At 35.6% G+C, this 144179-nt stretch overlaps 6 protein-coding genes and 1 long non-coding RNA gene across 12 annotated transcripts; 3 read left to right on the forward strand and 4 right to left on the reverse strand.

Moving 5' to 3' along the window:
• Positions 1-46963: 46963 nt before the first annotated feature.
• Positions 46964-67025, reverse strand: LOC140670849 (uncharacterized). The gene is made up of 3 exons (XR_012047630.1): positions 66902-67025; positions 49345-49437; positions 46964-47115 (listed from the first exon to the last, which is right to left on the reverse strand). It is a non-coding gene; the product is annotated as an uncharacterized lncRNA (long non-coding RNA).
• Positions 67026-77229: 10204 nt separating this feature from the next.
• Positions 77230-79470, forward strand: Cych (cyclin H). Of its 3 annotated transcripts, none has more exons than XR_012047078.1 (7): positions 77230-77516; positions 77743-77967; positions 78047-78220; positions 78285-78510; positions 78596-78707; positions 78773-78977; positions 79124-79470. XR_012047078.1 is itself a non-coding variant. In XM_072896165.1 (7 exons), exons 1-6 carry the CDS (start codon positions 77400-77402, stop codon positions 78912-78914), a joined length of 996 nt encoding a protein of 331 aa, XP_072752266.1. In that variant the 5' UTR covers positions 77230-77399; the 3' UTR covers positions 78915-78922; positions 79124-79470. The 3 variants fall into 3 exon arrangements, 2 of the variants coding, with proteins under 2 accessions (XP_072752266.1, XP_072752253.1); XM_072896165.1 differs by having other exon boundaries at positions 78773-78922; XM_072896152.1 differs by having other exon boundaries at positions 78773-79470.
• An 87-nt stretch (positions 79471-79557) lies between these two features.
• LOC140667867 (uncharacterized) lies at positions 79558-88620 on the reverse strand. Of its 2 annotated transcripts, XM_072896179.1 has the most exons (6): positions 88329-88620; positions 87816-87984; positions 87351-87470; positions 82647-82873; positions 80351-80487; positions 79558-80137 (listed from the first exon to the last, which is right to left on the reverse strand). In XM_072896179.1, exons 1-6 carry the CDS (start codon positions 88329-88331, stop codon positions 79924-79926), a joined length of 870 nt encoding a protein of 289 aa, XP_072752280.1. In that variant the 5' UTR covers positions 88332-88620; the 3' UTR covers positions 79558-79923. The 2 variants fall into 2 exon arrangements, with proteins under 2 accessions (XP_072752280.1, XP_072752288.1); XM_072896187.1 differs by having other exon boundaries at positions 79559-80137; positions 87816-88620.
• A 2163-nt stretch (positions 88621-90783) lies between these two features.
• Positions 90784-93548, reverse strand: LOC140669743 (UBX domain-containing protein 4). Of its 2 annotated transcripts, none has more exons than XM_072899935.1 (7): positions 93293-93548; positions 92988-93122; positions 92437-92885; positions 92073-92345; positions 91634-91939; positions 91322-91551; positions 90784-91161 (listed from the first exon to the last, which is right to left on the reverse strand). In XM_072899935.1, exons 1-7 carry the CDS (start codon positions 93372-93374, stop codon positions 91035-91037), a joined length of 1602 nt encoding a protein of 533 aa, XP_072756036.1. In that variant the 5' UTR covers positions 93375-93548; the 3' UTR covers positions 90784-91034. The 2 variants fall into 2 exon arrangements, with proteins under 2 accessions (XP_072756036.1, XP_072755955.1); XM_072899854.1 differs by having other exon boundaries at positions 90784-91170; positions 93293-93544.
• Positions 93549-94088: 540 nt separating this feature from the next.
• On the forward strand, positions 94089-99137 carry LOC140669841 (large ribosomal subunit protein uL10m-like). Of its 2 annotated transcripts, none has more exons than XM_072900047.1 (3): positions 94089-94228; positions 98292-98813; positions 98883-99137. In XM_072900047.1, the coding sequence occupies exons 1-3, from the start codon at positions 94207-94209 to the stop codon at positions 99107-99109; spliced, it is 771 nt and encodes a 256-aa protein (XP_072756148.1). In that variant the 5' UTR covers positions 94089-94206; the 3' UTR covers positions 99110-99137. The 2 variants fall into 2 exon arrangements, with proteins under 2 accessions (XP_072756148.1, XP_072756229.1); XM_072900128.1 differs by lacking the exon at positions 94089-94228 and adding an exon at positions 98008-98213.
• LOC140669668 (partitioning defective 3 homolog) lies at positions 94427-97860 on the forward strand. The gene has a single exon (XM_072899734.1). It carries the CDS (start codon positions 94843-94845, stop codon positions 97741-97743), a length of 2901 nt encoding a protein of 966 aa, XP_072755835.1. The 5' UTR covers positions 94427-94842; the 3' UTR covers positions 97744-97860.
• Positions 99138-99229: 92 nt separating the features above from the next.
• Positions 99230-106423, reverse strand: LOC140669618 (uncharacterized). Its single transcript, XM_072899642.1, has 9 exons — positions 102934-106423; positions 102443-102687; positions 102087-102264; positions 101709-101875; positions 101384-101565; positions 100734-100845; positions 100446-100628; positions 99730-99972; positions 99230-99576 (listed from the first exon to the last, which is right to left on the reverse strand). Exons 1-9 carry the CDS (start codon positions 105944-105946, stop codon positions 99496-99498), a joined length of 4404 nt encoding a protein of 1467 aa, XP_072755743.1. The 5' UTR covers positions 105947-106423; the 3' UTR covers positions 99230-99495.
• Positions 106424-144179: the final 37756 nt, after the last annotated feature.

Consider the following 144179-nt stretch of genomic DNA (forward strand, 5'->3'; position numbering starts at 1 on the left):
TCAATATTTGGATATTTATAATTACGAATAATTCTTTATAAATATTGTATAAAGTAATTATTTACAAATATAAAAAAAAAATATGTGCTGTACAAAATTGGATTAAAACGTAATACGGGTTATGTTGTTTCGAGTTTTTTTAAAAAAAGTTGGGGAACTGTTAACTTCGTGTATAGTCCACAGTGGATTGTCATTACGGGAAAACAAGCTGAACTTTAATGCTAGGGTTGCCGGAGCTGTTTCGATTCCAAAATTCCCGACTACGACGAAACAAAGAACAGTTGTGGCGAACATTAACGCACCGGTTGCGACAAAATGCAGATGGGACGCATTACGAAATCATGCTTACAGCCACAAAATTACTGTAGCAACGTGGAAATGAAGGTTCGAATCGGACTGTTTAGAGAGACCATACACGCCATAAGTGACACACTGTTATTATTCTGTTACGAACTACGTTATTGTTCTTTTTACGTACACAAAAAATGAGCCAAATGATAGCTAAAAAAGTCAATAGTCATAAAAATAAAGAAAAATTAACGAATACGTTCCAGAATTTCACCTATAATTAAGAATAAATTGCATAAACATATTTCATTCACTACATAAAGGATATAAGATTTGAATTGCTTTCAATTTAATGGAATTTAAGTTCGAGACAATGTTCCTGTATTATTAATATAAGATATTTATTAATAGAATTTCATTTTAAGTTCAAGGCAATGTTCTTGTATTATTAATACAAGATATTTATTAATGGAATTTCATTTCAAGTTCAAGGCAATGTTTTTGTATTATTAATTTACAAAAGAAATGCATATTGACTCTTGAATACAGCAGTATCTCGATTATGATATTGAGCGAAATGTCGAATTATAGTACGAGAAAGTTAAACGCAATATTTTTCGTTAAATAACGAGAGTAAATACACTCGACGAAATTATATGGCTATTCAAGTCAAAGTTGTAGTAAGAGGAACATTCAATAATAACATATTTGCGGTTAGTTATTATAGTGAATACTGAATGAAGAATGATTGTTAGCATATTAACGTTAACCAGAATATTATGACAGTTGTTTAGGTGTAATGACCGCTAATCCGCGGACTATTAATGTCATTGAGACCTGTTTTTTAAATATTACATGTCGATGTAATATTTAGTTATCCAATCCCTGCCTATATTAGACGTTTTATTTATGCTGACCGTAATATTTAATCCATCGTGTTATAGAAAATAAATAATAAATTAACGTTAATGTCCTTACTTTTATCAATCTCACTCAATTAGCACTCGTGTATGCTAGAGAATGCTACTTAATTGATACATGAAATGCAAATAGTAGTGTTTAATAAATATTTAATAGTAGTATGTAATGAGCTTACATGTGTGTAAAAAGAGAACTGCGAAGATTATTTTATTTTCTAAATTAAACGGATAGAAAATGTCTATCGGTTGTTCGTCAAAATTATAGTCCCGATAATACACATAGAACAAGGCAAACTATTCACTTAGTGTTATTTACGCAGCCGCACGTAATACAAGTTGATTAGGCTGTCCTCGTAATTTTACCTTGAATTAGCCGTAAACGTGAGCAACGTTTTCGTATATCGGTGACAATATATCTCTAGTTACGTTTTGAACGTTTTCATATTTACGCTTCAATTTTCTACCATTTACTATTGGCATTTTATGTTATCTAGAACTTGTGCATCTTACAATTTAAATTAATGAATTATTTTATTCATATCGCTCGGACAACACAATTCAATTAACTAAATAGAATAATATACAACTTTTACGAAGAGGGTGTTTTTTCAAGTTAAAAAACACGATAAGCAAATTATACGATGATCCAAAGTGCATTTTAGACGTAATCGACTTTGTATAGCGGCATATACAGATAAAAAATAGCGCACTGATAATGTCGCGATGTAGACTCTTGTATCTTGTCACGCGTTATGCTCACCAGACATAAACAATTTAATGCACTTGGCTCGATTAATGATGGTTTGTTTTTATAACATCGGTATTGATGCATGAACTACAAAATGATCGTTAAATTAAGATCTACAATTTAAGATGAATTATAGATAACCAAGATATATCGCTGAGCCTTCTAATTTTGCAAACTTTGTGTCAATTTATTTTTATTTTACGTTGCGCTCGTACAGAATTGGTATCGATAAGTTTGATATCGACTATCGAGGATACAATGTTTCGTAATTACGGTGATAGACGGAGACTCGTAATTGGTCTGTATGACGATAAGAAATAGCATATATGTCGAGTATAGGTGTAATAGATTAAAAAACTAGGACATATGCATTTACTATAATCATTTGGATAATTATCGGCATTGTGGTGACTTAACCGTGATAAGGAAGTCAGCCATTATTATTCCTTGGTGTGAAGTGCGTGACGCCTGGAATACCCTGTATTTTTTGGCAATGACCTACGAGTAGTCAGAGATCTTGTTAGATCGTGCTACGTCGGTCGTACCCGAGGTCTTCGGGTGATCCTCGAGAATGAACGCGGCGGATCATTAGGAGTCTTCCGGTTCCGCAGCGGGTCGGCGTAAGCAGGACAAAATATCATAAACCATATTAAGTAGCAGCCATAAAATTTTCCCCGCCGGGCTTGATTTCAAAACCCTGCGGAGGCCGCGCTGTTCACTTTGATCCGAGCGCAGTGTGTGTCGTATATATTTATTGAGACAGTAAACCGCAATTATGCCCTCTATAACCGACTAACTAACCGCCTCGTCGTCTTCATCGCGTTTCGACCGACCTCTTCGCCGGTCTTTTTCTCCCTCAATCTCGTTTTCTTTTAGCGTGATCGGAAGATGAAAAAATCTACACGAATGACTACTGGTACTTTATGACTGCTAATCATTTCACGACTAATGGAACGATTAATTAAACGATCCTATAGTAGATCAGAGATTAAGGATTTTTTATTGACGTAAGAGAAGAAATTTATCACGTAGAATTCTTTAAAAATTATCATGTCGAGAAAATAAAAGACCGGGAGGAAACATTTTTTTATTAAAAACCTATGTAATTTTTATAAAATTAAATATATTAATTTTTTTTGCTTATTCTCATCGTTAATTTAATTTCTCATAGAATGCTCAAATTTTTTTATAATATCAAGCGTATAAATTATTAATCATTTACATGATATTTCACAATCAGTGCGGAGTCAACGAATTGTCACAAGAAATAAATAGCTATAGGAAAAATTTAATTAGATATAATGTGACACTAAAAAAAATAAGATACTCTGAGAAAACGCAAAACCCGCGACTCTGCTCAGCCTTGCCCGGCGGATTTAATGATTATTACCATCACGCCGATGATTGCATCATATAAAACAACATATACTGTACGTAGAACTCTCCGCGGCGATGAAACTCCAACTGACTCGTACAACCTGTGGGCGATAATAGTGTTGTCCCGGTTTCCGGATATTCTGCTTGTGGAGCGTGAAACCGCGTATCCGTCACGATCTATGCCCCGACGATTCCATGAATCGAAATGTGGATCCGTTATTATATCAGTATGTATTACGTAATTCGGTATTAAATGTTATAGACCCGAGCTTGTGTGGATACTGCGCATCAATCGCTATAGTTGAAAGGACCATCGACACCTATCCGAGTTATCTTACTTCTTTGTTGTATGTACCATGGCCGCTCACATTCTATCTCTTCACTCCCATTAATTAACTTTGCAACGTACACGGTTTTGAGAATGATGAGGAGCGGCATCTCCTGCGCTATATCGCCACTCTACAACATCCGTTCTGCATTAATTGAATACGCTCACGTTTACACGCGATATCCTGCTCGTGGCCTTCGCTCATGCGCAAGCTAGAATTTATTTTTCTAGAAAATTTCAAATTTATTCAATCCTTCCACGCCAGAATTCGCCATGTTTGCGTGACGCGCGGGAATATGAAGGGTCGAATACAGAGAGAACTATACGTATACCGGTAGATCAAATATGCATCTGAAAAATTAAAATTGAATTATCTTACAAGTAAATATTTATTTTTTTATATTTTAAAATATTTTTTTTATTGTAAAATTTAAAAACAAGAGCTATCATGTTATCATGCACATGGATACATCAAAATTTTTTATTGTTAATATAAAAAAAAAAGATAAAAGTCTTTAAAAATTCATCTGTCAAATTAACTGAAATATTTAAAATAGTACATATATGTACATATGTATTGAATAAAAAGAGAGAGGAGAGAGAGAGAGAGAGAGAGACAGATTTAGAATTATGTATCGTCTTGAACGATAACTTGAAAACTATTAAAACGTCAGGTAACTCTCTTCGGTCGAATGTAATCTTGGCATTAAAACAATCAGCACTGTCGCTCGCTTGCGAGTATCTTCCAGTGAAGAAGACACGAAAATGCGGCCAGCCGTTCGATAAACAATGTCACCGAAGAACAAAAGTCAGAGGTAACGAAGGAGGAGCGATCCATCGCATGTTTAACGAAGCGCAACTGCCGGGGATTGTGACGAACAAAGAGCGACAATATCACGGGAAGCTACGACGAGAGTAAAGGAACGAGAACGGACGGCGGTTAAAAAGGGCATCGTCGATTGTAGAAACGGTCGCAGTGCCACAAGAAACTGACTAACTGGTAATTAGCATATTCTTGGAATATTTCGGAGGCACGCGATGTTCCCGGTCGCTCGTGTTCTGCAAAGTCTCGCGATTGCTCGGATTCCAATGAAAGAAAACTTTGGTAAATTCGGTAGATGCTGATATATATATATATATATATATATATGTATAGCTTATTGTGTATACGTTATTTGTGAATTTCAATAGAGTAATCAATTCAAAAATAACTCTGAAAAAAATATGAATCTACAGAAATATACATACATCATTAATAATAGTTTATCAATAAAAGTTACTTATAACTTAAAGTGAGGTATTTTCTTTCCTTCATGTTTTATTTCTAATAATATTAATTTGTTTTGACAAAAGTGAGAATTTATTTCGATTTATAGTTATAAAATTATCTGTTATAATATAATTTGATAATTTCTGTATAACTTTTGCACCATTATTCCAATCTTCTATAGTTTCTATATTGAGACTATTTAACTATTAATTATTTTACCGACAAAACATGATCACAGATTTTAAAAGAACCTTCAGACTAACTCCTTTCGTCGCAAGACTGTCCCCTCTTTGTTTCGATGTAAGCGGTCTTGCAAAACCTGTCGCCCGTACTACTTTACTTTAAGGTATAAACCATCTTTCATCGACCGTAGCCGATTATCGGTGCGTGTAATTGGACCTAATTGGACATCGATCGTACAATCTTCAAGTCTGCGTTGTCCTGAGGATTTTGATCCATCACCATCGGGGCCAGACGAGTTACTTGCGATGCCTGATTATTATACGCGACTAATTACACAATGACTCAATTAAACGGTCAACATGTCTGCGGATTTCAGACACCTCGGAATCGAATCCTATGCCCGATGTCGCTTACGCTTTCACATGGCCATTTCATAATTTCGATCTAACGTTTTATGCCTTTCAATGTCTATCGGAAAAAGATTTATTGTCGGATCGAGAATAAAATATTTATTTTAATTTTATATATTCCTTTAATTAGAGAATATTTTCAAAAGATTGAAAAAATTAATGTTCCAATTAAAAGTAATAAGAATCATTATACATATATTGTCAGATTTTTTCCAGAAGAGACATACGATGCTTGTTTCTGTGCTGGAACGCATTCCAGCACCATAATTTCGGTACAAAAGAATTGTCAAATCGTTGTGATGCTGGAATGCGATTCAGCATGAAAACAAGCATCGTGTGCGGGTAGGCTTTACAAACTCTCAAAATAAACAGGGAGAAAAATAAAACAAAAAAGAAGAGAGAAAAATGATCTTTCTCAAAAATATGTAATTTTACTTGAAAAATGTTATTTTAAATAGTTTTATTTTAAAGATGTAAGTATAGACTTGTATTAATTGTAACATTTAATTTGTGTCATATCGCTGTTATAGCATATCATTATGCAAAAAATTTATGCACAAGATTACTACCTAGTGTAATTGCCATTTGTACACGCGTAGGCGAAACGGACAACGCTCTTTCGCACGCGTGGAAGAGCATAGCTCGAATTTAACGAGCAAATACAGATTATATCGGCCATTATGTCCGCCCTATTACGGTGATTAAGCTGTGCTCGCGTATAATCGTGCGAGTCACGGAGTATTGTCCGCGAAGTGTCGCCATGCTATCTCATCTTTGTCGCTCTCGGCCGAAGGTGTGACATGTCTACAATCTCTCTTGAAAGCGTCTTATATGTAGATGCTGATATGTAGTTTAATTCCTTCTAAATAATTTATAATGAAATGAAAAGATTCCTTTATAATGTTGTGAGAAAGTCTCGCTCGCTTTAGACCTCTCTCTCTCTCTCTCTATTTATAATACACATTTAATTACAAAATCTGATAATATTATAGATTGTAGAGGAATTAAATCAATTATATTTTTTCTTCAGATATTATATGTGTATGTAAAGTCGACAAAATACTTTATTTGAGGAAAGGATAAAATAGTTCTCTCGCTTTGTAAAAATAAGTGATGAGTAGTATTTAGCCTCAAATATATGTCTAGTCGAGACGTTTGATAATTGGGGATTGCGTTCTTCACTTTCGACGTTTCGTGAGCTCGATTTGCTACTGGATTACCGGACGGCCGCTTATTTGCCGCAAAAGGAATGAGATTCTATGGTTCGATTTACAAGCCGATAATTTCGTGGCTCGCGCTCTTCTGGGAAAAGCCTGGTGACCGATCGCTTTCACTCCGCGCCATTTACGATTGGTTCAAGGTTCTCGTTCTCTTTTCTTTTTTCTGTCCCCACGCTGCACCTGCAACACGAAAGAACACGGAAACGTGATTACGATGCTGGAACTGCGCACGTCCGAACTCAATAAGAGAACACGAAGCGCGCAAAGAGGGTGAAAAAATAACACAGGTGAAGGGAATCATAAGAACACAATAGCTAAGTAAAAATGTATGTAATATGCACATATGCATATACAATCATAACATTTCTTTTTCTCTTTCTCTTTGATTTATTTTGAAAAAAAAAAAATATTGCTAATAATATATATACTACATTTTCAAAAAGTAAAATAATTGCGAAAATTAAATATAATCTGAATGCGACTAAAAAAATAATTAAAATTTTAAATTTATGAGTGTCTCATTGATAAATGTGCATCTGTCACCGTAGTGTATATTTCTTAGGCCTATATATCTATATTTAAGAAAAAAATTGCTATTACTAACCATCACGATATACCTAACGTTACGCAATACGATAATTAAGCGGCCATGAACAATTTTGCTTCGTAATTACATATTTCTTTATCTTTGAGGTGCAGGGCAATTAATCAGTTTTTACTTCACAGAATTAGTAATTTCGAAAAATACTCTGCTTACGTTTACATACAAGAGAAAATTAACGTACGCGCGCAACTCGCTCGAGAGCGTCCGCTCGGAGGCTCTCGTGCTGGCCGCGCGGCAAAAAGAAAATGCGACTTTGAGGGAAAAATGTCCGAGCCGATATGGTTTGCTGGAAAGGAAAGGTGGCAGGTGATATGGCACGCGATACGAAAATTACGGTGGCATCGATCAATACATGCAAGAATCGACAAAGGGGCAGCAGGGGCAACAGGCGCATCAATGACGCGAGTGATGCTAATTTTCAGTGGCCGCTCGCACGGCATTTCGCATTTACCGAGAAACCTTACCGTGCGTGCGTGTGTGTTAGCTGCCGAAAAAAAGATTCCGCGGCGAAGTAATTGAAACCTGCGAGGATCGACCTAACCGCGTGCGTGTCTTTATAATGTGTGCAGTATCGCTTTTTTTTTTTTTCTTTCCTTTAGATTTATAATGATCACCGATAAACGTGCTACTTTATTCCTTCGATCGGAATCGCAGTTAGAATGTTTTAGCGGTAGAAAACGACACGCAAAGGTTGCATTTTAATAATTAAACAAATTGTCTGTCGAATGCAACCGATAACACAGCTTCACAATAAAATGAATTAACTCTTCCTAAATTGGGATATATTTAGCTATTAATCAAACGATCCTTAATTTGTGATAATTGATAATATGTCCCGATAACAGTATTTCCTGTATTTAATTTGTAATTAAAGCTTTCCGTATAAGAGAGGAAAGAGGAGTTGCGAATTTACGGCGTGATTCGATGAAAAATCCTTTGCTTCCGATGCAGCCTGAATAACGATTTCGCAGTTAGGCGGAAAAGATAAATCACCAATTTAAAATGACGACGGAGAGTCAATAGAGACAGCATTTTATCCTCGTGTAGAGTTTACGATTAAACTCGCCGATGATAGACCAAGCGAAAATTGCAATACGAGCGAATCGCGGGCACGCAAACAACGCATTGTCACGTGATTGTTACTTACCGGCTTCGCAAATCACACTATCTGCAACAAAAATCTGGTGCTGATTTCTTTGCTTACATTACGCAAACAATCAATTACAATTTATATTATACATTTTAGTATAAAAAAAAACAATGTTGAATTAAAATCAACAAAGCGCAGTCTGTGTATTATCCTCTTCGACGATTCAAGCAGATATTTTTTTCTCTTCACACAATAATCTTTTTAAATAATTCACGCGGCAAATAATTCGTATCGAAGATCTAAATCGTTGAATCGTGCATCAAAACTCATGTGCAACCAAGTAGAAACTAGCGTGATAACTATTGTCGGACTTGAACGAAAGATTGTCCAGTACCGACTGGTATAACTCGACTTGAAATGCACCGAGAACGCGCGCCAGGTTTAACTACCGCTGATCTAACATAAGTGTGTGGCAGCTTTTCACACGAGGAATTACTACTGACCGAGAAATATATGCGATTTATCGAGGTGTCGGTGTGCGACGCCGCTCTACTCGACTCCGCGTTTATAGCGTGTGTGCCACCCTCGTGAAGAAACCCCTTTTTCATTGTTCGCCGCGGTTATTCTATAGTCGCGTTGTAAATTGTTGGCTGAACGGATTAATGGAGAAAACTCAACTGGTTTTTTTTTTTAAAGCGGCTGTTTAAAAATTTTACGCAGAGAGCGACAATAGCGATCAATTATCGGGCATTGATATTGTCACGACACTTTAATCATCCCTACGTTTTCGTCTCTTCCATCAATATCGAACAAGAGAGTTTCGTAATTCCTCGTTGGAAAATTACAGGGTATGCGAAAAGCAGAGAGACTCCTTGAAGATAGAGAAACTTATCGATGGCATTCATTCATTATTTGCTAATTAAATAATGATAATTAGCAAAAGTTGCGTCATTGGAAAAATTTGCTGTTTCTAATACAAAATTTGTCGGAGTAATGTAATTTTTTGATCATGACTGGTTTACAATACTTTGATGATCTTGGTGTTACTCATTAAGATTGTTTGTCTCGCTTTCTTACAATAACATTTTATCAACAATTTCTTTAGTCTTTTTAGTTTTATTCCTTAATTTTTACAAGGAAACAATATTTTTTTTTATTATAAAACATTAAAACTTTTCGAGTTTGCTACCAACCATGATTCTCACGTTTCTTATTTAGTACCGAAAGCTGAAGCCTCCTAATTTTGAAATAGAGTATGGACTTTGACGAGTGCAACAAGGATAAAGGCATTCGAGTGCGAAAGAACGGACAGGAGAGAAAGAAAATGCGGTGAAGCAAGAGGAGAATGAGGAGGAGGATGAGGAGAAAGAGGAAGAGAACAAGAAGGTGGTGGAAGAAGAAATACCTAACGCCGATCGAAGAGAGGGAACCCCACCTCTTGCGAGAGCAATGCCGTGTCGGGACAGGCCCGTCGAATGTTAAGGAGACGTGGGGAGCGAGCATAACCTCGTCGAACCCAACTTCACCTCCTCTCTCGGAGGCCGCTGCGATCTCGTGTATGATTTCCAGCCGGTCTTCTATTGGTCGGGGGGTCCGTGCGCGGTTACCGCCTTCGTCATTAAACAAAACGTGCTGCGAGAAGAGGGATTAAATTAAAAATCGAAGGGGTTCGGACCCGTTGCAGCGTGTTTCTGGCCTTGCCGTGGCATTGTTGCGATTCGTATATGTGGTCCTTTTGCAAGCATCTGCTTGTTTGGTTGCGCGGCCCGTCAACCCGAATCACACCTGCAATTACACATTTCCTATAGATGGTTTCGAAGAAAATATTTTTGGAACATCTCATCACAAATGACGTAACAAAATAAACATCGTGACATTGTTAACTTCAATACGTCTTCAATTTCGTAATCTCATTGTACAACTTGTATACATATATTGCATACATTTTAGTTGTATTTATTATGTTTTAAAATAACTATTAATGGTAAAGCTACATCACTAGCTAATTCGAAACATGAAGTCTGTTTATATTACATCGCATGATATTGAAAGGAGAGAGTTGAGTCGATCGTGACCAACGTATTCGGAGCATAACGCGATTATAACTGCATACATAACAGCGCATCTTGAAAAGTTTGTATTGGTATTTATAGCAGCGACTACTTTTGTTCATATTTTATCTATAGTAATTTAAGTACGTCTCTCGTTGAGATTTCTGGAATTACATTTTTTGTCAATTTCAAAAGAAATTTTCTAAGTGATTTTATAATTATTTTATAATTTTTTTTATCTAACTCTTCAACATTTTTATTCCTATCTATCCGAGATAAGAACGCTTGCTTTCATCGACAAGTACAAATGGACTCAATAAATATCGAATTCTCACCGAGGATGATCAGGGGAGAACGCCACTGTTATCCGCACCGAGAAAAGAGCGCGATACCGATACTTCGATATCTCTTAGGTTAAATCGTGGGGTTAACTCTGTTCCGTCCTCTTCCTTCTCCGCATACGATGCACCAGACCCAAGGAACAGGAGGTAGCGGAGGAAGAGGGTCCAGCATTGTTCGCGGACAATATAAGCATGTCCGGAACAAAGAGCGGTAATCGACCCGTGTAACATTTATAACGTAATGGGAGGGCCTCTCCAGCCTATAATAATATCAATTACTGGGCTCGAAGGAGCGAGGGAGACACCACGAGGACGCGGGACGTCGGAAAGAGAACCGGCGCGGCGTCGTCCGCGGGCGCGGGTGATGGGCCTTAGATCGAGGGGAGCGGATCGGCGACGCGGATTCGCGGATCTGTCGGGCAGAAAATTGACGACGGGGCCCTCTTCTACCTCCTCAACTGGCCAGCTGTCTTCGAGAAAGAGGACGCCGTGACGCACTCGTTAGGCCTCGTAATCGGAGAGTAACAAGATTCGCGTGTGAAGCACGACGACTTCGTGATTCCCGGTCGCTCGCACTGGTATTCTGACGATAAGCTATAGCGGCCTAGGATTTTTTTCGACAATGTCTCTCCGTACGATGTTCTCATTTTCTTAATAAGAACGCGTGCTTACTCAACCTTTCACTCGATAGGATTTGATATATGTATATTTGACAGTACGTATAACACGTTGCTGTAGTCACGTGTATCCGGCACTTTTCTATTGTTGCCAATCATTTTTTTGTAAAGATGTTAATATTTCTTATATGAAATTATTGTATAGTATTTTTAATCTGCAACTTTTGAAGAAATTGCTATCTTCAACGGAAGATATAAAATTATGTTAAGGAGTGCGCATTAATTAAGGCAGAAGTTTGGCGCCGATATTTTTCTATGTATTCCCGTAAAGGGGGCCGGGACAACGTGCGGAAATTAGAATACGATACTACGAAGATCAGATGATGATCCGGCCACGATTATTGGCATTAGGCGCGCCTGTCGCGCCTACGAATTTTGTGCGGCATTATTTTTGGGCTTTCTGAGGTCGGCCTATTCTGTTCGAGGCAGGTGGGGAGCGCGATACCAGCCGGGTGTATCATAGTTTTATTCCTTCCACGGCCAGGGAAAAAATGTAATTGGCTTGACCGAAATCTATCGCCAAGGGTGGACGAGCCGGCGCGTACGGGGGATGCACGGGGGATGTGAACGAGGGAGAGAAAGCGCGTGTGCGCGAACGGGGCATCCTCCCGTAATAACAATGATTAGGACGACGAAACGGTCCGCGAAAAAACGAAGAGAAGAGAAGAGGAACAGCAAGCATCTTCGGATCTTCCATCGCAAAATGGCGACGGAAGATAGAGCGAGTCGTGCCCCAAACATTATTATAGAAGGATTCGTTCTTCTTTAACAGCAAAGAAATTTACTTGCTTTTTATTAGATCCGGAAATATTAATATTAATTATGTATTAATTATATGTTTATAGTTGTGCTACTTTATAGAATTTCATCTATATAATGACGTACTCAAGATATTGATTATTCAGCCATCGAATAATATGATGTATATTTGATTGGCTTGTGCTACTATATTATTGTGCAGCTTTGTGCTTAAAAATGTATAGAAATTCAAAAGATATTTAAATTTACGCGCATAATTAATAAAGGCATAAAGGAGAGAGAAACTCTCACGGACCGATCCGGGAATGCTTCTGCAAAGAAGACAGATGTGCAATCGTCGACGCTTCAAGACTTCTCTCAGCTGTCAAATCGGCGACGGTCAACGGTGTAACGAGTAGGATGCGTGTCCCATGCTCTCTTCGGCTTCCGTGCACGTTATGGTAAATTCACAAAAAAGTGGAGCATTCCTCTTCATAACGCATGCACGCGATTTTCTGCTTTCCTTTTCGAGGATCGTTAAAACTCCGCCGGCGCCAACATAATATTCGGGCTTTCCGCCAAACGCACGCGTCGGGAAAAAAGCGCCGACGAACGAGCGGCGCAGTTATGTCACTATTAAAAACGCATTAATCCCAAATTTTGCGGTCCGAATCGCGGCCAACGCTTTATGTCGAGCAACATAAACGGCCGAAACGTCTACACCGAGTTATTCGAAACTACAAAGCTCGCGGCACTATCATTACATTCACGTATTTGCTTGTACATACATATATATTAAAGAATATAGCACTGATTTCGACGAACGTATTATTGTATCAAAAGGGATCAATGACTTATCGTGCTATTTTTCGCGAATAAAAAATAATACAACGTGTAAAATGAAAAGAAATTAAACAACAATATCTCTGATGCCTGCAGATATAGATTTTTCATATAATAAACGATTATTATGCAATTTTAAACTATAAGATATTGTTAAGAAAAGAAATGTTAAAAGTATAAAAGTACAAATTATGATTTCTTTTTTTATTAATAAAGTACTACTATTTAATTTTGAAATTATTTGTAAAAAGGGATCCTCTTTCCCACCTACTCCTAGAATTATCTCATTAATCATTAAAAAATAGATGCTTTTTTTAACAGATAAGAAATAAAATACTTTATTTCAAAGACACATTAGCGAGAAAGATCCAAGGAAAAGTTTGCATTTACCATCGCGAGAATTGCAACAGCATTGTTCCGCACTTAGAATTAAAAGGCAGCAATTCAGTCAACCCCGATGAAGGGCGGTGGATGGGATGGATGCAATATTACGAACGTCATTGACAACGAGAGAATAACGAGCTACGACCGATGTACTCGAAAGCGCGACGAGGCGCGGAGAAAGCTCGGAGCTTCTAAAGCTGCGCTCGCCTTCACCGCCGCTAATGGCACTTCTTCGACCGACGAGGGGGAGATTTTAAGCTCGTTTCGCGGGAAAACTGTTGATTTTCCTCGAATGAGGAGTTACTTTCTCATAGCATCATCTCTCATTGAATCATCGATTAATCGACGAATATATTTTAAATTGCATCACATTGTATTAAATTAGATTACAATTGTATAATAATAAAATAATCTTTTCATTAATATCAAAATATTTATGGCTCGAACTTTTTAATATCATATGTGCAACATGTAACTATCTTATACATTACACAATTGTGTGTGGTTGATTATTTAAATCTTTAAAGACACTATTGTAACAAATATTGATTAATGATAAAATTTTCTTACAAAATTCACTAAATTATATTAAAACTCGTCTACTAGCCTTGAATTCTACGAAGTATCATGAAGAACGAAGAGCAACATTTAATGCTAGACATCGGTCGCTTCGCTGAACCATTTTTAATAAGAATGTAGCATAAAAGGCGACGCTTAACGGTACAAATCTTCGTGATCTCTCTCTCCTTTTCTTCCCCATTTTTAATGACGCAGCCATGTAAAAAAGTATCGTGGTATTCACAAGGATTCGACGCAAGGAGGGCAAAAAGACGGAGCGTCGGCGGAACGAAATCAAGAAGGAGCGCGACGAGAGACACCCTTCTGCCTAATTCGATCGAAGACTCATTATGATCTTAGAGCTCGTCTCAGCAAACCTAGCATTAGTATAAACACGGATCGGGAGTACCATTATCCTGGTCGCGGCGGTGGCCCGTTTTGAATACGAAAGAAGCAAAGATATTATGTTAATCGGCCGGGGGATATTACGATATGCGATCGACCGCGTTGCTCCTTTCTTTCACATGGACCTTTTTCGGATTTTTCGCCCACGTATAGGCGTCGCGTATGCATACATATATATGTATGCGTATCTCCTCCGGGCGGGAAAAAGCACGTCGTAACAAAAAAATAATTAATAAACGGAAGAGGAACGCCGGCGAGTCGCGCCGGCAATCGCTGTCTCCCATGAATATTTATTTGGGTCAGACTTTGTTCGAGGTAGCTTTTTGACGCTTCGTTAGGCGCCCGACAAAGGGGCCCGACTGTGCCCTTTTTAACTTCTGCAGAGTAATTAAACGTCGCGCGAAGACGTTCCACCTAGTCGTCGTCTAACTCGCGACGTTTATTCTGACGGAGTCAGGCGTGAATGCGCGACCGATGGAACTACGGAATCGACGAGGGGGTTGCCCGATACGAGAAAATCTCGCTTCAAATTCGTGTCATCTTTTGCCTTCGTTTTCGTCTTTGCAGATTAGGGGAATACAAATTGCAGCGCGGAAAGGGTTAATCGCTCGACCGACGACGCTGATTGAATGAAACATGACTACTCTTTCTGTTCGATTAATTATGTCTCACAAAAACTTGCATTTATATTATATATACATTAAATATCAATTATTCTTAATATTATTATAATTTTATTAGTTTAAGCGCGTAATTGTATTGTAATTCTAATTGTTAATAATTTTACGTGATTTGTTATTATTTAATAATGTCAACTCTCGTCATATTTTAATGTGAAGTTTTAATATAAAATTAACAGATATGAAATATAGTTACGTATCTTTTCGTTTTTTTTTTTTTTTTTTTTTTTTTTTTTTTTGCGTAGTCCGCATATTATTTTCTGAGTTTCTTACCGTGAGAATTCTTTTTAAAATAAAAGAAATACAGATTTTTAAAATAGAAATAAAATTGCGCAATCACGCATAGGAATGATTATATACACTGAATTCCTAGAAGTGATTTGCGTCGCTTTCTATAGATCAACGCGTCTTCTCGGGCACGGAGCTATCAATTATTGAAGTAACTTTAATTGCAATCACGTACGTAACCGCCGCAGCAAATATATCCACGATCTGTACTTACACTTACATCATGAATTGTATAGTTTACTCGCCGAGAGAGCTAACGTGCGTAATTTTAGGTCTCGTTTCTTACCTCTTTCATTGGTTATCTCTGAACATTATCAAAGTAGCAATCATTTCCAAATATTAGTGTGAAACAATTCACGTGAATTAACGTTACAATAATATCGACAGAAAATTACTGGCATCTTCGATTGAGATCTAATAATCGACCACAATTTCGTTTAATCTGAATTAATTCGCATTTTCCCTGTCTGTAATCGATATAAATTTATCAGGTAATCAATCTGATTTAAAAACTACACGAATCATTATTATAAATACCAATTCACATAAATATTTCGACAAATATTTGAATTAACTATAATTTATATAACTTTGCGAGTAATATTTAATAAAATCAATCAAAATATATTATTCTTATTTTTCTTTTTTCCCTTTCTCTGTCAATTTAATTCTATCGGTTAATTTTTAACTGATATATGTCAAAATTTTTACTTTATTCTCATGCTACATTGTGAAAGCGCATATCCTCTCACGAAAATTGTGCAGTGGCTGTCTTCGAGTTCGAGCGGATTATAGGGGTGGCAGAGTTGAATGAAGGGTGTGGGAGGGTTCGGCTACTGAGGGATCGTTGTTGCCATGGTAACACCAGCCCCGTCCTCTGGTCGTTTGCCATCCCCCCGAGAGGGAATCCTCCGACCGTCAGGGAGGGCGCGATCCATATCTGCTAACGTGAAATCACGTTTGAGTGGCCATTTTGTGTCTACATTTGGCGAAGAATAATTCTGCGTGTTGATACGCTTATACCACTGATCTCAAATAATTACACAAGTTTTTGTTTGCGCTATATTCTTTTATTTTATATTAAACAGTCACTACAATTTTTTCCAAAATATTTTATTTTACTTCTATTTCAATCTTACTAATAAATTATAATACATATTATTGACAGAATATAATTAATCAATTTTATTCTTATTTCTTTTGCAAATTTCTATCGAATTTTTAAAGCTTCTCATAATTTTTAACAGACCTAATAATTTATATTTTCGTCTAAACAGTTGTATTATTTTGTACTTGTAGAATGTTTTGTGTTCAAAAGTACTAATAAAATAAATATTAAACTTTTATTTATATAAACTTAATATAATATAAAAATAAAAATCACAAAGATATCGCGCGTTAAAGAAATTTTTCTGTCGTTCCTGTCGTGTGTTGCAGTTATTTTCACCGAAGTAAATGAGAATAAATGAAAGAATTGTTCATATATAAAGGATAAATATACAGTGCGATAATAGTAGGCGCGACATAGCGTAAAAAGTTAAGCTTCGCACATAAATGATGCATACAAAAGAGTCCGCGTGTCAAAGTTGGCTGAGAAAAATCCTGAAACAAAGAACGAGGAAGCAGTGATTAGAAACAATGTTGCATGTTGCTTCGTAATTACGTGTTTTCCTATTTATGTAATCTCTACGCTCCGACTTCGTGAATTTACACGGTGATGATACACGTGGTCTCCGAGTATTACTTGAGGCATTTGATACATATCATGTTGCATATCTTTTAATATCTGTAGCCGCACGATGGCACACACACACACACACACACACACACACACACACACACAAATATAAAAAAATTAAAATCTTCCACATTTTAAGCTTAAAATTCCACGGGCAACGGAAACGTGGAAAATTTAATGAATTTTGTATGAAATTTCATCTAATATAAACATTTGTACGTGCAATGCATGTTTGAATATCATTAAAAAATTAATAATTCGTCGAAATTTTATACTATTGATATTCATGATTTAATTTTAATCCATGAAAGAAATCTGACTTATTTAAGGTAAATAATTTTTTTTTATTCAATAAAACATGATAAAAAATAACGCTAGATGACTCATTCCTTAGTATTATTATATGAACGCGATAGTGGCAGTTAGATCATCAACACCGATAATATCTCACATGATTAATTATTTCGCAACATTCACACCTCTCTCGCGGGGAATCACATTCGTGCGATTCAACACTGCGAGTACAACATCTCGCTCAATAATAAAAAACAATTACTTTCAGCGTTAATTTGGCTTATATATAAACGTATAGAGTTTTCAGTGACGTTTTAAGCACTCTCTGAAACCACCCTACGTCCAATCCGGCGCTCTCTTGAAAATGCATAAGGGCGCATTGTCACGATATATCTGCACTGGTCCTCAAGCATCAATTTGGAGAGTCATGCTCTTAACCTATTACAACGTTAAGAGGAAACAATCATGCAGAACGACAATTAACAGAGAGTGCATCCGGAATGTATATATCGACCTGTGCAAAAATAGAGATTCTGTCATATTTATATCTCGCTTCTACTACAGACTACTTTGTATGTATTCAAAGTAATCAAATATTATTGTAATATTAATGTTCTTATTAATATATAATAAGGCTTGAGCGTATATAACGTGTATAAAATTACTATTAAATGAAGGCTAAAACACGTGTTCGCCTTAAAACACTTGACATGTTACGCATAATTGTTCCAAGATTAACATAAATCCTTACTAAAAATATCTTTCTTGAAATTTAAGTGGGTGTTTCTTCGTGGACAGAAATTTGCACCTTAATGCGATGTTCTTTTGCATGCACATGTACCTAATTTCTTATTCATTCGCAAGTGCTCGGATATACCTTACCGTACCTGGCGCTCGATTACGCATGTAATAACCCGCAAGCGAAAAAAGCGAATGATAAAAAACGAATCTATTCTCGTTGGGCTCGATTTCATTATCGTATATTTTATACAAACAACATGACAGAAAATTTCACTTTGTTATTGTTATTCACCGGTTAGTCTTCACAAAAAAATAGCATTTTAATTCATTTCTTGCGCATATCTTTCTCGTGTATATTTTATATACATATATATCCTGTTTTTTTCTTTGTAAAAATATTTTCACGACGAAAAATTCTCTAAAGGAAGATAGCAATATATGTTACACGCACATACATTGCATAGAGTATTCACATATTCATAATTAAAATGATAGAGGATTAAAAAAATCAAAACTTTCCTCTGTCATTGCAAAAAATCAATTAAAACAAGAATCGAAATAAAACTGTGTGAAAATCTCAAGTATTTTGCGTATAATGGAAATTATAATATTCTGCTGATGCGGGCTCTACATATATTTTTACTATAATTATAGCCTCGTGTTCAATAAAGAACGAAAATTCCGATTAAATTATTTAGTCGTCCTCGAAGAATTATCTCTGATGGTAGTAAACGAAAAAATATGTACATATATATATATATATATATGAAAAATATTTATATATTACATGATAGCAAAAAAATGCTGCAAAATTTAAGGCTTATCTTTTACGATTGTTGTAATTATATATATTTTAAAATAATTTATTTTTAAAATAATTTTTTATTGAAAAAAATATATATATATGTGTGTGTGTGTGCGTGTGTATGTATGTATGCATATATATATATATATATATATATATATATATATATATATATATACATATATTGTTTCAAGTTGCTTGCAGGACAGAGCTGCGTGGTGAAGGCCCATTTGCGTTGCAGGTAACTCCACACTCCTCTCGAGATATCTTCCACCTTCGACGGACTGCTTCCTATATACGTGTGCGCGCGGTGGGCGATGCACATGCAACAAACGCGGGCAGAACCTATCTGCCATGCACGATCTCTCGGTTGCATATAGGCCGAGACGCGCAGCACGTCATTACGCGTGGAAAGCAAAAAGACGAGTGCTTCGCGGTCGGCCAATCGCCGTTCTCGTGCTAATGAATCTGAACCGGCCCGACCAATCGTAGGGTCCGCATATACCGCTCCCGCTCGTATGCCCGATGTAACCCCCGCAGCTATGTCTCGCGGAACCGGCCAAGGGTGTGGTGCCCTTCGATCAGGGGACCTGAGTACCGCACGAGATTGGGGTTGAGCGCGAATTATCAGCGAGTTTTATGGCGCGATTTTTCGGCTAATAATATTTGCTGTGTGATAATCTCTCTCGGGGATCAAATTGTTGATGACGTAACGTCAATGAGCGTTAATGTTAATTTATTACATTCAAAATGGTTGAATAAAATTTAAATCATATATTTAAAAAAAAAAAAAAAAGAGAGAGAGAGAAAATACCGATGTAACTCTTCAGCGACGGGACAGTATTAATATAAAAGATCGTTTCTTTTCTTTTGTAATAATTAAACAAGAAAATTTCCCTACGCGGGGAGCTTGCACTGTACACGAATAATGTGTAATGCACGAGCGGTCATTTAAAAATTAATTCACATCATCAATAAGTAACTACGCGTCGTCCCTGAGGCCACCCCAGAGGTGTATGTAGTGGGTTGATGTCCGGGAACTCACGCGACTGCATGCATTTTTTATTGCTTACCCCTATCCCGCGAACATTATGCTCGCCCCCGTCGGCAGCATTATGTAAGCAGTAAACTTAAATTTTATCTAAACCCACATGCATTATATCAATCGCTTCTCGCGCCAGTCATACAGATATTTCTTTAAAAAAAAAATTAAAATTATCAATGTACTTTTTCGCTCTCGTCTGCCAAAATTTCTGATATATATATTGCAAATCGAGTTCACAAAAAATCAAAGAGTATTTTTCGTCCTTTGCCAAGGTATCTCCTTATTTTTTTTCATATGTTGTCATCTTTTAGAAAATAAATACGTACAAGTTTATTCATGCCAAAATCATCTAAGCGTTCTTTTCGAATATCTTCGATCGTATCTGTGCTCCATGATGCGAGCGACAGGAAGTCAAGAGAGCGAGATATCTGAAGCTGCGAAAATGCCGCGACGAACGCGCATCGCGCATCGTGCGGCACGACGCGGCTCCGCGTGCATGTGTCTCGGTGCATGTGCATACTTACGCGCGGCGTGCATTGCCGCGGCGGTTGTAGAGAGCGGCGCAGCGGAGTCGGAGAGGCGCTCAGGGCTATCATTATGGCAGCAGTAGACACTCCCTCCTTATCGCCGGTTTCCAACACGAGTCCCAGACGAACGAACGAACGAACGAACGAACGCTCGCAGCTTCGCTCGCTCGCCATCATTATGTTTTCCGCGGCGAGCAAGAACGCACAACATGGAGAAAGAAAAAGAGAGAACGAGAGAACGAGAGAGAGAGAGAGAGAGAGGGAGAGAGAGAACAGGTACTGCATTTCCGTATACATGTCTTGTGCATGTGCGTGTAAAGCGTGCGCGCCGCGATGGAGATACGAGCGCATGCACACGGGCGTGGAAACTCTAACACGGCCAGCGCATCGAGTCGTATGTATCTCCTTTTTTTTTATATCCGTAAATATACATCTCCGCCAACTTCTTGATACATTGTCGATACTTTGGAGAAAGGCCCCTAGATCTAGATGGAAAGCGAAATGGTGAAAGGGATGGAAAAAGAGAGGGTTCGTAGAATGGAGTTTGCTCCATTCCGTCGCTGTTTATCAGAAATGCTCTGTTTTTTTTTAAATCAAACTGCTGTATTAAAATAGTTAGCATTTTAAATAGATACATAAGCTCAATATTAAGCTAAGAAAATTAATTTAATAAATGTAAATCTAATAATAATTAGGCTTTAATAAAACTAATAATAGTCATTATTAATAATTGACATTTTATTGTAATATTCATGAAACTTTGAGTGAAAACGTAACTTATTATAATAATAATCATGAATTATTTCATAATAGATATAATCGTAACAATTGTAAAAGAGAAGCCTCTAATTTTGCAGCATTTTGCTTGCACTATCATATATTATAATATCTTTCGTATCAAATACGAAAGAGGTTTTTTTTCCATGATAATAAATTTATATTTCAAAGAAGCATTATTCCTTATGTGCATCGGTATCGATATAATTCTCAATTTCAGAAAATATGAAGCAGCAATCATTCGCAACAGCGGAAAAACCGCTATTCCGTAAGAGTAATATAGCGGATAAGGAGGTACCGGTGATGTTAACGCAACGCACGAGATATGAATTAGATTCAGATGGGGCGGCTTATATATGTCGCTTTCTTAAACTTTTTTTTTTTTTCACGACAACAGAAATTATGGCCTATACACGAGCAGTAGCGGTGCACATACATGATCGCACCAATCACACACGGGTGTGGATCAGAACGCGGTCACCATTGAGCCGTATGTTCTTTCATTTTCTTAAACACAGCTCGGCGAGCACAATTCTGATACTTTGTAATCGATAGTTGTGAGAAAGAGGTCTAAGCATGTAGTAGAAACTAGACTGACCGGAATGGCAGACCGTAGAAGCGCGGACGTCTGTCATTATTGCGAATGATAATGGTTGCGTAGCGGTTTAGTGGTAACGCTGACGTTTGCTCTCCCAAGATTTAGTGAAAAACACGTATTTTTGTATATAGAGATCACTTGATTCTAAATTTATATATATTCTATCATATAGTTTGTACAACAAAATTTCATTAAAAGAATATTAAATTCTAAAAAGATTGTTCTGCGAATTTGTTGCAATTGAAAGCAAAAAATTGCGTGTACAAAAATAAATATTTTTATTGCATTCATTCCAAGTATGAAATTATCTTTCTTATTCAGAAGGAAAAATTCTCCGCTGCAAAAATATATCAAACTAGTATCTCATAAATTGTAAAAATAATGTTTTGCGAAGGCAACACCTAATGGCACACGTACTTTCGCGGAAATCGTATTTGCTTCTTTCATCTAGTCTTTCTTATTTTTATTATGCGTTTTTGTTTTGTATTTTTTGGTGAAATTCAACCATCAGGTGCTGATCGTTTTCCGGAAGAAATTGCAGTTTCACCAAAAAATCGAGATAATGTTCGACTTCGCAGCCGCACATAGCGATTAAATACAACAGGCGTGATTATTATAATCCCAAGATCAGATAATACTGAAAGTGATCGAATTCGCGATGATTCGCGAGCGTGAAAATAATTGTTCCCCAAGTTTGTACTATCGTTTCCGTTATCACAACACGATCTAAAAGTTAATGCACCAACAAAATTGATTCTAACAGCGATCGCTTTGCCAATTTCGTTCTCGAATGCATTCATGAGATCAACAATACGTGGCAATTACTGTGATTTATTTACTTCATAACATTGTATTTAAAGTTCGCTTCGCTTATCGTATTATCAAGTGCTTTCCGCATTTATTTTAGATACAATTAATCTATTATTATATATTGATTATCGTTTGTCGCCGATTGCTTTTAAAATAAATTATTTGTAAAATAAATCATCTTTATTTTATATTTTTTATATAATTATACAATAATTGATAAAATTATCAAAACTAACAGCAAACAACTTAAACTTAGCTTAAACTTTATGTAATTTCTTTTTTCTGAAAATTCTTATTAACTTTAAAATATAATTTATATATTTTTATTTATTATAACCACTAAATATCTTTTTTATAATAATAAATATTTCATAAATTTATATATACATATAAATATACATCTTTTTTATAATGTAAGATATTTTCTATAACAAATTAATTTTGGTTTTGGAAGTTTCTGATCTGAAAAGCAAAATTATTACAGTTTATATATTAAATTTATTTAGAGTGTAAAGAGAGAGAAAGAGAGAACGTTAAAACAAATTTATCAGATTTATGTGACAAGTAGATTATGCGGGCATACGTATGTATGTATGTGTATATGTACTTATAGACCTATATCTATTTTTTTTCTTTTTGTACGTAAAAAGATATAATCTTTACCTTCTGACGAATTCTTCCCGTATAGTTTTTGCGAAATGATTTCTCACAGTCATTTCTAAACTCAAAGATGTCCTTCGTAGTCAGACAGACGGCAAAAATTCTCAGGTATCCACAAATGATCGGTCCTCAAGCGACAATTATTGTCTAACTCTCGAGTCGTAAAATGTTGTAGCCTGGTCGGGTTTTCAAGTTTTGTGAGACTTGGTGCGATACCAGTATCTGTGACAGCTGAACCGAAATATCGAAGGCGATTATTATAGCTAATTGTATATAGGATTTCAGGAATTAGAAACTTTAAGTAAATTGAATAAAAATTTTACTAGATAATGCTGTTATTTAAACAAGTTTTTAATGCTTGATACACTAGTATAATGACATTTTTTTTTGCAACGCGATATATTAACATAGTATTTATTTACTAAATTAGGTTTATAATTTCTTATAGAAGAGAGAGAACATATATGCTATATTATTTGATAGCAAAAAAAAAACAAATAATTTTTCAGTCTTCCCAGAACAACGAAGAAAGAATGACACTCGAGTAAGACTGACATTTAAGAGACGCGACACGGATTTTGTCTTCTTACATAATCAAAATGACATATTCTAACACCATACACACATAAATCCATACGTTACGTAATTGAATTGTGCACACTACGCGTTACTTCAATAATTTTTTATATATGTACAATAATAGAATCGATTGATATAATCACCTGGTAATAATTCTTTTCTTCGTCCAATTTGCAATATACAATCCCTTGATGAAAAGGTATTCGTCGATCGACGTGGGCGTTTACGTAACCATCAAGAACGGCGTACTCTTTTTGAAAGAGATGCGATTATTTGATGTCTCTGCAGTTTCCTTTTACAGTTTTCTCGATTTGGAAATCATATAAATTCGTCATCATTATCTCGCGCAAATTTGTCACTAACCGTGACTATAACAAGTGTGCATTGAATGATAAACATCGAACGAATGTTAAAGATTGACAAGCGGTAACGATCGATTTGCAGTTTGCCAATTCCATGGTGGCACAAAAGCCTGTATCCAGAGCGACATGTGCGCCATGCGGGCTATATTTTTATAGTTTGCAACACGCAAAAGGAAGCATTTTCACTGGAACTCGTGGAAGACCATTTTAAACAAAGTTATAGCAATGCTGTATTACGTCACGCGTACGATCAGTGATACATCATGGCGATCAATTTACAAATAAATCAAAAATATAACTGATATTCCTGTTTGTTGTAATGTCTGTGCTATAGACACCGATATTAATATCCGGACATCCCGATTGTCATTCAATTTCTCTTCAATCATTCGAGGACCTTCCGTTCAATCGATTCGTCATTGATCGAGACAACAAATCACAAATTAAGCGACTTCACTATACACTCTTGCTACGAAGAATAGATGAAAGAATTGCAAAGGAGAAACGGAAAAGCAAATGTCGCGATTCACTCTTGAGAAGTAACGCGATAACATAATAACGGATATTCCGGAAGTGTGACCCCGATATGGCCTCAAGAAGGTCTGTAACTTTCTTTCTGGCCACCGTATTTTTTCTGTTCGTTCTCGACTGACTGACCGCCGTGTCACGGTCACTCACACCACGAAGAAAGTTCTCCACCGCAAAATCGAACCCGGAGGAAGTGCGAACGAAGATGAGGAAACGCGCTCCGCCGTGCAAGCGGGAGCATGTGACAATCCGCTCGCATCGAGGACCGAGGAGAGACTCTATAAGGTGGTTTCCATCCCCCAATAGCGCGGCTGGCGCGCTGGCGGACCCGACGCTGCAATCATTCCCCGGTAATGATTGTCATTACCGGGCACGGGAGGGCGAGTGAGAGCGGGTGGACGAACCGAGCAGAGGGATTGGCCTGCATTGCGATTGCGTTTCTGTCTGGTCCCATTGGCCGACAAACTGCGACTACGGACGCGTCTGTTCCTCGACGGATGCCGGCGACCTGCATCGCCGAGGGTGGTGGTGGCTAAGTAATTCCCCTTTTTTGGACGATCTTCATTTGATAGGGATCGACCGTAATCGCGGGCTCCGATTGTTGAGCCGTAAGTACTTTTCAGGGAGGGACTCCATGAAGATTGTGTTTATCGATTTTTGCTGCTCGCAAAGAGAAGATGGAGCCCATGCTGCGTTTTTACGATCCACACAGAGGCGGTAAATTTTGATTAAAGAGTCAACGACTCATGTGCTTGCAAAATGTTATCAATGTCACTCTTTTTTGAGCTTGTATTTTAAATAGAAAAAAAATATTTCGTAAAATAAGCTAAAAAATATGCTTGTTAAATGTTTATTAACTGTCACGATTGACATATACTTTCTAGATCGTGGATATATAATTTTGATTGACATATACTTACTAAAACGTAGGTAAATAATTTTAATGTAGCAAAGAATTATAATAAATTGCAAATATTATTATACAAATTGCTAGAAAGATTAGGGAAAAGTATATAATTTCTATAATAAAATATTGCAAAAATTTATAACGGCGATATTTCGCAGATCACGACAGCTATAGATACGCATTATTCCAACCCTCATTTGCGTCTCGTGCCCATTCATTACAGCGTCCGTAGCACTCACGTGTAGCCATTGAGCGGAATGCAAGTAGCGAATTAACCTGAAATGCCCGGCTAACTTTTCTGAATGGGAGATTACTGACTCGTGCGCTCGTAGAATCGTTCAGTATTTTTATTAATGTTCGCCTCGCATTACGTCAGCCTCTTCTATGTCATCGATAATGATTGCGTGATTCAGTGAGTTTTATAGTAATATATTCTGATGTTCTTTCCCACGATAAATGTTCTTTAATACGCTACGAGAAGAGATCATTTATTATGCCTCTGTCATTTTTAATCAACCGCCGCGAGAATATCTATAAAAACTCTTCAATTTGTTGCAAATACCACAATCTATAAATATCGTGCTTGATTTTTTTTTTTAAATATAAATTTATTTATTCTTATAATTCGCAGCCACTATGTTTCTTAAACACACAAACAGTTTTATATTAAATCACTGATTTTTTTAAACGTTGTTAATAATTGCTGATTGCTGCCTCGCAGTTAGCAATTAATAAATTTGCTGAATTAAATGTTATCAATCCAACAAATTGACCATGCAAAGTTGAAGTGTCGATAAAAAGAATAAAATTCGACCGAGGGTGAGAGCTGCAGAAGCACTAAGAGAGAATACATCAAAGCAAGAGATATCATAGTAGGGACCTTTCATGGCAGCCATTATCGCGTTACTTCCACGTGGTCGAACGTCATTTGCCTCACACTCCCGCGATGATTTGAGGGCAACCGAGCCACCGACCCAACCCCTCATGGACTGTTGGGTCCATTATGCTGCAACAGCGTCGATCCGTTGTCAAGTTCACTATTGGATCAATCTGACAATATGACGCTTCTCTAAATACTCTGATAATTTAGAATTAATGTACTTATATATTATAGAATTAATATTACTTATATGTATATTATAGAATGTGAAAAGAAAAATGAACAAGTTATATAATTGATCATTAATTGTTGCATAGATGTATAATAAATTACAGTTGAGGTAATGCCTAGTTTTTTTATTTAATTCTCTTAGTTTTTCAATTTTTAATAATTCCAAGATTATTAAAAATAAACAGTGTACAAAATAAAGGGAGAAAAATATTAGGAATACATCGTATAAAGATAAAATTTGTATGAAATATATGAAGTCTTCATCGCGACGTCTTATAATAAAAATGCAGCACTGTTCGCAAAAGTAGACGGGGGTGCACTCTCGAAGCGAGATGGAAAATCGGTCGTAAAATCCGCGGGAAGGAAAATCGGCCGAACGATCTTACGCTCGATTATCTTCGCGGGTGACATTACCAAGCCATTAGGGCTGCCGCGCTCGCCGATGATGCTCTCGTTGCGACACCGACGATTCGTCATCGGACTCGAAGTTTTAGCGTGGGCGGGCGCGAAATCGCTTGTCTCTCCTCTGAGAGTCTCCTTTCTTCATCCTCATCTCCCTTTTCTCCTCTGCCGCGAGTCGCACCTCTTCGCGCGACGGTTGCATTAAGCACTTTGCAACGACAATTTGCGATACATTTGTCAGAAACGCGCGAGCGTATATAGATGCGCCTTTGCGTTCCTCCATCTCCTCGAGGAAAGTTTCCCGAAGGAGGGTAGTGGATTTTTCCGCTGATGCTGTCGACATAACTTAAATCCACGAAGTTCGCTTAGCGCTTATACTTCTTGCTCATATAAAAGTAACATGTATTTCTTTTTATAGATATGAGTATCATTTACCGTACGGGAAAGATAATAGAACAATATAGTCCAGTAATTTTGACAATCACAATAAATGTAGACATATTATAAGCTTTTACAAAATAATTTGTTCTACATATATTTCTAATTTTATCTAAACTTATTGTCTCCAAAAGATTTATATCATAATTTAATAAAGATATACATAAATATATTAAATATATATAATATTAAATTAAATATTAAATCATTTGAATTTGTCTTTATTGGAAAATTCGTTTATTCAATCACAGTCTTTAGATATGATTGCTTTAGATCGGTTGTTCATAGCTTGTAACAGCAGATGATAATTGAACCTATCTTCAAAAAGCGTCTATCAGCGCTCGGATTACAAAGCTGGTTTCCACGCGCGTGGCCGAGTAGGAACCCACGAAAGTTGTAACTCGAGCAACAAATGCGCGCTCGTTGTTAATTAGGAATCCCAAGTTTGCGTGGTAATCAGGAATCGTATTTCACCGGTGTACCGATGTGCCGCGTACGAAGTCGATTCATCAGCGGGGCCAACGGTTGTCATGGGGATGTGACCCGCCCCTTATACCAACCCCATGCAAACCTGCGCGTTTCTCGAAAACTGCTTCCCTCGCCTTTCGAATGCACGCGAAAACGCAGTTCCTCCAGATATATGGCCGCGAAATTTCTCTTCGCGCCGTTTGCTTTCCTAATTACGGCTTGCTATCTCTGAAAGTATATTTATCGATGTTTAGCATGATAAATCTGGCAGAGATATGCATTTAAAAAATATAATGTATAATTTCGAAATGTGCTTTTTAATCATACGATGATTATATGCTTAATTATTATAAGTATGGAAAAGCAATAATAATATTTAATTTGGCATTTAAAATTATTATACAACATATTAATGTATAGTGTCCAAAAATCACCGCATTACATTTGCTAATGGCAAATTGCTGAGATTATTTAGAAACGACTTTTCTTCAGAAAATGTTGAGGGGAAATCATCATTTTTTGCAACTTTCCAATTTTTGTCATCGTATAACTTTGTATCTGAGCCTTTATAATTAAATATCCATTAAAATAATCTATCTGAAATTATAACTGAAAAAGTAATGCAGTTATGGTAATCTTTTAATTCTTTTAATAAAATTTAGTTTAAGAAAATCTTCTTTTTGAATCACTTATAGCTTGAAAATTATCGATGTCTCAACATTTTCGCTGAGGAAAAATTGTCTCTTCAAATAATCTTAAAAATATATCATTAGATGATGCAATAATCTTGAAATAAGGGATTAAAATACGTGAAAGTATTTTTACACAATTGCAAAAATGTCTTTCCTTTATGAGGGATGTAAATAGGGGAGGATTTTCAATTACGCAAAACAAAGACGATGCAGCTGAAACAACACGGAAGAAGAACAAAAAATGGCTTCGTCATACTGGCATCTCAAGCACCTCGCTAGAAGAGTCCTAAAAGCTTCTTCGACACATTTAAGGACTCGTAATAATCTTCCATAAAAGTCAGTGTCTGGGATAGTCATGGGCAGAATCGTTTATCAGGTGCAACGATCTCGTTCGCACGAGGATTTTCCGAGATATCCATCTTTGTGAGTTAACGTACATCTAAAGTAGACTATACATTTCTTAAATTTCATTTTGGACAACTTTTTAAATAATAACGTGATATTTGTACAATGCAATGTGGCATATGCGATCAGTCGAAACAAGAGTTTCCATTTTAAGTAATTTTTAAATGAAGAGCAAATCTTTTTCTTTTTCTTCTTCTTTCTAAAAGCTTGTTTTTATAATTTAAATACACATTATTATTTCAGGGCTTGGATGACTTTATGTCGTTAGAAGCTGCCAGTCAATGTAATTTATTGTCGCTTTTATACGAGCGGTCATCCAGTTGGAAAGATACCTACGACGATGTTTCCTTTCGTCCACTAAGTATCTATAATTGTACGGCAAGCAGGCACACTCGTAAAATTAATCACTTCCGGCGCCGGAGAAGCCTATGGACTCCCGTTTTGGTGTTGAACGACCAAGATCCGTGCCTCGCCTACGCAGGAAGATCATGTCGTTAATTTAGATCTTTTTTTCTCTCTGACTTTATGCAATGCTCCCACGATTTGTGCAGGTAACACTCCTTGAAAAATATTTGTTGCATTTTTACTTCAGAGGTCGCATGGTCGTGATAAAAATTTAATCTGATAATAATCTATACGTGAAAAGAAATTTAGATAAATTTAAGTAAATATTAAATAATAAAAATTAACAAATTTTTTAATACAATACATTTTATTTAACACTAAAAGGATTAATATATCGTTATGCATCTTCCACCTGTCGTCACATCATGAGTTACATCGTCCCGATTACATTGCACCGCTTTCTTTTCTTATGGGGCGAGCCAATGTTGCTTCACTGTTCGACTCAATACGCCTGAATCACCGAGATGAGAAGAGCCCCCTGCTGTGTGTTGTCGGCTACCCGGCTACCTGCCGTTTTCTCCTGAGGTCCGCCTAAGGCTTCGCATTCATCATCGCGGACCACCTCCGGTGACACACCATGTATCGAGATTATCACAGCATTCGCACGTCCGGCAGCTCCTTCTTATCGAAATTCCAACACGCTACGCATCCTCCGATCTTATCTTACAGTTACACGGGATCAATTATGTCGCGACATTAACACATCTGTATTTCTACGAAACAAGTTATAGCAAATATTTCTTATGTATATATTTTGTATATATTTTGTTCTGCAAGTGTTTTTTTTTTTTTTTTAGGCAATGTCAAGTTTGACGCCGATTTGACAGTTTACTTAATTATAGAACATTGAACTTTACATCGTAATAATCTAAAATACATGTGTCGAATAACAGTGGTACTATCGAGATATATTTCCCCTAAAAAGAATTGAACATTAATGCTCGAGAAGGAAACGAAGGCGGTTAATAACACTGTACAGTAGAGAGATTCAGCGCGGAAACCGGTCGGGGCAAAGAAGAAGCTCTCGCAGAGCAGAGATTGATGCACGACAACGTAGTTAATCCTTTTTTTCCCACCGCGATATCGTGTATCGCCCGGTGTACTTACATATACGCGTAATCTCTAATATGCATAAACAAGATTGATGGGCACCACGTGCACGGCAAGATTTCGAACGGAGGACTTCCGTAAGGAGAGAGAGAACGTCCTTCGGCCCTGAGGACGCATCGAAACACGTCGGTGCCGCGAGGCAGGGATTAATCCTTCTCCTGGGATTTTTCATTGTCGACACCGACCGACTCGGTTCTGAACCCAATAATTACGCGCGCTCGATCGGCTCCGACCTCGGTGGCGAAGCGACAGGCGTTATGCCTCTTGCTACATTGCCTTTTCTACGCCGCGGAAGGATGCTTCGCGTAATGAGGGATCCGATAGCGGTCGCGTGATAATTCAAATAATTAGGAGATGCTCGGACGATGTAGGATTACATGCGTATCTCCCGCGAATGCTGAAATGTTTGCAGAGGAGGACTTAATAAAAGACAAGCTGCATGTCCTTCGCACATCTGAGGACACGCAACTTGTGATAAATTATCGAAGATATCGAACCGTGTTTCTTTAAACCGATGGTAAATAGGACACTGCAATTTTACATTTGATTAATCGGGAATGCGTGATACAATTCATGGGAATCGAATCTAACATTATAAATATATGTAATTTAATATTTAAAATTGTTGTTATTTTTGTTTCAGAATTTAAATAATAATTACTACACATCACTGTAACGTATAACATGAAGCTTAAAGTCATTATCGCTCTCCTTTCAATAATGTCAAGCCCAACAAATAGCAGCATCCCGTCTCGGAATTACACCGAATCGAAAAAGGCCGCTGAATTTGACGCGCCCGTCGTACGACAATTCGATCTATCGGTTAATCCCGCCGACAAGACCGTCCTGGAAGATACATGATTCCTCGGTAATAAATGTAATTACAAATTTAACGCGTTCGACGCTACTACGAGTCGGTAGGTAGGTAGGTAGGTAGGTAGATATGCACACGTCCTCGAACGACGTGCACGCAGATGAAGCGCGTCGAATCATGGAAGAATCGAGCCTCGTTGCTCGAAAGAAATCGTTAGAGGTCGACGGGGATGCAGGCAAGCACCGCAAGCAGGACAAAGGGCGCGCGACTTAGTTCCGCATGGACCTTTGACGACCACCGTGCGTTGACGTTCGTCCCTCATCTTTCCTCGTCCTCTCCTCCTGTTCGTCGTCCTCCTTCTCATCCGCCGGCGCGCAGCCTCTTTGCTTCGCGTCTTCCATCTCGCGCTTCCGCCGCGAGCTAGACGGGTCCGCCGTAGCGGTGACGATGATTAATCGTCGCACCTTTGTCTCGCGATAATGAGATTTTGGTTTGCGCAACGCGTCCACCTGCGGGAGCTACTCTATCACTCTCTCTCACTTTCTCTCTCTCTCTCTTTCTCTTTATCTCGATTCCCTTCTAGCTCCGGCGATGGACCGGCGATTCACCGCCACGAAAGATCCACTATTAGGAATATCAAAGAGCCGTAGAAGGCTCGTCAATCACGATGCTACGCGAGAGTGTCATTAGAAATCGATCCTGTCTACAGAAGCCGGCCACGTGATCACGCTTGTGAATTATCGAATTGGGAAAAACTGTTCACACGTGTGGTACGATCGCACATCTCATTTATTATGTTGAAATATAAATCTCGTGCCAGTAAATGTAGTTTTTACCTCGCAGTTGATCTATGATATATCAAGCAGGGGAAAAAAATTGAGAATCGAATATACGGAGAGAGCGTGAGGAAATATTTAAGCGTACCTCTCTCTTTTCCCTTGGCGTAATCGTGCACAATTAAGTGTAACGCGTGAGAGTGAAACCATTTTTCTTCAAATAAGTTTATCGGGAGGCACGTGAAAGGAGCGAGAAAAGGCTCTCTAATTGTGTGCTGCCGCGTTGCAAGCCGCTGTTAAGGAAAACGGGCATGTGCATACATAGTTGCTTACGTTTCGTGCTTCGAGACGCGAAGGCAGGGAAGCGTGGAACATTTGACTACGGGCTGTCAGAGTGTCAGCCAAGCCCATCCTCTTTCGCAACATAGGAAATATTGTAATTGCCCCGCGCGGAGTTTCCTCCGTGACATACGCCACCGGAAGATTACCGGAGTCGATTCCCAAGAAAGAGGGGTTCATAAACCTTCTGCCCTTGAAACCAATATTGCTTATTAAAATTCAAATATATCTAATCTGTGATTGATGAATAAAAACAAAGTCTGATACTCTAATCAAATACAATACATTCAAATGTGCGGCAATATGTAAATCTCCCCCCTCCCCCTCATTCTCTCTCTCTCTCTAAATCTTTTATCTTCTATAAATAAATTTCTATAAACATAAAGTTTAGAATAATCGTCTGTTAGGATAAGATGACCATAGTTTTTTAAAATGTAAAAAACATACTTTTATTTTTGTTATTTTTTTATAGTGTTTGGCATATTATATCTTCACTGAAGCTTAAATTACGTAATATTATCGAAATTAAAAGGAAAATATTTAATAGAAATTTTATATTATCAAAATAGTACAATATAAGCGTTGACCATCTTACTCAACTTTTAAGGAAAAGATGACCATAATGACGGAAAGATGGCCATAATATTTATAAAAAAAGTAGTGAAAACGAAAATAAAAATTATAGGGCATATAACAATTTACATATCTTTATAATATGTCTAACGTCGATTACGATAGCTTAACTGTAATTTATTCGACGTTATAATAGTTTTTAATGGACAAATGAAAAACTTTGCAGGTAGTCAAAAGTAAAAATATAATATAAGATTTACAATATCGTTATTTCGAACAATGTATGTACGTAAATTACTGTAAATATCGATTATCTTTGATAATGACTAAAAAAGCGCACTATGTAGCGATTATTGAAAAAATTACAGCCTATGGACCATCTTTTCCGTATGGCCATCATACCCTAGTTTACCCTATAACTCCAAATATAATTCAGTAATAATTGAAAATTTAAAATAATGTTTTATATTGCAAGATTAATAATATTTTGCTCATAGAAAAGTTTTAAACGCTTGTATTCTTAAGCTTCTGCTTCCGAATTCCACGGATGCGCCGTTTTCGTTTGTTCCCATAGATTTGGGCCTGCAAAGAGATGAATCACACGGAGACAAAAGAAGAAAGAAACGCAGAAGGGTGAGAAGAGCGCGAGAAACACGATGCTTCGTTTGTACGGGCATATCAAGGACCGATTGTTCTCCCCTCTTACTTCTTTTTATTTTCCTAAAACAAGGCGGGTGTAGTTAAAAGATTCGTCAGCCAAGTCGGTCGGCGCCTGCAAAGCGATTCCTCTCGGACGACAATCGATTGTTCGATAATATCAGTCTCATTTGTCAACCGCGGCGTTTAAATGCAAATAAAGCAAAGTGGTCAGATTGATCATTGCGCGGCGTCGTAAAGTCTGCAACAGAAAGTTGGACGCGGTTTTGTTCGGGCACGACCTGTTTTTCTGAATAAGAATTTCTTAATCTATATCATGATTATATTTTGTATAGATAACTTTGATAAACGAAAATTTGCAAATGTAGTGTAACTAATTGTAAGTATAAAACATATGCAAAAAATATTTCACAAAGAAACTGTAAATAAATATTTAACAAGAAATAAAGAATTAAAAGAAAAACTGAATCATCATTGCTATAAGAAGTTCATTGCTCTTTCTTTTGGTCTAAAAAAGTAGACGCAAAAAAGAAAAATGTAACTAAATATAAATAAAAAACATTTGAAATTTTTTAAATATAAGAGATATTAGTTCAATTCTATTTAAATTTTAAGAATATATATATTAAATTTTTCATTCAATTTCTTTTTAAATATCGAAATATAGTATTCTTTGAGTTCAATAAAAACAACTATAATAAGTTCCTATATAACTCCTTTCATTCTTCATTTTCTTTTGATTAAAAAAGAGAACAATAGAATTCTTTATAACGAAAACTATTCATCATTTTGTTTCTTTAATTCTTTAAATAAACGAAATTGACTGTGAATCAGAGAGAAAGAGAGAGAGAGAGAGAGAGAGAGAGAGAGAGAGGGGAGGGGGGAGGGGGGGAAGAATGAGAAAGAGAGAGGCGAAACAATACCGAAATAAACAGCATACTCAAAAAATAATAAATTAACACACGCTAGTGCGTGGGGGGTCTCCTTCAAAGTACCGCCGCCATTGTACTCAGCTTGCAACGTGGCTACTGTTAATTATGGCGTACCGGTGTTGTGTGTATCCTAGCATGGAATATGGCAGGCATTACTCGCCGCGTCGATTCAGACGTTCAACCTGATAATCACACGAAAAGAAAGTCGAGTCCTTCGAGAAATCCCGACATATAAAAAAAAAAAAAAAAAACCTTGTTACCCTTTGCATAATGCCGTGCTGTGTGTATGTGAAATGCATACCATACACTATCTAAGAATACTAGATAATGTTGAAAAATGTAAGAATATGATATCACTCTGTTTTTCATAATCATTTTAATTTATTTTAGCAGTATTTAATTCTTACAAGAAAGAATCTGTCGAGATCTTTCAAAAATGAATTGCAAAGTATCAAAAAAATACAATATTTGAATATACGTCACTCTCAATGTCATTTGACCGTTGTTGACAGCAATTTGACCTTTCCAGAAAAAAAAAAGAAAGAAACGTAGAAATAATCCGATTCTTCCTGAAATCGGGAAAGTTAAAAGCGTGACTTTTTCAAGTCAGCCGTTTGTCTCTGTCAATCGTTTCTTTGACCCATCGTTTCATCGTGATCCGACACAGAGATCTAAAAAAGAGATAGTATGTAGATTTTTACCTGTCAACGTGTGGCGAATTTTTCAATTTATATCATTTAGGTACCACACATTGCTTGCATTCTTATTCCGTTCTTATTATATACTGTCAAAACTGTCGCATATGAAATAAACAATATACAGCATTGATAAACACAAAGGGAGGAGAAAGAGAGATTCTCTTTCCTAAAGCAAAAGGCAAGATTCAACATTGATGCATACATAATTTAATAATATCGAGTAAAATGTACGATTAATTACACATACAATATTTTATTTATGATATATAATTTATATTAACTACAAATATTCGTAAATATTTCAACAAAGTACAGCACGTGTCTTTGATACTCGTCAAAGTTTATCCTCTCAAGACGGATCATAGCCTATTCCCACGTCTTCTGTTCGAATGGATGTCACGGTACACACATACTTAAACACTAGACAGTCAAAAGAACAAATAATCTACGTGCGCACGAGTACAATTCGTGTCATTAGTGGGAAAGCAGCATCGAAGCCGAATGAGGGGAAGGTCGAAGGGGAGAGGCAATGGTGGCGGCTCGATTGATTGCGCAGCAAGAAGCTGACCAGACCTTGCCTTCCCACCGATGCGATGCCGTGGAACGGACAGATGGACGTGCGGCTATACGCTACAGGTGCTGCATAGAGAGAGTGATGAGACCTCCTTCTTCCTTGATCCTACGGGAACGCGGGAGCTGTGGTATCCTCGAAGATACGCTCCGCGCGCGAGGGACTTTTTCTGCGTCTCACATTCCAACCACGTCGCTCATCGCGTAGGATTTTGCCTTCCGTCACTCCCTTGATCGATGTATAACACTAACCGCCGTCAGAGTTTATTGCCCGCTCCGTTTCGGAGATTTCCCTGTTAAGGGGATCCAAAATTACCGACAGAACATGAATTACAGATTTTGAAAATCTCTTTTTTGGCTACGAGGATTAATAAATCCTTCCCCACAATTAAAATACTTATAAAAACAAAACGCGGGGGCTAATAATTTCATATAAAAATGATAAAAAATTAAAAGATGACAGTTACGTCGTAACAATATTTATTTAATGTAAAAAGTTCTACGGTATGTTCGTGCAAGAGATAGCGTTCGTGTTTGGAATAACATAACAGAATATTAGTAAACTTTTGGAAATTACTTAAGAAGCCTAGTAAAAAAGATTTTCAAAATCTGTAAAAAATTACTCTCGTGCATTTGTGAGTGTACGAGATTGAAACACAAACTCACATCAGACGTCATTTCTAAAAGTTCACAAATATTCCTTTATGCAATTCCTACCAGAAACCTATCTTATTTTATGTGTATAAATTGCAAAACTTTTATAAGCAAATATATTGTCATGTTAGGTTAAATTTTGGTCGATAATATATAATAGAACAGCTTTTAAATCCTCACAGCATGAATTTTTTGGAAATGAATAATCGCAAAAATATATTTAAGCAAATTATATTTTAAATTTATTATTCTAATCCTTATTTAGAAGGATCAAAGAAGGTATTCAAATTTTTTTCAGATTTTTAAAAATACTTTTTAAAAATACTTTTACATTAATTTAATAAAGTTATCGAAAATACGCTGACCCACCTGTACGATTAAAAGATGTAAAAAACAACAGTACGGAGTAAGGATTAAGAACGGTTTAATATTGGACAGTCTTTGAATCGTGTTTTAGAAAATGTTTTAGAAATGTGTTGAAACATGGACAAAGATACGGATACTATAAAATGAGAAATTAATCACATTCTTATAACATTAACAATTGACAGAAATATCGTTAAGATAATTAAAAATCGAAAAGACACATTTCTTCCCAGCAAATACAAAGTAACAGTAATATAACTGTTAGTTATAATTTCCCACTCAACAATATAACTGTTATATAAAAGGCATGTTATATTGTTATACAATTGTATACATTATTATAAATTTTGTTGCTTCTACTACATCCATTTAACTAACAATAAAGTTTTAAAAAATCGCATCTTTTTATCGTATATTTATCTCTATATTTCTTAACTTCCTTATTTTACGGAAATATGTAGACATTTTTTTTTTCAAATTGATTACTGTTACTGCAAAACGCATTATATGTGCCGCATAATTCTTTCAAATAGGTCGTGTGTAAAACTTAAATGAAAAAAAGAAAAAAACTTAAAATTGGAGTAACTAAAACCGTAATTATATGTATACAAAGAATCGTACTATTACGAGTGTATCCTTCAAAACAAAATTATGCTTGCTCACAACGTCATTTTGCCAGATTGATAGAGAAATTAAAAAACTAATCTTTCTACGAATTCAACACGCGCCTCGCCACTCGTCTAACCATTTCCGCCAGACTCACGAGATCTCTCGTGTCGCACGCAGGAAAGCTAAAGCATCAGTAAAGCTACCCTCTTGAGTCGAGAAGAAAGTCCAGCCTGTATGTAAAAAAAAGTCAAGTATTGTAAATAGTGGAGTAAAGTTTATATTGTCATGTGCGTATATATATATATATATATATATAAAAAGATGCGATTTTTTAAAACTTTATTATTAGTCAAATGAACGCTTTCAGATATAGTAAACAAAATTTATAATAATATATACAAGAAATGTGTCTTTTCGGTTTTTAATTATCTTAACGATATTTCTGTCAATTGTTAATGTTATAAAAATGATTAATTTTTCAATATATATACATACAGGAGAAAGAGAAAAGCAAAAGAACGGAAAGGAGAGCATGTCGAAGGGAAAAAGATGATTACGATCGAAAGCTATGTTAGCGTAGAGAGGAGAGAAAGAGAGAGAAAGAGACAGACGAGAGAAAAAGCGGAGCGCGAGAAACGTATATAAAGGTATTCGGGATGGCGAAAAGACAGCAGAGGCGGCGGCCACATCAAAGCGACCATCGACTGTCCGAGCTTCAGCCTCGGACTTTCCGCGCGTGTACCCGCGGGTGCGTGTACGTGCCCGTGAGAGCCCGCGCGGATCACGTTGCGCCGCGCCGACTTGGAGAGATAGCGCTTTGATTCCGGTCGAACCGGTGTTGCGCGCGCTGCGCTGCGCTGCACTGTGTTGCATTGCGTTGCGTTGCGTTGCGCTGCGTGGCCGGCCGTGCCACGGACACGCGCAAGTGCGTGCGTGTGTGGCACGGCCGGCAACTTCCGAGGCCGCGCTCGCCATCGCGGTACACGACAAGAGAGATAACGTCGCGACTTCTCTCGACATGAGCGTGTCGTCGCGGTCACTCGATACTGTTGATATTATTTTTTTTTTTTTTCAACGGAATATAAGTATGTGTATTTTGTATTTATAGTTTTATATGCGTACACTGAGCGCGGTTCTATTTTTTTCCTTGCTGAACAAGGAAAGCATGTAATTTTTCTATTGTCCTTCTTTATTAACGCTGTTTTTTTTATCTTCAATAAATGCGCGTAGTAGTCAATGTATGTAAGTCTACGCTTGTATCCTCGGATTTATTGTCAGCGAAAAGAGTTACGAAGGTTCCCCCGCTATCGGGCCTTGAAATGGTCATTAATTATAAATAGATACATGCACAAGTATGATAGGCTTTCATGTAGGTTTTTGAATGATAGAATGAATACATTAATGGTGAGACGGATCAAAGATTATAGATTGTTATGAATCACAGAAAAATTTTTTTCTCGTAAACTCTGCGAAATAGTCGAGAAAAGATATATTGAAAATACAGAATACGCTTATATAAAAAGCATTCTTACATAAATTATTTATTCATATATCATCCACATATCAATAATATTAAATTTTTTTATAACGATATTGTGTAAGAATGCTTTTTATATAGGTGTATTTATCCATATTTATTAATAGAGTAATGGAATAATATATGTCATTAATGTACGACATTATATGATATCGTGACATATTACCATAATTTATAATGAATTTAATGATTTTTTTAAAATAAAATTGGACTCTCTCTCTCTCTTTCTCTCTATGTTGTAAAAATAAGTATTTTTTTCATGCTAATTTAGATATTAATTTTGATTTTTAAATATTTTTAGTGAATCATTGTAAACAAATTACTAATTACATTTACACACACTCGGCCTTATACATATTATGTTTTTTAGTATTTTTAAATGATAAAAGTAAAAACAAAATAAACAAAGTGTCATAACATTATAAAATAGAATTAGATAAATTTTTTTTATAACAATATTATATTATACGCACGATATTATATATGGTAGTAGAAATCTGACTCATAGTATGCTTTTGTTTTTAAATAAATTTTAATAATATATTTAGTACAATCTTGATTGCAGATATTATCACACATGTAAGATATAAGTGTATACCCATCATCGCGCTATTGCACGGCAATAAATAACGATAAATTTTCCTTTTCTATAGATTATTTAGACATAGAAGCAACATGTTTATAAAACAAATTAATTGCTTATAAGCAGTCGTGATTTATATTACATAAAACCGTATCACTTTATCAGAGCTTATTCACCTTTCACTATTTACGACAGAATTTTTTCAATTCTGTGTAAAATTTTATGCAACTAAACGACTATGGCAGACAATTTGAACGCATTAATATTTTGACCCCCGTTTCCCTCTGGTTATCACCGGCCGTTGGAACCGCAGACCACACAGGATACACTATAAACCACACCTAATTTCAATTTCATTTCAATTGAATCGTACCGTGACGTGCAATGTGTCAAAAAGTTAACGGTAGCCTGCGGTAGAAACTCACAACAATAGAAATTCACTGTAATAACTCAACTATATAAAAATATTCCAAATAGCACCAAAGTGGCCACACGATCTTCGGCTGAAGCATAACATTTTTGTGTCATAAAAATTATTATAAATTACTCCAACGTCGATGAGTTATTTACCTAGAAGAGAATAAATGTTTGTAAAACAATAAACGTACAAAAGAATATTTTATCGTTATAATTTTTCACTAAACTTTATGTGCCTTTCTCTGAATCGACCGGGTATAGAAACACGATAAAATGCAAATTACAATAGAGGACTATGCTATTCATAACGACCTACATATCGCTTATTCTTTCTTGAGTCATATGTGACATTTGTCACCTACGAAATATCCATAGAAACGAATGTACAATATAATACAATCCACTATCGATAATAAAAACTGATACGCGAATATTGAAACGATACGCTGATATCGAACGTTGAAGTGATACGATTGAATTTAATAAATATACGGTATTACAATGAATTTTATAAATATAGCATGGAGGCGTGATAAAGGGTGTGCGATCTTTAATCCAGCGAGAGGAGTAAAAGAAAAAAAAATGAATGGGATCGGGGAAGGAGAACGAGAGATTCGCGGCTTCGAATCGACGGAGAAGACGAGAAGGACGCGATCCTGACCACTGCACCCGCGGTGGGTTACTCCCGATCGTAAAATAACCGAGGCGCAGAAACCCGACGAAACGTGCAATTGAAGTGTCGAGCCGAGCGTGATTACCGTCATCAGCGAAGTTCAAATACCGGTGTAAACGCTTCGCACTTTCGAGTCGCTCGGATATGCGATTGTACGAGAGATCGTGAGCGCGGCTCCGTACTTTGATCGGTAGACCTACATTACGGTGAGTCGCGGCGGTTCCGTGAGCTGCAGGACGAGAAATTGAAATTGTTTCGAGTTGCAAAATCATTTGCAAAAGTTGGCGTCGTAAAAATCGCACCTCGGTGCACAATGTTTTGATTCCACCGTACATTTCGTTGTACACTCATTTCTGGTGATTTATTTCACGACATTAATACACAGTAATCGTAGTTTATCTATCATCGTTAGAAAATTTGTAATTTTCTACCGTTAGATTTTTTAAATACTTTTCGTACATATTTTACAGATAATTTATAATTATAGGTTGTATATATGTATAGTAGCAATTTTATATACACAATAAATGTTTTTCATACACAAATTGCACAATATTTGATATATTCGTAAATTTCCTTTATTGGTACAAGCGATTTAAAACGCTTGGTTAAAATGATTAAAATAGTGTGTCTTAAAATTTTAATTCAATTTTTTTACATTAATTTCTTTACATTACTTTTTACACTACTATTTTCAATAATAAAGTAAATCTTATTCACTGTTATACATATGCATATAAATGTCCATCATATTATATGAATACAATACGTGTTATATACAATATTGCAGTATTACGGATCAAATAAATCTAGATGGAAATAACATAACAAATATTTAATAGGAATTACAATTATAGCTCAAGATAAGAGCGTAATGATGGTTGCATCAAATAATATATAAAATTCTGGTATATACGTATATATATATATATATATATGTGTACTCCAAATAAATAAATCATATCTCGTATAATAAATTTTCTTGCAGTTACGCTATGCTGACGCTGAAAGACGCCAATTGGTGTCACGTGGCCACCAATTTCCTTTTACGCCTTCATTTTTAACGGCAACGTGATATCTATAGTTCGATATGAATATCTTTCACAGGTACAGGGTGCAGTGTGTAATGGGAGCTGTTTTGCCCGCACCTATCGCCATAAAATTGCACACTTAGTCGCACAACTTAATTCTCCATTTACTTTGGTGTAATAGCTATGATAGCAGACGAAAACGATAAGCTCTCGTCGTTATTTTGTTACACAAACGAGTTATGCACAACATGTAATTAATCATTTATATAACACCGTTGTTTTTTTCGATAATAAAAATAACTTTCTCGCACAAACGCGTTCATCGCGCTCGCATTCTCACTTGTAAAGTAATTTTTAATTCATATTTTAAAATATAATCAATTATGTTGATTGTCTTTTTACGTTAACTTTATTTCGAAAATCTAAGATATATAGATGTATATATTGTATAAAATATTCGGCAATCATATTCTTTCTGGTTATTTTATTTTAATTTCTGTGTGTCAATATATAAATAAATATTGTATTAAATATATTTAATATTAAATTTAAAATACTTTAGATACTTAATACTTAACGATACTATCTACGCCATCTTGTGCTGCATCAAACAGGCTGCAACCGCATTCGCAAGATGTGGCGGCCTCTGCAAGAATGAAATGGAAGCACTTATTGTTCCGCTTCCAGAAACATATTGATCCGTTCTAGAGCTAGCAATTTCATGTATACTTTATATTTAATTTTTATTTTTACATAAATTTTAGAATGAAATATAGAGAAATTATTTTTTTATATATAAAATTATTATTCGCTATTTACTATTAATTAATACAATTCTTTATTGCAATTTTTATTTCAAAATTTGTTAAAATAAAAATAATTATATAATATCTTGACTACGATTAAAAAAATTAATTTCTAAATATGTTTACAGATTTCTAACGATAGCGATAGAAATGAAGAATAGTCGCGGGAATATCAAAAACACTTTGCACCTCATAAAGTGGCCTCGTTAACGAATCATTCTTTAGTACTCAAGATGAAGTGTTGGGAAAAATAATAATTTTCGAACGATAAATCACAGACATTCGAGTGTCTTCGATCCGCAAAATCCCTTTATCGCTGCAATGCCTCCTCACAACAATTTAACTCCGTGCTCGAGTGCTGCGATCAATTTGCATGATCTACGATCCCGAACGCGATCTACTCGGCTCTCAATTATTCACCTAAGCCGTTCGCGACGTTCCCCTTCTCGCCAGGCGTCGACGTCTCTCAAGACGATTCGCACGGAGCACGCAATTAGCGTCCGTAAGCTGCTTAATAATATAACGGTCAATTTGCCGCGATTAGTCGGCGTAATGATAGCTCCCTCAGATAATTTATTGTTAATTATTCCCGGCCACGGGCGTGCTCTCTCGCATACATATGTGTCTGTCAGGCGCCGACAACTAAATTGACAACTAATTGAAATATTGCTCGCGCCCGTAATCAGCGGAAAAATTATCTTACCGCCGCGATAATGTTAGAGCTCGCGCACATACTTAAACTCCTCCTTCCTCACTCTGTGTCTGCTCTTACCCCAACCCTTCTTCAATCGCTACCGATTCATAGGACGAACAGATTTTTTTTCGCGAATATTCGATATTGCACGGCAATTAGATTAATCTGTCCGATTGTCACGTCGACATATTTGTTTTATTATTATATAAAATTTAGTGTCTGGCTAATGGAAAAATTGCGGCTCTTTAATCTCAATTCAATTATAAATATAGATGCAATCTGGTGCGATTTTTCTTCATGGACTTTGTGCAATGAGCTTTAATGAACAGAACAGAGCTTTGAACCGAGTATCTGTTATTTAAACTAGAAATATGAAATTTGTAAAAATATAGAACAATTTTTACAATTGTCTGATTTTCCATCGGTTTAAAAAATAAATTAGGATTATTTTAGGCAGCATACATGTTTCACGAATCTAATTTACATAATACACGGGATCTACTTGAATAATGAATATAATTCGATGAGATTTAGTAAACAAAAATAATTATGCAAATTAAGATATTACTTTTCAGCTGTAAATTTTTTTCAACTCTTTCTTTTAACTCTCTCCGCAAAATCACATTTGTCCGACCAGTCACAAGAGTCGCCAATAATCCATAGTTTTGCCATCTTCCTCTTTCTTTTCTTACGAAGGCCAAGCAGAAAGCCGTCGGAGCTGGCATTACACAAGGTGCGCATAAAGTCCCATGAATTATCGCGTGGCTCGGCGCACTCGGCGAACGCGCCGGATTTACGTGTTCGTAGAAGGAATGCTCCTGGTATGGCCGCGGGATGGCTAGAACTGCTGATGTAGCCTATACTTACCATCACTGAGATGATCTAGCCTAATCCCCACCGTAATCCGAACGGCGAAGGAGAAGCCGCAAACTCTTGTGTCGGGTCTCGCCGGGGCTCACCTTCCTATTCACTCGGCGAAACGTGTTTTGTCTTCAATTTGATATACCGTTCCTCTGACTTGACTCTCGAACATACTTTCGCAAGTGACGCCTTAGCTTGTTAGAAGTGAAATTGAGACAACTTTGTTTACAATAAAATCCATGATACTTTGTATTCGTTTATAATAACATAAGGGTTTGAAATGAATTTCTCTAGTTAATAAAAAAAAGTATCCTGATTTTTTTTTTCTATAGTATTTTGCTTCTTGTATGGTCAAAAATAGAAATTAACACCTCTCTAAAATAATATATTTTAAAATATAAAATTCAAACAAATTCTATTACAAAATTTGTTTATATTTATTTATTTATTTATTTATATGAAATACAAAGCGATATTAGCATAATGATCAATCAGTCTTTTTTTTTATCAAGCTGTTAACAACTAAGCCGATTAAACGTAGATATTCCAAATCGTCATTTCAATAATTGTATAATAATTAGACATACAAAACACAATGCAATTGTTTACTTCTTTGTAGTAGGCGGGATTATATTCTATCGTCCTAAGATTCATGGACACCCTATACAAACCTGACAATGATCTGGGCCTGTTGGTGTTGCGGTATTCTATGGGTAAAGACGCCTCGACCAATGGGATTGGAACGTGGGTGATTGCGGTGGTGTGAGTCTTCGGCCGTGGGTTTGCGTGGGTTGCACGGCTTGCAGGATGCTGCATCTTTCAAAATGGTGGTTCTCCGAGACCGTATCTCTCGTAACCACACTTTCGAACCGCGTGCACGCCATTTCACGAAATCGCAACAATAGTCCGTGAGTTACTACACACGGACGTACACCACGGCACAATGTTTTTCTTTTTTTTTTTTTTTTTTTACCCGTGTAACGTTTTCCGAGTATCAAGATACTCACGCTAGAAAATGATTTCCACAAAGAAATTTCCTCTTGCCGACATTCGCGCATAATCGATAGACTTGCTCGCGGATGTCGCTTAAACGTTGCAATACAAAGAGAAAAAGTTTACCAGCGAGGTGTAAAAAGAAATAGTAGAATAAATGATATTGTTTCCTGGAATATAGTTAGCGTGGTGTGACGACCTTATCGATTACTGATTGTATGATTAGATGCGAAAATTACAACTGCAAAACAGGACGCTTGGAACATTTCTAATATTGCGCGAGTTGTATATAACTGGTTTATATATATAGTCATGATCGCTACATTTATCAAATTATTATGGGACTAAGAATTAATAAACGACGTTAAGCATGAGATTGATTGATTAATTAATTAGATGCCTCAGCATAAACAAGCATATAAATATAATTGTATACATATATTTATTATTAATTACCATAAAATTACAAAATCTTAAAATGTCAGCGTATGACATTTAATTAAACCCTGATAAGGCTGGAATATATCGATAAATGTAAAATCCGACATACATTGTGAATCTTAATTAAGGCTTACGTTGTCGCTTTTATACGTATAAACCGGATATTTAAAAAAATAGTTGGAATAGTAATATATAAGAGCCTTTCTACCACCAACGAGGTGTCGAAAAATATCTAATTTTACGCGAAATAATTGATCACCGCGATGGTTGGTTAAGAATGTCGGACGATATGGCGGACGATAAAAATTTTGAAAGGGAACGCGTTTAAGGGCTGGATAATTAAACGAGATCATCCGTGACTTGCGTTCCTGCGTGACCACCCCGCAGCAAAATATTTCGCTCAGTCTCGAACAGGTTTCCGAGAATTTTTCTTGAATTTTAATTGCGGCTTACACGTATCGCAGGCAGGCAGGCACGGGGGATAGGGCTCGTATAGATACGCTCGCTATCGAGTGCGATCGTGATGTAATATGTACGCCGTGTGTAATGGGTGTGTCGAGATTAAACCGGACCGCCGGCGCCATTCCGGGGTTCGCGTTCTAAAAAATCATTTTTTTTCCCGCTGACGCACGTATCTCCGCTATTTTCTTGTAACACGCGAGAACATTGTGAAATGTGCAAAAGTTTTATGCGCAAATAAGCGGGCATGCGCTTATTTTTGTACCGTAAGATGTTAAAAGATTGCATCTGCAAGAATACATACATTTCGCGCACCAGAAAAGGAAAAACAATTCCTACAACACACACTGTGTATTTTTGAAAATAATTATCAACAACTATCTAAAACCAAAATTCGTGGAATGATTTTACTCATTGAATATTCATCTTAAATCTTTTTAAATGTAAAACAATGCAAAGTTTTTTTATAAATGTATAATTTTATTAATATCTGCTTTGTCTATTAAATACATTAGTATTTATTATAATTATGTATTGTATACAGTTGGAACGTATATAACGTATATGTTTTTAAAGTGCAATATTACACAATTAATAATCATATTTTACATTTGTTTTTGTTTCCTCCGTTTTATTCGTGACGGAAACGACGAACAGTAATCGAGTTTGATTAACAGCTGAGCATTTGATCTTACAGAGAAATTTGCATATTATCTGATTAATTATGCAGTAATTACTATCAAGATAAGCTTCAAGGATGATCTTCAAGTTGTGGTCATCTCGGCAAGACTTGTATATGTAGTTTACGTTACGCGAGGAACACAAATCTGAAAGTAAATAATAATTAATCGCGGTTGATTTTTTTTACAACTCAAAAAGAACTCTCTCTTGATTTATTGCGTTATTTTCAGCAGAAAACAAAGTTGATGAGACACATCAACATCGCATCATTCAATGTAGCGTGTTTCTAATTTAATCGAGAGTCACAGTTTGCTTATATTTTGTTCGATTTTTAGCCTTATTACTACACGAGATTCGGATAAAGTCGACATCGATAAACCATCACACGTTTCCGACATTTGTAAAAAAGGCAACTTTGCATGATGACTGATAAAAATACAACCGCTTCCTTTGCACTCGCTAGATTACAATCGACCGAGGTATAGTCGTGACTAGTGGCACTATCATTCGGGCTTCCCGCGGAAGCCAACTAATATCACGATAGTTTCACGACGCAAGGTCTCTCGTCAGTATCGGTACCGTCATAGTCGTCACAAATTTGTCTTATTGTTCCACACAAATTTAAATTTAACAAAATTCTATAAAAATTTACATGCTTCTGTGTGTTATCATTCTACTATGTTAAATATTATGCATACTTGTCGCTATTCAGAACTGCGTTATCGCAGTTTGCAGTTACAACTTTATTAGCTTGTATTAGCATACTTCCTCGTTGTGATAAATTGGATAAACGCCGAGATAAATAAGTAGTTAAGTAGTTACTTTAATCTGTTTTTCTAATCCACAATTTTCTTATAACACTGTTCTTCATGATTTCAAGAATTTTAAGAGATAGCTTTAAATTTAATAAAAACTAGTTAAAGCTGTGAATTTTTAATTTAACTTTTTTGTAAATATATATTTCTGAAATTATTCTTTTTTCCTTCAGGGCGGACGAATTTTCTTCTTACACGAAACTAGCAGTTTAGATTCGATTATACCAATGCAAATTCTAACACGTAGTTCTCTCATGTGTTACCGCGATTGGGATCGAGCGAGGTGGTCGTGACTAATAGCACTATCGCTGAAACGCCCTGTAGAACACTACCAATACTTCTAGGTTCTCAGGCAAGGTCTTCTCCACGTCGGTTCCTTGGAAACAATTACGCCTCGTAGGTTATAATAACGAACCATTCCTCTAGAATCGTACATACATATGTGTATGTGCCGCGTGCACAAACATATATACGGCGTAGATGAGCTGCGCTTTATCGCGAGTGTGAGCATCAAGTGCGTACTACGAAGACGGATGGCCTCGTAAATCTATTGGCAGCGTGTTCTCTCATTTTCGCATTTTCTACTTGCTTCTTTTCTAACGGCTAGGCCTTCTAAAAGCCTATTCGTCTCGAGATTTATCACCTAATTCTAAAATGCCGACGGCAGCTAAGATGCTTCGGAAAACCATTATTGTTGTTCAATATTGTCTTAGCGGTTACTCAAAGCGAGCGAACTTATTTTTATTTCATAAAGTAAAGTAAAATGTCTGTATCTTTTGTATCGTACTAATGACAGCGACAAGATATGCTTAAAATGAATGACACGCAGTGTTACAATCTCTCTGAGGTTGATATTGTATATAAATTTTAGCAACGATACCAAGGCGTTTCTTGGAAACAATTGGACAATTATCATAGAAGTGTATAACAATAATGTTACTTTCTTTCCATCAATAATCATCAGAGTTTCTATTACAAATCGTTTGCGTAATACCATCTAAGAAGAATTACAATTGCAAAAGTTCATGACATTTATCAAACAAATGAATATAATATATACCTATGAATATGATACCTCTCTATCGTCTCACTAAGCATAGAGGCGGTGAAACAAAGCAACTAATTTGGCAAAGTTAAAAAATTCTGCGAGTCTTTTGATATTCAGTGTCAATTCTCGTTGTGTACTACAAGTTGGAACTGTCACATAACGTTATTTACTATCGCGTGTGTATGTCACAGCGCGCGGTTCTCTCAATAATTATCGGATGCAATAACGCACACAGGCTGCTTCGAATGTATTATTCGTGACATTTAGTCGACTTTTTTTTTTTTTTTTTTTTTTTTTTTTGTGCAGGTTTCAGCGCGATGTATAATTTGCCTTGTATCATTTTTACGTTTGATGTTTCTCTATTTAATGCTTCAACAAACGGATCATTGCATTGTCCAACGACGATATATTATTGGCGTAATGGCGCGAACCGGCTGTTAAAAAAATTCGCATCTTCTACCCCTTCAAGAATAACGAAATTGATAGAATTGCGTCCTTCTGTGATGGCATACCTGTCGTACGTCATGTGCGGAGCGTGCATGACATCGCATGCCGACGACAATTTTCGAAAAACGTTATGGTAGCTCCTTTTTCTCTTCGCCACCCTGAAAAATAATCGGGCAAATATTCATCAGCGTTTTTGTGAGGGGAAGACAGGGACAGATATATTTCAAGTGTTTAACTCATAGCAACCATACTTTTTATATATTAATAATATTTCTAATATAAAATATACATTAAGAACATTAAATATATTATTATTAATTTAGCATATATTTTGTTATACTCGTTTGTGTAACATTTTGTTAATTTATTCAATGTGAAAGATACTGATTTATCCTTAAGTAAATCTATGCACTCTTTTGTTCAACATTTTATGAAGGAATTTCAGTCTCCTCTGTTTCGTTCCCTTTTCCACGACCTAGACGCATTCTTGTCCGTCGCGTTTCGACCCCCATATTTTCGCAAACACGCACTCTTCGCATCGATGCTGTCGACGGTGGAGAGATAAATCCTCCCTCTCGCTTCTCAGCTCGCTTTCTCAAGCTGACACTCGCGAATTAACAGATCGCACAGTGGCAATTAAACTCTCCTCTCCCCTCTTGAAAGGATTTCGAACGCTCCATGCCAGGACGGTTCCCATGGTTGCGCTATGGTGTCCACGTCCGGGAAGAACGGCGGGCGGGTAATAAAAGAACACAAGCAGGATGCTCGCGAGGGGGATGAGGCACGAGTATCATCGACAACCCCGGCGTGCGGTGCACACGAGGAGGATCTTCTAGTTGCAGCGGGGTCGTGAGACCATCGAAAAAAGAAAAGAAGAGGAAGCAGCGAGAGAGGAAGAAACGGCGGCGGACCCGGCGAGGATGCTGCGTTGAGGTGCGCAGAGGGCAATATTTACGAGAGGGGTTGGGTTCTGCGAGTTTCTCAGCCACGGAACGTAATTGCACTGGCTGGGGTACTCTGATTTATTGGGTTATTACCGATCTCGGCGCAAAAAGAGCGCGTGGTGTATGGGCTTTCTCGCCCGCGCGGGTCCTTCGCGATCTCTTTCGAGCAAAATGGCTGGGAAGAATGCACTGAATACGTATTTGCAAATTTAAAAATTTTATAAAAGTCTGTTTAAAAATCTATGAGCTTTGGACGAAGAAATCACAGTGTTTGTGAAACGTCAGATATATATATATAAAATCGGGCACTAATTGATGTTACCAAAAAATAAAAATAGCGTGAAAACTAAATTATTCATATCTAGATATGTTAATCAGAATCATAATCACACAATGAGGACGTGAATTGATATTATGCTTAGATATCTGTAACCTGATGACAGTTGAGTGATCAAAATTACAGGGCTATTAAATCATATTACCTTCGAATAATAGCATACCATTTAACTAATAATGCTCTATTTTCTTTGATCGTATTCTATATATGTTTTATATTTAGTTAATATTTAGTACCATTTTCTAGCTAATCAGATTGTCAAATATCAAAATTATTGTTAAACAGTAATAAAGCCTCTCGATAAAACGACAAGTTTCCATGTTAATATACCAATTATTATATATATGTATCCTCTCAAGAAAAATAATCGTACAACTTTATGTACGGCTATTAGTTTCTTTCGTCTCGATTCTTGCAGTGATCTATATCTTGCGTCGATTTTTGCACAATAATTATTAGTTACAAATATATTTTTCTTTTTACCATGCCACCTTGCATCCATATGAAACATCACGAAAGGTCTGGATCGACGTATAAAAAATGGAACGAAGTGCGGCGTTGCGTCTGCCTAACATCAAATCTCGCATTGCGGCGCGTACGCCTTCGCTTTTACACGTGGCAAATAAAACCAAGAGCCCAGTCGACATCGAAATTATATGTATAGATGGCATTGATGTATGGCTGAGCGGGTTTTGATAGACCCGACGGAGCCTTGCGGCCGAGTTATAATCGCGCCGCATCGCATCGTTTTCTCGCCAAGTCGGAATCCTCTATTTTGAGCCTCGTCGTGGTGAACGTTAATGTCTGGTATTCGTACCACAAGAATCAGCGAGATCATTGGATTTCCACCCCCGCTTCTCTATTTAGATTATAATTATTATTACAGTTTTTTTAATTACATATTTTTGCATTTTTAATTTATTTATTGTACATTATAAAATATTTGTTTTTAGTGTAATAATATATATCAATAATTAATTCAACACGATTAATATATTTCAATTTTCTCACTTATTTATTTTTGTAGTTTAACACAAGTTTATCATATCGAAGTCATAAACAATATTTAACTTTGCAGTAGTGTATCAGTATTTGATACATAATTGCAACAATTGCAGTTATCACGTCCTCCACACATATTAAAATGCGAGAGTCGCACCTCACGCAAAATGATAGCCATAAATATTTCATTAATTAAGTGCGAGTTGATTATTTTTCTGGGATTATCAGAGGAAAAAAATTGTCAGTCAATTTGTTAAGACGTTTTCATAGATTTCTCTCTCTCTCTCTCTCTCTCTCTCTCTCTCTCTCTCTCTCTCTCTCTCTTTGCTTAATCGCCAAAAACATTCACGATGTGCATACATGCAAGTAAATATGCAATTCCTTCTGGTTCATATTTTTAGCTTTATTCTCAACCTAAACTTAGTTGCATATGCTGATGTACGTAAATCAGAAATGAATATTTTAATCCATTGCGTGATATAAGAAATGAATTTTGAGGCGTCGCTGATTCGTGAATTCCGATACAAAGTTGCTTTTTGCCTGCGTGCCTAGCACGGTCGCGAGTTGGGAATGGGTAGAAGCACAACCTCGGCCTCGGGATATAAATCTTCCGCCGACAGATGTACCGCCCTCGACGTTCTGCATCGACCAACCAACCGACCAGAATTTCTGAGAGTAACGCCCTGAAAAACCAGACTCGCCTTGGATACCCATTGCATTTGCATGTCATTTCGAAAGCAACTGCACCCCGCGACTAAGAGCAGAGAGAAATGCAAGAAAACCCCTAGGCGCGATTTTTTCTCATCACTTTTTTGCTCCAAAAATTTATTATTTCATAAATTTACGTACAATATTGCACGAGGTAATGTATTTTGCAGTGCTGGTGCGCTTTATTTTTGGCTAGCATAAAATTATCTTAATTGTTTGTTAACTTTAAATTTTTATATCTATTTTGTAATTGAAATTTTCTTGAGATAAAATATATGTTCTTTCAAATTCAAATAAATTTTTCATTGCCTATAAGTAATCAAAAATTATTAGTGCAACAAATCCGATATACTTTATATAGTCAATCAAGTAGAGAACTTACATAAATACAATAATGATTTTATAAGAAATGTGATTAGATGTCATCATGAAGAATTGAGAAATAATTTTCCAAGACATGCCAAATTCTAAGAATTTAATGAAAATAATGAAATAAATGTCATTGAGAAAAAATTATCTTTAGGAATGACGTATTATATAATTCATAAATTCCCAGCAAATAGAATTTTTAGCTTTTGCTATATGTATTACACTTGCATTCATGACGATTTATGCCGTCGGCGAACACATAGTATGCATATGCAAGATAGATCGTATTGGCATTGTGTGCACTCTCAACTGCACGCACATCAATATACATATAATGTATAACGAGTTTTTCCTTCCTCAAGGATACATGAATGTTAGCCTGACACGCAATCCAAAGATGGTGAACATCTCGAATCGCATTTAGGATATTGGAAATCTTGAGAATTCTTCAAAAAGTTTTCTATATCTTAGAACATTTACATAAAATAATTGAATCAGATATTTACGTACAAGATAATAAAATATTTATAGACATCTAAATTGTATGCAAAAAATTAAAATAAAATGAAAAAATGAAAAAAAATATATAAATGTGAATCGGGACCAGTTGATGATGGGATAGATTCTTAAAAAGTAAAAGTAGTTAATATTCTCTAAAATATTTAAGTAGAGAAATATATAACGTATATTAATCGATCTAAATTTTAACAGGTTCCACGAAGATCGGAGCACGTTATACAAGTAGAAAATCGTTACTAAAGTTTTTTTTCGCATCAATAGCGCGGAATCTCGTTCTCTCCTCGCCATTCTCAGCCCTGCCATTGTACGACGAAGCAGAGATCGATGAATATTCACGAGGAGAACGAGCCCGATCGCTCTTCCTCGCGACGGCCCTGACTTATGTCTACTGTCGGATTTTTCATTATGCCATCGTGCTCTTGCCTGAGATTTAATACGGACGTAAGGCTTCCTGGGGGCTCGCACCATCATAATTCTCTTCCTTCGGCTCCGACATGTACTTCTTACTGATATTACCCCGCTTATTTTAGAAGAATTTCTACGATATACTTGGTAACAACGTACGTATTTGAAGATTTTTTTAAGAAAAATTTTCCAAGCCATGTAGAGTATATAAAAGAATATAGTATTTCCTGTCATTTTCATACTTTTCAATAAACAAGGATTTAATTTCATTATAATAAAAGTTTGATTATATAGGACGGAATTTTGATTCACAATTTTTTTTATTTTTAGTGTTAAATATTTTAATGATTAATATTCACATTAAATTTCTAAAACTTCAAAATTAAATATATAACAAACTTCCTGTTACCTACTCTAGCATCAAGATACGTGAAATGTGGAATTTCAGATGGAATTTCGCTCTTGCCATTTCGCAAAACGTTACGAAATTTTCGTGCTGCTCACGATCGTGTTCGGCGAGGGCTTCAGGTCCAGCGTCGGACCCTGGAGGTCGTGCATCACCAGAGTCTGGCAGGATAATAGCTCCCTCTTTCGTGGAGTCTTATTGTCGGACCATGCACCAAGTGATTGATAGGCACCGAACCATAGAGCGGAGCGAGCCACGATATTTCGAAAGCTGCACGCGCGGCAAGAGAAGCGATGCCAAGAGCTCGTGATGCGAGGAACGCGCGAATACGCCTGTACGCGGAAACTCGCGTGAGAATTCCACTGTGTTCCGGCCGAGTCCGCGCAAGCGGACTCGGATGCAATCTTCCTGAATCATGGTCATGAACTTCCTACGTGGAGAACGATCAAGGCCGCTAGTTTTGCGGTAGATAGAGAAAAGTCGCCAGTTTGATATTTCATCGGCATATACCCCATTTTATTACAAGATTTACGCAATATCTTCAATCCAATAACAGATAATATCAAGATAAATATTACACAATATAAAAAAAGTAATAGAAATAATTCATTGAACAGTAATTAGATATATGGATTATTTTTTATTTAACTAGTTGTTTTTGTCGAGCAATATTATAATACGCAAGATAGTAACATGCAATGGAAACTTTGGACATTGATAAAGAATTAAAAATTTACTGTTTCTTTTTACACATTTAGCGATCAAGTAATAATATAAAATAGTCTTTTTTTAAGCATATAATAAATAATTAAAATTAAAATAAAAACGCAAAATTTGTTTATTGCAAAACTCGAGAAGTAATTCGAGTAAAAATTTATGTATTTCAAACAATTCCCGAAGCGTTTTCTCTGACCACACGAGTGCATTGTCCGCGTGTACATCTATCCAATTATAGTTGCCGCTCCTTAAATCCCCAACTTCGTCGGAAACTCCCTCAAAGTGATTTTCCACGACGGAACTAGAGCCGTAATAAGGAGGGTGTGCTGAAGAAGGTAGCAATTTGGCCGGCCGGCCGAGTTCGTTGCACCTTGCTACGTCGGGCTTCCCCTTCTTTTTTTTTTTTTTTAACGAGCGCGTCGCTCGACTTTTGGCAGCGGCGAACAGGACAGAATACAATGTCAATGTCACGCGCACGCGGTTGACACGATGGTAGGCGGTTCGGCGCTCATTATCCCCGAAGAATATCGGTCTCGGAAGCACAGGGATCGGTCGTCATCTGCCGCGGTTCATTCTATGTGTCAGGTGGAGCCGTGCAGCGCGACTCGATCCTTCTCGCTTTCGCATATCATTATGAAAATTGTGCTCGAAAGGTGTAAGCCGCGTAAGAGTTGCGCCGGCCGCGCACGACGCCATGCTGCACGTAATTCCTGATTGAAGGGATCGTCCGTCGGGAAATAGCAGGCTCGACCGTAACCGACACGTGGTTTACGCCCGAACGCGGAACGGACAAAAGCTGGAATCCCTTTAACACTTTAACTTCTAGCCTCGCGTGTAATCGCCGGCGTAAACAGACCGTACGCTTCAAGAGTAACAATAATCGTCGCTGTTGTAATGTCGAAGTTCGATTAATAATGTTGGTAGTTGATATCATTCGTACTATGTCGGAAAATAGTTGTGACAGAAGAAAAATAATGAAAAGTATGGCATATGGTGGAGGTAAAAGGGGTATATAATAACCTTTTCTCAGGAAATTATTAAATAATTCACTACTCGCATACCTCTATGCGAAGAATTTGTAACAAAAATTACAAGCATATAAAGTCGCATTCGCTCAATTCGACGTAATTACGATGAAATGATTCGCTTAAGATTATGGTTTTGTATTTGCTCTAGGGTATACTTTGGCGACATTTCAAATCAAATCGATCTTCTTTACATTTTCTCGTAAATGCTTCCGGCTGAACTAACTCGGCATAATAAAATCGTTGAAAGAGTAGAAGCATATCCAACATACGACAACATATACGGTAACTTGCGACGGATGGAGAAGCTTGGCATTCTCTCTCTTCGATTAAAAACTACCTTAGCATACATTCCAGGGAAGAGTTTCACCGCACAATTGAAGCATTCTTGACACAAGTACGGCGATGAGAAATCTTTTAGATTACAAATCTCTGCTGGGATACGAGAGCGTATCTACTGGCCAATTCGACATTAGTTTTGCAGGCGTTGGCATGCGTATCGGTCTTCTGATTTGAATGTATGCATGTGCAATGTCTGGGCTGTATGAGCTACCGCCACCGGAAACCATTCTTCCACCGACCGCCCTCTCGGTACCCTTTCCGGTGCGGAGACTGTAAATCTTTCGTGGCACGCCAGCTATCCCGGGGAAGTTCGCCCGAGAGTTCTTCAAAGTGCTCGGTTTTCAAGTGCCCACACCTGGCCCTACCCTCCCGTGATTGAGCGGCTTAGATCAACGGCGTAGATCTCCGCCGATTGACGAAAGCTTACGAGATACCGCGCGGCGAATTACACCCTTTTCAGGCGGCTAGGAAGTTACTGTCGGAACACGGTAAGCTATACGATGGTTAGTTGACCGGCTAGTCGTCGCAATTACGAATATGTTGCTCGGTTTCGTTTTCGCTCAGATGAATCGGCTAATATCAGGTATCTCGCGCGCGTCGGTTATACTTAATCACACATAAGCGTGTAAGATTTCTTGGCCGCCTTTTAGTTGTTACGATTCATGCATGAGAGAGGCAGTTAAGTATGAAATCCTTATCAAAGTCTTGTGTTTGGCATCGTTTAGCGGTTTCTTATTCCGGTTACAGATTTCATAAACTGCATTTAATGTTATGTTTAGTGAAATCTTGATACAATAGCGCTTGAGTTTTGCTCCCGATAATGTAAGCGAATTAAAAATTGTTTTAAAAATCTTTAATATATATCCGCAAGCTTTTGAATGTTTAATTAGATACATCAGTAAATGATTTTTATTCACAAGTAATTAGCTACGATTAATCATTTCACTATGGTAATTATTTAAATATTTTTCCAATCTTATGATGGGTTTTCGGTCATTTCTCACAGCATACATACAAATTCAGTGTCTCGGTGGATATTAGACGACAAAATGAGCACAGTAATTATGAATATTCGTGAGAAAATAACGGTAACGAAAAATGCGCGATAAACAATCTTCTATTAACGCTGTGTCATCATAACGGTTTACATGGAATGCCTTCTTTCACTCTATCTTCTCTATCTCATCCTCCGGCGTCGTCGAGGCGAGACTTTATGCGGTCACAATGAAGCTTTCTCGATGTAAACATCGCATTTAGGTTTTAAAAAGGAGCGCGCGACCACAAAAATGCATTTGCAGCCCGTTCGCTTCCATTGGTATATTCGTCATCCTTTATTTGTGTCTTTCTTGTTGATCCTGTTGCCTTCGAAATCGTCTTCGAAATCGTCTTCGAGGCATACTTGATCGTACTTTATAGCCTTTCCATTAGAATATTGTTGCAATAAATTGCAATCAAAGGCAACTCCTGCTTAACTTTGTCCGTTATCACCGTTTTGAATATCGTTTCATTTATCTTTTCGCGTTTTACGTTCACGGCATTTGATCGTTGATCTACAGAAAGTACAATAATCGATGTACTACATTACTTCCATCAAAACCACTCTTCGTAGATCGGTAACGGTTTTCACCTGGCGGCCACGTAATCGACCATTCGACCTTCCTCGGCTCGTCCTTCCCTCACGATTACACCGGAGGCATTCGATGCGCGGACGTCAAAATAGCTCTGCATCAGCTCCTCGCGACGAATCGGTCGCATACCTTGCGGTTAAGAGCCCGCAGGTTCAAACAATCGATATCGATTCGGGTCTGATGTCACGTAATAGATCGGCATAGTAGGCATTTCGATTTACTGCACGCTTGACTGAGGGGTATATTTCTGATCACGCGTTCTCTGTAATATTAGGTAAAATTTCGTAGACGTCTGGTCAATTTGATAAACGTGCTCTTTTTTTTCAAATAGAAAAACCTTTATACAAATATAAAAGGTAACAATAATAAAATAAAGTATATGTAGGATTTATCATTAAGTAAAATGTTAGATATGAATGTGAATGTTGTCAAACTTACTCTTGAGATTGTATAGCTTGTCTAAAAAATATAAAACTATTAAAGCTAGCGACATATCTTATTCCTTGAGATATTATTTAATAAATAATTTTTTATTTATTTAAATATTTCCGATACCATGAAATATTTTTCATCGCGTTGCAAGAAATTTCAAACCTTTTACCGTATATATATTTAAGATGTTGATTCAGATATTTTGAAATGGTCATATCTCGAGATGCTCGCCTCGTGATGGTCGCCGCAAGGCATGCGACCGTTCTGATCGTGCAGCTTTTGCGGTCGCAGCAAGAGCAGACACCGCTCCAAAACGGTGAAATCGATCCGTGTCTGACGGCAGACGCCACATAATGGATCGTCGGTGCTCCAAGTTTCTCTTTCTCGCTCTCTTTTCTTCTCTTTATCCTTCTCTCTCTCTCTCTGCATCTTCTCCTCCTTCCGTGCTCCGTATCTCCGAGGCTTGTATGGACGTTTGGGTCGCGATGCCTCGCGGTGGCTCTCGCGCGGGCCCCGGCCCCCGGCCCCCGAGGGGATCCGAAAGCCTAACTTGAAAACGCATGCGGATAATTGGGGATAATGCCGGGGTTGCCGAGGCCCCGTAATTGCACGAGGCCAGGCCCTTTCGAGGTCTCGCTCGTAGTCTCTTCCTCGCTCCGCTCGACTTACTTCGGCCCTCTCGTACTAACTGTCTGTTCGTCCGTCTGTTCGTTCGCTCGTTCACTTGGTTCATTCGTTCGTCCTGGTAACGTCCGTCTGTCGACCGCTTTCGCAGAACCCGATAGTACCTAATTCGTTGGTTTGTTTCGTGCTGCCGTGTTATTACGCAGCTCGGGACCGCGTAGTGGGTCAGCGTCGAGCTGATCCTGCAATCCGCGACGGAACGCTGCCTCTGACCCCAAAAGGCAGACGAGATGATCTCGAAAAATGTGTTGTACACACTACGCGACATTCTTTTAAACATGCGATCGCTTGTTGCGTCGCGTCGTTACGATGCTGCTTTATTTTATTTAAGTCAAAGTATAGAACATGGTACGATGAAAATAGTAAATTATTAGATAACCAGTAAGGAATAAATTATATATTATATAGCAATATAGTAATAAGATGTTTTGCGTATTACTGATGATTTGCATAGATAGTACGTATAAGACATAATAATCATATAGATACAACAACAATATCACTTGCCGCTCAACCAATTTTCAATAAAATTGCATATAAATGCATAATTTCTTCATTAATATACAAATAATTAAATCTCTCTTTGATAATAATGTATACATATAAGACTATATGTAATAAAATTGCAAAAAAAATATTACTACGACAAGATAATCGTAATTCAATATAACAAAAATAATGCGAACAAAGTATTATCGAGTTTTTTATATGTTTTTAAAAATATTCTTTAATATATTATAAATAAAATTGACTAATTTTTCTTTTTATAAATACTATTACGAGAAAAATACAAAAAAATAGAATAATAGAAAAGAAGGATGAGAGGAATGGCGAATATGCAAAAAGAAATTCTATTCATGAGAATCTGTTTTGAAAAATGTCATTGAGAGCGCATTTCCATAGAAAACTATAAAAAAATTCTTCTATTAGTAAAAAAGCCTATGATTCATAATAAGTAATTAGTATATCGTGCCAAATAAATTTAAATGAGATACGTTCGTTTTCTTAATGAATCGAATAACTTGAAAAAATCCGCAATTTAAAATATCTTAAGAATATATGATTTATTTACTTTATCTAGTCTTTACCTTGTCTCTTTTTTGCTCTGACTCTTTTGCATACATTATCAAATAATATTTTTTTTCAGACAATAATTATTAATTTTATTTTTTAATTCAATATATATCTTTTTAACACAAATATATATATATATATATATATCTATTTAAAATTACTTCATTCTATCTCAAATTATATAAAATCATTTTTACATATTTTTAGAAACAAGACACTTTTAAAGGCATGTAATTAAACAAGTCTTTTATAAATCGTACTTGTTAAAAAAAGAATATTAACATATTATAAGTTTAATGCATTTAAATATTCAAATTTAAACATGCAAATAATTAATGATTTAAAAGTAATAATTATTTAATCGTTAACGATATTCAATCACGTTTCCTGAGGGCAAATTTTATCTAAATCTAACGCATTATTTTTGTTTTCTCACGGTTAAAGACAATGCGGAGGTAAAAATAACCAGCATAATGACAAATAAATCTCAGCATCGTAAAACCGTGGGCCCTGTAGAGATACACAGTCAACGACCTCAAATTACGTTATCCTTATCAGATCGAGTTTGATACAATTATCCAATGCGCTAACGAGACAAAGGGTAAATATGACTTCTATTTTTCTTGTCAATGAGAGTCATGCATTTTTGATTTCAGTTTAAATGTTTGTACATAAATAAATTAATGGGAAACTTGTCATAAATATTCATCGTTTTAAATTATTATTTGCGATTATTTTACAATACAAACACATTTTGCTTTTAATTCATTATGAAATTAAGAAATCCATATATGATTATCGATTAATGTATCATATTTATTATCGTTTATTTAGTTATCAAACTTCGAAAATCTCAACGAAAAAAGGCCAATCGACCCTCTCTTGTACACGAACACTTCGCACGGGCGTTTATTATTCATGCAAGTAAGCCGCGATTTTTGAAGCATTAGAAATTCATGGACGGAACAGCTGTATATTCACCTGGCCTATACCTAGCCTCAATCATTGATCGCGTGTCGAGCGTCTGAAAACACGCGTATGCATTGTTCGGATCGCGATGTACAAAAGTTGTTTCTCATGGAAGTTCCATCAATCGCGATGGTGTATTTACGTACATATTATTACGCACTTACATCGGTAAATTTCCATAAACGTTGCGCGGCAGGAATATAATTCACAATTCAAAATTAAACTTGGACATAAAACTTTTTAAATTTTTACCGAATTTTTAATTGTTATCTTTAAAAAAATGAAAAACGAGTTGTGTGTAAAAATAAAATTTGATAAATATATTCGTTATCTTATGAAATAAATAAAAATAATTTTTATGGTGTGTGCGTTACAGTTTTATCATTAATAATCATTTGAAATAAATCCATGTATACGACATTGGAAAAGAGAGAAAGTGGCATCAAAGAACCATGTCTTCTAAGCAGACAACGTTACAAATTAGCAGATAATCAATTAGCTTGAACTTCCGGCGTGCTTGAGCAAACAAATGACAGAACCCATAGTGCGGCTCATAAAATTTTTGGTAATTAGAGGCTGCTGAAGGCGTGGGGCGGGTCAAGACCAGGCCTTCGCTTCTTCGCTCGTGGACACAAACTTCGTCACGGTGAAACCGCGTACAAAAGAACAAATTTAATTTCACGAAGAACGACAAAACACGGTTGGAATCTGCATATAGATAGAATCTCCCATGTAATAGAGACGTAGAAACGAATTTCGTAGGATTCCAGAGTTTTTCACGCAATACTATAGCTTTCTCGGAATTTTGCGGCTCGCGTGAAACGCATGTTCCGAAACGCCGCTTCGTTTCTTTCCTGATGTTACCCAGATAAATCGATGTAGCTACTATGTGCGGGATCGTGTTTCTTATCATGAACAATAGACAGAGAATTTAATACTTCGTTATCATTTATAATTATTGTAATTCCACTCAACGGAATTTCTTTCCCCTATTTTCCATCCAAGTTTAGCAATTCTATATCTTCCTGAGTATTTCAAAATTGCTGCTTCCGCAGAATTAATAATTATAAATGGAAAAATGATTCTTTGCGCAACAGTAATCGTTAAATGAAATAGATCGAGAGAGAAAAAGAGAGAGAGAGAGAGAGAGAGAGAGAGAGAGAGAGAGAGAAACAGACATAGAAGAAGAAAGAAAGAGATAAAAATTCACATATATAATACATGTATACTATAAATAAACTTATAAATATAAAAAAAAATAGGATGGTATAAAACAACAGAGAAATAAGTATTTAAAAACCTAGTAATCATTTCATTAAATATCGCAATCGTATCCCAAAACTGTTGGAACACCTGGAAACGACGCGTGAAACCGACACGCGAGAAAGATCCGTTTATTTCGAAATCCGTTACAGGAAGTTCTGAGATGATTTTGTAGATATTTTTTTGAACTAATAGTCACGAATTATAGATGACTACTTATTATTATCGCGATGCGCGTCCACGCGTCGCAAGATATGCGGAAGATTCAACAGAAAATCTCCAAAGCCATCAATTTGGAGGCTTCAATTCTTCAAACTCGGCGGCAATTTCTTCACATGTAAAGGTTTCCGTCATCGGAACACACGCGATATCCCGACGATTCCGATTGGTAGCCGGTCGTAATGTCTGATGATCAACGGCGCCAGAATCCGAGGAATCGGGTCGCGTCTCCTGCCGTGAGACACATCGGCACATTCGGGCTATCATTAGCCGCATCTGCCGCACGGCTGTGAGATATAAAAAGAGGGTGTAATTACCACCTTAAACGACGCATATTCCTTCATTCTTACGTCTCAGTCTTTGTTTCTGTGACCGCGGGTTCATCGTATCATCGTTAAAGTGATCCTCGGCTCGGGTCGAAGGTATCCATTTGACGCCCGGGGCTTTAGGCGTGTTTCGATCATTTCTGCTATCCGCCGGATGTATTTTGTCTTATTTTCGAGGAAACGGGACGTGAGTGGATGTCGCGCATCCTTTGTCTTCATCATTACTTTCTGAATCAAATAATTCGATTTTGTTCGTCATTTCATTTGAGACCAATAGTAAGCACCAAGTTCTGTATCAAAATATCTAATAGATGTTTCGCATAATTTTAGGCATTCGATAAAGAAAAAAAAGTGCAAATTGTTTTCAACACATATTACATTCCAATCAGATTCAATTCACGCAAAAGTACTAAAAAATTGGTCATGATGACCAATGAGTGGTAGCAGGTGCTAACATTCTTGCCGTCGGAAAGACAAACGAGCATTGCGACGGGTAGCCGCGTGCTTTGCGGAAGAAACCGCCGACGGTGATCTCGCGCGGCGAGTTGAATCGGTAGAGGACTTCTTAAAATCAATCAAGGACATCCGAATGGTCGAGATCGCGATTAAGCGTCCTTGTGGTAGTTCAAGGCTGGAGTGTCTCGGGCGCAAGATGAAATCGGGAGGTAGATCGGCTCGCCCGCGGCTCTGTCGAAATCCGTGAACGGGTTTCGGTACATTGATCGAGAACGGGAGTCCGTTCGATAACTAGAAGGATCTTATCTCCGGGGCTCCCAGTTTCGTCGGTCGCCGTACCTCGAGCTCTTAAAGGATGTATCCTCGAGGAACGACCGTGCTTTGAGGGCGCCGCATCGCGCCAACCACGCCTCCTCCACCGTTATTTACCTCCGTCCTTTTCGCCCTTGCGGTTTTATTGCCTTCTTCTCCCCCTTTTTCGACGTTGGTCCACCAAGCCCGGGAGCGATAGATACCCTCGGCATTAATGATGAACGCGACTGATCCGCCGATCTTGTCCATTTTACGTTAAAAAGTGCAGGTCGCACGCCAAGAGAGAAGATACACTTGTCATGAATAATATAGTCAAGTTGCAAACGTAATCTTTTGTGAAATGATACTATTTTATAAACTTTTAAAATTCGAGAAAAGATGTGACATTTTTTGCTAAACTAACTTAAAAAAAAGTCAAAATAATTATAAGAAGCATACGTGTAAAGGCAAAGATTGCGATATTAATGATTCACGAGACGATTTATGTCATTTCAGCGATAATTAATGCCGCAAATAATGTTTTCATTGTAATATTTTTTAGTTTTAAAAATTATTTCAGTATTTAATTTAAAGCTACCGATTTATGAGCCACTTATAAATGATGTGTAAAATTATAAATCAAATACATATATTTACGATATAATGCGTGACATAAAAATTCAATGAACAAACTATCACTCAAATAGCTCTTTTAATATTTGGTATTAAAACAATTTATTTAAAACAATATATTCAAAACTTAACAAACTATGTATTATTATGGAGTATAATATACAGTAGGAAATAATGCGTTTATAATATGCATATCTCCAAGTTATCTGATTTCATAAACTGACGTTTAAACGCTGACTTGTACACTTTCTGAAATTACCGATAAACAATGAGTAGCGTCTTTAGGTAACCATTAACAACCCATAAGCCAAGTAAACAGGGACTCTTGTAAATGTTGCCTATGGTACTTACATTATTTTAGTGTTGATATAATACCGGCATTTAACTTTAACACTTATGGATAATTCTGTCGAGGCGATTTCACCATCGGCGAAATAAATCTCGTTAGAACGCTCGTGTTCATCCATGTTTTTGCGTCGTGATCAACATCTAGGTTGCTCGATCGACCTTACGCATTCTCGATTTCATCTCGATGACCGAAGAAGCAAAGAATGCCCTCCACGTAGCATCAAGGTTTTTAATAGCATCCAGCTCTAGATCAGATAAGTTCTAACAACGTTACGTCATTTAGATCGCCTCAAAGGCTATAAAGATCATCGACATGCCTTGGAGGCTTCGTTCTTTCTTATTGCGATACCCTTGGCCGACTGGTACCCGAAATTCTTGCGTACGGCAGATAGACGCTTACGGCTAAATAATCAACAAAGAAACGAAGTGTGAGCACAGAGCGAACACCCCCGTGAGGACGTAACTTCTAAGGATATAAATCTTCCAGGACAGTGATGCTCCTGCCCCCGGCATGAAACTCGAAAAGAATCCATTCGGGGAGGCGCTACACATTGAAGACGAAGAAGCCATAGAGGATAGCAAATTCTTTTCGCAGTCGCGACAACTAGTAATTAAAAATCGTCTACTAGTAGTCGATTGTTTCTATTCCATCAAATTACACGGCCAATTCTATAGAAGCATCTGTTTCTGAGCTACCGCAATTGATTAGATTGCAAAGTCAATCATTTAAAAATGGAATAAAATTATTATTTTATTAATTATGAAAAAAATAATATTCAATTGCCTGCTTTAGATAATATAGATAATTTAGATAGTCACTAATAAGTGCATGGAAACGTATTAACTCAATTAATAAACATCAATTTTCATAAGCTCGTAAGTTTTAATGTCATTTTTCTTGAACAACTTGAGTATCATAGCATTGAAATAGCACAATTACGAATATGATACTATTGTTCGGAATAAGCTATCTAGGTAGCTATAAGCTACACAGAAAATCTAACAGTTTATCACGTGTGCACATTCCCATCGTGCCAAACATCTGAAGCAAAAATAGTTTACAAAATAACAATTTCAGAGAGAGAGAGAGAGAGAGAGAGAGAGAGAGAGAGAGAGAGAGAGAGAGAGAGAGAGAGAGAGGGAGAGGGAGAGATAGAGAGGGAGAAGAAACTTTCGTGGAAAATCTTGATCGAGGGCTCCACTATCACAGCAATGCTGACCCACACATAAAAATAAACGTATATAACGCCTAGCGGAAAAAGAACGAACGTTCTCCAAAATGGCGACTGTTTGTCTGCGCTGCACACACTTGGTAGCACGGATAATCATGTATATATATCTTGAAGCTAAAAGTTTCGCGAATGATGAATATTTTATGGACTCTGTCACACATGTGTAAAAACTTCACACTTCACTTTAATGTCACTGTGAAGGAAGTAAAATAATAGACAATAGCCATCATGCGTCACCTGTCATAATTCCGATAAACACGATCGTGGAGCTAATTGGAAGGTTGAGCCGGAGGGACTTCACATCAAGTATCATTCATCAAGGTTGCAAAGATGGCGACTATCGACGTACATTTCGACGTTGAAGAAATCGCAAGGTCATTTCCGGTCAAAGTGACATTCGGAAACGCGTTTGATCCCGTTGCGGATCGAAGCGTACGAAGCGGACAGGTGTAACGCGCAGCGGCAGTAGACACCAACTGATCTCACATAACAACGGCCGATAAAATTGTTGCGTTTCCACCAAAAATTATCCTCTTTTTTTCCCTCGCGGTATAAAAAGTACAAAATTGTGGTAATTTAGCCCCCACCAGAGTGATGAAGACGACGGCAGCGATGGCAGCGCTGCTCCGCTTGCTACCTACGAGGAAAGGAAGAGGGACGAGAGAGAAAGAGAAAGAGAGAGAAAAAGAGAGAGAGAGAGAGAGAGAAATCTCAGAAGAAGAGAATGCAAGCAACAGACAAGGAGAAAACCGCAAAGGGAATGGAGAGAGAAATATATACATATATATATATATATATATAAGGAATGGTAAAGAGAAGGGCGGAAGCAAAACGGGGGCCTTTTACCTGTGAATACGCCGCGCTAGCACAAAACAATTATAGTTCAATATAGCTGACGTTAATAGCAATAACTGAGGTGATTACTGTTTCGCACGCTCGGCGGTCTTCGTCTTTAGATTTCCATTTAGCCCGTAAAAAAAAAAAAAAGAAAACATCGCGTCACAAAAGATCCACGCTTTATGCATACGCGTTGATACACATGCGTGACAGCCGATCAGTCGAATTGTTAAACGTTACATAACAATGCTAAAGATACATTTGCTAAGAAAACCTGTATATCTACGAAATTGTTTTTGTTTTCAGTAAGTTGTATATTTCAACAAGATGATTAAAAACAATATAAAGTATCTAATTATTATTCCCTCTTTTTCAATCTTTAGTCTCAAAAGAACTATCAATTTAAGATTACTGGCTAAATTACATTGTCTGATGGCTTTTAAAGGAAAAACATACCTGGATTTGAACGCAGTCCATCGGTAGAAGTTGCGATCGGTATTGAAAACTCAAAAATCGGATGAGGCCGGCGCGGAGAAGACTTTTCGAACCGCTCTGCATTTCACGGACACTGTTACTCTTGACTCGCGTCGCTGCTCGTGTGAACCCGGCCGATGCTTAAGCCACCGAGAAGGGGTATACTATGAAATTAGTATAATCACGATCAAAATTACTCGCGCCGGGCAACGCTGAACCACCAACCGCCGTTCAAATAACCCACCCCGTCGTCACCAATCGGGACTCGCGAGTCGGCGGCCATTTTGCGTGGTGCCCCATGCGCATCGGCAGCTACGAATTACCGCAAAAGTGGATAATTTCTGCTCACGGGGTACGCGCCATCCACTGTGTACCCCGTTCTACCATGCTCGATCCAGTTCCAAAACCTTTATGCGGAAGAGCTGCGACGGGGGTTTAGCGGACGAGAGAAATCGATGCCGATACGAATAGCCGCGATAAAGTAACAACTGCACGCAAAATAGCTATGTTCTATGCCATTTTCTTAGGGAGTGATTACAATAAAGGAAAAGAAGGAGCGTTTGCTTGAATATCTGATAAGGGAATGCACGCAGGAGAAAAAGGAGCGAACAAACATAAGGGTTTGTTGGAACAAGTAACAAAAGGGTTTGTTGGAAGAAGTAACAAAAGAGAAGGGGAGATAATCGTATTAAACTTATTACAGAATTACAAGACGCAAAAACAGGCAGAACCAACAATAGAAAATAAAAACAGCAGCATTTGTGAGAAGATGAAAAAATCACGTGGAAGTTTTTAAACTATTCTACAAGTGAGAATTGTTTATAATATTAAATTATTAACCCGCATTGATATAATTTATGATTCTTGCGTAACATTGTTGCAAATATTATTTCTTTTCTTCGGTTGTAAAAATTGCATTTTATAAGATTACGTTCATCAGAAAAGTTTGCTTCTTCTGTATAATGAAGAAAAAATTATACTTTATAAAACCATGGTAACAATAATGCGAAAAAGAGCGTTTACTCTATTTACAAACATATGATGCATCACTTGAATTCAGTTGTTATAAAAATCAAATAATACGGCAGTCACATCGGAACCGATTATTTCGCACGCGGTATATTTTGTCACGAGCGCGCAAAAAGTACCATCGGCGATAAATTCCTTTTCTTTTTCTCGTTCATGTCAATCATTGCTTTAGACGCGTCGCTTTTGTGCTTATACATATATACACGTGCACGTACATCATATATCCTGACCTAACCAGGAGGAAACATCTCACGCGATCTGAACTCGCAGATCGCACTCGCGATGTCGCTCATCCAGCTTTGCCGCCGCAAGGCCGTCAGCTCCCGTTCGCGGTACCATGTAATTATAACAGCGAAATGTTTAGGCTGTTCTCATCCGTCGTTGAAGAAACGCCTCTTCATGTACAAGACGTAGTAGGAATTCCAGCAACATCTGACAATAAAAGAGGAAATGAGAATTATTATTTAAAGCCTCAGAGGTTGAGTAAGGATATTTTTATTCTCCGCATAATTTTGTAAAGTATGAAAAATCGATAGCTACTGTCCCGCATTATTTCGCAAAGATATAAATCGTGTGATTATAAAAATTACATTAGTAAAGTTTAATAATTTCGTTAAACGTTTTAATATCGACAGCATTAACGTTTAAATTTCTTTACTCTAAAATCGATTGGATTTTAATGACTTTGACAATTTACGCCTATGCAAACGACTACCACTCGATCGTAAGACTTTATTCAGCACCAGCGACCAGCAGACCTCATTATAATCTAATTAGCAACATCTGATAAATTGTATTTACGTATGGATACACACGCAATTATGCCAGTGTGCATAGGACTTAATGCAGCTCGACCAGCCGGGGCCCGAAAAGAGAGCGCCACATTACGTTTCGTTACGTTACCCTACATGGAGTAGCCCGTTGATTATAGTTCGTTAATTATCGGTGGCCGCGGCCAACCGAAATTAGAGGATTCGAGGTCGTCACTCTTCGGTTCGCGCGTATTACGCCGGAATAAAAAATAAAAGCATGAAAAAAATCAAGGAGTTCCCGTTCCATCTTCTCTTTCCATCGTATGAAAAGAAAAAAATATTATTTGGCTCAGATATGGTTTGCCCGTACAAGTAAGAGGGGATAGTTAATGCAGATTTACGCTTGGCGATATGCGATATGATTAAACATCGCGACGAGCTTAAATTGATGGAACAGTAGAATAATTATATACGCGTGAACATGTGTATATTATATACGTTGGAATATTAAAATAATATGAAAAAAATATCAAGGTAATTAAATCACTCTTGATAATTTTCTTAGGGATATATATCTGATACGTTATTATTTTCTTTTCTTGAAGCTTTCTCCTATGTGTCTTTCACTTACAAAGACGTTACTTTATGCTACAAAAGACTCTTGCTCACCCCATCTGCATTGCAAAGGAGAGGCGAAGAAGAAAGAATGCGGCCGACAGAAAGAAGGGCGTAGTGCGGGAGATTCCTGCCAGTCCTTCCGCCGTTTTTCGAGGCGTATCCTATCTGCTACACCCGGGGCACGAATACGAATTAGGACCGGAGTCGCAGCGGGATCGGTCGATTTCGAGTATGCTGGCGCCTTGGGCAACGGTAAGTTTGCTGCAGTGGGTCTAGCCACTGCTCTACCCTCTGTAATTATACCGTGTACAACCCACCGCCGGCTTTACTCTTTCTCCGAGAGCGTTACTCCTCTCCCTTCGTTCCCCCGTACATTTCTGTTCCTTGACGATGTTCCTCTTGTTGTTTCAACGTGCGTCTCGCCGGCCGTGGTCCCGCCGGGGGCGAAGGTTGCGCTCGAACAGCCGTCCTCGAGTACCTCTTTTGCCATCTTTCTCGAATCCTCGACTCAGTCGATCTTCTTACTCGCTTTCCAATGATTGCCCAACGTTGGTAGCTGAATATTTGACAAAAAAAATAATCCGATCGTGCCATGCAAAAATATCCTAAAATCACTCATTACATTGTAGAGAGCAAAAATCCTTTTTCGTTTGATTATAATTGCATATAAAATGCGACATTAATTATCATTATTTATTAAAGCACAAATCATGCCCCTATAAATTTATTCTATATAAGAGCTTCAACAAAATAAAATCAGCTCTACGTTATCGATTGCAACGGACGATAAGTCGATGCGCGTTCAACCTTTCGCTATTACATACTCCTGAGGCATGAAGATCAAGTTATCGTAGTTGCTCTCTTATCGTCGAATCGAGATTAATTTTACTCGACGTAATTAGCACTGGAAAATTATTGCAAGTAACGCGCGCCCTTGATTTACGAGACCGGGGACTCTCAGTTCCGCGCTGCCTCGCTTTGTTTTTCTGATCTCGAGATTTCGCAATCTTGTATCTACCGCATTACGCAAAATCGTGCGAGCAATTATCTCACGCATACGCATGTCGACGCGTAGATAGGTAGATACCCTCCGTTCATTGCGCCGACCATCGTCGCGGCCAATCTTCAACGAGCAGAAGCGCATCATCTGCATCTCGGCCGCCGGGCCCCGGGGGTGCTTGGTGCCGCGTTGTGGATATTCGAGAGAGGATAATTGGTTCGGGAGCGCCATTTCGTTCGCGCGATCACCGCGATATGTATCCCGATACGTATCTAGTAGCGGCGTTATGGCGATTCCACGAGCCGATTTAATATTCGTGAAAAACGCTCTGGAGACGAAGGACGAGTAATCCTCTCAGCTGTCTTCGTTTTTTCATCGGCTTATTTATTCTACAAATTATCGAGGCGGCTATTTATGCGTGCGTTTTATTACCGCGTATAATTGCGAAATGAAAAGAAAAAGAATGACTGAATCTGAATCAATCCACCGTTTGAATAGCGCAGATTTGCATCAACTTTATTACTTGTTAAATTTCTCTTTATATAAATTATTGATTATCATCTGGTTATTGTTTTACAGCTCAAAATATACAATATACTTAATTTTATTACATACATACATGTATATAATATATATATATATATATATATATATATATATATATATAATAAATAATAATAAATCCAGATTAGAATATGTCAGTAGGGTAAGTCAGAATATAATCAGACTGGAACAATTTAAACTTTCTTTTTTCGATTATAATTATTTGTATTGTAAATGACAAGTTTGATTTTTTTACAACCAACATCGATAGTTGTCAATAAACACTGAGATTTTAATGAATAAAATTATTTAATTTTTTTTTTTATTCTACAAAGAATGTATTGCTCAGAACATTGACGTAAAAGTCAATAATGCCAGTTCGATCCAGTGTTTGAAGCCAAACTATCTGCATTCTACATCATTCGATTTATAACGAGAATCTACGGTAGTCTGATAAATTGCAGCAATCTAAGTTAAATGCTCTGTAACTCATATCATAGATATCATCGATAAACGCAACGCTCTGGCATTGAAGTTTGCGTATGAGATGATCTGCATACAATACTTATTAAATTGTTGCGAAAATGTGTTATTGTGATTTATTCCTGTATGATAATTTGTTTGCTAAAAAAATTTTATTCTTCTACAAGCACATTTGTAGCACAAGCAGATTAATATTTCGTGAAATTATTTTTATTACTTTGTTAATCAAAAATGTAAATTTCGATTATAATTTATCATCGAGTTTCAATCTTTCAAAACTTTTTTATAAAATTTTATGCTAATTCTCATTCATTTTAATTCACGTTCAAAAATTTACAAATCTCTATGTTTTTTTTTTGCTCGCGAATAATGTATGAACTAACTGCCAGAAGGGTTCGAGGCAAGATTAATGAATAACAATGTACATACGGAACATACATATGCATGCATGTGTAGTAACGCGACTATTGCGCCGTCTTCGTTCTCCATTTGATGTACATACGCGTTTGTTGGGGTACAGAGATTTATGCTTTATTATGCAACGACGCGTGTAGAGACACCGCTCCATAACGTATATAATCGTTTCACTAATGAACTAACGCTATCCGAGACACCCGATAAGAAGATAACGCGCGCAATGTCTGCCACCGCCATGAAATATTGCCTTTTAACACGAATATAACGGTGGATTAAAGAATTAACGAGTCTCTCTCTCGTTCACCACAAATCCGTTTCTCGTCGCGGTTTATTCTTCTCATTATATATTCCTTTTTATCTAGATATTTATTTACGCGCATTAAATTCTGTGCACACGAGATAGACTCGCGGGCTTTGAATACTGTTTCCTTCAATGTGTTTTTTAATTAACCGTAATTTAGCGGCAAACGTTTCCTCGCCTCATAGATTTTAATTTTCTCGCACGTGTACAGAAAGAACGATGGCGATGCTCCCTGCGGTGTTATTATTTATCTATACATCTGGGATGTATTTTTAAATATATCGTTCCTACAGGCGACAAGTAATTAATTAATTAACCGTTTGATAATTATATGGATTAAACGTATTACTCATGTCACGCAAATGCAATGTTTCGAACTTTATGATGATAAAACATCACCATATTTAATTAAAAAATTATTTTGTCGTCATTATTATAATTATATACCGCTTAATTAATTAATCAGTTATTTAAGCACACTTTGTTTTAGCAGGAAATATTTCTAATTTAATTTTCGATAATGTACAGTATCGCTAGTAGAAAATGAACATGTCAAACAACAAACAATATCTTAATATCTATTATATTACTTTCACGAATATAAGTCCATCGAAAAGTTTTATTATTAAAAATCAATTTTTTACCAACAAATTTAAAAGCATAGAAACATTTTCGTTCCACATTCTTAAGCTGTATTCTATCTTGTCATACAGTTGATGCTTGTTCTTTGCGAATATTCTATTAGATATTTCTTTTTTTCGCAACCCCCAACTTGTAGAAAAATTCACGCGATTGTAAAAATAAGTACGTATAGAATCATTAATAAAGAGAGACAGATCATGATCATCGGTTTGATATATTATGCAAAAATGACATCTGTCACTGTTGCTTCGCAAGCGACACATTTTCGGCCAGAAGCTTGCGTGCACGACCGAGTGTTAAAATCGAGCGTGAGGCCGATCTTTGCGGGTTATAACCGACGATATTACTACCGCACCATGCAATGCACCAATCGTGCGCCTATATTTGCGTGTTGATCCGCAAGAATCGTAGCTTCGATCAGGTTTTATTAGCGAGGGTCAAACATTGGAAATTATGCGGGATATAACAAATTAAAGTGCGCTTTAATTACTAAATGTAAAGGTGACAAAATAAAAACAATAAAATAACGTTTATGGAGATAATTTCGAATTAATATAATCAATTTAAATTTTACCTAAGGCAATTGATTCGTCCGTTTAGAAGGTCTATGAAAAGTTCGCTCGTTTATATCTATTCCATTCGCGTATAATACTATAGTTTCAGACAAGATATATATGATGAACGCAACATTAACCATACATGGAAACACTCTTTTTTCCGCAAATATCCTTAACAATACTCAGTGACATCAATATCTGTCCATGTTGTTGCAGCCATCGAGGGAATGGTAATTTATTAGTCTCTTCCCATTCGCTGGAAAGTCCTCCTCTTGATTGCGGTGTGCCTGAAAGGTGCGAAGGTAATCCACTTTATTCGTCACACCTCGCGAGCTAGGCCGGGCATTGATTTCGCATTAGTGCGACCAGAGCACATCGCGCCCACTTCGTCCTCCTTCTCTTCCTCATCGTTGATGTCGATGTATATACAGTGCGCACGTGTACGTTCACGTGCTCTCGCCGCGACTTCATTCGTACAAAGGGAGCAAAGCTTGACGCGGCCAGGTTGTACACGCAACATTGAGGGCGGCGGCGACCGCAATATTAGATTAATGGCGGATGTACTTCACTTTCGGAGGGCGCCCATCATGGAATCCTCACGGAAATTAAGCTCCTCGAATATGCCGTCGATTAGTGGATTTCGAATTTGATATTTTACTTTAGTGTTTATAGTCAAATTCTGAGAAAAGAGAGAGAGAGAGAGAGAGAGAGAGAGAGAGAGAGAGAGAGAGAGAGAGAGAGAGAGAGAGAGAGAGAGAGAGAGAGAGAGGTTAGCGTCGGCGTTACAAATATAGTGAATTGATAAACAATACAAATAAGGTTAATATAAATATTACAAAGTAATAACTATAATAATAAAATATAATAAAATAATAAAAAATAGTTAGTGAGAGCCAACGTAGATAAAAAACATAAAACAAAAAGATTGTCAATTAATTAAAAAGACTTTATTTAATAGCTTTCAATTACATTTCGTGGTTTTTTCATACGTCGATAAACTTGAAAAAACTCAAAAACTCTATTCTATGCAGAAATATAGCAGATTGTATGGAGTTTTGAGAAATGTAAACGTTTAATGTTTTCTCAAATTTATCGACGTTATTTCATTGAGAATAACCGAAAAATAATTGAAACAACATACATATAATAAATAAGTCTTTTTAATTTAATTGTAAATCTTTTTTTAAACTTTCTATCTGTATTGTCTCTCAACAGTCTAGCTTATTAGTTCTCTTTCCAATCCTTTTCCTTTTGTTAGAGGGTGGTGATTCCTCTACAGAGTACTTTTTTTGCAGCTATATGGGAACCTACAGTTTTTAATGCCGGTTCCAGACGGCATAGATGAGAGAGGTTCTCATGGTAAGAATACTCTCGGTGATTTGCCATTATCTCCCGAGAGGTGGCAATCGAATAAATTCGATGTTTTTTATCGGATTTGAATCTAAGTTCTTCAGCACAGAGAACTGTAAGAAATTTTTAGTCACTAAATATATATTACTCGGCATTTTCGCATCCCCACCCATGACACCTCATTACGTTTGATGACGTATCGCTATATATTTAAGGAGCAAGGATCTAAGAGTTAAGGGATTCGATTATCGTTATTCAGAAAATCGGAGACTCAATTTCGGGGAGTTTATTATTGAAGGTAGTTGTAAAGGCACGACTTTGATTTCTATCGGTTTTATAATTGCCACGATTCGAGAAACTATTGTAATATTTATCGATCATCATATATTAATAAATTACATCGACTAATCAGTAACTAGATAATATCAAGATTTTCGTTAAGCTTATTTTATCCTGGCAACGATCACAGCTTATCCAGATAAAATATTAAATTCTTACAAAACAAGCATACAACTCACTGTGCCACGATCGCACACGTTCATTTTATTATTACGAATTGATAAAGTGAGTTCTTGATATAAACAGCAATTGTGTATTGTAATGTTAAAAAATGTGTCGCAAAAAAAAAAAAAAAAAAAAAAAAAACAAGTCAGTTTATTTTTATAAATATTTAAAGCTGGATTAGTTTCTCTCTTCACAACAAGGATATGTTAAAAAAAATTAATCCCACTTCGTACTGTTATTTTTGGTAACCATAGGTAAGTCAGCGTATTTTCGTAAGTTTATTAATATGTAAAAGTGTGATCTGAAAAAATTATATACTTTTTTTGATCCTTCTAAATAAAGACTAGAATAATTTTGAAAATAATATACTTAAATATATTGTTTTACGATTACTCGTTTTCGAGCAATTGACTTTGTTAGAAAAAATCACGGACAAAAATAACTCACCAGTACAGAATAATAAGAGTTATTAATGATATTGACATAAAGAGTTAGAGAGAGATATCTATCCGTTATACTATATATATAAGAAAAGAGGATTTATGATCTCTTATCTTATTAAACATAAATCAAGAATAATCGAATTCGCATAAATATTAATTTATTGTCTCTCTCTCTCTCTCTCTCTCTCTCTCTCTCTTCTCATTCTTTTTCTCCCTATCAAATATACCATTAACCACTGAAAAAATTTTGAAACTCATAAATCAGACTTGTGCCTCTACCCACGCGAGCTGCGTTCTCGTATGTAAATCTGTGACAAGCATCTGAACCAGTTTCTATCTGCGATCGATGCGAGATCTTGCAAGCGCGTAGCGGGCAGAGATAAGGGCGACGTGACAACAAGGATGACGACGACGATGTCGAAGTCGTGGCAACGTAAGTCAACGTGGAAAAAACGACGTGAAGAGTTATAGCCGTCGATGTAACGGAAGAAGAAGGAACACGACGCGTCTCTCTGCTTGAACAAGCGGCAGCGACAGCGATGGCCTCGAGGGCCCGGAGAACCGCGGTGGAGGAGAGCGGAATGAGAGATCCCCGACTGCGATCGCGATAAGATGCAGCGGCGTTGTCGGTTGACAAAGGGTCGTTGGAACGCCTACTCAGATCGGACGCACAACCGCTTGCGGGGGCGTCCATATTAAAATCGGCCACCCGTCTCTCCTTCCCTCTCTTCATCCCTGTTATCCCCCATCAAGCCCCACCATCGACCGGTCCCGCGATCTTGTTTATTACCCCCGCGCTGTACACGCTATAGTTGTCAGAAAACGCGGCAACCCTTTTCCGACGTATGTTGCAAGTGTTGCAGCTGACTCAAAAAAATGGAGTTTAGATGACTATTGATTCGCTGTATTTAAATTTTTATTTATCGCGATCAATTAATTAAAAGTTTAATTACTATAGCTAATGTTTATAAGTTTTTTTAGGATTATTAAGAAAACACGAAATGTGACAATAATGTTATTATATTATTGTAAATTTGATATATATAATTATGGCTTTCTAAGGATATTATAAAAATATATCAGCTTTTCATTTTCTAAAATTATATGTATAAATAAATACACATATTTGATTAATTATGAGTAATAGATTCTTCAATGATTATGACGACATAATGAGTCTCACATACACATACTTAAATATTTAAAATTTCAGTAAAATGTAATAATTTCTCTTGTATTATATAGAATTTAATCATTATATAATTTTTATGTATCTCTTTGATACAATATTAATCCTAAAAAACTTAGATGCAAATATCTTGTGTTTTACGCTTGCACCTTTTTTTTATAAAGGTTTAATTATATGAATGAGAAAAAAACATGCCTGACTTTATCGGACAAAAAGTCCGTGTAAAAGAGAATTTGAAAATATGATTCATGCTGCACTCTAGGATCAATCTCTTCAAACAGGTCTTCAAAATTTTCAGCAAATTCCTACATATTCGACAAACGATAAATGTGTACCAAACGACAATTTATTTATATTATTTTTATTATTTGCAATATTGCAATAAGTGTATATATATATATATATATTTTTTTTTTATTAAATTATATCATTTTTTCTGTAAAAAATATATAAAATATTTTATCATGACTCCACTTATTGTCAGTTCTGCCGAAGCTATCGAGTAGTGGTGTGGCATCATATGTTTATATGAGTGTCTTCAGTGGGTTCTGTTTATAATTTCAGTTAAATTTATTTCACGCGTCATTTCGCGTTATGTGAATTTCGACAATTAAACAAATTTGATTTTTTGTATTAATTAAGTATTATCAAGATGTTTCCACAGAGTTCGCAAAAGAAATTTTGGATGTTTAGCGATGAAAATGATTTGACCATGTTAAGAGAAAAAACCAATGCTGATTTTATTGAGAAACATGGAGTTAACATGACTGTGAGTTTATTTCTTTTTATAAATTATACAATCCAATAAATTTTATAACCAACGTTTTTTTTTAATTTATGAGATGAAATATTGATGTCAGAAATTTAGGTTATGTATAGGTTACATACATGTGTATATTAATTATTATTGCAACATTTATTTGCAATACTAAATGTTTATTAAACCAACAATTTATTGTATACGATGTAATTATGACTATTTTATTTTAACACAGCTGGAACAAAGGGAGGAACACTTTCTTTTGAACACAGAGGAGCGTACGTTACTTCGATTCTACGAATTACAATTAAGGGATTTCTGTCGTCGGTTTAATCCACCAATGCCTCGTGCTACTGTGGCCACTGCCTTGCATTATTTTAAAAGATTTTACATTAAGAACAGTGTGATGGATTATCATCCGAAAGAAATCTTGGTTACTTGTGTTTACCTAGCATGCAAGGTAATTATTCTGCCTGATATGTCATTTTCTACAACATTTGTAATTTTAATCTTTTTACACGAAATTTCTGTGATTTTAGGTCGAAGAATTTAATGTCTCCATATCTCAATTTGTAGCAAATATCAAGGGTGATAGAGATAAAGCATCTGATATAATACTTAATAATGAATTGCTTCTCATGCAACATTTGAATTATAATCTTACAGTTCATAATCCTTTTAGACCTGTGGAAGGATTAATGATAGATATAAAGGTATATGTATAATTTTGTTTGTTTCACTTTTTACAAGAATAAATACATTACACATGCTTTTTAGACGAGGTATGCATCTTTAGAAAATCCTGAAAAATTAAGGCCACATATAGATGAATTCTTAGAAAGAGTTTTTCTCACAGACAGTGTTCTTCTTTATTCTCCAAGTCAAGTTGCACTAGCTGCAACTTTGCACGCAGCATCCAGGGCTTCTGCAAATCTAGATAATTATGTTACTGACATATTATTCTCAAGAGAGCAATTGGCAGGGATTATAGAGGCTGTGCGAAGTAATTTCATTTTTTAATATAAATTTATTATGTGTGTTTTTATGATACAAGTTATCTTTATATATTCACAAATTGATTCTTATAGAAATACGTTCAATGGCTAAATGTGTTGAACCACCATCGCGAGAAGTAATAAAAGCTTTGGAAAAAAAACTAGATAAGTGCAGAAATCAAGAAAATAATCCAGATAGTGAAATGTAAGTACTTTTATATGTCCATTATCATATTTTAGGAAAGATTGTACAAATTTTGGAAATTTTAGATACAAGCAAAGAATGCAGGAAATGCTAGACGAAGAGGATTTACAGGATAATGAAAAATATGCAAAAATTATTCAGGATCAAGCAGCCTATGAAGACAAAACACTAGGAGTTAATAAAATCTTATCTCCTTCTGTTTTATGATGATATGTGTACAGTTTACATAATAAGAAATGATGTTGCAATATATATATAATTTTGCAATATGTTTGTGTACATTTCTTAAATAATTTACAGCTTTTTTTATAGTAATAGATAGGATATTACATAGTATTATTTATTTGCATTTAATCTAAAATATTAATTATCTCGATATAAATATCATACATGTATTCAATTTATATCTGTTTAAGATTGGAGAATTTTAGATAGAAGCAGAAAATACAGGAAATGTTCTAACATTTTTAATGAACTAACAAGAGGATCTAAAGAGGACTAACAAGATATCAAAATGGTCTATTACTACAAAATACTGGGAATTAATAAAATTATGTCTTTTGTTTTATGATATATGTATATTATATATACATTTAAGAAGAAATTATGTTGCATTTGTTATAACTTTGCAACTTGTGTATATTTCTTAAATAATTTACAGGTTTTTTGTAGTAATAGGATATTACACAACGCCGTTATTTATTTGCATTTAATCTAAAATGTAAATTACTATTATTTATGTTTTTTTAAAATAAAATCTTGATATAAATATCGTGCATATATTCAATTTATAACTACTAATAGCATTTTAAATAATTATTTATATAAACGTGTGTGTATTTTCTTCCTATGTATCCTTAATATAAATGCATGTATAAAAAAAGTATTGATAGTCATATAAATTTATTCTGATATAATTTTTATCTTATCTTTCATTAACAGTAAATGAATTAAATTTTATGTCTCAAAACTTTGCAAAATTTCATGACGGATACATCTATTCTCAAGGGACATGATCAAATCTTACATCAATTTATTTACACACATGTGTTACTCCTCCTCCCGTATATTATTTTTTCTTAAATTAATCGTAATACATTCACAAGTTTCGTTATAATCTAACATATTTCCATTTTTTTATTAATTTAATATCATACATTGCACGGTTAAATGATTTAACATTTTATATTGTCACTTTTAACTTGTTTACCTGCAACTAAGGATCATGATGCCTGAAGTCCAATCTTTGAGTAAGATGATGCGCGAGATGATTAGTCGATACATTTTGGAAAATAGACGTTTGTTGTCTCACTGATAAATTACTAGATAATGGTTGAATAATGGGTAATGCAGGAGGCAAAGGCAACGATGTTAAATGTTGTGGGATCAGTGATACTCCTGGTTGTGGTTGTCCTGGATAATTGAAGAACCTATGGAAAGATATATCAGTTCTATAGGTGCAAAAGCGTAAAATGTTTTAATTAATACATATCAAAAATGCAGTAGTCTTGTCTCAAATATATCTAGCAATAAAATTTCGTTAAAAGAAAAATTAATGTATAATATTTTTTATAAAAAGAGAGAAGGCTTTTTAATAGTAGTAATAAAATAATACATTTATTGATATATTCATAAATTTATACCATAAACGATCACCAACGAAAATAGGACGTGGCGTTGGAATTCCTAGACTCGAGTAATATTGCTGAGCCAATAATTCGACATCATTAGTGTACTTTCTTTTCCATTTGGTCCGTCTGTTTTGGAACCATATCTTTATCTGCGAAAAATATCGAATCAATATTTACGCATGATATATAAGATATAGAAGCAATTAATTAAAGTTTTATCTTTAGATTAATCGAGATTGATATTAATCGCATATTCAAATTTGAATTAAAGATTCAATGATATACTTAACGATGCGATTGAATCAAGTGTATGTTAATTCACATGAATACTTAATCAATAGAATATTGCTCGGAAATGTAATTAATTATTTTATACTGTTAGATCTCTTTAGTCATAAAAATTCTATAATACATTATCTTTTTATAGAATATCTAATCTCAGTGAACAGTAAGTGGATATCCTACACTGAAAAAAATATTTTGCTAATGTAGATAGATTTCTAGATGTCTCAATTAAAATTTATCGCTACTTTTTGTATCTGTTAGAATATTGATTGTCACGTATAGAATTTATAGCAACAATATTCTAGCAATACCTCTAGAAAATTTAGATCCCATTGCCAAATATTAATTACAAATATAATTGTCCTTGACAATAGGTCTTAAAGATATAGGCATCACAGACAAATTTTCTGTCTAAATTACACTAATTTACAGGATAATAGTACAGATATAAATTTTGTCTCTGTCATTTAAATTGATTAAGTACAAAATATATGCAGTATCACAGTATTTGCTAATAATTCATCTGTTTCTAGTTAATTTTTTACAACTAGAAAATTTTCGTTCAAGTTGCAAGATCATTTTTTGAGTGCATAAAAAAATAATCATTCTTTGTGGATTGAAATTTCCTAAAGAAAAACCACAAACTCCCTTGGTTTATGGTAAAAGCGGCTCGCAGACATACGGCCATGTATTCTAATTAAAAAATCGACGCCTCTCCGGTTCGTCGCCTCGACGGCGCGCAGCAGCCGTCGCTCGGTACATTTCGTTCCGCGGCGGATGCAAACCTCGCGACAACGGAACATACGAGATAGCCTGCGAGAAGGGGAGAAAAGGGAGCCCTTCCCGAGCCGGCTCGTTAACTCCGAGAAATATTGTGACAGTTATGTCTGCGGCACGACGCGTCTCCCCCTTGGCTCGGATCCGTCGTCCGATCGTTCTCCCTTTCGGCCGCGATCGCGGAGATAATTATCCGGCTCGTTCGCGATATTTCGACCGGCGCTGGCAATTATTGCCGGCAAGCAACCGACCGGCGATGAAGGCATGGTGCAATCTCCCTGATGGCGAATATTCTGAGTGTTCGCCGTAAATTAATTAATTTAAAGCACGGGTAAATATCACAGGCGCACGCTACAAAATGCACGACTTATGCAACTGACTTACGCACTCCACGCATTTTTGGGGAGGAATCGTTTATGCCGGAGAATTGTATCGCTCTCGTGCGGGACTGGTTAATATTAGAAAATAAGTAAGACTCGTGGAAGATTCGCGGCGAGATTATGTTCGATGCTGGAATAAAAGCGAGACTTCAGTAACAATGCAAAAATTATTTCGAATAATCTTCATACGTTATGAAATTCAACTATCATTAAATGAATAATTTATGCTCTGGTAATTCCAAACACATAGAACTCCAAATTTCATGATGAAATTTTTTCTTAAAGTTTTTTTTACATTTCTCTTTTAAAATTTATAGCTGATTTTTCTGGCTGATTCGTTGAATATATAAAAAAAAAATCTATCTAAAAGAGAGGAAATTAAGCATTTAATAAAAAATTTCTTTCCGTAACAGTTCGCGAGAAGGAAAGATGAGCAAGTGCTAATTGGTTTTAAAGGACGATCCTCCCCTTGGCGCCACAATCTGGCGCCTGCACATATGGTGCTCCATGGGTCTATAATTTAGAGTCAGTTGATTTTAAGGAACTCGGAGTACAAGCAACTTAAACTGCTTCAGGTGTTGAAAAAGGTCTACGGAAGTAGAAGACATTATCGCGATTTATTGAATGTAATATCTTATGTTTGAACATATCCGTTCCTATTTTCCATGTCCTTTTCCAATTATATATATTTATAACTCGTTGGAGTTTGTTAGAACAGTTGGAGAATTGTTACCAGTATTTTTAAGATTAAGATAGACACAGCTGTAGCTTATTATTAGTCAAAATTGAAAATAAATATAAAATCTCTTAAAAAGAAGAGGAGAATTAATTAATTTATATATGTGTATTAATACTAAGATATTTACTTGCGTTTCTGTGAGTTTCAAATTTTTACTCAGCTGCAACCGCTTTGCCACACTCAAGTACTTGTTCCTTTCAAATTCCGCCTCCAAAGATTTAATTTGCGCAGCGGTGAATGCCGTGCGTGGCCTTTTCTTCCTTTCGTCGTCACTAATAGCGGCTGCGGTCTTTTCTTGAATATCTCTGTCCGTGCTCGTGGTTGAATTTGCACCACTACTGCTGGTACACGCTTCTGCAACAATATCCCATATCTTATAGCGATGAGCACCATAAACATAACAAGTTTGAAATATATTCTATAAATTATTCCGTAATCGCACGTTAACGATATAATTGATAAGTGAAAAAACGCAAATCGGTTTTAATCGTCGGAATACGTAAATGCTTTTTTGATGATCGAACCGGTATGTTGGAAGTAAGCTGTCAAACACGGCGTGATTAAGTAACTGCAAATTATAAAGCGCAAGTCGCTGAATATGGAAACGAGAAAGTATCATGGGGCTGGCGAAGCATCAGTTTAACTGATGTAAACACCAAAATCGTGTCATTATTCCCTCGAAACCCGTTGCTTTCGTTTCGGGGCACTATATTTTATTCTTTTAATCGCTTTTGAATGAAGTTTACGCGCCCGAGATCATTCAAGAGATCAGATCACGCCGCTAAGTACGAGCGGGCTCCAATTATCACCGTGGAATTTCTCTTCCCCATCAATCTCAGGACTTTTTGTCCGTCAAACTTGTTTATATTTATATTTATCCCGGCTTACAAGCACGGTCGTACACGACGTCGCGCCGCGTGTCATGAAGAATGTCTTCGGGCTCGCTTTTAGGCGGTTGGAAACAAGACCGCGCTCTCTTAAGCGTTGGAAGATCATCTTCTAATTATCTGCCCATTCGTCATCTGATGAAAAAGCGTGGCCACCAGACCTCGAGCTTTCACACTTGCAACTAACACTAAAAACTCTGCACTAGAGTTATTTACATTAATATAATTTCAACATTTGCTTGAATGTCTGAATTTGTTAAATGATCTTCAATGTTGATGTTTTGTAATTTAGATAAAAGATAATAAATATTTCGAAAAAGCTATTTACGGCAAAATCATTTCGAAAAGTGCCGTTTACTAGCTATTCATTGTCAGATGACGACGTATTTGTCGCGTTTCTCGCATTTTCTTGCTATACTACAGCATCACTGGCTAAAACTGTACCATCTGTAATTCACTTCGATGCAGCCTTCCACATTTCGCACTTTTAAAAGATGTCAGCTGTTGAGACAGCATTAATATTTCGCATCTGTCATATCTTTCAAGTGAGTATTTGAATATGCTATGATATACTAACAAAGACTTATGCTCATTGTCAAAAATGCTCCAATCATTTTTCCTAATCTAAAAGTATCAATATTTTTTTCAAATATTATAAATATTGATATAACGATGAACTTAAGTTAAACATTCACAATATATCATTTACTTAAGAACACAACGAAAAAATTAAATAACATTGCAAAAAATTGTTGATCATTATTAATATATAAATTTCAAAATGAAAAATATTTTAATAAATTTTCTTTACTTTTTTGTCAATTTACGATGCGCAATTTAAGATCACCACAACCTGCTCATAACCGGAAGCAGGAGAAGAAAGAAGGAGAAGAAAAGAATCTGTCAGGGGTGAGTCTCAGTCTCGCACGGCTCATTTGTCGTCGAGTTTCTGACTCGGTTGCATTGACGAACGAGCTCTGGAAAGAAGCAGGAAAGGATTGATGCGGAGGAAGCAACCGCAAAAAGGAACCGACGACAAGGAGGATGAAGAGGAGCTAAACTCGAGGAACAGAGGCACGTTGGACGTTGCGGAAATAGAATACCACGCCTTCTAGTTTACCTAATTGCTGCGAGCCACAGTGAACTTGTCTCCTAATTATCCGGTGACGAATAGCCCAAGAGCACGCAAAAAGGCACGCGATAAAGCGCGGCCAAATCTTATTCGTTTGACATTGTTGGCCATTTCATGCTGGTGATCAACCGTAAAGATAATTAATATGCATGCAACTCGCAATGATTGGCAAATCTGCTTAGAAGATGGCTCTACGAATAGATCTTTTGCTAATAAAGATCTTAATAAAAAAAATTTACGTAAATTTACTTAAATTCGTCAAAAAATTTACGTACAAAAATATGTTGCAAGAATTCATGATCTATCACTTAAAAAAATTGAAATAATCATTTCTTTTAATTTTTCTTATCTTAATGTCATTAATATCTCGACAGATGACATTCGAAGGTGCAGGAAAGTCAACATATGGGAAATTATTTAAAATCATAATGACTTCGTTCAAGAAGACGCGCTTTTCTCTCGCGTCGTCTCTTCTTCCTTATATATGTTCCCTCCCAAAGATTTACGTGTCGCGTTGACGGCTTTGTAGTTGGACGCGACGTCCCACATATCTCAGCCCCCAACACACGACGCAAACGAGAATTGTCCTTTCCTTAGATCTCGAATTTATCGCGTCGGCCATTACGGTGTGTAAATCACGACGCCGTAAGTTACGTGCCTTCGGATGAAAATTAGTCGTTAAGGCCCTCGAGGGCGTGCGAGATGCCACAAAATTGAGTCGCTCAAGACTTGTATTAATTATCCGTAAAAACATAAGCCAGGTCGTTCTCTCCATTATGTCGTGCTGGATGATGACCGAAATATTTTAGAGACAGTACTGCCTCCAGCGATTGTATTCTGACAGTAACTATTCTTGGAAATAATTTTATATGTAAACGGTTTGTAATGTACTGAGCAAATTATAGTAATATATAATAGAGATGACGGAAAATAACATTAAATTGATTACAATATCTTTTAAGAATCTTGAAACCGTGTTTCAATTTTGAGTTTTTGAAATTTTAAAAATTCAGAAAATTTCTTAATTGAAATGACAGTTACAGTTAGATTTTTATAAAATATTATAGTTAAATTGGAATCATTCCAACAATTTCTTATAAAATTTCTATGGTTTTGCAAATAATATTTCGGAAGAATCTCAAAGAGTTTTTACTTTGTTCTTTTATTACAAGCAGAAGAGTTGCTGCAGATTTCCGTGGCAAAATTAGCAGGAGACAGATAAATAGTGGACGAAGAGCAAGAACATTGAGTGGGCGTGGAGCCTGCAGGAAGTAATGGATCAAACTCACAGGCGACGTCCTTTCCACGCAATCTTACGAATTCGTTATTGCGAGAAGTCTCATATGAATCTTATAAGAATCAGCATGTTTGATTATGTTGCCGGCTAATTGATGCAATATCATGTGGATAGCATAACTGTCGATAAACTCAAGAAAGTTCAAAATAATTTGAAGATCCTAATAGTAAACCCAAAGCAGGAGTAATATATTAATGTTATAAATTCCCACTCAACAATATAATTGTTATATATACAAGACACGTTATATTGAAATTACACTGTTTGCTTTATGTTTGCTAAATCTAATGAGAAAAAAAAGAAAAAACATACACGCTTAATTATTATTATTATTATTAGTTAAATTAGTTATTAGGATTATTATTAGTTAAAACAAAGCTATATTTTTATTTTCTATTAATAACATCAAGATTCTATGAATAATATTGCAAAAAAATAATAATTTATTATTCATGCTGATATAAAAATAAAGAGAGACAGATACAATCGTCTAACGAAATAAATTTTGTTTAAATATAAAATTCTTTATTATTTGTAAATGTGTGATAACATTTTCTTGGACCGCAGCCTCTCTCTCTGATGAAAAATATGAATTATCAATTATATTATTGTACAATTACATGTGTAAAGAAATTATAATATTTCTCTAAATTTGATTGGTTTTTTTAATAGTTTAATTACTAATATGTCAGGTTTAATTTTTTTGAACTAGATTTATGTATGATTTGCAAATCACCAAAATTGTAGTAGCTCTTCGATAAGTAATTTCTCTTTGATACATATTACATGTTAATAATATTTTACGATAGAAACATCAGTCGTTGTCGACAAAATTTTTTAACTTTATTAATCACCTAATTTGAGGGAAGAAATACGTACATTAAGTATTTTCACAACGATACAAGAACATCCATTTTCGGCTGTAATAACTTTAATGGCTATTATCAATGAATTAAAATGTTCGCGAAATCTTTATTTCGTCTGTTTTCGTTTGAAATGTCTTTATTAATCAGGCGATTAACAAAACAAATACAGGTGTTACACACCTGTGTAACGTGCAAACTTCAGCATTGGCGTTTACACATGTATTAAGCGAATTTATTTTTGCAATCTTTATAATGAAAAATGGTTGAATAGTTATAGAAATATATATAAAGTTTTAAAGCACGGATTTTACTGAAAAATAAATCTGTCATGTGGCAAATAAGTTGATATTTTGTGAGAATTCTATGTATAAATAGATATCTATTCCCTAAGTCTCTGATTATCTATATTAAGCAATAACTGAAAAATTTTCTAAGCAAACATAATTAATTATAATAATTTTTTTTCATAATATATTTTTTTTCAAATTAATTGTATTTGTAAAACCTTTTTTTATAACAAATTGTATACCGTAAAAACAATATACTTTTAATTAAAATAACGAGAATACGTTTATTCAAAAAGATATTGCCTCGTAAATATTTATGTCTGAAAGTGTATAATAGCGTGTAATGATACTATGAAACTCACCATAATACATCTCTGGCTCGGGAGATGTTGAGCATACCATGTCGGTATCGTCAAGCTCAATTTCCTCCGCCATTGACATGGATGAATCAGGTGCAACAAGCACTCTCTCCGATTCATTATCTGGCAAATGCAATTATTTTGTTTAATTCTCATCACACGAATTGTACTATATCAAAATAATCTACAAGTCTATTACGGTTCCGAATAAATAGAAGATTGCAACTTTTAGACGAGAATTATCTTCTGTTACGTAATAATAACATATATAACAAAAAAGTATTTTACATAATATTTTTATATATATGTATGTAAAGTATTTCTTTATATGCAAAATTATATATAATATATATAAAATATTAACAACATTAACAAAATCATTGAATAAAAAGTAAAATAAAAGCAAATTATATTCGATAAATATAATAGCTAATCAATTATAAAAATTAGAATGCATTTACTACTCACTTTCTTGGCAAAGTAATGACAAATCGGCTTGTGCAAACTTAGTCTCTTCTTCTTTTTTCTTACTTGGCGCTAATAATCTTTCGATACTGAAAGAACATATCCTCGAATTTTCTGCGGCGTCGCTTGCTTTCTTCGACGATTCAGATTTTTTAAGTTGTTCATCTGACATCTTTAATTCGTTTCGTTAAAACAATATCACTCAGGATATATGATCAGTAACATTTATAAAAAAATTATTTATACCCTAAAGTGAATACCCGCACATACATGGAAGGTAATTCTTTAATTGTTACTGATGTTCTTCAAGAATTATATGTATTTCTTAAATTTCTTTTATCAATCTTTGATCTCTCACTCGATCACTTACTATACGTTTAAAAAAGAAGATTCACACTATTAATCGATACTCCAAAGGTATCAACGATTTTAATAATCACTGTAACATTTTTAATACTATATATAAATAATACACTGCACTCTTGAATTAAAAATCAAATATGAAAAAAGTAGTACCATCGATGACTGAATCAGCAATAAGGCTGGTTACATTAGTACCCCCTGATCTGTTCGAGAGATTAGAGCCAAAACCATCGACTGTTTTGTCGGGGTTACTCACGGTGTCCAACAATATTTTTTTGGCACTCAAGTCAAATTCTTCGTTCCTCGAGGCGGTATCTTGAAGCCACGTGCTCACAACATCATCACGAGATCAACCAATCGTATGAACTTCTGGGCGGATCTTGGCAAGCATATGCATCTCTGGAAGGAGCTTTTAATGATCTCGTAGTGTGAGACGCTACCACTAAACGGTGGTAATGAGGTGACCATAAATTTCTGTCACTGCCACGGAACGCCGTTTAATAATCATGATAGGGAACAGATGCGAAATTGATTCAGTTATGAAGAATGATTTAATAGTTATCATAGCGAGATATTCTGATTATTTATACACAATTAAAATATATAAATATTTAAATAAAAATAACATATTTAAATTGTTGAATTAGAGAAATTTGTATAGGAAAAATATTTTTACAAATTTTATCATCATGTAAAAAATTATTTGATTGATAAAAATAGTGAAAGAGTATGATCACTTATATATAAAAATGTTTTGATAATTCTATATTAGGAATTGGATAACAATAATGAAACATCTAATTTAATGACTATATCATTATTTGACAATTTTGAAATATATTCATGTCACAGGAATCGCTATTTCAGTGACCATTTGGCGCTGGCAATAGTCAAACCTAACGAGAAACATCTTTTAACGCATATATTTACAGATTATCATATATAACAAGATCGTTTCGAATGCGTCGCCTAATAAACACAAAAAAACTGGATCTTCACTTATAAATATTATTAGATACCATCAAAAAGCAACGTCTCGCGAGTTTCCATCATATTGCTGTTTCATCGATTTTACTCTTACGGAGCAACTTATTGTTAAATAAATTGTGTGATCATAATGCGATTATTATACTTTTGATCGCGTGTATATAATAATCATGTGTATATACACAGTGTAGCAATATAAAGATTAACATTTTATATAAACTAACAAAAAGTGAATTATGCAGAGTAATTGTTTTTAACTGTTTATACAATCTGTTTGTTTTTCTGTTGTGCACAAATCGATTTCTTAAATAAATTCCGAACTGCGATAAAATTCATAAAAAAGAAAATTAATTTAAAAAATTTAAATATAACAAAGAACAAATTTTTTAGAAAAAAAGGATACTTTTTAAAATAGTTATCTCAACGGAGACCTAAGAGAGTCGTTTATTTTAATTTATAGCAAAGGGATTGAAATGTGGATAAAGTTCTCTAAAACTTGTCAGTGGATGCGACTGCGAGATCACGTTACCAAAATATAGTGTCGGTTGTACGATATTTCACATCCGAAAAACTGAAACCTTTGCGGTGATTATTAAGCCAAAATGTTTGTTAATTTCATGCTTAATTAACGAATGGTAATTGACAGTTAAATCTTGGCTCCTCCTAAACACGTCCGCAGCGTGATACGCGATACGTAACAGGTTCCTGGCACTTTTTCTCTCGCCTTGAATATATATTTTTAGGGTCATGTTTGAATGTACGAAAAATCTTCATATTACAATTTTGTGTTCACACCGTCATAAGTTTAAAACTATATCACGTTTGAACGCAAGTTTTGGAGAATGTGTGTATTTCATCTTAAAATATTATATATGAATAAGGATTTAGTTCAATCAAAACAAGAAAGACAATGCCACAAACTTTTATTTCTTTAGTTATTAAGACAGAATCGGACCTCTCATCTTTTAATTGTCGAATTATTTATCTTACCGTGCAAACTGCTATTGGAAAATAAACATTCTTAATTATTATTAAACTTGCATAAAAATCTTTATATAAGCGGATTATGATATCAAGTATGTTAATATTATCTTGTCTCATAATTATTCTCATAATATTACTAAATATAATAAAAAATAATGAATATCTTAAAATTTCTATAATCTATAACACGAAAAATATTTTCTCATGAATTAATATAATTAACATCATTACTTTTAACTAAAATTCTATCATTCTTACCTTATCTAAAACTACTAAAAAGGAAAGATGGTTAAATTAAACAAATGTTATAGGCATTTGCATTATTGTTAAAGTTAACACATGATTAATTAAGAGTACTGAATATAAATATTAAAATTTCAAGGACTTAAATTTAAAATATAAGTGAAATTTTCATTTGTCCATTAATTTCTATGAACATTTTTCTACACACATTTGGTCCATGTATCACTTGTGACTTGATTCACTTCTACGATCCTCTTGAAATGTTCTACCATTTGTTAGAATACATTTGTATAGCATTATAATAAACACATTGTAATAGCATGTGTAATATTATAACCATTATAATGACAATTCAAATATATATAATAATATTCAATTATTGCTAATTGTAAAATATCAATTAACAAATATATTCTCTCTCGCAATGCTATTGATATAGTACATTTAAATATTATGCTAAAACTCGCTCATTAAAACCTAATGCACGTGCAAAAAATTGCAGGTAGATTTTAGCGTTGTACATCAAAGAGTACAACAAAGAGTGATAAGTGTTGATATTAATTACAACACAGTAGCAATTTTATATATCGAGAATAATGATCTATTAAATGTGACTGTTTTTGACCCGGCTCGAGCAGGATTATTTTACATTTGCTGAGTGGAATTACCGTTCCAAGTATTATTCTCATCGTTATCATCCCCACCTGAATGTAGTCTATGTATATTTCCTTCTGCTCTGATAGTTGTCCCTCCTTGATTACCCAAGTATCTTCTAAATAAACTGTATCATGAGTAAAACATTTATTTAATATATCAAATATTTCATATTTTGTGCAACCTTATTACATTACATCCAAATCCAAAGTACAAATACATATAATCATAATTATAAACCCGTGAAATTACTTAGTGTGATTATTGGGAAAACCTACCCCGAAGATTGAACTACATTTTGCCGATTCGATGAAACAGCTCTATCAGGGTTATTCGTTGCCTCTGTAGCATCGTCACCAGAATTGCCGCGTTGTTGATTCGGATTTCCATTGCCGAAAAAGTATCCTATTACATAATTGTAAATGCGAATAACGGGTGTGAAAAAGGACCATATAAAGCGTGAAAAGCCCACATCTTGTGTCGAGGTGACCGCTGTTGTGACATTAGACTGGAAATATAAAAAGATAAGTAAAATAAAATAACTACAAATATTTAATCACATATTTTGTAAAAAAAAAAGTTATATTTACATTTTTCAAAGGAAGAATTAAAATAACGGCGCTTGGGACCAATTCAAGTTCCATAAGGGTCTTATCATTTTCCTCGTTAGTCAATTCTCTTCTTGGAAATGACATTGACATAGCAAATTGTCGGAAGGGCAACTCGATATTTTCTACAACATAGGTGCGTAAGGCGCGCAGAGTACTAGATGGTTCAAACTGTCCTGTATGAGAATAGCCAGATGGTAACCTAAATTGAATTCTGGTTACAGTCGCATTACTGGGTGCCGGAATATGTTTAGATTGCTCTTGGCATTGCTGCTGTTGCACCTGTTGCTATTAAATAAAATTTAAAAAACTTTAGGTTAAATTTAATTAAGAACAATAAATGAAAATTATAATAAAATAATTTGATAAGTGAAAATTATTGCATAAATAAATAAATTTTATCGCATAAAATAATACTAACCTGCAGTGCAAGCTCTTTTTGTTTCCGCTCTAGTTTATCTTGAGCAATTTGCTGCCTAACTTTTTCGCGAGCTGCAGCCTCTGCAGCCTTTTCTCGCATCCTCTCCTCATGAGCTAGTTTTATTTCCAAATCTTGCTGCATTTGCCGCATTTTTTGCACATTCTGCCCCATTTTGCGCCGTTCAATTTCGCGTTCCCGATCCTTTTTCTGTTCCTCCTCTAATCGTTGTTTTCGTTGAACCTCGATTAATTGTCGTGCTCTTTCTAACTTTTCCTAAAAGTACGCAATAAATATAATTTATATGCTCAGAAATAATATAAGACCAAAAGATTATGTTAAAATAATAGTTTTTGAGTCTACATACTTCAGTTGTCAATTCATTATTCTGATTTGCTTGTTTAGTTTCAACATTTTTCTTTGATGTCTCATTATTGTCTTGGGTTTCTGTATTTAATAATGTTGTTGTCTTTGTTGCATTTTCTATAACATCTTTGTTATCATTTAAATTATCTGCTATTACAGATTCTGTGATAGTTGAAGCTAAGTCTATGTTTGGATTAGAGTTATTATCATTTATATTGGATGCAGTAGCATTTTCAGTAGCATTATTATTACTACTGCTACTAGCAGCTGTAGCTTTCTGTTCTGCATCAATTAAATTTAACGAAGATTGTTTACTACCCTTTCCTGCCTTTGTCAGCACAACATCAATTTTTGATGCTAACTCAATTGCAGTTATGCTACCAGCAACAATCTCCAATGGTGTCCCATTTTCTCCAATGAAAAATAAAGATGGTACTGGTACCAATTGATCTATCGTTAAACTTAAGGAAAACATGTAAATACGACAAATTTCTAGCAATCTTGAAACCTAAACGAGATGACGTAACAAGAAAACGTTATATAAAAGGATACAAATCTGCGCAAAGAATCTGTAAGCTTCAGAGCCGCTCTCTAATCTTATGGCTACAAAATGATCTTCCTCCAAGCGAGAAGACACTTCTGCAGCATCAATTGTTTGGGCAAGTTGTGCCGATGTATCATCTTTCCCTAATATAATATTACATCAAGTTAATATAAATGTCTAAATTGCATGCAAATACGATTAATATATTAAAAACATCCATTTTGTATGTTGCTCACACATGCGTATACTCGTTGTATTAGATTGCAAAAAATGATTTTTGCAATTGACTAACCTAAAACTGCAACATACGTACCTTCAACGAATACGACGAATACTGCCTTCTTCGATTTTGATGTCGTAACAGCTTCGTTAATGCTACCCGTGAACCACTTCATTTTATAAGAATATTTATTATATTTGGTTTTGTTTTTATGCTTTTCAATAATATATATCACGATGACGTAATGTAAATTGCAGAATGAACACTAGAAATTTTACGATGGATTTGACGTTTCAAACTCTCAAAGTAAGGTTCAGGTAGGTACGTCTATGACGAATCGCCTTCATCATTGCAATGTTATTCGATGACCGATGACTATAAACTTTAATGATTTTACTCCCACCTATGAAAACTTAAATGGTTTTTTTTTTTTCATTTTTGATGTATGTATATAATCGCAATATGTTTAAAAATTATCAAAACACGTTTTAATGTTTCTGGACAATTTTATTTATATATGAGCGTGATACAAATAAAAACTTGTTCTTTTTTTTTTCAAATAGAGAAGAATTAATAAAAATTATGTCACACAAATAAAATTTATAAAATATATTGGATTAGAATTGATTATATTGCGATCCATTGAATTTATTGATATTGTGTAATTAAAAAAGACAGAGTAATTCAGATCAATCTAGAAATTTGTAGAAATGAATACAAGGAGTATAAATAATATAAAATTAATAGAATTAGTCAACACACGTTTGATTTTAAGAATGCAGTTTTACTTACGATTTATTATCGAAACACATGGAACACATGGATACCCTTATTAAATGGACAAGATCAGAACAGTCGTTCATTGCGATTTATCCTTATTGTTATATTCTGAATAAGAAACGACGGATTGGAACCATTTCTGCGTGGTCCACGATATATAACGTTGCTGTAAAGAAACGTTTCTCATCTTCATCGATCCTACAATTGACTGGAGGAATTTTTCAAAAATGACGCAGTACCTAAAGAAAAGTACGTATAATCCATATCGAGCCTCACTTAGTATAATCATAGATCTCGTTTGAGAATCAGCCGGTATACGTTATGTATGTAGAAGTTTCTGACGATGGTGGTTGGTGCTCGTGATAATTTCTGCGCCGCCATACATTGTCCAATTCCGTTGTTCCTTGCGTCATGAAAACGGGAGGAACGACGGAACAAAATGTCGTAATGGCGAGTGCGTCTGTTCCGCGTATTTGATGTCGCGATAAAGTTGGGCGTACGCGTCCGCCTTATCAGTTATCCGAAGGAGATTCGATTATCTGCAGGCGTTCTCGCGAAATTCTACTCGTGCGGGCGGCACGGCCCCTGTATCCGCGACAGTTTTACCCGCCAAAAGTGGTGGCGACGCGCAGCGTACCGTGTCGGTGAATCATAAAGCCAAGACATGGAAAGGAACGACTCGAATAACACGCGTTAATTGCATTCTCTCGGCGAGGCCGCGATACACATTCCGAAACACGTGCGACGGCGTACGCTCTTTGTTCGGCGCCGAACGGACTGTCAAATATTTAATTGTGATTTTTTTCTTTTCTTTGCGATAATCTTTAGCGCACGCATCTACATAATATGAAATCGGAGCGAGCATGAAGGTAACCGTGTGCTTCGACAATGTCAGGGTGGTGGTCCCATGCGGAGATGGAACTCTGCTTGTGAGAGATCTGATGCACGAGGCTATCCTGCGATATAAAAAAGCTACTGGCAAGAATGATAACATTCTAACCATCAATAGCCTGTCTTCCTTAACCGGTGGTGGCCTGTTGGATCCAGACGACAGATTGTGCGACGTAGCCGACGACAGGGAGCAGATTGTGGCTCATTTTGTTAGCTCCGATATTAATCATATTGGTGGAGATGGTGCAAGCTCAGTTGGCACTAATAGTCCTGACTTTTTCCATACAGATGGGAAGGAGCAGGGTTATCCAATCGATAACCATTCCTCTATGCCTACCAGTAGTATTAAGAGAGAAAGCACCAAACGGTTGTCAATGCACGCATTGTCAACCAGAGAGCCTTGTCTCGCAACATATTCTGCTCAGTCCCTACCTAGAGAGTCTCGACGTAGGGAACCCTTAGGTCAAGATTCCAAGACTACATATGAATTTGGTAATAACATCGAATCTGAAAATCAGGAGATACGAGAAATTGTGATAAAAAATGAAGCGGGACCACTAGGACTTCATGTGGTACCGTGTTATGATTTATTAGGCAACGATCAAGGTCTTCGAGTTGAAGGTATTGAACCGAATGGTCGCATTGCTAGGGATGGACAAATTGATTTACATGATAATATTATAAAGATAAATGGTCATAATTTGTTACACATACAATTTTCAAAAGTTCAAGAGATTTTTAGAACATGTATGAATGATCCTTGCTTGAAAATTTCTATTGTTAAGCATAAGAAGAAAATAAGGAATGAAAAATCATTGCATAAAAGTTATGGAAATACCAGTGGAGGATCGGAGAAAACTGAAGATGAGAATATCAAAAGACTTCAATGCAGCAACTATAATCTCTTACAGACTGCAAATACTAGGAAAATTGGACGGATGATAGAGATAGAATTAATAAAAGGAACTAATGGTTTGGGATTTAGCGTTACTACACGTGATAATCCTGCTGGAGGACATTGTCCCATATACATTAAGAATATATTACCAAAAGGTGCTGCTGTAGAGGACGGCAGACTCAGACCAGGTGATAGATTGCTAGAAGTAAATAACAAAGAGATGACTGGCAAAAGTCAAGCAGAGGTTGTGTCGCTACTCAGAAGTATTCCTCCTGGAGGTAAAGTTAGGATAATAGTATCACGGCAAGAAGAAATTTCTTCAAACATTCCAGATTCTCAGGGTACTGCGACATCCACTACCTCAACTGCTGAGGTAATGGATAATTCAAAATATTGGAATGTGTTAAATAGATCACCAACGAAGAAAAATGATATACAAGATAAAGTAAACACTCACACTTATGATAAATGCAAATATAAACCACTGAAATCTTCTGATGACATTGTTTTATCTTTACGGAAGAATCGCGTGATAATGAATTTAGATATACCAGTACATGATTCTGAAAAGGCTGGTTTAGGTGTTAGCGTTAAAGGTAAAACCAACAGTTCTGATGACAACACCAATATGGATTTAGGAATTTTCATAAAGAGTGTTATTCATGGCGGTGCAGCATCCAGGGATGGTCGCTTACAAACCAATGATCAATTGCTCAGGGTGAATGGTGTGTCCTTATTAGGATTGTCTAATTCCGAAGCAATGGAAACTTTAAGGAGGGCAATGCTTGATACAAACAGCTCAGTAACTGGTGTGATTAATCTTATAATAGCAAGAAGAGTATCATCGTACGATACAAGTGAAAAGAATATTGTAGATAGTTTGCAGCCTCATCGTAAGCCGGAATCTATTAGCAGCATATACATATCAGATTCAACTAAAGCGAATGATGGCATAGTTAAGGAGAAAAACACTTTAAATTCTCAGACAGATATACTGGATAACGGAGGATTATTATCTTGTGTAACAGCTTCACCATGGAATCCTGTCATTGATAGATTAACAGAGCAATATAGTAAAAATAGCCTAAGAAATGAAAGTTATTGCCTTGCTACCAATAATACATGGATAGAATCTGTTGGGAATCTAAAGAAGACTACTATAGGATCGCGCAATGATCGAGTTGAATCAGTATTGCTAGAAGAATCCAACAACGATAGCTCTCAAGGAAACGAAGCCAAACGAAATACGGAGGATAAAGACAGCCAATATTCCGGGGATCCTACGTATGACAGTCAATTATCCTTGGAAGAATTAAATTCTTCATCAAACAAATTTTCTCGTGATGCTCTTGGTAGACAGAGTATGTCGGAGAAACGACACGCCGCTCTCGACGCTAAGAACACGGATACCTACAAGAGAAACAAGAAGTTACGCGAAGGTCGAGAAAACAAGAACGCAGAGCAAACCAATCAGAAATCGACCAGCCAAACGAGCAATCATTCAAATGATGTAGATGATTATACGAAGAGGAGCAGCAAGTCCAACAATTTTGAAAAACATACAAGTAAAGGAGCCTTAGCTGAAAATACAAGTTCCGACAATAACGTGAAACACTACGAAAAATCTGTCGATCCTGCTCAATCAGAATATATGTACACTATACCCGGATGCAATAATAAGTTTCTTTCTCCGAGGAAACATTGGCTCGTTGACGATGTACACAGTCAAGTTACAAGTAGCAATAATATCAAAGATGAACGAGACGGTTTTTCAAATAGTCGTGGTGACGTGAAGCAGGCTTCTCTTAATTCAGCGTTAGACGATCGATATAAACGTTCACGAAAGAAAGGCGGTATTCGGTCGGCATTGCTTCGGTTGGGCAAAAACAGGAAATCACTCAATTTCGGTGATAGCATAGAAACGAGGCACGAAACCAGTAATTACTGCAGCGGAACGATCAATTATATCGCGTAAATACAAAAATAATTTGCTAAATAGATACATAGAGAATTTTGTATAAGTAAATGATATACATATATTCATATATTCATGCATCTGCAAATATATACACACACATTTTGCACATATATATATAAATATATATTTTATCTACATCTATATATATATAAATATATATATATATCTATATATATATGGTCTATTCCAAAGTGCCTTATATCAATAATAAATGAAAATAATTCTTTATATGTATATAATTTTCTACTTGTCTTTAATCGATATTCGGATCATGTACTTAATATGAAAAACGCTTGCATAGTTTATACGAAATTAAATTACTAATAGTTTCAAAGTAGGATTATTGTTATTTCCGAAACGTACTTTCTATCGTTCTCGTCGATCTAATAATGTACCTATTACGACTTATTAAATTTGTAACATCGAGCGACATTGAGGATAAATGTAAAAAAGTTACGAAAGTCATGGTGGGTATAAAATTTTTATTAATTTCTTTTTCAATTTTTTTCTCAAGTTTAATGGTATTATTGTATTATCTGTTTCAGCATTTCAGATTATTCCCAATATGATCCTTTACCAACAAAAACGTTTTCGAGGCAAAATTAATATACAAAAACCCAGAAAGCCATTTTACTTTAGAGGGCTGGTGAACGAATTTCTGGAGCCGTTTTATCCAGCGCGAAATAGAAACAAGGAATTAGAAGAACTGTGTCACAAAGCAATAAACGCCGTGAAAAAGAAGGAGCTGGGAAAGAAATATAATCCTTACCAAAGAATAATTGCACGTGAAGTTCGGAATTCGTTTGACAATTCTAAACTAGTTGCCATTTGCCATCAAAATTCTATGACAATGGAAGAAGTGTTTGAACTCCGAGTTGCGTTAAAGAAAGCGAAAATGTACTACAAGCAATATAGCAAGACCATTATGAAATTAGCGTTGACAGATTCACCTTACACAGCGACACTACCATTGTATGACGTATCGCACGGTATCGTGTTCGGTTCGGACACAAATGTTACCGTCTTAGAAAAAATTATCAAAAAATTTCCACAAGTTTTTCTATTGGGTAAGAATGAATTTTGTAAAAAGTATTAAAATAAGGAAACAATTGATATAACCTATCTGTTTTTTACAGCGGGTATATTGGAAGGACAACTACTAAGCTGTGACGATTTTTTGAGATACGGCAAAATGGATCTTACAACTTCGCGGATGCATCTTGTTCAGTTGTTACAGAATGCAGGTGGTAATAATTTAAATCAGCAGCTCACATATCATCAATCCACATTAGTTGCTCGATTAAAACAAATTGGTATAAACGAAACAACTTCCGATGAGAACGAAGAATCGGTGCCTGTATAATTGCAAAATATATGTATACTTCTTCTTATACACGATAATTTATTATACATCTTAGATTTATCTAAAGCTTTAAGTACAGTTTATTTCTCTGTATCTTGTATTTACGATAAGAATAAGAAATATCGGTACAAATTATTCTTTTTATTAAAATTTCAATTGCAAATCTCTATCGAAGACAGTACCGCAATAAAGTTAATCATTGAGCAAGCAACTTCTACCGCACATTGATTTATCGGAATTCCAACTTATATTAAATATATATCAGAGACACGTCACACGATCGAATTTGTAACATGTTTTAACAAATAATAATATGTAAGCATTCTTAAGACATGTTATTGTCACCATAAACGTCATATTTATTAATTGTTGTGGCAGTTGTAACTTTAGTGGCAGTAATTGCAACGGGGATGACACTTGATTCCGTTTTCACCACATTTGCAGCCACCGGACGTGTCCCCTTTACCCTATAACAAGTAACAAGCGCAATCAATAGAAGCGCGAAACGTAACGATGTCGTTAATTGTTAACAGGTCTACGTTTGTTAGAGCTTACGTAAAAAAACCTTTAATAATTTGCAAAAAATCTTAATAAATTGTAAAAAAAATTTGTTCACTTACCCCTGGACCCCAACGCGGTCCTCTGGTAACCCAGCATATCTCCGTTTTGCACATGGAACACACTAGCCAATCGCAACCCCATTTTTTCATAAGAACGACGGCACACGTGGGACACGCAAGTGCTTCACCTCTATCGACCATCTCCTTGAGCATCGCAGCTGTCCTTTTAGATTCTTGATCGGTTTCTTTCGAAAGTTGCAATTCCTGCTGATATTGCTTGCAATTCTTCCCGGTATGAACAACCTTGAAATCAAAGTTTTTATATGTTTTTAAAAATCTGTAATTTCTTTAAAATGGGTATTATTATTTGACTATGTGCGTTGGTAAATTTGTGTGATAATATTCTGATAAAAGAAAAAGTGAGTAAGTGGATGAAATTTTTAGACATCTTATCTGTTTATTACATTGTGTTATAATTTTAATAAAGGCGTTGCTCAGATTTTATGTAACAGGAATTGAAATAATAGTGAAAAATAGCAGAAGATATGGAAAAACAAAATAATAGATAAAAGTATCGACAGATTCAAATGCGAATTAAAAAAAATTTAAAGTAATATTGCAAACAAAAATTTAGAATTTTGCACATTTTTTAAAAATATAAGAAAAATGTTAATTCGTTACATCGAGAAATAACAATATTTTTATTTCCATCTTTGTGTATTTTAATTTTTCTAAATTTATCTACATCTTTCTGCAGTAGGTGTTACAGGGCATACCTGACAGGTGAGACAATTATTAGCCTTGCACACGGGGCACAGGAAATTGTTCACATCATCGTCATAAATGCACCACCCAGGACAGTCTGGTGTTTTACAATGGAAAGCCTTGTTTCCGGCGTTATTCTCCGCTTGCGTGATCGATTTCGCAAGGTGCTGCTGATAAACTTCCGGCTCGACGAGCTAGGCATAGTCAATAATAGGATCATCTACTTTATTAAAACTTGAGGCGATTTTGATTTCTTCAATCAAAGAGAGAGAGAGAGAGAGAGAGAGAGAGAGACTCACCGCCTTGATCTCGCGTTCTTGAAGAGTCGATTCACACGTATAATCAGCATCTCTGTATGGACATTTCACCTCCGCCTCCTCGCAGTATGCAATCGTATTGGCGATGCATGGCCTGTAAATATACGATGAAACTTGTTATACGCCGGCACGCACGTTTGCCTTGTTAATTACAAGTGAACAAACGAAAAATGTAATTTGTAGATTGTGCATTTTTCTTTTTTTTGTTTATGAAATATTTCGCGCAACAATTTCTACCAAATTCATGCATGTAATCATATTTTGCAGCAATGCTAGCATAATTATTGTCGGATTAGTAATGCGCATGAATCAGCATGAAACAGTATTATAAAGCAGATAAATATACAAATGTGATGCATCATATATAAAATGTGACATATACGTGTTTAGACATTCAGGCGAGTTAAATGTAATGTATTTCGCGCGGCACAAATTAAAATCGATGAGCGTTCGCAGCAAACAGTTATAATAAGCAAAAGTGATTTATTGTAAATTGTCATATAAAAAGCAGACATGATAAAATCTAAGAACACGATATGTAGCCACATATCATGTGAAACTGGCTCCTGTACTTTACAGATTAAACATGCATGTAATTAAAGTTAGGATGAAGCAGATTAAGGGGTTTCTACCTGCAGAACATGTGCAAACAATCCCTCAGAATTACACCTTCACGTGGACCATATGTAACAAAGCATATTGGACACTCAATTGGCTCGGAATTCGGAATGACGTCCCAGTTCTCCAACGATATCAGTTCCTCGTATCGTGCCATCTTGACATCTTCTGATACGTCTGCTTCCGCCGTTTCTCGCTATTGTGCAAGGATATCAAAATCTATGTTATGTATCTTCTTTAGTTAACGTACACTACTTATTGTTAGTGTAGAGAAAATGAGCGACAAGGCAGTAGTGTAAAGAATATGAGATAGCATATTGTTGCGCATTTGTTATATACCTGATGTTCATTTATTGCTAATATTATTTCCTCTTTCTCAACAGTCTCTTGACTGTTTTCGCTTATTTGCAAGACTTCCGTTGGTGGATCTTGCGGCAGTTGTTCAAGAACTTTATTTTCCGTGGACGGTGCTTTATTCGTCTGCGTTACATTGTCGATATTCATTTCTATTAAAAAAAATTGATATACTATAATTTATAAACAAGAGAAAAGCGTTGTTTACAAATTATAATATTCACATTTTTGTTCGTTATATCTTATAAAATACATTTCTATTTTTATTACATTTTTACACTTTCTTAGGAAAACTAATAAGCTTTTGTTTAATCTGACAATGAGTAGTAGACAATGACACTGAATGTGGGTGAATCAGATTACCGGGTGCTACAAGATAAAGAAACAGTGGTGAACCATCCACTGCGTGTAATTCATCAAGGGTGGCTTCGTCATGATCAGCCAAGTTTTTCCCAATGATCCAGCGCTGCACATTCGTAGGTATTTCAAACTCCGTATGTATCTTTGTCTTCAGCTCGGCTACGGTCATTCTCATAGGCAGCTATTCATCATAATTGTTTCAATTCATAAAGCATGTTGTTTATTAAAGCACATTGAGGCTGAGTTGCGATATTCACGGCCAGTACTGCAAATCTATAGTTTATGTCACGTACACTATAGATTTTCGGTACTGGCAGTGAATATCGGAATGCAGCTTGAGTAACCGTCAATATAATTACCTGAAGCGGTATGGGCCCTTGGTGAGCGAGTTTGTCTTCGATATACATATTGACTTTAATCGACTGATCCTTCAAACGCGCCGCAGAACGCTGTCGTATCACAGAACAATGGATCTTGAGCCTTGCCAATTCCTTCGCTAATCCCGCTGCTTGCTGATGATGGCCCGACGCGATGGCTCCTTCTAGCTTTCTTAGCAATCGATTTATAGCCAGAGTATTCATGTTCTTTGCTGTTGAATGATCGTCTGCAACAATAATTATATTATTAAATTCCTTCTATAAAATATAGTATTAAAATCCAGACAAATTAATTAAAAATATGTAAAAGTTTATTTTTCTAAATCACAATTCTTTTATAGTTTATATATTTCTTTATTTGTCATCTTTAGTTTATTTAAGACGAATAATTCAAATATAATTGTCGTTTCAAATATAAATAGTTGCATTATAAAAATATCGTTTTATATTTAACTTATATTTCGTAATCTTACCTTCTTCTTCTATAAATTCTTCATTAGATATTTTAACAGGATTACTTAACGAAATATCCTTAGATTTTATCGAATTTAATGATCGTTGCTTCGACGAGGAGGCAGGAGGAACATGAGCATTGGCATACAGCGACGGTTCTATTATATTAGCATAAGTGTTTTCTTTGTCAATGTCCTTCGTGGTTTTCGTAGCTTCTATCTCGGCGAAATCACGCGGTCGTATTAGTTGGAAAGTATTCTTGACAAGGACTGAACCTTTGCCAGAAGTTTTGTACAGCACGTTTTCGTGTTTCCAACCTGATGTAGACGGTCGTTCGGCGGATGTAGAAGGTTGATTTAATCTACGGATGTTTCCACTGGTTTGGGCCGACGATGACACCTTTTGCTTATCTGCCTCGTAATCGTTCGACGATGTTACTTCCATCCTCGTCGTCGTGACCGGGACAACATACGAGGTCTTGTTCGTAGGTACGGGCGAACGCTTCTCAACCTTTTCGAGAACGTCGCCGTCGTTTGACATGGGCTTCCTCGGTTTAGGCTGCTTTGGTAACGAATGCTTCATCTCCTTTAGCATCTCCTTCAAATCTGTAATTGGATCCTCGACAGTATTGAGGAGGGTTGATTTTGTCTTACCAGACTTCGTCTTCTGGTTTGAATTAATCAAACGCGATGTTTCCTTGTCTTGTATCGATCTTTCCGGCTGTACCGCTGATCTTGTCTTACCATCCTTCTCGGCTTCCACCAGAATATCGAGCACTTTAGCCACTCTGCTCGATACGGCTTCATCCTCTGGAACTTTGTCTTTAACGCAGTCGAATTCGACTGCTGGTCTCTGCTCGAGTTTGAACTCTCTAGAACGCAATTGGCGATCGATCTCGTCGAAGATGTTCGAGAATTCTTTCTGCACCCCCTCCAATCGTTTTCCATTTCCTTTCGCCTTCTCTCTGACGGGATCTAACGTATTTTCCGTGCTTTCAACTAAGTTACGAGCACGGGACAGTAGAAATTTCCTACTTGTTTCATTATTTAATCTCGGCGATTGTTTCAGCGATTCTCTATCTTTTCTTTCTTCGGTGATTTCCTGTCGTGATCTTATTTTTTCCTCCGCTACCGATAACGCGATGTCTTTCTGAATAGCTAGAGACTCGTTCGTGCGATTAGCAGCGAGCTGGCTTTGCAGAAATGATATTCTATTAGACGCTTCCTTCATCAGCTGATCGTTCTGCCCCTTGTTAGAAGTGGTTTCGTCGTCTACTGAACTTATATTCGTATGCGTCAATTCTGTCCTAGTCCTTGATGATCTCTGTTGAGGTAAGAAGTATTTTGAAATATCTTTATCAACACGAACACTATGACTGAGATCATGTTGTGCCGAGAATCTCTGACTCTTCCAGTCTCCGATCTGTTCGAATCTGCTGTTCCTTGTTACATCGCGATCGAGTTTGTAATCTGACTGATCCTTCTTAGCAAAGAAATTAGCATTAACCGTAACTTTGGTGATATTGCTGATGGCATTGAACTTTGAGATGAGAGCGCGTGTGCCTCGTCGAGGTGACGAGCTCTCCATCGCCGAGGTAACCATATCCTGAACAATTTCCTCATTAACATCGTTCCTTTTTTCGAAGTCATCCATGAACTTTGATGTTTTCAGCAACATCGACGCCCGAGCTCGCGCCTGCTCCTCCTGTACGATCGCTGCCGCTTCTTTATCCAATTCACTGATGTTCGTCAGGATAGATAAACCGGATCTTCGTTTAGCTTCCTGTCGCTTCTTATCATCGCTTTGTCGGTCACCGCGATGGAAAAAGTTTCGCCTCGATGAAGAATCAACGGAATAATTCATGTTCGTTTTGATACACTTGTCCTTCATTTCGCAGGAAGTCGTAGGACCGTGAAAGATTGTACCTCCTCTCTTGGACGATCCGAGGTCGCGAGAGTGCTCGAAGACGTTGCGCTTATACCAGGGTCGCGGCATAGCCGCGTTCAAGGTAGCGCCTACAGAACTCTGTTCCTTTTCTCGAGGCATCAAAACGCTGGACTTTCCAGCCTCGCCGTCTTTGTTATTTTTCGCCGCTTTTGGGCTGCCGCAAACTTCCTTCTTCGACAACAGCATACCGCCTCGAAGAACCAGCGTGTCGTTGCTAATCGATTGTCTCTCGTCGACATTCTTCAGTTCCATACTGCCGCCATCGGTGATAAGCTCCGACTGCTCTTGGGCGAAACGAGTTTCCGCGGTCGCTTTCTCTGGCGGTTGCGGTGCCCGTCGTTTCCGCCTGCTACTGTTCCTCGGCGTTTCGCGTACATCGACTTCCACGATTTTGATTACTCCGGGAGGATTGGGCGCCTTTCGTTTTCCCTTCACGTGTACCCGCCGCCTCACGGAGCCGTTGTAATCGACTCTTGACGAACCCAATAAGCCCTTCTCGGATGACGGGAAATTTTCGCACGAGGCAAAGGTCGTGGACGGATGCAGCGAATATCTGGCAGTGATGTCTCGTCTTCTAGAGTGCACGTTGATCGGTAACGTGCAGGCGGCCACGTTATTCTCTTTGTTACCAACGGATACTTTTGAAGCTCCGGCAGCGAACGGGCCAACCTCGGCAGCTTGCTTGAGAATGTCCAGGGACAGCACGTTGCAACGGTCCAATGTTCCCGTGTGGAAGGCGAAACTGCGAACTGTGGTGGTGCTGTAGAAGGTGTCTATGCTCTCTACGCTGGAGTAGACGCTGCTGCGTCGTCGGACGACGCCGATCTCATCGTCCGATCTCGCGTTTGTTCTTCGTCGCTTCTCCACGGTTGAATCGCGATTTCGCGATTTGAACCACCTGAACAGGGAGAACCTGCCGCCGCCGCCGCCGCCGCCGCCGCCGCGTGTCAAAGAAGTCGCCTCGCCGTCGACGGTATCTCGCGTTACCGCCCCGTCTGTCGCGATGTGGGACGTTCCTCCTTCGCCGTTCGGTGCATCATTGAGGGATGCGCTCGTCTCGCTATTGCATGCGGTTCGCTGTACCATTCTTCCTCACTTACTCACATGTCCCGGGAGGCACCGCGCCCCCCGTCTCACCCCTCGCACTGCATAGAGTTCTTTATTTAGATTCACTCGAAACGTAGTTTTAAGTTCCTTCCACAGTTCTGCTAAAGCCAAAAACCTCGACGGGAATTTTAGAGAGTCTCGCACACCGACGGTCGTGTCCGAACAGACTTCCTCGGCACGAGGAACACTCTTCTCCTCTCCTCACTCTTCTTCTCTCGCGATTTTCGTGCTCACCGTGTACTTTTAACCAGCAGCTTCTCAACTCATCGGCCTTAAGAATAGTCCGCTGTAGATCTTTATCGGATTTCACTAAACGATCATGGTGTCAGGTGTATCACGACGATGTCTTCGGACGACGATACACGTGCTCGCAAACGAATTGTATCGACGGATTTTGCGGTCAAACCGTGCATAGTCGGTGCCGAACCGGCGACAAAGATACTCACGTCGGTGTTCTATTAATAGATTGGGTGATCCTCCCGTGGCGGGGTTATTTTCAAGTCCACTTTGCACACCGCGCGTCGACCGAAATCAAAACAGAGAAATACGGGCTTAATGTGCGCGCTCTTCCAATACACGGCTCTGTAAAAAAAAATATAGTTGCGGTTCCCTCGGGCTGTATTTCATTCAAAAAATGTTCTTCTAACTAAAAGTGATATAAGCAATTCTTCGCGCATAGTTCTGGTTTCTGTATTTTATTAAGAATGTAATATCTCTAAAATATTTATATTAACGGAAAAGTTTGAATGGAAAGAATGAATATTTAATAAAACGTATGATCGAGCTCTAGTCTTGCTTAAAAATATCATATCTTTATTTAACGGTAATAAAATTACTGAAGTTAACAATAGAATATTGATCAAGATAATTAACGTGTAATAAATTATTGCATAATTTGTTCATTATTTACTCATTACTTTTATTTATTATCGGTTGATGAACTATTAGTTTGCAATAATATTAAAAATGTTGATGTAAAACTATTTTTATATCATATTTTTAGGTCACACAGACTCATACTTTTAGCTGCCGATGTTCACAGCTGAGCATATTAATAGCTGGTTGATGCGAGAAATCTTTAAGGCATCGAATAAACGTCATCCTCTATAAATTTATCTGTACAAATGCGGTGGTTCGATTGTATTTATTTCCATAATAATTCCATATTATCTGTACTCAAAGCATAATTCTATTACGCCAGACATTGTATCTCAAGTTTTGAAAGCTTAGAACGTCTGATTTACATCGCCGTGTTCATTTGCATCACTATACAGGGCTCACGCGTGATATTATTTTTGGATTTGACTAATCCCATGAGAGGACATGGATGAACGAAGCGATGACCAGACGTTGATCTTTTGCCGAATGAATCAGAGTCTGAGTTTTGACAAAATTCCCGAGACCGACGTGACACTCGATACAACGGTCTCCCGGAAAGCTTTCTCCGTGTTCTTGAAAATCCCACGCAACCGAGGCATAGAGGAGCTTTTTTAAGCTGATCGGACACTGCCCCGCACCATGTAGCATTTCCACTGAAAATAAACTCACGTTTTGCACGTCGTGCATTTCGCCGTTGCGTTCTCCAAGAATACGCGAATCTTCTTGTAGATGTAGTAGATACAAAGACATTGTGTCCACAGACATAAACAATTTGTGTAAATTTTTATTATATATTAATTATTAAAATAATTTGAAAATATATTAAATATTTGGTAGATAATATTCAATTCCGTAAAAATATTTTTTCTATAATTTTTTGAATTAAAATTTAATATCGATAAATTTATAAAAAAATTAATCAATATGATTATAAAATTTTTCATATAATTGTTTGCAAATTAAAAAATAAAATCAAATATTATTATTTATTATACTATAAAACATTGTAAAATTATTAATTATTATTATTTGTAATAATAAAATTTACAATATAAAAAATTCTAAATATTTTAAAATCTTAAGTATTTTTTCATTTTCATACCGATCAATTAATAATTCCGACATAGCTGTGCTTAAATTTTATATGTAACAATTGTCTTCCTGTTGACAATCAATCTATTCTTCAATTTATGACTATCAGATAACACTCAATGAAATTGTAACATGTATACTTCGTCGTAAAGTTTGGTAATAATTATCCTGACGCGATAATAGAGAGATAGAAAACAGTGACGATAAAGTGCAAATGTCGCATAGATTTTCATCGTATTCTAGTGATATTAACTTTCTCTCTTTTATTTTGCTTATTATACGAACGATAAAACGTTGACTATCGATTTCTGCGTCTTTCTTTCTTAATCCGGATTTACATGTGATTTTTGCCAACCGTTTAGTGCGTTGACATAAAAAGATTTATTGCAATAAGTTTCTTCTATTGTGGGATATATGAGATTAATAAAAGTTTATAAGCCGAAAGAGCATTAATCATAGATTTGTTTTGTACCATAAAAATAGCATATGTGTTGATAAAACTACTTTAAATTTTTATAGCCATATTAATCATTTTTTTACATATTAAGTTCATAATTTATAAGTTAAATAAGATTACTAAGGCTCTATATGTGAAAATATAATTCGAAATTTCACGAGCTATTCAGAGCCAGATGCGGATAGTAGTACGTCAATTTCATAGAAAATTAATTTTTCTATAAAATTGTTTGATGTACAAGAATGTTTCTTACTCCTCATTGCAAGTATAAATAAATATCAAGAGATTCTAATAAACTTCTTTTTACTCCTTTGAAGAAACGTAGGCAAGAAAAAGAACAGTCGTCTAGCAAGCGAAAGGACTCGGGTTCGATTCCCGATTCAGTGACTCCATTTCGATATTTTTCTCGCCTGGGGTAAAGAAAAGGGATTTAGTAGAATCTCTAATCGAGATTTATTTATACTTGGTATAAAGACTAACAATAAGAAACATTCGTGTAAATCAAACAGTTTCATAGAAAAATTAATTTTCTATGAAATTGAAACACTACTATCTGACTGAATAGCCCGTGAAATTTTCAATTGTTTATAATAATTTATTTTAATGTCTTTATATGCCATCAATGAAAATTTTGATTACAAAAGTTTAGATTTAGCTTAAAATTTGGGAATTAATTGAGGACATAATTTTAATTGTGTACACATCTTTTCAAAAGAGACAATTAATTCCCATCATTATACATATCTTTATTTAAGAATGTACATACCTACTATGGTTGTTTCGCCCTCTTTCTTTTATAAAAATTAAAATAATTTTATATATAAACATAAATAAGCATTAGGTAACACATAGATTTACATGTATAAAACGCAAGTTATATATAAATAAAACAGTTATAACATTTCGGCAGTATGGTCTATTGAGAGATCATACATAAGCAATTGTGATAAAAGAAGGAGAGTATTATTCGAGCAATTTGCAATTCCACGACGATCATATCGTCAATATTAATGACATTTTGTTATTAAAGGAGAATGATTCTGTCAGATTACGTAGCTTCATTCACGTTTAGCAAATAGTGAATGGATGCTATCAGGCGGTTTGTTCTACTTGGTAGAACATAGTGCTTTAGGAGAATGATTCTTTTCCAATGTCCCTTGATTATACGGAGCGATGGAAGCACGACGGAGCAAACGCCGCCGTCGAATAAAAGACCGCTCGGTGGTCGTCGTGTCGGGGAGTGTACGTGGGTCTTAGCTCACTTTTATTGTCGGAAGTCGAACTGGAGCGCAAGGGTGTGCGGCCCCCTCGTTCCTCTCGCGTCGAGCCCGCGGTGCATCGTCGCTTCCGTCTCTCTCTCTCTCTCTCTCTCTCTCTCTTCCTTATCCGAGAGAGTTTATTTCGCAAATCCACCGGGTTGCCCCACGATTCTTGGCTCTCGCTGTGTGTATATGCCATGTTCTGAATACAAATCGCGGGGTTTCCTTTCCGCGAGCTTTTCCTAGACTGCCAAGACCCCGCGATCATTATCATTAATGAAGAAGCCGGTGGCGCAACATCGGGGGGGAGAGTCTTCTTCGTTCTCCCCTTCGACTGGTAGCATCTTCCTAAACGGCACAACTCACGGTGACCGAGAAGGAAATTCCGAGGCCGACAGCGCAATGCGGGATTATTCCTGCCGGATACAAACCTCCGTCCATATTCAACGATTTACAATTTTTATACTCGCGCGTCCCCTCGGGAAACGTCGTCGCCGTGTGTCGTTGAACCCGGCGAGAAAGGTCAACGGAGGAGAGTGTCGAAGTTTCGGCTAGGGATGTTTTATTTAGACGTCCCCCCCCCCCGCCTAACCCCTCCTCCGCGTAGCGTTGGACTTCACGGAATCGAATGTAAATTAGTTATCGAATAACGGCTTTTCTTCGGAGTCTCTTGTAAAGCGAAGAGGATCGCGTGATTGGTGACAGATTTAAATGAGGAGATAATTTTGGATCCTGCGCGAAGAGGACGAACTGAATTATGATCGTTCGTTCTCCGTGATTTTTTTAGTTATGAATGGCGCATGTAAATACGCGCGAATGCATAATAAAACAGCTGTGCGAGGACGCGCCACTATATGACGTCAGTGTCGTGTCATTTATTTTATAGAAAAGTGTTTGCGTCGTGTTATAAAACTGGGAGATTAAAATGTCGCTTCAAGTCAAATCGAGGAACCGTCTTTAATCACGTATGAATTAAAATTAAAATATGTTTAAGAGCAAAACTGTAAAATACACTGTACATGTAAAATTATTTGTAGATTACATGCGTTTTATATTTCAACAAAATTAAATGTTATAGCTACGACAATAATTTAACCGTCGTTCTCTTCTCAAAAAAGTACAAAAAATATCTTACATTATTTGTAAATAATAAATAAACAATAGATAGTAATAAAAAATAATACAATTTAGCCGTTCGCAAAAATTAAGCATATAGAACTATAATTTTATATATCAATAAACATTTGATCTCAAACTCATCGTTTGCTCGTTATATTCTATAAGAAAATCGAACTTTATTGTAAGATGAAACACTTTCGAAATCGTGCAATCTAGTGTATCACCGATGTTATTTAGAAATGTATAGCACTGCTTCGCGTTGCTCTTTGCACCAAGAGAAATGCAAACAAACGCTCTCTCGACGATGATTCTGGATTCTCGGCAGTCTGATAAGGAATTGCGATGCTTTCAATATGCAAATTTCACAAGGTTCTATCGATCCTCGAAAAGACATTGGAGAAGAAAGATATAGTCATCCGATTCGACACTCCCCAAAGAACTAATAGGAATATATTGTCCATTTGTATTCCTACACAAGCGAATTTAATTCATTCCAATATTTGTAATATTTACGATACTATTTTACTTTTATTTATTAAAATGCAACTTTGGAAGCACATTTATTATATAAAATAGGACTTCGGGATCACGTATAAAAAATTTTACCGATAGAAAAAATTTAGAACACACTTTTTAAAATACATTTAAAATCCGGTCCATAAATTTATCCAAAAAATTGTTTTATACCATCACTATATAAATAAATTGCATATTTAAGTTTCTTTAATAATATAAACGAATATAAATTACACACAAATATTATGTTGTGCTGATTTAGGGAGACAGATATTCCGTAGTGAGAAAAGTATTTCTCAAGCAGATTTCTGTACGTGTTGGATGCGCTAGCTACTTATTTTAACCATACGTGCGCGAAATACATAGTTAGATTGTTTTTCCCAAGTTATGTTTCTACATGTTAAATTTCCTTCCTTTATACACTTTCCATTGATCATACGTAATATTCTTGTTTTCACAATATCAGAGATGTTCAAAATGGGTATCTAAACTCATTTGAAATCCAACATACAAAATAGTTGGAATCTTTCCATTTGAAAATATAAAATGTAAAATGATTTTCAGACACCCATTTGAAATAGGAAATGGAAAATAGGCAATTATAAAATGGTTTTCTAAAATAAAAATGGTTTTTTAAAATCTCTATATTTTTTTATTTATTTATACATATATATATTTTTTATTAATTTTTTTAATAAACTTTTAATAAACTTAAAAACATCGATTGGTTGTAGAATAGAGAATTTCTAGAGACTCAAGAATTTTCTTCCCTACAGCCAATCGACACGCTAGAAAAATTTATCCTGCAATATCAGTTTTAGGCCTCTTGCCCATCGGAAATGCACGTGGCGCAGTAGCCAATGAACGCTAAGAAAATGCCACGTTGATTAAATTTTTAGTAATTTAGTAGTATTGTTTATAAAAAATGCATTTGAAATAGAAAATGGATAATAAAACCTATTTAAATGGAAATGTAAAATAGGTTTTAAAACAATATATTTTAAATACAAAATACGAAATAGGCATTTTACATTTTGTATTTCCATTTTAAATGCATCTATTTGGAAAATGCACATCTCTGCACAATATGTATTCGTGGTATTTATGTTGATGATTGCGAAAGATCGTGAACAGAGATTACGTAGATTCGTGACAGGAATTGCGGAAAGTATTTTAAAACGTATAATTACTCCTTTATAATTACTCTTTTAGTCAAATGAGCCATTTTTAGTAGATGTGCGAAGTGGTGAGTATTACGTCCAGACTTGTAGAAGGGATAGGTCGTCGGAAGGCGTAACAAATATTTCCCAAACCCATACGTTTTAAGATGTACGTCTCGAGTCGAATAAATTATCAAGCTTAAAAAACAGGTCAACGGCAGAAAAGTCGCTCTTATGTTATATGTTTTAGGCATTCGTTTACCGGTAAAAAAATTCCTTTTTGGCAAAGAAATTTAATCCTTATTATTTATTACACGGGATAGGATCAAGTGTGATTTCAGATTTGGGAAGCGACAGTGGGGGGTTAATTAATTAGATAAATTATTAAATTAAATACTATAACTTATTAAAAATTAAAATTGGAAAAAATGCATATAGTACATAATATAAAATACATAATGTAACCTTACAATCTGCAGCAACAAGAAAAGAAATACAAATATATATTCTCAATATTATCAATGTAATGTGTAGGTGTTTATGTTTGTAATTATTATCGTGAGTTATACATAATTTCGGAAATCATCAGTCAGAATAATGCAGAAAAAAATTCTAACATTAATTTAACGTTAAAACTTTATCTTAAGTTCTAACTAGTTATTATTACAATATATAATTAATAAGATACGAAAAATAAAATAAAAATTAAACATATAGCGAATGTGTGCATTAAAGGTGGAAATGAAAGAATTCACCGCTCGCGAGTATGTTAATTAAAATTAAAAGTTGAAATTTTATAAGTTTTATCACTAAAACATGTATCTAAATTTAAATAGTAAAATTCACCAAGCCACAAGATTCATTTGTTTATTCTGACAGTTTCATATACTTCGCGCGATTTTTTTGTGTTTTACAATAGGAATGGGAAAAGAAGAATATTGCAGTTTTATTTTTGTGTATTCGCCCTCCAGTATCAAATACTGTTTAAACTCTGAATACACGGATACTCACAATGGAGAGTGGAAAAAGAAGAATATTGCGGTTTTACTCTTGTGAGTATTCGGTCTTCAATATCAAATACCGTTCAGACTTCAAGTGCATGGGACGCCCTCAATGGCAAACAGGAGAGAGGAGGAAAATAAAAAAGAGAAAAGAGAGATTGAGAAGAGACAGAGAAATGTAATAATTAATTACATAATTGAATGTGTAGCTTAATGCTTTTAAAAGAAACGCTGCAGAAATCTAAGAATTGTTTAAATTTAAATGAAACAATAAGAGAAAAAAAGGAAATAAATATTCGATAGCGAGCCTTATAAGCTTACGTCTATTGATATAGACTTTTGCTTAAAAGTTTTTTAACCAATGGAGAATTTGGTATAATCGGGAGAAGTTATCGCTTTGTTATATTCTAGAATTCTATTGCAAGTGAATGTCGTATAAAGGTCTGTCAGGCGAGCACGTATAGTTCATGTCATATTTTGTATCGATTTCTTTTGTAGCTTATGTTTATCTTTAGATTATTGTTTTGATTCTTAGTAAGAGTTCTTATTTATAATGATGTTATCTTTTATTTAAAATTTCTAAGTTAGCTAGCAAGTCTGTGAATGTTTATTAATTCATCCATTTATTTTTACATTTCATATAGTTTCAGTTTCTAACTGAAGAGAAATAACCACATTAAAATAATCAATTTTTCGTGTTGATAAATGTGTTTAAACGTAATTTATTTAATATATTCAGTATTGTTGCCATCGAAAAATTGTTTAGTTTGAACTTATCAAATTTTTTTTTAAATATTACCGGTATTATCGATATCTATCTGAGCTATAATTGTCTTGAACTTATTAAATATTGTTGGGATATTTGAGTTGGATTTTCGAAATATTCGTTATTGACGAATGAAAAATAAAACAAGACATTTGGGCTTATACAGAATTGTTATATTATATGTATATCAAAGTATACTTGATAATTAAATCTTTTTTAAAACTGTCAAGTTTTCTCACTGTTACGTGGACTCCACGATTCTTTTCTTTTCATAAAATATTCATTATTAACAAATATCTGACACGAAAAAAAATTGATTAGCTTAATGTGATCGCTTATCGAATGATGTATACGATATATATTCTCCCAAGGTGTAAAATAAATTATGAGATACGCGCTTGCCATCTTCGCATCTCCTCTCCCTTTTCGCCACGTAAATTCGATTTCCTACGCGTTGTCATCGCGAGTTTCCAGCGTATTCGTTTCATAATCGTATTACGCGAGGCTTAGCAATATCCGTGGCGTCAATCAGTATGAACTCATCGACGTAATCTGAAATATCAAATCCGATCTGGCGTTCCATTAAACTAAAAGCTAGAGAGAACTTAATCTGTGCCTGCCAATCAACTCTCCCCAATTTGCGAAGTGTCGATTCTGCATATATAACAATTTTTCAAATATATTTAAAAATATATGCTATACATTTTCGTACACGATACTTTTTCTTTTACACATTACTTAAAGTGAATTCGAGATAACGAAATCGTAAGCTATTTCTCAAAAAAAAAAAAGAAACAAATCGATCGCGATAACGATAAATAGTCCTCTGTCCGCAAAGAAGCGAAACCATAATATTTCTGTCTCATGTAACCGCTATTTGCAATATTACATAATATAACTTGTTATATTTTTTTATATTAAGGTAATTATATGTACTTATACTTAATAAGTTTATTAATTTTTTTAATAATTTACACTTTGTTACTTGATTACATTTATGTCACTTGATTTGCTTGACTATTAAATTTCAAAAAGTAAAATTTAGAAAAACTAGAAATTTAAAAATTCGCATATTGTTCTGTATATTTTTCGCTCAGCTTTACCGCTATTCGAGAAATTCGTCACGAGGCGACGCGTCATTTAAACACCACGCGGCGCCGCGACGCCTAACGACCTAGATTTTTCTCGGGACTATTTTACCGCAACCAATCCTTTCCTCACGTAAGTTTCAACCACAATTTATCGTCTGCACATATGTGCAAGATGACGTCGACATTACTTTGGCAATTCATAAAAGCAAAGATATAAAAATATATCACGTGTTGATATCTGTACAATTTTTCCTTTACATAAACGCCTTTTTGTTTACAATAATTTATCATATATATTATTTTTTATTTCAATTTTTTTGATCAGAGAGACAACATCGACGATGTTTTTCCGATTTATCGCAAATGATATTCTTATAATATTTATGATCGCAATCGTTGTTTGCATGTATGTAAATTCTAATATATGTAATTAATGAAAATATAAATGTAATTTCTGTTTTTCACTTCAATATTTCATTTACAGTATTCGTTATAAATTATCTTTCATTAAGTGCAGATACAATTACATATGAAAGCTCATGCAATCACGCGCGCGTACTTATGTTAAATAACGTTCGATGGAACTCATACGAACATTTTTCGTTGGATATAAATTTCTCGGAAAGTAAACAGCAAGATATTGAAGGCGCAGCTGTATTTGAAAGAAAATCAGTAGTAAAGGTACAGATGTGCACGTATGCGCATCGTAGGATGCTGCATAGCACTGTTTACGCCGCATTTGCTTTTATTCAGCTTCCTTGATATAATACACTAAATACTAGACGTTACCACGTACACGGTAAAATAAAAATTATATTGTCTCTCTATTGTACTTTTAGTTTTCGTAGATAGTTTACATGTCGCAAAAATTAAAGTAGCTAATAAATGACAGAGGTCGTCTGAAAATGTATTAGAGTGAGAAGTGTTTTTCTGAAAAAAAAAAAATCATTAGAATGCACATTATACGTCTGCATACAATGCGTTATTATTTTTTATCTGTAAGATAATGAGTGTATTTATGCGTGCCCGCATTAACATGCATGCGTACGTGTATGCGTGCATATTCATCCCGCGTTAAATGTCATTCGCGGGGCGGGAAAATCGCACGGTGAACTGTACGCGAATTTTCTACGACAGATTTTTACTGGCCCCACGGGACGTTTGTTTGCCTGTCCCACTCACTCCTGCCAACCCCGCGACATTTTATGGTCTGCATATCTGCAATCCCGGTATTATGCAGGTATACTATTCGCTTAGGCGCCGGAATCCAACCGCTGCACCGCATTGCACTGGCTGAGCTTTTCTAGATCTAGCTGCTTCTGGCACATATGGTGCTCACAATACGATATGTCCGGACTACATTTCTTACGCTTGTGAATGTTTTACGACATTGTCGTGAACGTCACTTTTTACCTCGCGTGACCACGAAATTAATTGCGAGACTTGTCTTAATTAAAGCCAACAACTCCGCTGACATTTCCGAAACAAATGGTAAGATTTTGTTAATATTTTCTATTAATTAATAAATGAAACACACATTGGATACAATGAATATAAATATTTATAAATATAAACAATTATACCTGTTTTGATTTGATTATATAATTATACTATTTGTGTTTCTATTAATTTCTTTTTTTGCAATCTTGTTAATTAATATTTACAATTAGATAATATAAATCTGACTGTTATCAATAATATTTGAGAGAGATAAGAGATGTAGAAAATATTGATACTTTGAAAAACTAGAGAAAAGATGTGATTAACAACAAGAATTAATTAGCGAAAATTGAAGGAAACTGAGAATAGAATGAAGAAAAGTCCAATAGCGATTTAAGAGTTTAAATTGTTGCTTCTATGGCGAGAGATTCACGTATCCAGAGAGGGATAAGAGGAAGGACAAGCAGACGATAAGAAGTATCATCCTGTCTGTCGAGATCCCCGATTCCAATCGCGAGTGATCGATTTTCAATCCAATCGTCAGAGAATGCAACGTGTAAACCGCGGCGGAAAGTGCAATATATTTTCATGAGTGCCCACCTTCGAGCGAGCGGGAAAAGATACGGATAGCACGGTTATACTGGCCCAGGAGAGATGCTTTAAAATCGAATACTAGAAACCCGAACAAACTCTTGTACCGGACCCGGAAATCCGGTATAAACTCGTAATATCGCATTTTTCCTCCTTCCTTTTCTTCCTTTTTCTTCCTAACCCACTTGATACCAACCGGATTTTTCCTCTTTCTACTTATTCTCTCCCTCTTTCCCGCATATACATTCGCAATTGGTAGCTATAGAAAATCACGACTTGACTCTCGCTCTGTGTGTGGAATAATTTGAATCTTTGAATAGTCCGCAGTTGCTACACGTTTGCACTTTGCCTGAATTTTTGGCACGCCTATGCGATGCGTCTTTTGATAATGCGGTCTACACCCTTTGAATATTTTCAACTGTATCTTTAGACGCGTGCATATCTTTTACTTTGCAGCGCGGCCTTTTTCATTCCTATTCATGCTGTGATTTAAAAGCGACCGCTCCTTTTTCGTCGCGCTTACTTTGTCCGTTCTTCAATATCATATGGCTCCGTGTATCGAAGCTTCAATAGCTTCTATTGGATTTAAGAGTATATTTTTGCTTTTGCTTTTGGTCATTTCACTATTCCACTTTCAGAAAAAGTACCTTCTTTGTATATCGTTTTCATGGAATACGAGCTACGTTTTTTTTTATTCAGATGTAATATGTATTTGAAAATTTTCATTTCTAGTAGTTTATTAATACTTATTTACTGTAATCAGGCATCTGTTTTAATATTACACGTAATCATATCAGACATTACTGTGTTATAGAAATGCATTTCGTTATTCGTGAACGTCGTAATCATATTTCTCGAGAATACGCGTGCAATACAGTTCTTTCCTATTGCAGCCCCGCCAAGGGCTGAGACGCGTAGAGAGTTTTATGAATCCTCTGGATTTCTTTTCTGCTTTATCGTGAAACGTATGATCGAAGTACGGAAAGTATGATCGAAGGATTGATACGCCTTTTTTCTACGCGATTTAACGACACGAGAAATTCAAACGGTCATTGCAAGTCGCGACTTGGGTTTCTCAATCAACTCGAAGGAATACTCAAGAAGGTACATATTCGAACTCTATCATTGTAGTTTAGCTTTCGATTTGCGCGAGCACTGATGCACCGAATATGTATCGGGTGGACGAGACAGCGGAGAAATCTAAACTTTATAAAGTGCATTTTCTCCCGCTACTGCTCGGCGAAATATAAGACGCGAATGTGACATCCACTGTTGGAATATCCGGTGATATTGCTCAAAGATTAGAAATCACTTTGACAATGTAATATATACGTAAAACTAAGATAAGAATACATAAATAAGAGAAAAATTATACTTGTAAAGCATAATTTCATTTCTCGCATAAAGTCGTATAATTTAAAATTTAATACTTGGAAGTTATAATAATAGTTCAAATTTCATACCGTAATATCTTTCTTGTAATGAAAATAAGAAATTGCGCGCGAGAAAATTTCCTAATACTTATTTCATCAAGATTCGAAGAGCTTTGGCTACGTTAATTTCAAGGAGAAAAATGGAAACAAGAATAAATAAAGATTTATTCTTCAATTTCCAGTGTGCTTCCACTTTAATAAGAGTTTAATAGAAAACTTGATTGTTAAGATGAAGTTACGATAAACTTTCACAAAGAACAAATCGACTACAAATTTGTCAAAGGGTCTGCGGATGAGAGATGTCACGGCAACTGCATGGTCCTATTACGATCAATACGTTTGCGCGAAAGAATGCAAATACGATGAGAGAAACGATTCACTGTCAGTCGGCGACAATTGTGATGAAACATTCACTCTGAATATTCTGCGCCATGAAAATTTTTATTCACTATTATATGCCATGCAATCTACGACTGGATATTGGTTATTGCTACCGTTGCACTGTTTGCTATAGTACTGGCAGATTTACATAGATACATATATATATATATATATATACATATAATACGAATGTCTCGCAATCTACTATAAGAATAGCAATATCAGAAGTTGAATACAATGTATCCGAAATGCTTTCGCTTTGCGTCTGTTGCACTCTAATTTTTAACAACGCATACTGCTCGTGTAATTTTTGTCTTTCCTTACTATTTATTTCTCCTCGCTACGAATCTCATACGGAAGCCAGCTTATTTCGACTTACTTTAAGAGTTTAAGTTGTAGGAAACGATTTATCTCGTGTTCATTCGCGAAAAAAAAAAAAAATACGTCGTAAAAAAACCATACCTGAAAATTCGTCTAAATTACAAATGGTCGCGTCTGTGAGACATTCTATAAAATCATAAATTCTTTTTCGTAGCTCACCTCGTGTTATGAGTAGCTACAACTTTTCTGCAAGAAAATAAAAAAGCCATGAGATGACTCGGTAGCGATTATGCGTCAGGATTTTACGAGGTGACTATGAGAATTGCTCTAAGAATTGCGAAGCTTGTGCGTTTCAAAAAGCTCGTAGCAAAACCGGAGTATCCACGACGCGACCTACGTCGTTGTTGTTACGCGACGACGTCGACGGCGAGATCGGTCAGCCGTACGTTTTCCGCGGCGACGGCGACGGTCGCGCGTCCGGGTTATGATTTTCCGCGAGGTCGACCGGAAAAATGAAAATTCCAGCGAATGCCTCGGTCCATTATGTCGCGGCTACACGGAAGCGTGATACGCGCCATTGCTGCAGCGGAGTAACTCAAGAGATCGTCCTGCACACGCTCACGAGAGATCTCCGAAGCATATTCTCGCAATGGCGTTTTTATGAACTTTTTATGGGGTCATTCTTCCCGGCCGAAGTATGTCGCGGAATTTCGATCTCTGCGACAAGATCTCCGCGAGATACGACACACGTGTGCAAACGTCATTGTGATGAATCCCTTTTGTTTTTAGAGGGAATGAAATATATGAATCATGCTTGATCGATATCCAGAAATACATACATAAAATGTTTGATATATAATATTATGTATGTACATTCATTAAAGCGTTTGTATTTTACATTATTTATATTTCATTTCTGTTAATTTCTTTATTCATGAAATTTATATATTTAATTATGTTCGAAACTGCTTTCTAATTTATAGTTAAATAAATTTGATCTACGTTGTAAAATTTGTATAAACAATAATTATAAGGGATACTAATTAGATTCGCTTAATACTTGATATTTAATTATTTCTCGTTATTCTTTGCAATCTGTAATTTGTATTAAAAAATTACATTTTCTTTCGAGTCTTTCATCAAGAAAACGAGAGGGTACGTTGAGTTTTCTTTAATTTTATCCTTGCGAAGAACTTTGTATTTTGAAAGTGACACTTGTCTTCTTCGTGAAGAAGATTCGCCGTTATAACGTCGCAGGAAACAATATTTTCCATCCAATGCTCGAGCATATGGTTGATACGTTTATTCGTAAAAGACGCCATCGGGGAAAATTAAGGGACGTCGGGCTCGACGAAGTGGAATGATCTAGGTGATGGTTGCCAGCAAGTTATATTTCGTGCTCATCCTCACCGTCCGTATATTTTCGCGCTTATTACGCCTTCATTAGATTAATTTTATTTTACGAATTTTGAATATGTAAACTTTTAATTCCATAGAAACATCGTGATAATTAAAAATACTTGAACAAATTGCTAATATGATGTATTATGACTTTTATAAATATTATGCTATTGTTATTTAATATTATAACAATATTCTAACACAAAGATTATTAAAATTTTTTAATTTTGAAACATAATTGTTGATTCGACATTTCTATTATTTCTTATTAATTCGACTGATGAAACAACAAAGTGGAAGGATTCTCCGTCTCCGTTGACATTCGATTTTTCTGAGAAAATAATTTTACATAACTTAATTTTTAAAACTTTCTTAAGAACAAATTTAGTAAAATTTTTTCGACATAATTTTGATTTAATTTTGTAAATTTTCTTACAAATAAATTAAAAAATTAAATATTATTTATACTTTAATTTTATTTCTATCTTTCTCTTGTGGTCCTATTCTTAGAACTATTAAGATGAAGAAAATCCTAATGATTCTAATAACTCTACTTGTTAGCTAATTGTAAGCCAGCAAAAGTCCGTCATCATCCTAAATTTGGGGAGCGTATCCTTAATCGCGTATTTTAATCACGTGTTCTATTATACTTTATATATATATATACGTACACGCGGAATAGTAAATTATAGGTTATAATTATTTATTAAACAATTGATATCACAAAGCTTTCATTATGTTAATTACATACTCGATCCTGTGATTGTTCTATTACGCATTTATCAATCCAAATTGTATTTAAATTATCGAAAAATAGAGCAATAGTAATTCTAGCAAATTATTTTTTGATATTTGTCGCGATCGCGTATCGAATTCAACAATATAAGGACGGAGTGTCTTGCACTATTATTATCTTGCTCGAGTCACGCCACTTGAATGACAACAAGACAATCGCGTATCTTAACAATAATATTCTAAAAAAATGATAAACACTGTAAGACAGTTAATTTGTTAGCATCTTCAAATACTTAAAATACATTTTGTAATAGACTGAATATTTTTTGCATGCGTATGTATTTTCTTGCATTTCATATTAATTTCAATGATTGACAACAAGTAAAAAAGTCTAACATTTATTTAAATAATATAATTTATTTTTGTTTGACCAAGAGACTATTCGTATAAATTAATTTAATATATATATATATATATATATATATATATATATATATAATCATTTATATATACATATATACCAATTTTTTATACTTTGACAATAGATTTTTTAATTTAAAATTGTTAAATTGTAGTTTATTAAATAATACACGGCGCACGAAAATAAATAGCACGCGTGTATAGCGCGTATTTTATAATATTAAAGTAAAAATAAAATATAATACTCTAGTAAAAATATAAAGTAATAAAGAAGTTATAACGGTGTATGTGTTCAGTTATCAGATTTTTGTCCAATTTTATTTCGGATATATATACATAAATTCGAGCTTTCACCAGACAATTCGATATTTACATAAAACAGTAACGATTTAAATCGTTCGCTGTCTATAACGAAAAAACGGTGTTCGGTGTCACGCGCTATTATTTATAGGCAGCGCGCATAATCGACTAAATGAGAAAATGCTGTTTCTGCTGCATTGCTCGAGAGTGAAAAAGATATTGGATCTTGCCAGGAACGGGCAAAGCGTAGTGAGTTTTTTGTCTCTGGAAAATTCCGCGCGCTCGAAGAATGCCGCGAGGGATGAAATTTGACCAAACAGTAAATCAGAAAGATATGATTTTTTTTTCTTTTACCGGAAGACGAGTATCCGACCGGAAAAGGCGGCAAAGAGTCGACGCTTACTCAGCGTCGTCCCGCGCCTCGGGTTCATGAGCTTCTCTAAAAACATGCCAGGACTGCGTTTTATGTAAAAATTGGGACAAAGCACTTGTTTAATTACTAAAAAGAAGGATTCGCGCTCTCGTGATGAGGCATAAAACATTATCTAAGTTTCACATGCGAATTCATTTCGCATAAAATTTATTTCTCTTAATCTATTTCTATAAGTTCGTTTATAAAAGAAAGATAACATTTTCATTTTTTATTGTATAATATGCATGATATGATTGCGAGAGATTACAATCATTTATCATTGCAGTTACAATAATCCGGGCAATTAAAATAATGATTTTAAATAATGATATTAAATTTTAATCGTTATTCTGTGAAAATTTTAGATATAGTGAATAAACATTCAATAAATTCATATCAGACGGTTTTGTAAATGATTAGATAATAAAATGAATACAATAAAATCAAATGAATACATATATATATATATATATATATATCTGATTTTCATAATATTGTGAATTACTGTGTAAAACTTTGTTACGAGTTTATTCAGCTTTTTCGAAACGTATAGATAGAAATAAAATAATAATTAAAAAATATGAATTTATATTATAAAAATTGTTTAAAGGTCTTTAGACAATTTATAATACGCAATAAAAATCAAAATGAGTTTTTATAATTTTACATAACATTACGTAAATATGTTTTATATAAATATACGTTATGTGTTTTAATGTAATATATACATACATTTTAATATATACTTTAATTTGCATAAGTTTACATATTCAAATAATATATATATATATATATATATATATACACATTATTTGAATATATATATATATATATACATATACAGGATGTCCGATAGCTCGCGCAACACCCTTTAAGGGAAGGTAGAGAGTGTTATTCTGAACAGAAAAGTCCTGTATCATTTTGCGATTTGCGCAATAATTATTAAACTATTAATTAAAAACGCTCAGCGAATGATATTATATATACATACAAAGTGTCCGATAATAATCGCCCCACTTCTCTAGGACTAATAGAGCAGGTCAAACTGAACATAAAAGTCCTCTACCATTTTGCGATTTGCGCAATAATTATTATAATATTAATTAAAAACGCTCAGCGTATGAGCGCGTGCCGTATATAGCACTCAGCATATGCTGAGCGTTTTTAATTAATATTTTAATAATTATTGCGCAAATCGCAAAATGATAGAGGACTTTTATGTTCAGTTTGACCTGCTCTATTAGTCCTAGAGAGGTGGGGCGATTATTACCGAACACTTTGTATGTATATATAATATCATTCGCTGAGAGTTTTTAATTAATAGTTTAATAATTATTGCGCAAATCGCAAAATGATACAGGACTTTTCTGTTCAGAATAACACTCTCTACCTTCCCTTAAAGGGTGTTGCGCGAGCTATCGGACACCCTGTATATATATATATATATATATATAATAAATCAATGCAACTAATCAAGTAGTTAATTTATATTTTATTAATTTATAACTAATTCTAAGTAAATTAAGATTTCTAATATGTTTATATAAATTATATATAGATATACATATATATATAATCGATATAAACTTATCAGAAATCCAAATTTATTTAGAATTAATTATAAATTAATAAAATATAAATTAATTACTTGATTAGTTGCATTGATTTATTATTAATAATAAATTTACCCAAGTCATTTAGTTGAATTATATAGTGTAAATAACATAAATAACATTTAATTAATTTTATTTTATTATTACACATACACACACACACACACACACACATACAAACATATATATATATATATAATATATACAATATAATTGTGCGCATAAAAGAAAGCTGAAATAAATTGTAACCAATTTTTTATTCACTCAAAATTAATTGTAATGTAATTTACGTAAATGATGTATTTTAATGTAAAGATGAATTTTCTTATTTGAAAATTACTGCCATAGAGATTTACGGCAGATTTCTAGATATAAATAACATCCGCGATTTCTGGAACGTGGTTATCAGATCCGTCGCTTATCAAGTGGCGGAAATCATGAACGACGATTATAGCCCTCATCGAAAATTCTTACAGCTGTCTCGGTTCGAGCCGTCCTATCACGCGAATATCTAATGGCTTGCATTCATCGTTAACGCGGAGACATCGCCGTGCACTGAATAATTTGTCGCCCCGTAGTTACCGTAAAGTACCTTCTGCTTCCTGGTACGATGGATCGATTGTTCTGGAAGAAGAACGAGGATTGCCACGCGATAGGCACACAGAAAGATACGAGACAATGTACTGCACACGTGTTTTATCGCGATGCAGCTCAAATCACTTCTCGGAAACTTGTCAGTTGCAATTTTCAAGCTGTAGAATACATTTCAGCATACTGTATTATATAATTATTAAATACACCACAATTTGATAATTATTATACATTATAAATTATTACTAAATTTACTCATAATTGTAATAAATTGTAATAAATAATTGTGCGACAATAATTAATTTATATCTTTTTATTACACAAACACACACACACACACACACACACACACACACACACACACACACACATATATATATATATATATTTATTTATTTATTTATTTATCTATATATATCTATGTATATATAAAAAAGCAAATAAAATATATTGAATAAATATGTCACGCATAAATACTCGCTTAATATGTATATCTTCTCTAACAGCAATATGGAGAAATTATGATATTATCAAGAAATTATGATATTAATAACATGTAATGGGTTATGAATAATTCAGGATTGGATATTAAATAACTTTATTGTAGAGCTCTGAATAATGCCAGTCCAGCAAAGCTGGATTATACATGACTGATCGTCTACTTTGTTAAATTCGATGGAGATACTATAGTCGAGGTAACATGCAGTATGTGGAAGTTTCTATACCTGATACGTTTATCGAGATATATGTATAAATCAATTGGTGGGATTCTGCGAATCGGCTATAAACAGCACAAAATTTCATATCGCGGCTTTACCGTCTCACCGTGTATGAACCGTGATTAACCCTTTGACACGTCGAGTACAGAACGCCGATAATTACCGTGGCAGGATGATCAATAATTCCCAACTGGTGGATTAATCGCAAAATCTCTCGACAACGTAATATTAGAGACAAACGATCCTTTGTGTTCTCGCCGAAGGTAATTAAATAATTCCAAATTATCACTCGCGCTCCCAGGGCATTATTATTTACGACTCTGTCGTGCGTATCCGTGTTTACAATATTGTGGCCAACGATATTAGGACAAAGAGTTATTTGTTGTGAATGTTATACGTGTAGGTACGCATTAACTGACCGATCTATTGGATCTCAGTTATATTCTATTTAAGTCATCGAGAGTTTTGAATAACTAAAAAAACGACAAGTAAGATTAATGAAAATGAGTTTACAACTAAACAAAACCCGTGTTTTATTTGATATGTGTATGTGTGTATTTATGAACGCATGTATAAATTATATTGCAGTAAAATTTAATACTTTATTTAATGTTAGCGTAATAAAAATCATAACCGGAAAATATGAACGTGAGATATTGATCTTTATTAAATCTATTAATTTAGCATGAGTGAACTACAGAAATATTGACGATAGCGTCGTGTTTGATTGTCGTCTCGCAAGAATCTTCCATATATGAGACATTGATTTAATATTCGACGAAATATCGCGGTGATCCAGGTGGTAGGCTCATAAAGACGATAGCCATAAAGCGTAACGGGTGGGACGAGCAAACGGGCAAGACGGCAACAGGACGAATCGAGGACCATCGTAAAATCCGTATCACTGTTTCAACGGTGTCGATCGAAATAACGGATTCGAAGCGAATGGGCGGGTGAATATATATAATACATACACATGCACAGGAGCGTGCATAGCGAGCATTAATCGTCGCGCCGTCGTTACGTTAATTGGCCGACGACGCGGCTGCCGGCAAAACTGATCTGCATGGCGTGGCGCTTGGCGTCGTTAAGCCCCGATAATGATGTCCGTGGTATCGATTTTGCATCATCAAAGCGCGACACACGCCGATCTCGCTCGATCATGACACGCATGATGACCTGCGTATTATTCGCGCGTCGCGTCGCGCACTCATCACCTCGAAAATTTCGCCCGACGTGCTTTCCGGATCCCCCCCCCCCTCCATCCTCCCTCTCTACTTCCCACCCTGGCAGCGTCAAAGTGCAAATTGTAATGCGGCTCGATCGTCGTCCCGAAGCCCGCCGCCACCCGTCTGGAATTCGCGGTCTGGTATCGCATACGGGACGGAATTATTATTAATAACGTATCGCTGGGAATTCCGACGTGGCTGACCGGTTTCCTGGATATCTTCGCGCGACGAATATGTTATTATATATTTGATACACATTCGATAGAAATTGAAAATTAATTAAAACAAATTTTATCGTGTAAACGTAAATGACAATTCTTATTCAAATTCTAAATATTTTAGGAGAAATTGTTATTTTGATGAATGCAATTTTGCATTATTTGTCAAGAGAGAGAGAGAGAAAGAGAGAGAGAGAGAGAGAGAGAAAATTACACAGTTTTATGATGGATTCATTAGGCTGATAAATTAAATTTGTAATTTCGAATAAATGAATTTTTATATATGCATAGTTGCAGCTTGTTTACAATTATTTTTTTCATCATATTCAATTAAATAATTAAAAAATATATACAGAGAATTTAAAAACGATAAATAAAAGAATTATAAGTGAATAGAAATAATTAGATTACTTAATTATTTTTAGTTGGAGTTTTATAATAAACTTGAATTGAATTGTTTACACGTTCTATAATTCGCAATTCATGATTTTCAAGTTTAATTTCACAAATTGAAACGTAATATTTTACGATCTGAACTAAAAGTAAATCATAAAGAAATACCGAGGAAATCAATATCTTGTACAGAAATAAGATCTTAACGGAAATAAAATATTTATTTTTTACTATTATTGCTGTTGAAATTGGATGCAAGTTAAATTTAAGATTCTCTTACGTTATCTTTTGTGATCAATTGTGTTGTTTATTTCTATAATAAAATAAGGACAAAAATCTGAGATACAGATATGGTATCAGCTTTAAAATAGAAATAGCACCATCTCCATCAAATTTCATAATATTAACATAATTTTATGAAAAATGAGTCTATTTATATCAAATCTTTGAAAACTATGATTAGAAACATTGATAAACAAGCAAAATTAATTCGGTACACTGCAGAAATATTGATTCTCCAATATTAGCATATGATATATATTTCATCTAGTTATGCACCGATAAACGTATATTGTTAACCTGAAATTTAATTAATTTATCAATGTTTTGTTTCTAATAATATAAATATGTACAAAATTAAAATCAGAATAAATAAATAATGCTAATTGTTAGTATGTATATAAGTAAAGTACCAAGATTAATAGTTATGTCAATGCGTATTTAATAAGAAGATTAATTGAGAATAAATATATTACTTTTTTTTTTAAATGAATGCAATTCCGAATAAATCTTTTTAATACATGTATTCATTAAATTTTTATTCAAGAATTAATCTCACATTCACAATAAATAAATTTCGTTGAATATGTTTAATGATGGGAATAACGGGATTAAATACGCGTATCTTTAAACGTGTACAATTAATTTTATCCGGTATCAAGCACAAATTATTTGGGTGTCTGAAAAGTAATTATATACGTTGGATAGTGATGCGCAAAAAATCACGATACTGTAATTCACGATCTGCGTGACGCAACGATGGATTTAACGGCACGTCAGACAGATAGAACTGGTATCTCGCGGGAGCTGACTAGTTGAAATTTTAAGCTACTCGCTTAATCCAGACGTAACAATCGCATCCGTGTTGTCGACAATGAACATTATTGTTACACGATATTTCAGTCTTTGAAATATACAGACGTTTACACCGTTAAACAAGATTACGTGACATCCTTTTTCGTCGATCGTATGCTTGTTTATACATATAAAGCGCTCTATAATAAAAAATCTATAACTCGATTATTTCTACGCTTATCTCCATTATCTATTTTCTTGGTAGTAAAATAATTAAAAGAGGAAGCAAAAATAAATAAAAATAAGGAATAATAAATAACGAATAAGAAAATGAAAGCGGTTTTTTTTTCATGCTGATCTTCGACGTTCATATTTGCGTTAAAATATGTTACGTAATAAAAAATAAAATATATTTGTAATCACGTGATGTCTTTTAACGCTGAAAATAAACGTCGAACATCAACATGAAAAAGTATCTTAAGAATTAGATTAAAAATTACAAGTCATGAATGTTATATAAAAGCTATAAATTCTTACTATCACATATTTATGAATATAATTAATTAAATAAATTTGAAAGATTACCGAATAAATTAAAAAATTTATCATTAAAACAACGACATAAAATAAAATATTAATAATAGAGGCATTTGATTAAATGTTTCTCTCTAATATTGATACATAATGGCAAACGCGAATGCTATTAAACACATGCTCATGATCCGCGGAATATGTTTTATCGATACAATTATCATCGCCGGCAAGCGCTGTAATTCTGTCATTTACATTAACTATTTATTTTATACAGTGTAAAGCGCATTTATTTATTCGTAGATTGCGAATGTATTTATTACGGCATGGCATATTTCATCATAAATATATGCTGATCGTACATAGCGTTATTAGTTTGCGATATTTTTCACCGACGTCATGCAATCAGATGAATGGAAATATCGCGGTCATGATGTAATCTGCAGTAGCACGAGGGTGGTTTTCGCATGACACACGACGCCGTTAGCCAAAATCATAAGCCACCATGTCTAGTCGAGATATAACACGGCTAGGTGTTACCAAGCTTGCATCATACACCCCTTTTGCAGGGAGTTCCATAATTCTCACCCTATCACCCCGGTGACTTATGGTTTCATCGTTCGCACTTACGCTCGAAACCGCTGTGTAACGAGGTCGTCGAATATAGAGTGTTGTAAAACGACTTACAAGAATAGAGCAAGACTATAGAAAATGACAAAAACAATGTGACTATATGATGTATAAAGATTGTTTTATATTCAATACTTATTGTCAGAGAAATATATGTTAAACTAGAAATTTCAGTATTTGTCATTTAGATCTGACAACCAATTAAATCCGATTAACATTTGAATATCAATGCTGACGTAATTAAATCACCGATAACATTCATAATAGATTTTGATTTAGCTTTAAATGGACAATCGAGGAGATAGTGACTACAATACTATTTATAGCGCAAGGCTGATTGCTTCATCATGTGTAATCTTGTATGAGAAATGAAAAGGACCGTCATCGTAAGCGAGTCGTCTAGTCAAGATATAACACTATCGTGTCCTCTGCAACGTTTGTCCCCTCATCATCATCCTCTGTGGCGTTTGCAATTTTCCGGTCTCGGTCCTGTTCCAGTGGTGTTTCCGCAGATGGAAACTGGCCAAGTCGTGCCGAGAGAGTTATGGGTCTGATGCGCGACAGTTGGATCAGGGGATCACTTATTGCGTGATTTCGCGAGGACTTTCGTCGAGGGGTTGGTCTGGTACAGTAGAATCGTGAATGATTCAAGTCCTAAACGCTTTGCTATCGGCGCACTCTGGGACATTATTAACGGAAGACATTTTCGCGATTAGGTAAATAATAGAGCGTAGATAGCAAAAATAACAAAATTGTAAATTTTTGAGAAACTGCTCGATGAAAAATTTTCAGAGACAATTTTCAGAGACAGTGTGTGCTCCGATAAATTCAACATTCATTAATATATTTCTGATAGGCACCAATATATTAACAATAAATAGAGAAGCAAATGATAAACATAATAATAATTAATATTGCACTAAATACACACACTAATATATATAATTAACATTATATAACTCTGACTTTTCAATAGAGAATAAATACATTATTATATTCAATTTGTGCATATTCGCAGATAAAAAAAAATAAATAAAAGTAAAAAAAAAAATAAAGGGTGAGCGCAAATATGGCGTGCATTATGATGTATGCGTGTAGACGATATCGATGCATCGTCGTAAAGAGTATAAATTTATCGCTAATATCAATTTCGCCGATATCTGATTTGCAATCGATGTTACGTATGTGCATCGGCGGAAGAGCGCGTGAAACGAATAGGATTTGTTCCGCCGCGCCGTTGCGTTGCGGCCAAATACATATACCATCCATTATATCGGATGGATATTTATCGTCGACGCGTCCATAACGGTCCCTTCGCAAGATAAAAGCCCCAAACACAGCGACACGAGTTGAATGGGCGCGACGGTTCCGTTGATATCATACGTAACTTCCGCGTTCGTGCATGAACAAAATCTCTGGTCCACTTAAGATATCGCGATAAGGTCATTCGGCTTCACCGGAAACCGCGCTGCACTTCCTCGACCGATGACAATTGTAAAGACTAATTAAACACGAATTGTATCGAGCATAAATGTGTATTACCGGGAAAATATTTATGAACCATTGATGTGTAACTATCGGTATTTGTACCGGTGACATGCGTCAGTAAACTGAGATATGTAAATATTTTAACCTTGTGTTAATGTTTACATGCGTGTTATGTTTTGTATCGACCAAAATGTTGAAACATAAGAATGCAAGAAATTAAGATATAAATAATAATATAATAAATATCACATTGAAAATTAAAATGCTGTCTTTATGAATTATTTATGAACGTACGGATTCTCTTGCTATTACGTTAGAAAAATTGTAAAATATATGTAACGGGAAGATTACTGTCTAATTCGGTTATTTGTATCACCGTAAAACAGAGTTAACGGGGCATAAAAATAATTTACAAGAAAGAATAATGTAGGAATTATGTCGGTATCGGGAAAATTAATAACAGTATTAGTGTCTCTTAGAAATAAGAGGAGAAAGAGAACTACTCTTTCTTAGATAATAAATAATATTACAATTTTCATTCTGGGGCACAGAATTATCCATTTACTCGTAAGCCTAATAAATATATACATATATATCAGATATTTACCTCTCTTACCGACACTTTGTTTATCGCGCTGAAGGAAAAGAACTCTGCTCCCTCGGCGCCAGGACGAACTATTTACGGAGCTCTTGTAGTCTGCAGGAAATAAGTAAGTTTCGACCGCTGCCTCGATCACCTCCGTGTTGCTCGTGGTAGGAAAAAAGTTTCTATGACTTTGCTCTGTTGTCGGTCTAGGACGAGGGAGGAAGCGTCGGCCGCTGCCTCCCCAGGATGCATTGTCGTTCATCGTTTCTGCACTCTATCCACGTCTTCCGGTTGCTTTTTATTGTCGGTGCGCGGAGGTACGCCGCAAAAAGACATACGACCACGGCCGCATACCCAATAATGTTACGGGCGATACACACCAGCCGTGGTACACCACCACGCGCCGAAGAATCGAATTCTACCAGCTCGGCTCGATTCAGAAGAGTAATCGAGCCGGTATTGAAATAGCAATTTGTCGCAGCTTCGGTGCATAGTTACGTGGTTTACCATTTTCTCTCAAATTCATCCGCGCGATCATTTTCGGTGTGACCAATGAAGTTCCATCGTTCCTATGTCAAAGGGCGTGTTTGTTACGTAATGATCGCGGCAATCATATTAATCTCTGATCGGTGTACGCTGTGATTCTTTGGACAAACATCAAACAAATATAATGTCACGCTGATATTTTACGCTTGAGAATTCAGTTTGTATATATATGTATTATTACTATTATTACTAATAAAAACAAAAAGGTTTAGAACAAACCCGCTTATTATAATTTTTTAAGAAAACGGTCAACAATATTAAACAATAATGGAAGAAAAAGTTAAATAATGTAATAATGAGCCTTTTCGTCGCAAAAGTGATGATAATCGTACGAATCGCGATCGTTATAGAGATGCATTTTAGAGTTATAATAAATGTTTAAATGTTACTCCAACTCTCGACAAAGACAAAACGAGAAAGTTATACTTGGCGGACTTTGCTATTCTGAAGTGAGAAGAAAGATCCCACTCGGAAGGAACTGCTATTTCTAATCCGCTCAGAAGGAACCGTAACTTTTAACCCAGTTTTTTGACATGTCTATCTCTCCATGTTTTAGTTACGACGCCGAATTTGCCTGCTCGCAAAGCAGGGTAACTGTATTTCTCACAGCGGGATTGATCGCACAAAAGTGTATTTTTGAATAAAAGTAAAATAAGTCACGTTTTCATCGTAACGAATCCTATTGCAAGGAATAATTTGAAACAATTCAAGACGATTCAACGAAAAAGATTTTTGCTCCATTCATTTAATTTTAAAACATTAAATTATGACGTAAAACGCTTTGCACGTTTCGGCTGAAATGTTTCTCTTCTTAAGATGAATTAATTCTTCTTTGATAATTCGTTCGAGGATTATTCAATTAATTCCATAATAAAAAATATTTTACTTTTATATATAATGGTATTCAGATATCTTTTTTTCTTCCTGACAAGCAAAAAGTTTTGATCGCATCGACGAGATGCACGAGAGGACGCGCAATTTTGAACCCTAGAAGTTCGTCTTTGTCGCATGCGATTATGTTAATTTTCCGCGAAGTTATTGTCATTTGTAAAATTATATAAATTATTATTGAGTTGAATTGAGCTCAATTTATGAATGAATGGCTTGTCGCGTGGCACATGCGAGGATGCGGAGAATAGAATACGACTACCACGTGTGATAGCACATAACTCATTGTCATGCGCGATGCGATTGCGCATCTCTACTCGCAGAATATCAGTACATCTCAGATCAAAAGAGTAGCGAGTTGAGACGAATTAGAGATATATAAGATAAAAGTGCAATGCGATAGTAATTTATTTTACTTCATTGTGTAATGAATATGCAATCTTCTCGATTTTATTTTAAAATTCTTCAAATATTTAATGTAAATTTATAATATTTAATAAATAAATATTTAATAAATAAAATTTACAATATTTCGTATATGTACATATGTATATAACATATTTTATAACATTACATTTGAAATATTTTATAATATTATTCAGGTTATTAAATACATATATGTAAATTACATACATACATAAGATTCTTATATTGTTATAATATTTTATAAAAGTTTATATATTTAAATAAATTCTTTCTGTCAAAGCGTTAAAATGAAAAATTGAGTAAAAATTGTGTACAAACTGGCAATTAAACGCGAATTATAAAGCATACTTTGCAAGTTGTGGACAAATTATATATATATATATATATATATATATATGTATCAATATTCTCAAATAAATTATTATAATTATTACGATATATTTTTATATTTTGGGAGTTTATCCAAAGTTTGTATTTTCAATAAAGACTAAATATAAAATACATGCGAGCGTGTCAACACATTTGCAAAGAATATTGTGTAAATACAATCAGTATAAAAGCTAAATTAATATGTTCACTTAATAAGATAGATTATAAAAGATCCTAGATCAGAATACTAGATATGTAAGAAATGACAATTCATGAAAGAAGAACAAGGAAGACATATCAAAAGTGAAGATATAATTAGAGTTGTAAATTCAGATACAACTAAAAGTTTGAAGCAAACACACTTTCTCAAATAAGAAGAAGCATTTATAGAACGAGAGATACATCTAATAACGACACAAGTTCAATTTGGTACAAGAAAATAGACGCTCTCATTAAAACGTACAGACATGAATGGGGTTAAAAGAATAATCTTGTTTTTTTTCGATTATATAAGTATATATAAGTTATAGAAAAGCTATTTAGAGCTGGCACATAAAACATCTATGATGGCTTTCTTCGATTGCGTTTACGACACTTCGTTTACGATATTTCTTTCGTATACTCTAGCAAAATATAAAAGACTTCTTCCTGAGACGGTGTAAGAAAGCGAAAGAGAGAAATATCGTCGATGATGGCCGGAAAACAGCAACCAACTGGTGATACCTAACGAGCTGCCACCGAAGGAACGAAGAAGCGGCGGAAGGATCGAAACAAGCGTGGAGAAACGACCGAGGGCACTCGAGCAAAAAACGCACTGGAAAACGAAAGATTCTCAACGCTGTGTTGGTTATAAGTCGAACCTTTCCTCTTCTTCATTCTCGTCGAGGTTTCTTGCTTATTGTTCCTAAGTGGACAACTTTACGCCTCAAAGAGAAATAATAAAAGCGGCTACACTTTTATCCGCTTTTCTATAGCTGCTTACTTATCCTTCGAGCTATTATACTCATCACGCTTCTTTATCGCTTTGCATTTTGTTATAATAGCAAACGACATGATGTATAATTTCTGGCAGAGTTACAGTTTTATATATAATTTTGCATTTTAATATTACATATAATTTTAAATTAAATTACAAAAAAGAATCTGTTATAATACACATCGGTATAAACAAAAATTCGTATAAAAGAAAAAATAAATGCAGAAATGCTTGCGTGTGCGCTTTAAAGTTGTGCTGTGCCATTGATATGAATAAATCATAACAATATGTATGGGATACACAGTGATGATTTATTAGGCTCGCGTTGCCGCGATGCCAAAACTCCGTTGTAAGAAATGGCTACTCGATCGCGAGCGATCCATCTACGTAATCGCGTTTGATACGCTCCGCATCCGCTTTTGAAGTCACGCGTGTCTCGCGTGCGTGTCTTTCGAGAAAACGGCGCATTTATCTCACGCGTTGCGGCCGCTGTTCCTTTTTTCACGAACAACGACACTCAATAAATCATATCCGTGCCCCGCCACACACTTATCACGCCGGGGCACGTATCGCACGGAGGTCTTACTCCGGTACAGCGGCGCTTTATGGGTTCCCATATTCCGCACGCGTGTCGCCCGCTATCGTCCTCGTAACACGTGCGCGCGGAAACCCAGGTGATTTCTATTCATCGATCCCCGGCCAGAAGCTCGTCGCAGGCGCGGCTTATACGGAAGTAACGACAGTTTTACGGCGAGTGCCCGCACCGCATCGCGTTGCCCTAGTTATGTATACTCCTTTTTATTCCACTTGCGCGAACGCGACGTTCGGTACAATTCAGGTAGGCCAGCAAGTGTTGAACTCCATAACTCCAAACCGGTTAATGATATTCTGCGTGTATGATATATTTAATTAAATTTTCCTTAATGCGCGCAACGTCGTTTTGGAAACTCTATACATAAGGCTATTTTATTGTTTGTATATGTTCGAAATTCAGAGAGTGCAAAGTTGCAAGATAGCAAATGATAAAGTTATGGGAATAGTTAGTTACGTAATGTATGACCAGTTATATCTCAAATACGAAACTAAAGTTAGCTTAAATTTGTACGTCAATTTCCTCAGTTATCGGTTATTTAAGATATTTAAGATATATAATGACCTATTTACTCTCCATAAATACGGTTAAGTAACTATTCTAAATTAAGATATCATATGTGGATCCATTTCGCGTGTTTTTCCGATTATCGATCGTAAAAGGTACCGGCGATGTAATAAAAAATGTATTAATGCTCCGCTGCAACGAGAATATCCGCTCTACGAGACATGATTTTCAACTTTTGTTTCCAATTTGTGCAAAATTGTGTATTATTATATTTGTAATTTCAACGTATCTCCGATTTCATTTTGTTCCCTTTATTTCAATTAGATGCAAACGTCAAATGCTCTTTTATTAAGTCAAATTATCATAAAACAAATAAGCTCGTATTTCGCGTAGAGCGGCTTTTAATTCAATCGATGCTTCGCACGTTTATACACCATCTGACACGTAACAGTGTATATTCACTGGTGCTGTAGTCTGTAACATATTATACTAGCTTCAACTACCCAGCGTTTTCCAGACTTCTTATATTTCATCGGCATTTGTGGAAATGTGAAAATCACATAATAATATTAATTCATACTGATATAATTTATTTACTGTATTACTTTGTTTTCTCTCTCTCTCTCTCTCTCTCTATCTCTCTCTCTCTATCTATCTATCTATCTATCTATCTATCTATCTATCTATCTATCTATCTCTCTACTATGTTAGATACATATACATTATTTTAATACTTTGCAATACATAATATTTTTGTTTTTCTTCTCCATAAGCAAAAATCTATAAATCTCTAAATTTTTGCAAACATATAGTTGGTCATGAGAAAAGCATAGACTCTCTTAAATTATCACAAAATGTCAAGGGAAGGAAATCAGAGGAAGAGGATAAGGTGTCCAAATTTTATGGTAGCCTATATTTTCCGTAGGGTTCCAGAGAATTACTCTGATCCAAATCTGTCAAAGAATTTAGAAATTTATAGATGATATATTATAGACAGGCATTTTATTTTATATATATAGGTAAAAAAGTTTTATACAAACAGCATTGTCCTGAAATCTGAAGAGAGAGCATAGTCGAAAAATCGAGAGCAATAAAGACCCATTCACTTCTATCTTCTTTCCAACATAAGATTTATCTTCGGTGGTCCACCGCAAATCATTCCTAGTGCCAAACTTGGCTATCCTTTTTCCACGACGTTTTAGTCGTTTCCTTATCTCAGGCTTACCAAGCCTTTTTATCACAACTCGTTCCTTTATATTGGCACCTTCTCACACCCTGTCCTTTTATATTATTGACAAATTAGATGTTTCGAATTTTTTACGCAACAGACTGAGCATCTTCGTTACAAAAGGTACGTGGCAGAGAATTCTTTTTTATCCCTGTTATTTAAAAACTCGAAAACATTGTAAATCATGTCGAAATGCCGAAATGGCATCGAATGAAACGCCTCAGTTAAAAACCACTACATTTTTCGACAAAAATATACGAATAGCGTTTACCACCAGACACGGCATTTTAGTCGTTTAGTTACTGAGCATCGTTTTAGAGGCTGAGAGAAGGAGAGAGGGAGAGAGGATGCGCGATAGCGCCTGTCGCACATCGCGTTGAATATCCCGGTACAAAGAGCGAGCGGCTTCGGAACGATGACGTCGGGGGGGGGGGGGTAAAAATACGGGGGCTGGAAAACCGAACGCGGAAAAGGCGGGAGAGGGAGGGCGAACGAGAGAGAAAGAGAGAGACAGAGAGAGAGAGAGAAAGAGAGAGAGAGAGCGGGAGAGGAAACAAGCGCGCACGTTCCCCGTTACATTGCGTTACAAAGAGAGCAACCGGTCCGACGAAATCCCTGTCAACGTTAATGCGGGTTCCGCGGTGCGTTAAAATTCCTCGACGGCGAAACAATATTGGCCGCGCGCGCTGTTTCGCGATCCGTTCTCCTCCTCCTCTCCCCTCCCCCCCCCCTCCTCCCATTCTCCATTGGGCGGGCGAATTGTCGTCAAATTTTTTTTTTTTATTCCCTTTTTTTATTTACCGCCGTTATTTTCCTTTATTTGCGACCGGCTATTCATCGGCGCTGCCGTGGAGTGCTTTTTTGTGCGCGACGCGCGCGATCGCACGGCCATCGGAATTGAAACCCGGGAATGTGTGATCGATTCTGAAGAGGGCTTAAGCGCGAAGTTTTACCACTTCGATAAACCACGGCTGGCTCGGTTGGCTCGCTGAGATTTGCTCTTACAGTGTAAACGACATTATCTCTCGTAGATATATACGCTTTTCGGTTGCTGCTCGCCGTATCGTTTGCGAATTCTGCGAAATGGAATATCTACGACGTTCGGCCGTACGTACTCGTCTGTTTCCACTCCAGTTGGCAGCGGTACGCGCTTCGACTTGCGCTTTATATCGAGCATACGGGAAATATTAGAAATAATACCGTTGCGTGAAATATCGGAATGCCGTTTCAATGGGAATTCGAAAAAAAAAAGAAGAAAAAATAGTCGAGAACTGGCAACAAACGCCGTCGACTGTCGCGAGTTAATGATACCGATGCATGTTATTTTAAAGTAAAGCATCAATAGCTCGATCGTAGTAACAACGCGCGGCAGTCTATTAGTTCGTAACAGAAAATTGATTTCACGACAGAGCATTGGATGCGGACGTATATATGCGTCGATATCAAGTCAATACCCGGCTCGGAAACTAATATCTTGAGTATACACAGCCGTTACTCTTGGACGAGGATGCTTGAATTATACCTGCTTCGGGGATGATCCATTCGCAACTGGGCCGTTAGTCCTACCGCCTACCGATCCTATCCACCGAATTACCTGAATTCCCCTATGTATGCCCTCTTAGCAACGTCTGCAAGCTCCGATATATTCATGATATGTTCATGATTCGATTATGTTTCCATTATTGATAGAGCCTAATGTGCAATGTAAATAACAATTAATACGTAGCTAAAGTTCTTCTCATGTATTAAACGTTGAAAATTATTTACTTTATAGTTAGAAAAATAAATATCAACAAATTTGTTTATATAATAATAATATTATAATAATGATTTATATAATAATAATTTATAATAATATTACAGGTAATATTATTGAATTATATACATATATAAATTTCATTCTTTACACACAAGAAAGAAAAGATAAAAATAAATGATATTAATTATTTCGTTGCACGCGATAACGCTTGACGTTGAAATCAAGTCTAAACGAATTACAGTGATTAAGAATAAAATTTGTTTAATATCGAACAAACGATATTGTATTTTTGCACGATACGGAGACATTGCATGATTTCTCTTTTGATAGTTCTTTTTTGTTCTACTTATGCTGTACAATTACATATGCATTGGAAATACTAATACCAATAGAAATACCAATCGACCAAACATCTTCAAATTTTAATTTAATAATTATAATTTTTAATCTGTATCTTGCGTGAGCAACATTATATAAACCGACTCTATTCGCTTAGTGCTTGACAGGTGCAATCAAGAGAGAAAAGTAAACAGAACTGTAGATGAGATGCAACTATGACAGCTGAGCTTTTAGCCAATAATACACAGTGAAACTTTTATTTAGCCAATGTTGCGTGATTTCGCGATTGACGCCGCCGATTACTAGCTTGAAACTCCTGTATTAAACCACAACTCACTGCCAGTCGTGACGGGAATCAAACAATGTTTGCCATTTTATCCGCAATTACGGTATATGTACATATGTAACGGGTGACTATTTGAGTTGTAATGAACAGTTATATACGTTTCCCTTGCTCGATTTTAGCGGTTATTTAATCGATTAAAGTTTGGTTCCTGAGACTTAAAACTTTCATTTGAGCCTTTGTACAAGTTAATTTACAAGTACCAAGAAAAACGCGCTAAGCATCGAAAAAAATATTTCTCATCGAGTGCTTCTATCAAATAAAAAGAGAACTATACTGGGGCATATCGTGGATTTCGTAGTAAATATTGATTTAAAAAAGTTTGAAACGCAACTTATACTCAGAAGTATGTTTTTGATACTTTTTATTCCCATCCTCTCTGGAACGGTGCTATAATCCTTATATTATATATTGTGTGTTAGGTATTTAAGATTTTATTTATTTTTAAAATAAAAAAGTGAAATAGAGATAAATAAAAATAAATAAAGATTTTAAAAAATTTGTCACATAAAATATAAAAAATTTTAAAATAAAATTTTTATTTACTTATTTATTTATTTATTTATATTTCAAAGGTTTCACAAACAGTTGCAGTTTTGTGTCGCTTCCGATGGATATCTTGAAAATATGCTTCAACATAGTTTATGCGCGCAAGCAAATTTTTTTTTTTTTTTTTATGTGTATTTAAATTATTAAAATATTATATATTTTTTCATACAACAGTAATAAAACTGACAAAAGTCTCCTCTACTGAAACAGTAATAAAACTGACAAAAGTCTTCTCTATAAAATAGTCTTTTATTTATTTTGTACGACCTACTTGTTTTAAAGTAATAACGTTTACTTTCAATACAACGTTTAATAGTCACTCGTTATAATCCCGATGCTCTACATATCGAGCTTTCTTTTTCCAACTCTCTCGTATCATCTCTTCATTCGCATCATTGAATCCCACCTAGTTTCCCTCTCCGCTTTGGATGATTGAATCCCTCCGAGCAAGAGCGTTCGTAGTAATGAGCTACAATCAAATTTCAATTCGATCATTGATCGTTTCTGCCGTAACTCGTGATCGTAATACCGCTTCGAAATGAAATCTCTCACTGATAGCTGTAATATTTTAAGAGAACAGAAATTTTTTATGCCTTCTCTGTGTAGAGATAGGTACGTAAGAAATTACGCGTATAAAATGATATGATAAAGCCTCGCTATAATATGAATAATGATAGTAATAATGAAATATAATTTCTGTTTAAATAATAAAGAGAGAACGTTTTATTATTGATTGATTTTATTTATCAACGAATATTTGCATATATGCGCGCAGAATATTTCTCATCTCATATCTTGTACTGTTATAATCATAGACTAACACAGATTTAAATTTAAAACCAGCACTTTTGCCGACGCTGTGTTTTTTTTTCACAAGATTAGTCTATTATATTGTTATTTTTTCGTGGATGTCTACACTGCTATTGTGCTCAATAAAGTTATTATTATTATTATTGCATTCATATCGCGTGTTATAAATGCATGTTGTATCGAGTCGTCTAGACGAGATGATAAATTTATCGAGAAACATAGGTGTAAAGTGTCGGTATCGAGCTGAAAGATTCGCCCTTCCCATCTTTGTCTTATTAGCGAAACTTGAAAACTGCAAAGTCGGTTCGCAACACTTTAGTGAGAAAGGCGCTACGATGTCATCAGCTAAGAATGTTCTGTAAAGCTGCCTGATTTATGAGCGCCGACGAGGTAACACGAAGAGATTCCGACGTAAGTTTAAACGTCCCTATGCGATTCCCCCTTCTTTTCCAACCCTCACTCTCTAATTCTTAGTCGAATGAATAGTTGGTACCAAAGTTTCCACTCGACGTTATACCCACGTGCGCGCATCTACGAGGCTGCACGCGAGGAAACGAGCCTTCCGAATCTTGATTAATGTAATCGAGATAGCTGCATCTTTTCCCTCGCAAGATTTCGCCGGACTAGAAAAATCGTGTACACTTTTGTTTCCTTCATTTTATCGATTGTTGAAAACCTGTTTGTACTAACAAGCATTACGTCACTATATATATATCACAACGAGAAATATACATATGCTTTGTAAAAGTTTCAAACACAATCGCACATTAAAAATTGTTATTTAAAATAACGAAGAGAAAACATTATTTTTATAAATTGAATAAAGAATATTATTTTTCTGTTATATATTGTGATAGCATTATTATCTTTATTTACGAATAGTAGGTTCGGCATTAAATGTAATTCTTCGATTCTTATTAAAAACTTGAGCGGATATTTCGAAAAAAAATACACAAAGAGTAGCCATTAAACGAAACAACAAAGCTGTGTGTATTTCTTTCGTAAAAGACTGTAATATGTGATAATGTTTGTGATACGTTGAAATTTTGTTTTTCTAAAGAATTTATTCACAATTCTTGGCAGGTTATCTTCATTGCCAATGTGCTGATTTGCTACCCTTTTGTTTATTATAATGTTATTACGAATAGTCGAGGAATAGGTATAAACGCGCCCTTTCATTCCTATCAATAACATTGAAAGAGACTCGTTTGCAATATCGAAAATCAACAGGACGTGCGTATGTTACGAGAATACGTTGTTTTAGAGTGCGCTCGTTCCGCTTTCACAGCTGTCGCGCGAGAATTGATCAGTGCATTAATCCCAGTATTAACGCCAATTCGGCATCACTAATTGGTCAACTGGAAATTTGAGCCCGGGTTAAATTTTAAACTTGATTCGTATTTTCGATTCATCGCGCATGCGGTGAGTCGTGACTTTAAAGTCGAAAGAATAACATAATAAAAAAAACCGCGGAAAAGATAATATTTTAAAGATCGGAAGATGTGGCACAAAGGCGTAAATAAGCCAAATATGTATGTATATTATAAATTATAATAGAGTTATTTAATGCAAAGTCAGAAAAAATTACAATAAAATTAAAATGTCGAATCACAATATAAACGTAAATATAGTCATAACGGAAGTTAATAAAATGTATAAACAAATTGAGCGTAACTAATAAACTCGAGTATACTAAAATAAAAATCATAAAATACACAATAAAAAAAATAAAAAATAATAAATAATAAAAATAAAAGAATAGTAAAAACATAGATGTATATGTCGTGGTGTGGCGAACGTTTCGGCTTGACTTTTCATAAGATAATAATTTGCTTCCAGTCAAACATGTTCTCTTTAATGTTTGTTCGTGTAGTGAATCCCTCGCGCGATTCATTATTATCTACCTCGATTTTCATTGCAATTATTTCGAGCGAGATCTCTTGCGTCGATTACATTCAAAACTATATTATCGTGGCACATCGGCCGGCTGACCGTAAGCGGATTCGTCGAGAAAGTTTCGGGGAACTAAAAGTAACAAGTAATTAACAATTAAACGCGGATCCGTCTCGCAAAAATCGACCCCGCTGCACGAATTTTTTATCCTAGAGAAGCAATTTTCATCCGTCGTCTCTTTTAATAAATTATTTTCAAGAAATTAACTTAAAAAGTGTCGAGTGACATAAAAGTTTACGGAGCAAGCGACGATTTACGCTCGAGAGAAATTAGAGAATCTCATTTCTCGCTGTCAGAAAAAGAGACATCGTGAGTGTGAGAAAGATCGTGTAAATGAAGCCAACTAAGATGAGAAGAAAGGTAATTTCTTTCGCGATGCGATAACATCTAATGTACTTCTCGATTAATCGTGTCTCTCGATAAAATCGCTTTATTATTGTGTTACCAACTTTAGATGACCTAACTTTCAATTTGCGCGAAAATTTAGAATTAAATTCTATTTATAATATTATGTATCGTTTAATATAGTAAATGTTTAAAGATAAGTTTAAAATATATATATATATATAAAATAGATATTTAGAATATGTACATATATTACAATATTACAGGCACATAGAATTATAAATAGTTTTTATATTAAATTTTGTTGCGAATTATAGATTATCTAAAGCACTTTATACTACGTAAAATATGCAATATTTATATTCAAACATTATATATTTACCAGAATTTATATTATATTTTAACAGCTTCACCAATATTGTACGAAAATCAAGACGCGATAGAGAAAGAATATCAAGAGCTGCAATCGAATGCGATTAAAATTCTGAATTGAAGCGCACGTGTGTGTCTATACTTTTAGATAAATTTTTGGAGTGGCTTCCGTTTGTAAAGGACCTCGCCGAAAATGGGATTTCGTCGCGCGGCCGGCTGCGAATTACCATACCGGAAATGAATATTTTGTCATTAACTTTGCACGATTCCATTGTAGTAATTGCGAACATTTCCGGCTAGCGAGTGCCAAACCGCATAGTGCTACAATCAATTACGACGGCGTCATGCCGCGCTCCATATATTA

This window comes from Anoplolepis gracilipes, chromosome 1, assembly GCF_047496725.1.
Source record: "Anoplolepis gracilipes chromosome 1, ASM4749672v1, whole genome shotgun sequence".
Taxonomy (NCBI): domain Eukaryota; kingdom Metazoa; phylum Arthropoda; class Insecta; order Hymenoptera; family Formicidae; genus Anoplolepis; species Anoplolepis gracilipes.

Bases quoted from the DNA above. Each gene is read 5' to 3' on its own strand.
- LOC140669618 (XM_072899642.1), bottom strand. From the start codon at position 105,946: ATGGTACAGCGAACCGCATGCAATAGCGAGACGAGCGCATCCCTCAAT. The intron at 102,688-102,933 runs GTAAGATTACGA...TTATTGTTGCAG, and splicing joins AGAATTTATAGAAGAAGAAG to ACGATCATTCAACAGCAAAG. The intron at 99,577-99,729 runs GTAAGTGAACAA...TACTTGTTATAG, and splicing joins GACCGCGTTGGGGTCCAGGG to GGTAAAGGGGACACGTCCGG.
- LOC140667867 (XM_072896179.1), bottom strand. The intron at 87,471-87,815 runs GTGAGTAGTAAA...TGCATTTGCCAG, and splicing joins GTCATTACTTTGCCAAGAAA to ATAATGAATCGGAGAGAGTG. The intron at 80,488-82,646 runs GTAAATATCTTA...TATTTTTCGCAG, and splicing joins TGAAACTCACAGAAACGCAA to ATAAAGATATGGTTCCAAAA.
- LOC140669668 (XM_072899734.1), top strand. From the start codon at position 94,843: ATGAAGGTAACCGTGTGCTTCGACAATGTCAGGGTGGTGGTCCCATGC.
- LOC140669743 (XM_072899854.1), bottom strand. From the start codon at position 93,374: ATGAAGTGGTTCACGGGTAGCATTAACGAAGCTGTTACGACATCAAAA. The intron at 92,346-92,436 runs GTATGTAGACTC...GCGTACTTTTAG, and splicing joins ATAATGAATTGACAACTGAA to GAAAAGTTAGAAAGAGCACG. The intron at 91,171-91,321 runs GTAGGTTTTCCC...CTCATGATACAG, and splicing joins AATGTAGTTCAATCTTCGGG to TTTATTTAGAAGATACTTGG.
- LOC140669841 (XM_072900047.1), top strand. From the start codon at position 94,207: ATGACGCAGTACCTAAAGAAAA. The intron at 94,229-98,291 runs GTACGTATAATC...TATCTGTTTCAG, and splicing joins GACGCAGTACCTAAAGAAAA to CATTTCAGATTATTCCCAAT. The intron at 98,814-98,882 runs GTAAGAATGAAT...TGTTTTTTACAG, and splicing joins TCCACAAGTTTTTCTATTGG to CGGGTATATTGGAAGGACAA.
- Cych (XM_072896152.1), top strand. From the start codon at position 77,400: ATGTTTCCACAGAGTTCGCAAAAGAAATTTTGGATGTTTAGCGATGAA. The intron at 77,517-77,742 runs GTGAGTTTATTT...ATTTTAACACAG, and splicing joins AACATGGAGTTAACATGACT to CTGGAACAAAGGGAGGAACA. The intron at 78,511-78,595 runs GTAATTTCATTT...TGATTCTTATAG, and splicing joins GATTATAGAGGCTGTGCGAA to AAATACGTTCAATGGCTAAA.